Genomic DNA, 122,031 nt, shown 5'->3' with positions numbered 1-122,031 from the left:
TCTTGCTATCTGTATGGCGAGTTTGACGATCATACTGGCTTTTACCCGACGATATCTCCGTCCGGCTTCCTTGAGCAGTCTCCTCCCAGACTTCTTAGTGAGACATTTTATCTACCCCTACTGTCTCTCTCGTCACCGATTAGTTGGGCCATGGACACGTTGGGATACCCTTCTCGCTATAAGCTACTCTATCATCAATATTCTCTGCCTCTTACTTCCTCGGCCATCTATTGATCACATCTCCCGCATGGCAGGTCAAATTGCACTATTGAACACGCTTTTTCTGTTTACGCCGAATATAATGCTTTTCGCGGATATCCTTGGTATGTCATTGTCCACATATCGAAAGCTTCATCGTCTGTTAGCAGTTACGGCTCTACTCATGATGTGCCTACATATCATAATTGAGGCCCCAAATGCCACTGGTTCTTTATCCGGCAAAATCGATAATAGCTTTTGGGCAATATTGGTAAGCTGGCGTACAATCTATGTATCTGGATACAGTACTCAGATCATTCCAGGGGTCTCTATCTTTGATTTTAACGATACTTTCAACCCTGTCATTGATTCAACGTGTGGCATATGACCTTCTACTACGGGTACATCAGGCTTTAGCTGTTTTCTTCCTTTATGCTGCATGGGTGCATGTGCCCGCAGATAGAACCATTTTGGTGCTAGCCATTTGCCTCTCTGTCATTGTGCTCTTCGGTGCCCTCCTATACCAGACATGGTCATTATTTTACTGGAGTGGTATCTGGACTCTCCGACGGCAGTGCTTTCTCCAGTGGCCTAGTCAAAATGATATACAGGAGGAGGACTGTAATATCTGGCCAGATAGTGACGCTGTTATGCTGAGTTTGACACTCCCAAAGAAGATGAAAATCGATGCTGGTCAATATGTCAGTCTTTGGGCGCCAACAGTGGGCCTGCTTGCATTTGCGCAGCTACATCCTTATATGGTCGTATCTTGGGCGCCCAGCGAGCAGAACACTTTACTGCTATTCTTGAAGCGAGAGCGAGGGATATCGCTCAAGATCGTCAAGAAAATTAGGTCTTGTTCCAGGGCTCCTGTGAAGATTTTCGCTTCGATATTGGGGCCGTTTGGTACTGTTGAACCTGTCGAGCAGTATGACAGTGTACTTATCATTGCCACCGGTCATGGAATAACGGCGATAATGAGCTATGTCAAAAAATTGATGCAATTACATGCCCATCCATCTACGCGGACCAAGCGTGTTCATTTCATCTGGCAGGTGAAGGTAGTTGGTATGATCCTTTAGAAAATTATCCCTGTTGGCCAGTGCTGAACAAATAGATACGATGTTTCTAGTGGGCCAGAGATTCTTAAATGAGGTTCTCAGTGAGGATAATAGAACTCAGAGATATGTAGGTAGTGAGAAATTCTAGGTACCTTCTACGCTAAATTTGACTAGTCTATCACAATTTCCGTTTATGTGAGAGAGGGAGAAATAGAGAGCAGGTTGGGTACTCGCGGGTCTATTCACAGAGGTCCGGCAGATTGCAAGAATATCATCAAGCTTGAAGCGGCAAGGTGCATGGACGGAGCAGAAGGTCAATCGCTATTGATTCTCGTATCTGCTGAGACCGGAGTTCGGGATGACATTCGGGCGACAACATATAACTTGCTTTATCAAAATATATCATTGGTTGAACACGATTTTCAGCCATAGTCGTACAACCTCTTTTTATGGTATCAATTTATATCTACTGAATAATCACAATATATAAATGAGGCGCGTTGTACGAAGGAGATGAGCCCTATCAGATAGCCGGGCTTGCATCTGGAAGGCATCACAAGGGGTTCCTACACTTATCGGATTACTAAGAGTCGACTGAGATGAACATCGTCAACGTACCTTGCTTAATTCATCAAAGGAATGGCATTCAACTGAGCAGAGGAAACCTTGTACCATCGAATATTCAACATCAACATCAACACTCGGATTCTCGTGGGCCTGTTTAGACAGCTCCGTGGCGACGAGTCTCAAGGTCTCTCGATACTCCACATACCCCTCCTGGATAATATGCTCTATGCCCCCTGTCACTGAGTCAGCTAGACCCTAAGCCCCAATGCTGCGGCATACCAATCTTCAAGACTCCATTTGAATTGAATAATATCTTCTCAAGCCCAATCGAGGAATGACCGTATTGGTTCCGCTTTAGGTAGCTGAGACCCTGAAGAAACTAGCTTTTTATTAAGTACTGAAAATCATTTTTGCGCGTGGTCATACCTGATGAATAATGCTACCTATTTCCAATTCACTGAGGAGAATACCGCACGAGACGATATTGTCTAAAGATATCGAGACATCGTCGTGGAGGTAGTATATTTTCTTCCCGAAAAGGAAACACTCGCGCACTTCGAGAATGTTAGAATGCCTTACATTCTTGAGAATGTCCAAAATCTTCTCCTCGCTAATTCCTTGTTGGTGGATCTCGCGGACTGCCGCCAGCTGGTAAGGAAATGCACGCGAAGTGACAACGTAGAATTCTCCAGCCAGATCACATCTATACACTGGTCGAAAAGTATCCCATGGGGCCTGCTTTCTAATTATCAATGTCTCTCTAATGTTTTCCCTAGACTCCGCTATATCATTCAGAACCAATTCTTTAGGTGGTCCTCTCATTCCCATTTGCGGTGGCCGTATTCGATGACTAGGCATCTTGCCCTTGACAACTTTATTCTTCGCATTTTGGAGCTCTAGAATATTAAATTCGGTAGTACGACTTGCCGGATTCTTAATTGGCATCTTGTTTAAGCCCATGGGAATTGATCATATGTAAAGCACGTTGTATTATATCTACTTTTAACCAGAAAGCACTTTTTGTCCTCAAAATAACGTTCAACAGATACATTCATTCTCGAAATCGCCTTGACTAGTTCAGACTGAGATTCTCTTTCTCGGCCCCACGGCCAAGGCTTTAGCGCGGATCATTAATTGCGCAGTTCTCAGTAAGTTGAGGGCCTCTGTGCAATGAATCCTGTCTCGTATTGTATTTGCCCCTCGTAAAGATGCTCGCTACGCCTTGAATGTGGGGTAAACGACGATAATTACTGTACTAGATAAGGTGCATATTACAGTAGTGGGTGGCCAGCCCAATTATTATCTGCGCCCGGGTCTTGGCAGCGGGGCCAGGAGAGAGTCTCTCAGTTTGTAGTGGTCAAGGCGATTTCGAGAATCACTATATGCACCACTTTCTCATACTGAAGTACAAGCGATTCCCCTGGAGATCTCATCACGCTCCTTATTGAATTATCCCATACTGAATAATGATGGGCAACGGGCTGGCCTTCATGATGATCCTGAGATTGATCGACTTCATAAATTTCTTGGGACTGTGAAGGTTAATTTAGATGATATTTACTTTGATCCTAGTGATACGAGGGTAATCGACCCAGCAAATGTGGATCGCCTTTACGGCATATTTGAAAAAGAGGGTTGTCAGCACGAAGCCCCTAAGCACCGTATTCCGGTGACTATTTCAGCGAGCCAGTTTGAGCTGGCATTGAATACAGCGGGCATTGTAAGGAATGATCTGAATAATCCAAGCTCAGCAGAGCTTCCCCTGCTGCAATTCGAACGCCATGTACGTGGTCTACACGGTCAACATCGCATTCTGGCCGGCAAACGCTATTTAGCACCACGGAAACAGTGGTGGACAGTTGATCTCTACTTGAACGGTAAGACTGAATCGGATTTATCTGTTGAATCTATCTACATTGAACACTCAACCACCTTTAGATATCTGCCATGGTCTAGAAGAGATACTTATCGAAGAATATGCCAACGAGAAACCGTATAGCGAGGGCCATATATATTACAGACTACGATGTGCCAGTAGTGCCGCTGATACTGATTCTGAGCTGAGATGGACTGCCCGTCTTTCATCGAATAGCCAGCTGCGTCTGAAATCATTTTTGAATGTTGCTGATCTCCGAAACGCCCTTGATCTCGTTATGCTTATGCCGGGACAACGCCCAGCATTGCGCATAAGTATGTTCCACCGTATCCAAGCTATCAAATGTAATGAGGTGAGGGGTCTGTTATTCATTGCCCAAATAGTATCCGCTAAAAGTAATTTTAGGAATTATGTCGATATTTGAATCATATATATGTCTGCTGGCGGGGGTTCGTCGGAGGCAATATGGCAGATCTGGCTAAGATTAACTACGAGACGGTCAGAAATCTTGAACTTTTGGTTCCTTCCGTGGAGGTTTCAATTTTGAATAGTCTTGTATCAAGTGGCCAGGTTCTCTCTGAGTTTAGTCCTGTCCAGCGAAAACAGATTTTGCTTAGATTACGCTCTTTTGGTGACCGCATTCCGTCGTTATTCTCTTTCTTCGAAGATTTTAAATGTTTTGAAAAATGGGCACATTGTGTGCATCGTCTTTTTGAGCTGAATGGTCACACTGTTCGACAGAGAATGGACCGGGAATGGAGACCCAGATCATTCTATATAGAGACCGGAGAGAATGCCTATTCCGAAGGAAGTCCTGCGGGGTCCGATGGATTCGACTTAGCATACCGACAGATATGGCTCTTTGCGATGCGCCACTACCCGGACATACCCAGAGCAGCAAGAAAGAACCCCAATATGTGGGCTCGCTGCAGAGCGAAGTAGACGAGAATATCCTAGCTAATATGGCAAAACTGGCATCTAAGCTCGGGTTTCGGTCCAGCAAAATCCACGATCTTCTTGAGAGGTCACCAGACCATCTTATGGCTAAGCAGGCCTTACTCAAAGCGCGCAAAAAAGACCAATTCTCGTATGATGAGCATATTTTTGAATCACTGGTTGAACGGGTTGTAGAGTGCTTCAATGCAGCGACGCCGAAAAGCCATGATATTTCTGAAAGACAGCAACTCCAGACTAACCGAAAGCATCGCTGTGGACACCCTGTCAAATCTCAATTTCTTAGCTGCTCTCAATCTTTGTTTCTCGCTAGGATGCATTGGGATTGGCTGATGCCCGCAAATGTAACAGCATTGCTAGTGCAGCGGAGTATATATCTAGCTTTTTTTGGGCCATTATCAAGTGGCTCAAATGAGCGCTGTATTGCCAGGAATCAACCTGGTGAACTACTCGCTTCAGATGGCAGAGCCTATGCGGTGATTGACATAGGCTCTAGATATGAAGGCTCTTCTCGATTCTATGACGCTGCAGTGGATAGTATGATGAATGATATCATAGACCAAGAGGCACTGCCACGGAGCGCAGTAGACTGCCAACCACCAGGGACGTTCGTGACAGCCAATAACAGAGATGGGCCTGCGCTTGAAAGATTATCTAATCTCAACGCCGCCGAGAATACCATGATGAATGATGTGCTTGACGAAGAAGCTTCACCACCCAGAGCAACATACCCCCCCTTCATCGAAGACATTACATGAAGTGCCTTCTCGTCTCAACACTTCGCAGGAAGGCATTATATATGACGTTAATAACCAGGAAGCCTCGCTACAGATACCAGAAAATCACCTGGCGCTGAGGACACAATACGAAGGGTCGTCCCCCCTTAATGCCGCGGAGGATGATATGATCAATAATCTTCTAGAGCAAGAAACATCATTACACAGACCATCTAGCGCTAAATCACTTCAGAATGTTTCTCAGTGGGATATTCCAGCCTCACCCAACCAGTATTCAAGGTCTGAAGTCTCCTCGTCATACAAGAATCAGCAACGAGCGCAAACTTTACATCAGCTTCAGGAACAACCAGGGTTCTCTGAGCCACTTCTCCAGGGGATTATGCAGCACTTCAGATCACAAGGTGTGCCTGAAAGTATTATAACAAATAACAAATCTCGTCCTCTTTCATCCTACTCTGAACGGTCCTGGGAGACCCCATCTATGGCATCGCGGTTGACTGATGACAAATTGTCCAAGGGCAGGTCAGGAGAGATTTACCATTGGGAAACTGGAAGGTGGCATATGGTCTTCAAACTTTCATTAGATGAAAAGGAGAGCGTAGAGGCGGCATTTGAAAGATACCAAAATGAGCGATACCAAAACGAGCACCTACTTATTTTTGATCGTAACTTGCGAATAGTCAGTAAGAATTCAATTTGGCGAGCTTTGAAGCAAGAGGGCATACTGTTACTGATCCCAAGGAAACTGAGAAGCGACGTCGGCAGACGGATAAAAGCTCCCTTTTAAATACTTTCTCAAATCAGTATCTGAGAGAAGACAATTGTCACCTCACTTGTCGAGTCATATATCAAGTGTAGATTTGTGACAATCGTCCTATGTCTGGGGCTGTCATGAGACAATTGTCTTAAATCTTTGTCAGTCTTGTGATCAGTTAATGGATATGACTCAATCAAATCATAGGCCGAAAAGAGCATCAACTAGCACTGGCACTCGCACAGCCTGCATAGTATAATACGGCACGTCAAATTTACCATATGCAAACTACTTTCTAGGCTTCTTGAATACGACTTTCTTCACATGCTCATGTCTAATTTGATTCTTTGAAAAATCTTCTCCCTAATAAATCTCGTACCCATAATTCCCATATCTGCGAACTATTGACCGTAAAATAGCTGAAGCAATAGTTAATCCGAGCGCAGACCATGTAATCCCTAGCATCAATCTCCCTATATACGCCTCCACCTCGATCATTGGTATTGCCTTCAAAGCTGCTTTGAGTGACATGTAGATCGAAGTTGCAATTATCGAACCCGCCATATTCGAAATAATCGCTATCTGAAACCAATCAGATCAATCCCTTGGATATAATACAGTTAACTCACACTTATCAACAACCCACTTATCTTATCACTATGCTCATACATCGGGATAGCGGCGCTGATAAGAGATAGTGGTGTGGAGACGAACCCAATGAAATACATAGCCGTCATTGCCTGCGTAGCCCGCTGGTATACCTTTTCTATTTTGATTATTCCTTCGGGAAGAAGCTTTTCCGCCAGGGAACCTTTCAAACCAATAGTGTCAGTGATATTAAATGAATACCCTGGCTTCGGATGTGTGCAGTTCTTCGTTTCCGCAGAGTCTTCTTCGCAGTAACTTAAAAGTCCGATAAAAAATGAGCGCTCTATGTTATTCTTGATAGCCTCGACATCATTTTCCACTGAGCTAGCCAGAGTAGAAATGCTATTGATAGCGCTATCTGCAGCACTTTTTATACCACTCGTGGCTGTGGGTAAAGGATTATTCACCCCTAGGGTCTCCGCACTCCCATCAGCGATTGAGTTGATTTCATCTGGAATATGACGTTCGCTTATAATATTGTTGATATCATTATTAATGCTAGAAGAGACACTCTTTATCTTCGCCTTCAATACGATAGGAAAAAATTAGCATGAGAGAGCATTTTAATCCGGAAATCTTACCCGTAGAAAATATATTTCCTTCTGGGGACTAATGTTCTTTGTACAGCTGATACCTATGAAAACTAAACAGATACATGCCAATAAAAGCGGAAGAGATGGTAAAGCTTTCAAGATTCGTAACCTATATTTCATTTTGGAAGAGCATTACTATTGTACTCTCTGTGACCCTGGGTGCTAATGGACTTATAAGAGTAGGATGACCGGGTGTTGACGGGCCGTTCATTTATATGGAGTGCTCATTTGTGGTCCCACTGTGATAACGTATGACCTGGATATCCAAAGGGTCAGTATTTATTCAAATTCTTACTCACATCGTTAGGTTTGGTTGCTTTTTAAAGGCCCTCAAAAGTTTGGCTTAGGTGGACTTATATGAACGCATGTTGGCGAGCGTTTAACGGTATATCTGTGTCCCCGGTCAGGTGTGTTATGCATTTAAACTACACGTTCACTTTTCCACCAGGCCGGGATTTGGCACAAAAACAATCAATTCGTCCGCAAGACTTCGAATTTGACGTCTTGATAGTAAGATAATGAAATGTGCTGCAATCTGCAAACGTGGGTTGTGGAGATTTTGAGGAGAGCCATGCCGGGTGGGGGTGGTCCCCCGTATTGGAACCCATCAAACCACTCAAGTGGCTTGCACCCTTTCGAAACTGACATCACATTTATCAGACGAGAGAAGGCCGGGAAGATCGTCGGACCGTTATAGCAAAATGCATCATATGCACGCAGATTCGCCGGAGTCGCCCAGGAATAAAGAAAAAATATTTTCGCTGCTTGTCTGCATTCTATGAATCCTGCGAAGTTTGTTTTACTTGGTTTGTTAGCTTGCTGTACGTGCGAGTCTCTGCAGGGTAACATTCCGCATGGAAACAAGAGCAAAATTAGCACAAATGCATTCTCAGCGCCAGATTCTGACGACTAATATTGTGGGTCTAGAAGCTAACTAGTTAATCAAACTATCAAAAGGACCATGGTACCCTCTCATTCATGATGTAATTCACCTGCCGAAAGTTTGACTTCGCTAACTCGACCATACGTTCCTGCGACTGCCAGGATTGATTGAATCGAAAAGATTTACTTCACGAGCTTCCCGCGATACAGTCGTTCTCGAAATCGCCTTGACCAGCACTGGGCATTCGGGCACGAAACTTTGACGCGAATAATAAATCAACGTTTTCCTCGGCTCTCGTTGACACCTCCCAAAAACCAACAACTAATTCTTGAATAATCCATCTTCCACCTCTCCAATATTTCTCCTGGGCTCAATCCACATTATGCTTGGCTTGTTTTGCAACAATTATCTCAGTATTTTTCCTCTTTCTTAATGACACAACCAACGCACGTTATGTCTTCCAATTCCGCTTCCCTCAGAATAACTCCCTGGCTACTTATCGATCCAAGCTTATCTGCTATTTCCGCAATAATTCTATCGCTGGGACTCGTTCCGTTTGGAGAATTTATCCAAATATGGACATCTGCTCTTCCTGAATACTCAAGTACCCGTTCCATTGCATGTTATAGAAGTTTTCGAAGCGTATTATCTGCCTGATGACAAATATCAACTCACTGGACCAGTACCACAGAAATTGACAAACTTCCACGATCATCTCCGTTTGCTTGCTCTCCTATTGCCTCGTCGCCTCGTCGCTTGTTGGCTTTGCAGTGATCGAACTTAATATTATTGCCACTGAAATCCTTCTTTTCCCGTGCTTCACTTTTCTAAAAATCCGTATTTTTATCCGGTCTAGTTCTCTTTATACTATGCTCAACCTGCGTCGAAGAGGAAGTCGCCCTACGAATAGGTGACTGACAACCTCCAGGCTTTGGCCTTTTCCAATCATGTGCGTTATCTAAAATAGTTCCGGAATATTCGTTCAGATTTCAAGGCCTTCGTCGTAAAAGCTATGGTCAGACCAAAGTTGCGGTAGCCACCTCTACATAAATAACTAGACTTGCAAATATCATGTGGTTTCTTTAGTCTTCTACTCGAACGCCTCCGACCGCGATCGCAAACTGGGGGAAGTCGCTCTAGCAACAGACGACGAAGGTGAGTGGCAAGACTGCCGTGTTAAGAGGGGAATGTGTGGAAAAGTCCTGATCGAAAGATAGAAAATTATCATGAGCCATTTGAGGAGGCTCGGCGCCGTCTGATGTTCCGTTTCTTTAGCTCGCGAAGGTCATCCGGATTGAAAGGTGGTAAAGGATGATAATTTGCCGTTTTTAACTCGGACTCTTCGGGAGAATCGTTGTCGGATGAATCTAACTCATAGATCTCTCGAGCACCATCACCATAATCATGATAAATACTTTTTTTATCCGTTTTTTTTGTTGGCACGAGTGCACCCGTCATCTGGGGATTTGAACTGTTCTGGATTTCTTCCTTTCCTCCACTGATGGTTCCATTGGCCAAAGGGCGAATCCCGGCTGATTCATAGAAATTCTGGGAGGGAGTAGATAGATGGTAAGAGCTGACGGTCTCCGGAGCAGCGGCTTGAAAAGAAGAATTTGTAAACGGAGGTAGACTAGGATTTTGGGTTTGTATCGAATTAAATCCAGACTTATCGGAGCTAACAAGTCCAGTTTTGATCACAGCCCTGGCATTTTCAATAGACGGTCCTTCGATGTTTTTGATAATCACAGCGATGAGTCGTATGTTGTCAACAGCTTTGGTAAGATCTCCAATATTGTCAAGTCTGTTTATGGATGCCTTAAGCTCGCGCTCTGTTCTAAATGTCTGTCTTTCTAAGGATTTTCTGGTTGATCGAGATGTAAGCTAGTATTTCGGGATCAAGGGAAAGGTGACTAACATTCTAGAAAGTAATTTTGATTTTTTCCCAAGGTCACTGTCCGGAATTTTTGAGTAATTTATGGTGGCCAACTCAAGCATGGCAATGGTTCCCAAGAGATTGAGACTAGCTTTCACACTGCCCAATGCGGCCAATGGAAGTTGTAGTTCATCTTTGGTGAAGTGCCATCGGACTTTTGCTAATATCTTGCCGAGTGAAGTTGCATGATCACCTCGATATAGCGGCTTCAGCTTCAATTTGATTCCCCGGATTTGGTTATGAGCCAGCTTTGATTGGCGCCGGAGTCGCTGATCAAGCTTTTGTTCCAGGGCTTGCTGCATTACGCGAGTAGGAAGTGGCGCGACAGCGTCGTAGAACATACTGGCCAATATTCGACAGTTTTGTACCTCGTAACGAAGAAGCCGAAGATCTTCTTCGGCCATGCGAAAGTCTCGGGCAAAGCGTCGAAGGCTGATACTACATGCGTCGAGTTGGCCAAGTAATGCGATCCCGGCAGCAACAGTACTAAACGCTTCCATTATGAAGGCGCCTTCATTTACTAAACAGCTAAATCTCAATTTCGAAAGGACTTTGAGCTGCCTTTTATCTCACGCAAATGAGGCTCTTCGCCTGACTGGTATTGCAAACCAATGGAAGAGTGCCACGAGTACTTGGCGTCCCAGAAGGGTGCCTGAGCGGCGCGCGTAAAGGTTGGACACCAGCCCTTAGCGCGAGGTCCGTGTACCGGCGTTTCAATCGATTTCGCCCACTTAGGGAGATCGTGCTCGACCAGATCCCCGAATCTCGTGCACTTGCACCGACACAAGATCTACAAAGGTGACACCAGCTCCCGCGATGAAAACTAATACAGTAAAGTACTTTTATTTCTCTTCCGTGCTAACTTTCTACAAGAAAGACACTTTCATGCTTGGCATGCTTAAAATGATTGTACACTTATCGCCGAGTGCGTCTATTATGAATGATTCTAACACGGAGCTATTATTGTTGACGCTTATCCCATCCACGGTCAAATATTAATACTTATTCTCGCACGCGTTACCACATTCGGGGAAGACTTTATATGCTGATATAGTTGCCAATCCAAATATAAATGAGACCAGCGATTCGAAACTTTGCTTATGTCATTTGGCACTGCGGTTATTACTCATCATCGAGACTCTTCCCATTGGCCCATTCGAATTCAAACTCATCTCCGCTTTATCCAAAACGCTCCGACGCTGCTTTTCGCTTCCAATTTCTATTACCCCCTGACTTTCGTTTCAGGGCCGATGCGTGCAACGCGCGCATCTTCAAGTACCAGAAAGCTACTATTTTTATTATCTGCTCAATAAGGTCTAGCTTATCTTGGCATTTAGGGTCTGGGGAACAATAAAAGAGTGTGGGGGTGACACCGATTTCCGGGAATACTGTAATATCCAATCAATTTATGCTGTAGCATAACAGTAAGCAGCGGAAGGGACTTCGAAATTTCCCTTAATTTTGAGCTTTTCCAGGGTATCCCGAGTTCTAATTTCAGGACTTGTATCATAGAGATGAGTATTATTACTGTTGAATACGAAACATATTATTTTCTTTGCCATGTGATTAGGGTTTGAAAGAGAATCTCTCTCTTTAGGACATGGGGGGAAATGTTGGAGGCTACTGTACGGGAAGGATGCTGGACTCAGAAAAGGATGAGTCTCCCAGAATCTCCAGCAGTATTCAGACGTATACTGTACAGTACATAGGTATGACCGCTATTAGTAAACGTTGGGAGAATCAACGCGCAGATAGTCCCTCAATGGGTCTTGATGGCCGTTTGCCGACACTCGCGATTTCCTCGTGAGCAGAAGAGACAACCAGGGGTTGCGGACGGCGGTTCTCAGCCGGACACGCACGTGATACTACAGAGGGCTGATTTCGTTGGCTCGTCGGATGGGCTAGAGGTGGGTACCCACAGCAACCTTCGATCGGCGGTGGGCTTGCACTTACTCGCGTTGAGGTTTTAAAACCACCCACAAAGTATTGAATTCAAAGGACCCCCTGGTCAATTTTCCGACGTTGCAGCAGCCTTAGTGATGCGACCATATCCAAAATGACACGTAAAGACTGAATCGTCGTGCATCTGCTTGCCATAAGTCGCGTGATAGACGACCACTGGCTCACTTGCACGTCGCAAACTCCCCTGCACTTGCATGCATGAACCGCCTCACTGTTCCTTCCCCTCATCTGAGGCTCAGCTTGTTGACCTCAAAGCTGTCGCTACAGAGCCAGCGTCCTCGTGAGATGACCCTGAATATATAACCACTCTTTTCCGGCAGAAATTTGAGGCCACACGGTTTCCCAACGCTTCGCAATCCCACGATTTGGCAAAACAATTCTCTACAATGCCTGCCGTCAATGCCTCATCATTGAAATCAGGAGAGAACGATACTCTACCTCTAGCCAACACAGGCAGTCTTGAAGGATTTATTAAATACCTGGGTATACTGGCCTCAAGCCCTGAATCTCAGTTTGCAGCTACCGTGCTTGGCGAGATCACGAAACAGCGCGAGCAGATTCAGTCTCAAGATGAAGAGTTGAAGGAAAACAAAATCACCATCAATGGAATGTTCAAAGCTAACCAGGATGAAAAATTAAAACAGCAAGATTCTGCTTCCCAAATTGAATCCCTTCGTGCTACTGTTCACGAGAAGGAAATCGAAGTTGCTGAATATTCGAGGAAGTTGGAATCTCTACAACAAGAGATAGTCAATCTAAAAGCAAGTTGCTCCCAGGAGGCCGCGAAGGCCTCACAGTCTGTTAAAGACATCACTACATTACAGAACAATTTGAAAGAAAAAGACAAGACGATAGATCAGATGAAGACAACGGGATTGAAGTTGAAATCAACGTTATCTACCGAGCAGAAAAAGAGCAAAGAGCTGGAAGCTGCCAATGCCTCGATGAGAACAGAGCTGCAGGCAATCCGGGACCGTATTCAGAATATGGAAGACTTCACAGTCCAATATCCGGACATTGACGATGACTTTGTGTAAGTAGTGTCCGATGGTTACAGTAGAAGAAGGTTTGAACTGACTTCTGTCGCCTTTGACCACAGGACAGCGGAGTTTAAAAACCTCTGGACCTCTGCTACAAACGAACTATTCCCTATCATAGAGCAGGATGTTCCCGAAAATATTCTCAAGGTCGGTTTCTGGAATCCTTTTCTCCCATGCTGATGGAATCCCATGCTGATGGAATAAAAAGGACAAGATCGTATGGGAGTTGCTTAGGAAGGTAGACATCGTTTTGCCGCCGAACTTTCCACTGATTCCCTCAAATTCATCGGCAGCCAAAGCAATACGATTTGCATTGATCCTGGCAATTCTGTTCAGGGAAATCAATCAACGGATTTTCCAGCCCAGCTATTTCCTGTCAGAGGGCAACAATCTTCGTGAAACCCTCGAGGATCTTGCAGGTAGCAATGGCGAGAAGGAAGCGTTTTTCCGTCGCATGCTTCTCTCTATTAACCCAGATGCTGAACGCAACGCTCTTAACACTGAGATTCGAGCTGTAGTCCAGAAAATGCTCTCTTATGCGGGTGGCCTCTTTCCAGAGTCGCAGCTTGACTTGTTCTGTACTAAAATAAAAAAAATAGCCCAGAGCGCGGCCGAGGCTTGGCTCCCAATGCAGCGCTCGCGACAAAAGTTTGCGACAGACTTCGAACCTTTTGATCCCGAATACAGTGAATGGGATCGTTTCCCTTTTGCCGGTGAAGATAAAAAACTGGTAGCACCGGATCTTCAGGGCCTTTATATTCTCAATGTCTTCCCATGCATTTCCTGGTTGGAGGATGACGACTATGACCCACTGACCAAGGTTATACAACTCCGCAGCTCTCAGACACTTTATTTGGCAGCGCAGCAGGAAGCTGCCCAAATAGCAAGCTGTGTCCCCGCCAGGAGGTCTTCGAATCGTCCCAGGAGGCAATCGACTGCAGGTTCGAATGGGAATCATTTTTTAGGTGGAAGTTCGGCCAAGGTCTGACCTTCAGGCTGTGGAAAAGGTTTCGGGTACGCCAAAAACCCTAGAGATTGATAGGGAGTATGGACAGAGTGGCATCTAAGGTGTATCTGCCTCGGATCTACTCTTGAATAGGTTTTTCGGTCATGTAATACCGCAAGTTCACTTTTTTTGCGTGATATGATATACTAGCTTTTGACCAGCCGCTTTTTCGCGAGAAATGGGAAATTATTCTGGGAGATATTAGATGAAGAAAAAGAAGCTGTGAGCCTCATCTCATCAACGGGTCGAGACGCCACGGTATGCCAGGTGATGCGTGTGCGGGCAGGAGCATTCCGGTATCGGAGGTCCCACTCTAGAGCCAGGAACAGCATCATTGGCCGGTTGTGCCTCTAGGTGTGATATTGTAACTCCAATGGACCCCTCATTAGTTTCAAATTGGACCACACTAGCTCTGCCGATGTAACCGTGGCTACATCTTGGCGACGGCCCTAGCTTATCGTTTGGTCAATAAGAGTCCAGTCGCATCTCTTGACTGGCTCCTCACGAAATCTTTACTTCTCGAGGCATAGAACCCATGATCGCGGCTTATCGAAAGTCGGTCGGCCCAAATTTGAAATGGAAGAATCAAAGAGCCATTTGAATGCTAAGTGAGCTTAAAACCACAAACAAAATGCCAGGGATAGGGGATATACTAAGCCTCATCAAGGGCACTAATGTCTGGCATTGTGAAGCTAGATGTGGGCGAGTCTCGAGCTCCATTTGATGTGCACCTGGAGCTACTTTGTGCCTGCTCCCCGTACTTCGACCTCTTATTTAGCAAGCGTACGGAGAAATCGCTTGATGACCAAGCTATTCATCTTCCGGACCTGGATCCAGATCTCTTCGCGGAAATAGTTCTTTGGATGTATTGCAGCAAGCATTCTCTTGGGGGACTTCAAAGGAAGAAAATGAATTTCCTACTGAAATTGTGGCTCTTAGCCAAGAATCTTGAGATCCCGGAGCTACAAGACTCTTTGATGCCGCTCTTGAAGGGACGAGCCCAGGAAGATACCCGAGAGATTCTCTGCAACGATGCAGTCGATCTCATCTACACTCAAACTTTGCCCAACAGCCCTTTACGGCACCTGGTGGTAGATATCTACATAAATGGTTCCAAGGCGGAGCGCAAAGCAATGAATGTCCAGGATTCTCCACGTCAGTTTCTTGAAGAGGTCTGTTGGGCCCTGCCAGACGAAGGGAAAGAATGGATGGGGCTTCCATTACCTTCGCTCGACCAAACAAATCGCTACTATGTTAGTCATTCACTGGCACAGACAGTATATGCCGATTTCCGAGAAGAAACAGACGATTTCCGAGGAGAAACAGACGAAATAAGGCAGCCTGCAACCCCAGCACAAATGAGGTCTAGAAAATTCAAAAACCTTCCAACGCACCACAAAGGAACGCATTCAGTGCAAAGATCATTCAACAAAGGAAACGAAGCTGAGCCATCTGGGGAGCTGCCACAAAATGAGCATGGGTCTAGTTTATCTCAATAAGCTACATAAAAGATGCGAAGTCCGACTTTGCTTTCTGGTCAAATGATGATGGCTGATATTGAACTGGGTCAAGATGTGCCTCTGCAAAATCCCATCAAGATGTATCTTAATGCTAGGCCTCGCGTGTCCAAATATACCCCTTATTCATTGAGCAAACATATTTTATTCAAATAAGACTAGCTGGCGTATCTTTATCGATCAAATATTTTACTGTCAGATCGAGGTCTAAGCCCCAAGCTTCCTTGAACCGTCACAACCCCGGCTCCGACTCAGCATGCAAAGCCCAGGGCCAGTATTGAGTGGACTAAGTGCTGCGAATGGTTTCTATCGGTATTTCTCGTGGAGGATTTATTTTATTGGCCTATTGTCAGCTGAGTGGGTATCTACAGTGTATTTCATTGGACGACAGTATGTCAGGGATCTCTGAGCGGGCAGAGTCAGGTTTCGCGGCCAGTGGCTGTGGGTGGCCCGACAGTCACACTTCCCAGCGAGGACTCATCTCATAGGCTTCTCAGCCTGTTGTGGAAGTGGATCGCTGCGGTGGCTTTCATTGGAGGATGACACAGCATTATTGGGGACCTCAGCGAGTACATCGATATAAAGAGCCACGAGGATCCTCTTTTGTGAAGAAAGAATCAGGATCAGAGAATATCTGCCTCCTCTGCTTCTCTTCTCTAGCATTCGATTAATTAAAATTGCCGTCTTAGACATCTTTCCACCTCTTCATTCTCTCAACATGATGCCATATCATAATTAAGTTTTGCCCTCTTCTTGGAGAATATTGTTCTGTCCCCTAACAGTTGCGCAGAATCCTGCAATCTGGTGTATTTCACCTTTACGTTGGTAAAAAGAAAAAGCAGATCACAATCCATCGGGCTCTGGAAAATGCATTCCCAAAAAAGGTTCTTGAATCAACGACGATCGAGAGTGTTGATGAAAAACTCTTTGGTCGTTGTTGCGAGTTTGTGTACTCCGGGGATTACTCTGACCCTTGCCCCCTTCCAGGATCCCCGGGAAGCAACAGCTCGCAGTCAGAAGACAATGAAACACGTTGCCAGGAAGAGGCAAAGGGATGGGAGCCTTCCAACCTTAGTTGGAATGTCTTCCACCCAAAGGGCCTTTCGCTTAACTATGGTATCATGCAAGCAGAACTTAGCCATACTCCGCGGTCAGGATCTGAAGGGAACCTTAGCAATAACCCTAACACAAGCTATGCAGCAGTGTTTCTGGGTCACGCTGACACCCATCGTTTTGCATTAAGAACAGACTGGTATTCTCTTAGCGTCCTATCTTTCTATCGGCTGCTACGATTGCTTGAGAACTTTACTCTCTTCGAAGAAAGAACGGGGGACATCGTTCAGCTATTGATATTTGTTTTTGAGGAAAGCGAGTCCATAAAAAACCTGGAAAATATGCTGCGAGACTACATTATCTGGAATGTGAAGATTTTAATGCGCAATGCCGACTTCAAAAGATTCCTCGACCGGAACTCGTCGTTGGAGCAAGCCGTTTTTCGATCAATGTGGAATTAAAGACAAGCCGAAGTTGAAATATGCGGCAATCCGCACACGTGGGGTCTTGAGGAGAGCTACGCCGGGGGTGGGGATGGGAATGGGGGTGGGGGTGACCTAGTGGACGACTCCGGCGAATCTGCGTGCATTCGATGCATCTTGCTATAGCACTCCGACGATCTTCCCAATCTTCTCGCTTCTGATATATGTGATGCCAGTTCCGAAAAGGTGCAAGCCACTTGAGTCGTTTGATGGTTCCAATACTGGGGACCAGGAAATAAAGAAAAATATTTTCGCTGCTTGTCTGTACCTTATAAATCCTGCGAAGATTGTTTTACTTGGCTTATCTGCTTACTGTGGGTGCGAGCATTTGCTGTCACTGAAGTGTAGCATATCCCTTGGAAATTGGAACAAAATCTTTCATTGGCATATTTAGGGGGTGTACTCTACAGTTCCAGGACATATACATGATGACTAATATGGTGCTTCAGGTAACTAGTTAACTAACTATAGAATAAAACCATGGTACCTTCCGATTCATGATGTAATTCACTTGCCGGAAGTTCGACTTCGCCAATTCGACTATACGTTCCCTGCGACAGTCATGATTGATTGAATTTAAAAGATTGACTTTCCAAGCTTCCCATGATATGCAATTTTCCCTCACACATCATATCAGATCAGTTCAAAAATATTTCAGTGATTATCAAGTTTTCCCCAGTTAAAGGAAGTATGCTGCCATCATTTGCGACAATGGTGCAAAATCTTGGGAAAGACTCAAAGCCAAAAGGTATGACAGCTCAAATCAGAATATATTCCTCACCTCATCAGCTCACGAGGTTTTCCAAGGGAATCAATCCTTCAGAACAGCATCGAATCGCCATGACGCTTCCCGCACATCCGTTCATCGCCCTCAAGAGCCTGTCAGTCGGGTAAGCGCTTCACAAACAGCGTTCAGTCATACAGACCCAAGTCATTCCCCACCAGATAAGGTGGATATTGCACCTGGCGCGGGGAATCTCGTGTATCAAGCTCAGTTCCCGTATGTGCCGCCAGCTGTCTGCGCGGCTTGCGGATCTTCCCTCAACTATCCTGCACCTCCTGGCACTATCAATGCGAACCGAGATTTTCTTCCCTTACAAAGCGTCAAGACACAACACCCATTGCCATTAAACACTCCATTTTGGTCACCTACTGGTAGTAACCAGGAAAGGGCGTTGTTCCAAGATCATCCGTATGGTCCTGCTAATTACCTGCAATTACCCAAGAAGAATTGTCGGTATCAATGCATGATATGCCAGAAACCGTTTTTACGTCCCATCCAGCTCATTACTCATGTGCGCTCTCACACCGGTGAGAAACCATTTCGCTGTCCTAATATTGGATGTGAGAAAATGTTCTCCGTTTCGAGTAATGCTAAGCGTCATGCAGGAAAATGTCCAACTACCAGAGATGCGGGTCAAAAAACTTCTTCGGTTACATAGAAAATCAAACTAAGTCAGCCGGACCTATTTTGTGACGAATTTGGAATCCAAAATCAGATCGAGCTACACAGCCCAGTCCGCTCGTTTGTCTAAATGAATCCTGTAATCTGACCTTCCACAAGTAAATTAATCACATAAATTAATGGATCTTATTACAGAGCAACGTGCAATCATGCTTCGTTCAGATCTTTGTTGGAATTTGAGAAGACAGTTTTCGATTCATAGAGCTTCAGAAAGCTCTTTCCTAGACAACGCCCTTCGGCCGTCTTTATTTGAAGATGTTGATGAAGTTTTGTTTGCTCGTTGCTGTGAACTCGTGCATCCTGGCGATTGCTCCCTCATTAAGACTTGATACGATGGCAGCCTTCACATGTGATTCAAACACCTTCCATCCGACTATGTTTCCTCATGTCTACACACACCTGCTGAAAAAGCTTGACCAGGCTCCACGATCGAAAGCTGCGGAGGCTTCGAGAGCGTAGATTGGATGATGAAAGGCCCCTTCTTGCTGTCTGCGCTTGTAATTCATCAGGAATACTGGCATCTTCCAGGGTCTAATAATGCTGTGTACGGATGTACTGAAAATTGCAGCGCACACAAGCTAGGGGGCTACACACGACCCTTGTAAAATGCATGAGAAATGAATCAAATCATATCAGCTCTTTCCCAATGCTCATGTACACACCCTTTTTTGCTAGACAATCTACTGCGCAAATGTGAGCCCTCGGAAAAGTGTCTCTGCCACATCTGGTGAAAGACTGCCTTTCAATGGCCGAATCATTGTCACGGGCCCAACCCGAACCTATCAATAATCTTCTCTAGATGTTCATTATGAACATAATGTTGCAGCATTTCCGTTTTCCATGAGTTCCAGTCTGTGTCTCTCTCGACCCCAAATGAAGCCCATATACCTCGGATTAACAAAAGTGTTTCATCCCTTGACTTTGAGTAAAGTTATCCCAATATTTATACCGTGTCTTCAACCGCCAACCCCTCTTGTCACTGCAACGGGCGGCAACTGAAACGTGATGAAAGCCATGGGCATCGAACGATTGGCATTCACGTCTTCCCCAATTACTACAGCGCTTAAATCTTGATCACATTCACTGCAAGTCATATAGCGCCGCAACCCCCGGGCTCGACCTTGTATGGTAACTGAGCACGGATTCTCGTATAATAAAATACTATTCGCCATTACTGGAACCCAGCAGAAAACAAATCTGTCATCGCTGCGTGACAATTACAGGATTGACGGACTATCTCGTGCCAGCGCCAATATAATCTTCTCTATTGGTTAATCCATTGCTTGGTGGTGGAATGATACGTGCCGCCCAAGTACAAATGATTCCGACGTGGTTGATGGGTCCTTGGGTGTCCCTCGAGAAGTTCTGCCACAAGAGCAGTGGCAGAGCGGGGAAATTAATTAAACGAGTTCACTCATCCAGTGGCTTGGGCTTCCATCACAAGTTTTGAATAGGGACTTAGGTCTAACCAGACCTTTTATCGATACAACATAGAAAAAGGGTGGAAACTGTATGATAAAGAGGGTCTTCTTTCAAAAGTGTATGTACAAAAAGGTAGAAGAGTGGATGACTTATTCCTTGATTATGAGCCTTTACCGACCGCCAGCCCCATATTGAGGTGAAAAACAGCTGGGGCTGGGAGGGTGTTAGGAAACGCACGGACCTTTCTCGCAAGTGTATTGGACACAGGTACGAGAATGAACCATGGAACCGCCGAAACACAAATTCAGCCCCGTTTGGCCCCCACACTAAACCCCTCCAGGGCTCCAACGTGTTCAAGTTCAAGTTCGAGTTGAAGTTCAAGTTATAAATAAATAAACTCAAGCTGCAAGTCTTCTTGCCAAGTCCACTTACCAAATCCCCAAATCCTAGCGTCTTACAATCACCCTTCCTACTACATTGTATACATTTGATCGATCCATCTAAGCGATACCTAGGTATTTACTTACTCCCCCGAGAAAATCTCCAGCGCTCCCAGCTAATACATCAGACAGATAAACAGACTGACCCAAATCACAATTCGCATTTTTTTTCACACCTACTCTCAATGCGATAACTTTCTTTTCCAGCAATAAATGATCATGTTTGACTGGCTGAAACGTCTAATCTTCGCATCCTCCGAGACCGAAGGGATAATATCTCACTCCGAGAGCCAATATGCTGAACTCCAACAAACAAAGGCAGATCCCGATAGCAAGAAGGCGAAGAAGAAACTCGCTAAAGAGCACAGTCGGCGGCAACGGGCTCGTGAGCGCCAATTGACGCGTGAATTTAATAATCAGGATAGGATATGGGTTATGAGAGGCGGCTTTGGGGGTGCTGGGGGGAGCTTGATGCTAAAGCTGGCGGACGGTTACATTACTTTCAAGTTGCATATTTGATTTTTTTTCTTCTCTTCTTCTCTTTCATAAGTGCATTTCAGCTAGAATACTTGGCCAGGAGATACTAGAAGAAAATGATTTACCCGTTGGCAATGAAATCTTCTATGGCGCATCTACACGGGGTGTGTGGTCCATCGGATCAGATGTAATTCTGAAAGACCGGCCCGACGAAGGTCCGAAAGCAAGAGTTGAAGTTAAAACATTGAACTATTTAGCGACCCATACCGACATTCCCATCCCGAAGGTTTTACGTGACTGGGTCGATCGAGACGGGCGGTACTTCGTTTTGAACGAACGCATTGGTGGTCAGAAGCTCGAGGAGGCATGGAATTCTTTGTCAGAGCGCCAAAAAATAGATGTCGCGGATCAAGTCGTGAAAGTGAGAAAGCAGCTTCGGTCAGTCCCCCCCATGCTGTCCCGTTATGATGACTCCTGACTCCTCGCTGAGGGCTGGTGTCATTGGCCTTTCAGCAGCGCTGGAAGTGTGGGTCACCGCAGTGTCCACCAATGGTGTTGTACCTCAGCAAGAATCTCCAAATTGCCACAGCCTATGTTTAGACATTCTACATCTGCTTGCCATGACTAGAACGGCCCCCATTTTGCGTCCCCGTCCATGTGATGGTACTTTCTGTTGGCATGAGAAGCCAATAATCTGGGAAATACATTAGCCATCCCTACAGCCTGCCTCCTTCAAGTACAAGAAATAGTAAATCCCTCACGAATGACTGATCTCACTTTGGTGCCTCTACTCACCTATCCCTCTTTTCTTAAACAATACTCTTCTCGATCAAAATAAGCCAGGAAGCTAGGCTGATGATAAGAATGGAAAATGACGGGGAGAAAATGGCGGGGAAGGGAGCCCACAAGCGAAGCAGTACGTTTTTCCCTTTCACTAATAGATAGGTGATGTGAGCTCTGCTGACAGTTGTTTAACGTCCAGGAATGGACTTCGAAGATGATAACGGCTTGACAGAAGATGACTCTGAGTACAGTCGTTCGGATGAAGATGAGGAAGGATGGTGGACTGAAAATGAGAGCGAAGATTCGAATGTCGAACAGGAAATCGAAGAGCACGAATATACCATCTCCGATGACCCGACACGAACAATTAAAATCCGGTTATCGTTGACAGATGAAGGATTCAGCGAATCTAAGTGGATAAAAAACTTTGTCGCCGAATGCACCTGTGATGGCGTCACCGTCGCCAACGCTCTAGCCCGCTATATTCATCGAGAAGATATTCGCCCTGAATTCTGGGAAAGGATGGAAGAGCCCAGCGAGGAAACGTGCGATGTGGCCTTCGATATCTTTGATCGATATGGAACAGTCCAGGCCAAGTACAAGGACCATCCAGTGCAAAGAGGAACTGGTATATGGGGAAATGAGATTGATCATGGCCCTCTTTTTCTACTTGAGAAGCTTCATGTCACAGCACTTGAACTACGTCGGAAGGGACTCGGATGCAAAGTGGTGTCTTTACTATTGGAAAAGGCGAAGAGGTTCCACCAACATGAAAGGCCAGATGGTGAAGACGCGGATCTTATCTATGGTTCCGACGAGGCTTTCGAGCGAGCATGGACTCTTCACGCTCTAGTTAGGCCTGGATATCTAACAGCCGATACCAAACCGCAGCTCAAGGGCAAACCCGCTGAAGAACGCTTAATAACAAAAAATCGAAGTGAATCTGCTGCAATTGACTTTTGGCGATCGTGCGGGTTTCGTCGAATTGGAGCATCTCGCTGTTTTGCATTATCATTCGATCTCCAGCATCAGTCTCGCGCATTTGCGGCGGCGTGTGATTTTGAACCACGGAGGAGTAATGCGGAAGATCTCGAGGACGAAGAGCTTGAAATTCTGTATGACGCAGACCCTTGGACTACTGTAAAGGAACTGAAAATGGAAAGGCTTCGTGACTTGTTGCCACTACATCACGCAAGTCTCACTCTAACGGATGAAGAGCTCAGGGCTTTCTTCATCACTCATGCTGATGATAAGATTGGCTGGAATCAAGTGACGAAATCTGAAGCCACGCTTCTACATCTAACAGCTTGCGAAATCAAGCCTTTAAGTACACAATGGCTCCTTGAGAATGTTCCCCGCGCCGACACTTGGAAGGCTGCTCGTGACATTGACGGGCTCACCCCGCTCGAAGTGTTACAGGAGAAGTTAGAAAAAATGAGAACACGAAAGTTCTATGGTTTTTTCAGGGTACTCAACATATCGGATCGCTTCGAAGGGAACTCTGAGGCCGCAGTGTCCTGTCTTTCACTGCTATTTGGACAGGATACTCTGGGGCTTAATAAAGCATGCCTTCGATACGGGTGTACATGCGGCGACTGCGTGGGGGGTTTTATTTCCGCCCGAATGAGGAGTTCTCTAACCTTTCAGGGCGAACTTACGTATGACCTTATGCAGGAAGGAATTGATGATGGCAGCTTTTGGGTAGAAGACAATGACTACATCATCATACACCTCAATGCCGATGTGCGACAAAACCTCAAAAGCAACAAGTCATTACGAAGAGGCTTTATGAATATTTTCCGACTTGCCGTTGAGTGTCTTAAGGCCAATAAGGTCCCCAGCGCAGAAAACCTTGAGTGGTATTCTAACAACCGGAGCGAGTGGCCGCCACATTCCAAGAACTACCTACGACGCGCTGGAACGCAGATGGGATGCTGGGCAGTGCTTCGGTATATGTTTAAAACTGCCAAGGACTGGGACGAGAAAGCAGGTAACGGAGAGTGTCAACTCACGTTGGAAAAAACATGGTCAGACCTTCCAACATGTAGAAACGATCATGAGTTTGAATTCGTTGCCCGGGTTTGTGGTTACGGTGGGGTAGATTGCCTTTCGTTGCCAGGCTGGTACATGTAAATTAAATCAGTTATGCCCTCTCGAACGCTGGTTCGAGATGCTAAATTTAATTGGTTCTATGCTGCTTTATCCCCACTCTGGACTGTTGATTAGCGCCACAGAGTAACAGTTTCTATCTGCTTCAACGATTGTGCTTGGTGATTCCGCCAAGCGTGTCCAGGTAGAGAAATGTAGAAATGGTACAAGGATCTCGAAGATCGAAAGAATCTGACGCTCATGTTCGAAGGCCATGGTCCTCCCCGGCATGCCTCCGCAAGTGCATCTCGTGCAGAAGGGACAAATCGCAAAAATTACATCTTCGGTCCATCAGGTGTGAGCCCCTAAAATGCCTCCTCACTCCATTATAGTCGGCGTATGTCTTGGGGCATTGGAAGCATGCGAATGTTAGCTCTGCATTCGGGATAGATTTCCCGCCAGCGGTATGTCTTTCTTCCCGCGACGTAGTCGGCGGCGTATCGGTCTTTATCTTTCGAGCGGGAGGAGAGGGAACTGCATCGTCATCGTCGGACGGCGCAGAGCGTTTCCGTCGTCCCCGAAGGGGCCCACCCTCCTGAAAGCCACAATATTGTATTCCAGCAGCAACAGCTTTGTTGCGCCGCGTCCACTCGTCTTCTAATGAATCGGTGGTGGGCCAAGTGAAGAACGTCTCCACGAGAAGAATCTGCTCGGATGGCATTTCAAACTCCTTCCGTAATACCTCGCGCGCAGGCTCATCACTGACAGCCCCACCAGTCAGCTGTCTTTCAATGTCAATCACCGCCTGTTTCCGACTAAAATCACGGCGTATTTCTTTCCGCCGTTTGTCCTGCAGACGCCGGCGCAAATTCAGAACTTGACGCTTCTGGTCCTCCAGCATCGCCCGCAATGCTGGGTCATGAGAGTGGTCACCGCACTGGGTCTCTAACTCGTATTGCCAGCGCATGGCCGATTGCATTTCTGGGTCTCTCTCCACTGAATCCCGGTCAGTGTCGCTCAGGTATCGTGGTCGCCGCCGATCAATCCAGCGGCTCATCCGGGTGACAGCCTTTGAGAACTCTTCATCCGGATCGAGACCGCACATGATCTCTTGTAAGCCAGTATGCCGACGGGGGCGATAATGTTTGATAAACGTTCTGCTAGTGGCGTGGGCCATGATCACGTTGCGCTGTGCTTCACTGACGAAACCTAGGCAAGAGACTTAGTCTTCAAGAAAGCCAAAACCTTGGGAATGATAGACGACTCACCGCTTTTGTCAAGTAAATCACCTCCTCCGTATCGAAATTGGTGGGAGAAAAAAATGATTAAGAAAGCCGTGTATCTCACTGGATGTCCTGAGCTGTGCGTCGAGTGTGCTACCATTCATGGGCGTCTCCCACAAAATGCGGGGCTGGCCACATATCACCTCAACCCTCGGGAAGACATAGTAATTATCCATTTCTTTCTTCAGGGGAAGTGGCATTTCCTGTCGGCCGCCCTCGACAAGCAGTCTCCGAAGGTCTTCCATCGAGGTTAAGTGAGGCGCTTCAAAGGCGTGGACGTAAAATAATATAATGAAGAGTAGAACATGCGGGCTGAAGACAAGCGATATGCCGTAGACAATTTCGGGTAGCGCGAACGTGTTGCTAATTAATATTGACCAGTCAGTCTGAGTGTAGCAAACAAGCCCTCAGGTGGGCAGGAGGTGTATGGCATCGGGTTGCCACCTACAGCTTCGACATGCCCAACACGCTTTTCACAAACTGTGGCTCAAGTTCTATCATCGGCTTCGGAGGTCCTCCGTGCGGATCCTGCTGGAGCGATATTTGTAGATGCTTGAACTGAAGGTCGAGCATTGCCTGTTTTCGGTTGATAGTAAATAACCCAATAGTGTTGTAAAGACATAGGATAATCCGCTGAAACCCCAAGTGAAATCGCTTCTCCCGCGTTTGAAGGATTGTCTCATTGAATGGAATCATATCTTCGATGTAAACCGGGACATTTGCACGCGGTTGTTTGTCAAGACCGCGCTTATCCACTAAGTATCTCATACCCTGTCCGTCTCGTCAGCGCAAGCCTCCCCGAGACGTTTTGGGGCGAGAGGGGCAAGGATCGAAATACAAACCGTGCGAACTGCCTCGCCCATCTCTTTGCTCATCTCGTGTTTGACAACTCGTGTGTAGTAAATTCGGAAGTACTTCCAATCCGCTTCAAGGGAGCTGGCCTTTGTATAGCCTTTCTGACGGCGACCATCAGGACTGTATTCCAGTTTCAGACACCAATTGAGAAATCGATGCATGTCATTGGGAGACGCCTCACGCAGTGCATCCTCCGCATCTCCCCACCTGAGACCGGTGGAGGGCTCCATTGCTTTCATTTGGCAGAACCTGAGATAAGACTTGTTGGTCAGTTGATGTTACCTCGCTTGACATTTTCAACGATATCCTGGTCACTCACCAAGCCCAACGCTCTTTCAGTCGAAGTTTCAACCTCTTCGTTTTGTTGGATCGGCCGTAATCCTCGGGCACCTGGGCCAGGTCCTCATCCGTGTCATCATCCGGGACTTGGTATCGTGCCTGGTGGGCACGTTCCATATTCGACAGGTCTGCTAGTGACGATCTTGTTCCGGTGTTTGGACTTGGCTTCTTCCGAGCAATCGTTCGATCCGCTGGAGAGGAGCATTCCGGCTCGGTGAGATCGGTCTCAGAGGAATCGGGCTCGAACGGTCTATCATTGTCGGTATCGATGGGAGAGTTACAAGAGGATTCGCTTGTGATTCCGTGGTTTCTGACATGGGCCCCCCTCCGACGATGCATGGCTGATAGATTTCGCCGACCGTGCGAAAAACCGACACGGAGCTCGAGACGTTATAATGCACGACTGAAAGGAAGAAAGCAAGACGGAAGATCAGAGGGAGAGCTTTGGAGTGGTGCTTGAGTCGAAGTGAGGACAGTTTGCTGGGCAAAGGATGGTTGGGAAGGAGATATTTATAGCCATGGCGGCTGGGTACTGGCCAGGGTGCAACTGGCTTGGTGCTGAAGGAGCCATTTTCGGCGCCCCCTCCTCAGTAGGAGTGGTGGAGCGATTGGCGAGCCCTCAGGGATGTAAGGATGTCAACGCGCACAAAATGGCAGCCTGAGGCAGAAACCGGTGAACGGTGAGTGGTGCGTGGTCGAAGGAAGCAGGGGCGTGGCGGAGGGATGTTGCTGAAAGGCGGCCATTTTCGGCCTCACCTGCGGCCGAAAAAGGCAGCGAAATAGCAAAACGCAATTCTTAGCAAGTAAAATAACTAGGTAAGACTACTACTAATAGCATAATTTACGTATAACAATGCTATATACGTAACGATAAAAGAAACTCTATTCTTTGTAAATTATAGGTATAATCCCTTAATTATCAGAGAAACTATCAGAAAATAAATAGAGGCAGAAGTATTGTAGCTTCTAGCCTCAGAACTTAAACAGCTATACCTCTAGTTAGCCAGAGATATTAAGTTTTTTAATCTACAGATAAAATACTACTACGACCAGAGTTACTAGAAGGGACTAGACTTTAAAAAGGGAGAGAAGGTATACCTCCTACGTTAGAATATTAAAACTAAGTAACTAAGCTTAAAACTCAACTACTTAAAACTAGGACTATTCAAAATTAAAGAAAAATTAGGACTAGTTAATTATTGCTTAAAGCTACCAGACAGTATACAACGTATATATACAACCTTTTATATCTTATTACTTAAAACTATACTAGAAAACGCTAAACTTGCTATAAATATAGAAATAGAGGAAGAAACTAAAAATAAATATAAAGTTGAAAACGTTCTAGATATAAAACGTATTAGTAGAAAGCCTTACTACTTAGTAAAATAGAAGGGGTATAATACCTTAGAGAATATATAGAAACCTACCGAAAACCTGACAGACTACCGCTAGCTAGTTTAATAGTTCTACTAGAAGACTGGCCCAGGATACTATCTAGAAAAGAGATATCCGGGACGGCCCAGAAAGCATCCGGTATCTGGTCTATTAACGCTACTATCCTTATCAGACTTAAGTCTGACGTAGTAGTTAGTTAACGAATCTCTTACTGCTCGGCCAAATAGTCAAACTCAGAAAGTTTAGTAAAAGACAGAGGATCGTCCTTATTAAGATAATCCGATACTAAAGAGTTATAATCTAATATCCGACTACTATAATCTTTAAGAAATTATTAATATTTTTACAAACGAAGAATCTTTGCTATTATCTTATTTATTTTTTAGGAATACTAAAGAAATTACTTTTAGGCCTCTGTAAGGTCTGCTAAGACCTTCTGCTCCTTCTGTTATAAGTTATCCTACTCCTTGTCAGTATAGAAGCTCTGTTTGTACACCTGGCCCTAACGGACGTAGATAGAATACTTCTTACTATTTACGTAAGGGCTTATAATACAGTACTTACCACAGATAAGGCAATAATCGTAAGGGGAAGATATAGGACAACCGGACTGTTTAATTCTAAGAGTAAGATAATTATTGTCAGCATACTTATTACGTTTTGGCTTTTAAATAGCAGATTTAGGTATATTAAACTATAACAGAGAAAATTAAAAACTAAGAGGACCGATATCTACCAGAGGGAGGTAAGCAGTTATAAGGGATTCTTAAGGATAAGAACTAAAGAGAGAGGGAGGTAATATTACAGACTATACAATATAAGGGGCCGCAGGGGCTATAACCTACAGATAGGCTACTAAGAGCTAACTGTTCCTAGGAATATAGAACCAGATTATATAAACAATAGCCGGAATCAGCCTCTAATTTGCTGTATTAAATAATACTGTACTAAACTATAAGACGGCTAGCGTAACGTAAGAACGGATATTCTTTCTACTATTACTAACACTACACTATAAGTATAAATAACCAGTAAAAGACCTACGTGACCAACCTGGTACAGGAAACGGCTATGCTTTTATACGTTCCGGAATTACGTCTAGAATATAGGAATCTGTAAAACTATACGTAACTACAGGGTATACCAGAGGGTATACCAGCGGGTAGGTAGAAGGATATAATCTGGTATACTACTAGATATACCTTCTAATATACCATACTACAAAGGATTAGATATATAAGGATACTCCTTTACATACATATATTTAGTTCTTCGCGATTAATCAATCTAAGTTACTACAGTATACCTTTGGATTACTCTTTATTTAGTTTCAACTCTTATGACAAATATACTATAAGTAGGGGAGCTCTTCGGACTAACCTATTCGGCATACTACCTGGCGTATCCTTCGAAGTTACTTAATAAGATCCGAGCCTGTATAAGGCTTAGCACAGCAACGGTACGATTATAAGTCGATACTTAAGGATTACAAGTGATAGACATTACGCACAACCAACAACACAGAGAATAACTGGTAAGTTGTTTACTAACGATCTAACCACTCACCGTGACCAGTTAGCAACGCGTAACATAAGTTAGATTACTAAATAAATAAATATTATTTACTACTAAAAGCCTTAGAAGCTAAGATCTAGAAAATCTACTTAAGACCTTAGTACTATTATTATAAGACAGGAAGTCCTATAGGGATTAGGGGACGTTTGAATAGCTTTAGTAATTACCAAAAGAGGAAATAGTATTAAAGGATTACCCTTAGGAGGCTTAGTAGTCAAAAGGTTAGATTAAAGAGATCAAAAGAAGATTATAATCTTCTTAGGTTTGCTAGGGGGTATAGGCCCTTTTTATATTGTTCTGGCTGAGCAGTAAGCTAGGCCAGACTAGGCCTAATTAAGCCTCTGGCAGAATATTATTAATAAGCAGTATAGCTAAATAGACTAGGCCAAAATAGGCCTGTGGCAGAACTCTAAAAGCTTAGAACATAGGCCTTATTTAACAATAGTTAAGAGCTTTAATAAACCTTACTAAGTTTATTAAGCTTAACTATTTTTGTTAAGAGGATTCTTAACTAGCTTTATAAGCTTAACTGATTTTGTTAAGTCTTCTTGTTAAGCTTAACTAATTTTTATTAAACCTTCTTATATTAGAAGCTTCTTATCTTTTCTTATATATATATTCAGAATTATAATAATACTTAGTTAAAAAGCTTAGAAAAAGTTCTAAAGTTAAACTAACTTCTATAAATTCTAACTTCTAGTCTTAAGTAGAAATAATTATCTATCTCTATATTCTGATTTATATCTAAAATTATAAGACTGCAAAGGTCTTACTAGGCTTAGGGGAATATAGATAGAGAAGGAATTATTATAGATAGTTGATTACTGAGTAATCAATAAGATTAAGGGCTTGGTTGCTTGATTATAGAGGATTCTGATTGTTTTATTTTTTTATTTCTAAAGGAAAGAAGGCCCTATTTAACCTTAGAATAGTTATACCGGATAGCTAGTATTCTAGCTATCTGGCCGGTTATCTAGTATACCGAATATCCGGTCGGATACTAAGTATACCGAAGATCCGGCCGGCTACCTAGTATACCGAAGATCCGGTGTTTTTTAGGGTTACTAAGCCTTTAACTAAATCTTAGTTATATCTTTAACTAGATCTTAGTTGTATCTGTATAATATTCATAAAAATAATATTAAATATATATAGATATTAATATCTATATAGAGATAGATCTTGTTAGTTATAAATTTATCTAGAAATATTACTTTAATTAAGTAAAGTATAATATTTCTTTTTTAGAAGTAGTAGACTAATAAGATATCTCTATCTATAGTATATAGACTATTCTAATTACTGTAAAACCTGTTTAGTACGATGTAGGCTTAGTGCGATATCCCCCTTAGTGCGATAAATTTTCGGCTAAATATTGGATCCACCATACAAATATCGCCAAACCTTGATAAAACAGTATATCGTAGCCTCCTTTTTTCTTTTCTACCTATATCGTACTATCGAATATATTACTAAGCCTATAACAAATCAATATAACTAATCAGAATGCCCCGTCAAGTAATTTCAAACCGCTAAAAGGCTGCTCTCAGAGAGCAACATTGATAATTTCCCTCTGCTATATAACAACAACTAGCTCATTGGTTTAATGAGAAATACAACTATCGTCCTACACAATCTACTTTATCTGCTATTCTATCATCAAAATACGAATATCTGGATACTAATCCTTCTGACTATATTATTAATGCAAAGCAGCGACGTACTGCAAAGTGGCCTGATCTTAAAGCGGCATTGATTTATTAGATTACTCTTGCTGAAGGCAATATTCCGATATCTTAAGAAGTTATCCGAGAAAAAGCTCGAGATTACTGGACTAAGCTCCTAATGTATGCTAATCAACTAATTCTAATCTTTAGCAATAGATGGTTATCTGTGTTTCAAAACCGAGAAAATATTCGGGATCGCCGACTATTTGGTGAACTTAGAAGTACTTCAGAAACTGCAGCAGAAGCTATGATTCTAATTCGATATCTTTTGAAGACTTATAATGCAAAAGATATTTTTAACTGTAATAAAACTGCTCTTTATTAGAAACGAGTTCCTGATCGAAGTCTTACTATAAAACCTTTACCTAGATAAAGGCAACAAAAAGCAAGAATTTTAGCTCTATTTTGTTGTAATACAGATAGCTCTGAAAAACTCTATCCTTGGTTTATTAGAACAGCTAAAAAACCTTGTGCTTTTGCCTGTGTAAAGATTAATATTAAGAACTTGAATCTTTAATGGAGGTAGAATTTAAAAGCTTGGATGGTTAATAAGTTTTTTGAAGAATAGCTTCGATGGTTTGATCAACAAATGGTTAATCGAAAAGTTATTCTATTGATGGATAATTTCTCAGCTTATGAAGCTGCAGTATATTCTATTAATGAAAGTTCTTGGCCATTATAAAATACTTTGATTATCTGGCTTCCTCTAAATTCAACAAGTCAATATTAACTATTGGATTAAGGGATTATTCGGACTTAGAAAGCCTATTGGAAACGAAAATGGGTTTAATTTATGGTATCTGAATTTGATTAAGGCTGAGATCCTATCAAATCAATGAATGTTCTTAAAGCATTACAATAGGCAATACAAACTTAGGAACTTGATGTTTCGGCTTAATCTATCAGTAATTGCTTTAAAAAAGCATTATATAATGATAGTTCTGATTAAGATTCAAATGACTAGCTAATTATTGATGAAATCTTATCTAATCTCTTAATATTAAGACCCTAAATAGTTGATCTTATGAATACTGAGTGCTTTCTTAATCCTGAGGATGAAATAGTCTAAGATAGAATTAAGACCTTGGATAATATAGTACTCAGTTAATTTAAGGAAGAGGTAGATAATGACGATACAGCTTTATTGCCTGATATACTATTGGTATCAATAAACAATGCTATCAAGGCATTGGAGACACTATGCCTATATAAAGAGCAGCAGGAAGAAGGCTCAGCGCAGATGATATCCAATCTGTATAGGTATGAGAGGGTGATACAGGCTAGGAAGTTGAATACGCAAAAGCAGAGCGATATTAGGTCCTTTTTTAAATGAAATTTAGTATACGAACCAAAAATATATATTTGAAATACTATAATGCGATACCTCCTTCGTACGATACAAATTGGCTGTGTACGGGGCATCGTACTAAACAGGTTTTACAGTACTATATATAACTTCTAAAAAACTAAATAAGAGTTCTTATATTCTTATATTATTATTAATAAAGATCCTTATCTATCTAAATCCTCTATATTATTATTAAATATAACTATTTAGAAAATATAAATTATATTAGCTCTATAGTAAAAATAGTAGGACAACTACCATTTGTGCCGAGGGCGCCGGATCCGGCGCCCCCCTCGATCGGGTTTGGCGTTGGCCCTCGAGTGACCCGTTCAGGTTTAGCGTGGCCCGATGCGGTTTGGCGTCACGCTATCCCTAATGTGGTGATCAGACCCATCACAGCCATCTTGGGCTAAGTGCACCCACATCCGGTTTAGTGGCTCCCGCTTGCCCTAATTTGGCATTTGCTGCTCTCCACCGCCCGTCGGCCCCCACTGGTGAGAGTATATAACTCGGTGCGTCGCTCGACGTCCTCACCTTCGTCAAGCTGCACCTCCCTCTCGCCCGGCATACTCCAGCGACCTCGCCGCACTGAAATGATACCGTATTTCCGGCTCGCACGGCATCCGCCCCCTGTTTCAGCTGAGCGCCACTCGCCCTGAGACCGCGCCTTCTCCACCAGCTTGCCTACAAACCGATCTATTTGTCTTGAGATCATCCTTAATTCTAGCTATGGCGAGCGGACTGCAATATTGTGCTTGACAGCAAATTAATGTCTTCCTACGTACTGCTGTGCTTTGCTATACCTTTACCCTCGCTCACGTACCTCTGTCTTGCCGTCATAGGCGCCATCGACAACGCCTGACTGTCAGGACACTGGAAATTCGCCATTTTTCCCAGGGTATCTACGATGCGGCGTTCTCCGAGACTATGTTCTACGTACGCTAGTGACTCTACGTATTCTTTTGCCATTGGCCGCTCTTTGTCTCCGCCTGTCCATTATTCTGCGATATTGACGCAAAATGAGCGAAGGTCTTGGTCGTCTACGGAATCCTTTGGCTTGTTGGATCGCCGATTGGGCCGGTCTAACTGGGATCAGCACCAAAGTTCACTTAAATGGGTGCTGGTGCTCGCGCCAAGTAATTCTCTGGGGGACGAGCTTTTGGCTCCGGCCCTCTTTTCAGCAAGGCGCAGGAAGGCAGATTGACACTTCATTGTCAGACCTCGTCAAATCCGACGATGCGACGTTATTGACCAATGAGAAAAATCCCTTATGGGGTCGTCTCTGTGCATGTGGCTCCCGGTCATTCTTGAGGGGGTTTTGCCGACCGCATTGCCGACAGATAGTATCCCTCTCCGTGGCGTGGTCTATGCAATTCCAAAACAAAACGCCCGAAATGGCGAGACATGAGGAATAGGGGCCGTAGAATGTGCATATAAAGGATCTGCGCCTCTGAACAGAAGGAGCATGACCTTCGACACTGGCTTATTTGTCTTCAATTTATCCCAATATGTCTCCCATAAGTCTCGACGAAATCATCCACTATCGCCCTCCAACCGAAAAGACACAATTTCAAGTGCCGCAGTCTATCGGTTTATACCCTAATGGTTATTCGAATCTATCATCTAAGGGCCCTATTCCGAGCCGTCCTTTCCAGCCGAATCAAGTCCGGCCGTCGGGCTTTCCTTTATGGAGATATGCGCAGGGTCCTCGAATGATTCCTCGTTCTCCTGTCGAATTCGGGCCGTTATTACCCCTTACTGAGTCTGCCGGGGAGGTGGCTTTAGATTTGTCGGATGAGATGGGCATGGTTTTTCCGAATATGACTCTAGAAAAAGATACTGACGACCCAGTATCGAACGCTAACTGGTCTAATAGTAGCTTATTGAAGGTTTTCGATGGGGCGTCACTTACAGATCCAGGTAGCCATTGTGATATCAGTACGTCTCAGAGATCGATTTTCTCTACATCCTATCCTACCCGGAAAGTATTCTAGATAATTAAAGGGCTAATTTAATATATTGCAAGCAGGGACTCAGGGTTATAGGTGGTGTCAGGGCATCTATATGGCTCCTTTACAATATCCTGGGGAACCAGACAGTGTTAAAGAGCCTACTGTTTCAAGCTTGGCATCGCCCGGAGATGAGCTTTTTCCTGCGGCCGAAGCGAAAGAAAGTGAAAACAAAACATTGCCTTCTATATTTGCAGGTCAGTCCTCATTGTCATCTTACTATTAGCTTGTCATCTAATTTTGGTATACAGACTCGGCCAAAGTGAAGGACGGAATTTTGCAAGATTCCGCTACTACTAAGGAGGATCTTAATATAACAATTAACGAACATTCTTTGAGCTCTACGGCTGAAAAAAACCCTGATTCTTCATTTGGCTTACTGTCTAGCGATGTTGCCTCGTCAACTGGCGATGCCGAAGCTGGGTTAAATGAGCTTAGACAGTCCCCAGCTTTTACGAATAGCGAAGAAATACTCCCTAAGGAATGCGGTGGCTACTCGACTGCAGAATTCTGCGAGAGTACTTAAGCTGAGGTAAATGAAGCATTTATTACTGATGCTGAGATCGGGCTTTCACACAAAGAAATCAAAATCCCATCGATATCATGTGAGCCTAATCGAATCAGCTCATTAGGGCGTCGTTCCATCTCTATGTCACCTATATCACAGCGTTGTGAAGATCAGTCAAAATGCAACTCTGATAAAGATGTAAATTTGCCTTCGGTTTCCAAGCTTCAATCTGTCGTCATCACCAACTCACGTTTCAGAGAGCGAGACATGAGGAAAATCGCAGTATTAGCCCTAACATCCTGTCTAAAAAGAGAGCGAGGCCTATCCGCGTCATCATATGACGGCAGCTGCAGCGACGGCTCTAGTGACGCTGATAATGCGGACGATGTCAGCGAGAGCTCTATTATATCCCAACGATCAAAAAGAGCTGGGCGGGCAGCAGTACAAAGTTCTCTTTCTCATATACGGCATAACAAAAATACTCGTCACAGCCTCCCCTCGCAACGTCGCCTTTCCCAGACCTCAAAAAATGAGGAGTCCCACCCCCAAATGCCGAGGGATCGGCATCCCATATCTAGTTTACCCGATATAGAGACAATTCCTATTCGAGGTTTCCTGACACGGGAAATACTTCTGTCGAAGGTTGTTTATTCAATTACCTTTGAGGAGCGAACAGAGCATATCTGCATGCAGGAACCCGTTGAGGCTCTGCCAGATTGTACACGTAAAGCTCAACGCAGAAAGTTACCTCGGCAGAAAAAGCACCAGGCTGGAAAATCAATTAGACCAGCTCGAGCTCTGTCCAAAGACGATAAGCTTCTGATCGAATTGAAGAAAGAGAGAGGATTAACGTAGAAACAAATCGGTGCACATTTTCCTGAAAGATCAGTCGGTTCACTACAGGTGCGGTATTCTACACGCCTTAAGAGCCGGTGTGGTAGAAGAGATGGTCGTTCAGCGACGAACATCAAGACCGAACCGTCATTAGGACAGCGATACGGTCCGCCTCGGCGCAGGAAAACCGTCGATCGTTATTCTCCAGTGTGAGATAAGATCTTCGAGTTACTATGGAAGAACTTATCCTTTCAATTCAATATTGTTTTATCTCAGATGCAGGCCTTGATCAATACGACATAGGGGCTATTGTAGAGTCTCTCTTCAGAGCCACTAACAGTCGTCTAGACCCTAGACTTCCTTTGATGCTCTTATATGCAATATCAATTATCGAAATTTTCATATCCAACTTCAATTCATATTTAGCGAGCGACTTCGATATAGAGAGCTAGATAGTAGCCAGTAGAACCCTGTCCCCAGGGGCCTAATAGCACTTAATATCAAGCGATCAAGATCAGGTACCCTTGCCGGTGTCTTCTCAGCATCCAGGTCAGAAATAATCTGTTCAGCTTATAGAACACTTCGTCCACATCATTATGTCATCTGTTCAGTAGAAACTCAGTATCACAATAAACGCAAATCAAGTAGCAGCTTAAGAACATACAGGTCATCTTCTCTCAACTAGCTAGGATAAAGGTATAGAATAAGGCAGAGGCATATTATCGACATAATTTTCAGTAAACTTATTCTGGTTGTTGTCGAGAGTAGCAGGTAGCTCTTCCTTAGCCTTACTACTTCCAGGACAGTTATAGGCTCCACCAGTCGTCTTAATCCATTGACCGCAGGCAGAGCATCGAACAGCCATGATATATGGGAAATTTATATAAGATAAAGGACGTGAACTCTTCAAAATTTTGATAAAGAGAAAATATAAAGCAGAGCAGACGCAGACACGTCCTTTATATAGATACCCAACGACATTTCTACCGAAGGATCCAGTCGAATACTCAATTACGCTCCCCAGTATAATAAGTTTTACTTTACGGCTAAGAATAAACCCCTCTTGACAAAACTACTTAATTTGTCTAGTCGCTGGCAGAGCGTTACGCCCGCACGCTGCGCTCATACCTGGTCGAAATCAAGCAGCCCCCAGAATACCTAAAAGCCGCACCCTTATTGGACGACTGTTCAATTTCCGCACGGGCCCCAGGCGTTACGCCGCCTAGAAGTAATACACACACATGTACGAGCGGGGTAGTCAGTAATACCATAAATCTGTTAGATCATCACATCCTAATTACACGCGCCGCAAACGTTGATCCGTAATTATTAAGCATCGTACAGCAATATATTTGGCAGATTGGTTGCAGCTCTTGCCTCTGCATTAGGAAAAGCGCTTAAAACAACGCACAAATACCTAAAATCAGGCGAAACAACCCCTCCAAATTTTCGGTATACCATTTTTATCCCACCCATCTTCACCACCATGATGAACCCATATAAAACAGACCCAAAGGAGATACCCACAACTGATATATACGCGGATGTACCCCTTTATAGTCGATACTACCCGAAACCAGATGACTTCCGCGTTAACTTTCAGCATATCAATTCCCAAACCACAGACTCTGTAAGATACTAGGCCTCTATTATCAGCCTTTGTACAGAGGAGATCCAAATTTATCCTGCTAACGAGAGGGGCCGCGATATTTTTGCTCTTAGGGGCATGATAGTGAAATCCAGCCACCTCCACGCGCGCAATGGTACTACATGCATAGAGATCAACTACTCATACGCAGATGCAAACGAAATCCGGGCAATTACTTTAGCAAAGACGGCTCTGAATGGTGTCAGAGTTCCAGAGATCTACTTTGCGGGCAAGGTATTTGTTCTTACTTTTCATTGTCGGCCTCGTAACTCACGTCTACTTAGATTAACGGTCGCCAAGTACTCGTCCAAGAAAGGCTTCCAGGCGTCGGATTATCTGTTGCATGGCCTTATCTCTCAAAGGACCAGAGAGAGTCCTACAAAAAACAGGCTAGAGAGATACTTCATCAGCTTCACACTCTTAAACCTACAGAGAACCTCCAAACCCGCTCCCATATAGTGTCGGACCCCAACATACTCGTAAATAGTCGGATCAATCCATTAGAAGGAGAAATCCTTTTTTCAAGCGACAATCATAATCCAGACATAAGCTTCATGCATAACGACTTTACTACATCTAATTGTATTGTTAACAGTAGCACGATTATAGGGCTGATTGACTGGGAAATGGCCGGATACTTTGGTTAGAAAACCGCAGGAGATGTACATCGTCGGATCAGAACTCCACAACGGGAGCATTTCGTAAATGCTCATTTGAGAGAAGACGAGCTTCAGGATATTATGTTCTGGAATAATTTATACGATGTGTATGAATCAGAAAGTTGAAGGAGCGGGCTTTCAGGAGAAGTTTGAGTTATTTCAAGGTCCAGACCATTCCCCTTTCCCTAGAGAGATTATACGATACTGGAGTGCCCCGCTATTCCCTGGTTATGGTGGTGATTCAAGAGATTAGCACATTTTATTAGCTGCTCCAAGAACCAAGCTCGCGGTTTTGAACAGCAAAACCGTTCTAGGCAAGATCGAGTAAGCACACTTACGTCACTTCCGTATGCTTCGGAACGAACGAGGGCCGATACGCGACAAGACGCATAATTTGTTTTTTTGCTATCCGAGGGTTTAATCCGATTTACAGTAGTTTCTATGTAGATGCATTGATGGAAACCCCTATTTAAATACAATAGTGGTCACTCCCCTCCTCCTTCCGTCGAAGGGGGAAGGAATGAGGGGCTCACTTTTGAGCTATTTCCCCAAGGCCCAGCGCTACCAGCAAACGATCCATAATAGGTCTCGAAATAAAGTGAAGTACTCCAAAGTGGAGCAAGGAGAAAGATGTAACCAATCATATGAGACTATACATATAGGGTTCTAGGAGTACCTCGAGCTCCCAGCCATTCTCCCACGATATCTTCTTCTAGGAACCGTAAGCGCTCTAGAAGCAGTCTCGGGCTCGTCCCACCCGCAGGGCGAGCCAATTTCAGTTTGTTGCCCTTTTTTAGCGCCGTGAGTCCCCAGGTTGTGAAGCTCGTGAAGTGATATAGTTAAAATAATTATTCATATCTCTATTGTTCATTTCCTTCAGTCCTAGGTAAGAATTCGATGATTGAGACCCTCACTGGTGCGTGTCCCCAAGCAAGCCTATTACCTTTCCCTGTTGAGGGGTCGGGTCGATATTTAGGGGGTAGCCAAAGTGCGTATTCACCTGCAAAGTCTACCCACTGGTCTTCAATAAAGAACATATTGTCATCAGGTTCATTTGGGCCTGTCGTGTCTGGCGAGGGCTGGATCTTGAGATATTCCAGGTCAGTCTAAAGATACGAATCGTCTTCAAAAACTTCAGACCGGTTGCTTTCCCCTAGACTCCAGTACTTTCTGCAAGGCGCCCGTGAGCGAATTCCACAAGTAGACAGGCAGATCAAAGGATCTAGAAGCTAGTATCTGGCTATCAAGTAAAAAAGCAACAGAGCGAACGCCGTCTGAATGGATCTCAAGAGTCTGCTGCAGAACGCCTGTAGCTGGATCCCAAAGCCGAGCGATTTTACCAAAAGAGCTAGATGCTACAAAGCGGCCATCTCACGAGAAAGCCACTGAAAAGACCAAGTCTGAGGGGCTTTCGAGAGTATGCTTTAGTGTGCCCGTTGCCAAGTCCCAAAGTCGAATAGTCTGGTCATCAGATCCAGACGCTAGAAGGTGGTCATCGTGCGAAGAGGCAACTGAACGAATCCAGTTTAAATGATTTTCTACTCTTTGACGTATATTATGTCAGCTACAATTGCCAGCTACAATTTAATGCGACGCATTTATTCAGATAGTAGCGCTGAGGTACGCGTATATGCATTGTACATCTAAACCGATACTTCCCTTGTGGAGAACCCTAGAAAATATAATGATTATTACTGTCTCTCTGAATGCAGCTCTCACTAAGAGGTATGAGCTAAGTAGTCTCTAACATCGACTAGCTCCTTGAGAAGAAGATTTGATCCTATAAGCAGGTCACTTAAGGCTGCTTATGAGCTCCTCAGATACTTCAGCGTGTTCGTGCGAATGTAATACGCTCGTGTTGTTATGGGAAGCCCGGAGAAGGTAAGATGAAATGGCCACTTTTCTTAGCTTTGTTATAGCGATTTGTATCTATGCGATGTGTGAGTAGGTTATAACCATTTTTAGTAGAAAGAAATATATGCCGTCATAATTTGAGTCTGTAGGTTAGTTTGAACACAGGCAAGTATCGTCAAGCCTAAAGAAACAAAAAACAACACTACAGAGCCAGTGGATACTATCCACAAGACTCGTTGGTGACTGGCAGCTGCCGGACACGGATACTGCCAAAATGATTTAAAAGTACTCGTATCCACATGCCATGGCCTCATGCATTTGACCCACGCCCTAATAATTTGGGCATTAATGAAGCTGAGGCCAGCAAAAGCGATGATGATCAATAAATTAAACAACATGTTGCGTTGCTCCTGCATCTCAAGGTCAATAAAGGACACACGCTATGTAGAGCACAGTTGAAACGCACCGGAAAATAGACGGAAAGTGATAGAATTGTGGCCGCACCCAGGGATAATAAAGCAGATATCATATGGGCTGCCCAATGTTGTAGAGTAGAAATACATAGATACTGGCAGGCGTCAGTATTGTTCTCCTTTTAATTCATCGCACTCACTTCATTTAAAATGATCAGAATAAGCAGTATGCTTATTTCCAGCTGCAGTAGAAGCCAAGGCAGATCTGACCTATAATTAGATAGGAAGCTGTATTGGCTAAAGAAGCAACCTACTTGTCTTGAAGTTTGCTCTCAAGATTGATAGCAAAACAGATATAAGTGATCCCACGAAGATGAAAGCACCTATAGCGGCTTGAGCGGCGATGAGTGGTTTATTTTCCAGTCTATGCCAGCTCAGGATCTTGATTGACATGAGCCAGAGGGCAAGACTTGATCCGCAGCAAACTGATGCTATCGTCGACACAGTCAGCTGGAATAACAGTTCAGGATCCATTTGAGTTTTTTTGCTAAGTTAGAGACGATAAGTGTCCATTTTAAATATATACAAGAATGTACTGGATTTTCATTATCCGGCTAGAAGGATCCTTCAATAAACTAAATACATTGCAGCTGCCTTGGTATTGCTTTTTTTAACTGATCGAGAAGTTACATCTTCCAGCGAGGCGGATATTTCCTCTTCGTCCAATCATCCACTTAACAAGCCATGTCACTATGACGCCTCAAGGAGGAGGGGGGCCACTATCTAGGCGTCTGGGTGTCGTGCCGCCATGCGCGTTGTCGGTTTGTTGCACCATCCTCCTTTAGCCATAAAGCACGTGAGTGATGATACGATTCATATTTATATATATCAAAAGTCTAATTTTTTGGATTTCAGAGTTAGCACAGTGTATCAAAATGACGTTCACGATGGATCACGAAATACCGTTCGTGTATACGTATATAGTCTGTCGCGCCTGGGAGCCTCCGGGTGGGCACGGGGATATCAATCTCCCTGACGGCCGTCTGACAGAAATAAAATATTAGTCTTCGCGTTAATTCACCTCAGAAGAAGGCAAAAGATGATTACATCTGTTTCCTCGGGTGGGATTTCCTTGTCATCGCGGTAGAGCCTCTTGCCAAGTAAGCGCTCTTCCCAATACTCGATTGGATGCTTAGGGGGAGGATTGCCGCGTCGTAGGGCTTTTGGATTGACAGGGACTTGCTGTGATTCATCCGTTGAGGCTGATTGCTTGATGTGCTGAGTATCCTCCATTGCTAATGACAAGGGCGAGTAAAAAAAAGGGGGAAACATCGGGAGCTGTGGGTGGCTGCGGGGCTTTATGTATGCCGTGGGGCCACACTTGTCGCCACCTTTTGGGGGCGTTCACAGACCTTGGAAAATAACCACCAATAACGTAATTTCTCAGCTGATAAAAATCTACAGGATGGTCGAGTATCGATTGTTAATTGCCATCATGAGCACCGCCTTTCCATGCTCAGTGTACTGCTTTCCCATCAAATGTCAGTATGAAGTTATACCGATCGTGGGAAGCAATACTAGTAGGTGATTGTAACACCCGAGGAGGAACCACGTGATATCACACATCGCGTGGACAGAAAGCTATCTTTGGGGGGCCATCAGCTCCAGCCCAATACGATCATCTTCTTCCTCCTCGGCTGTTTCCCACGTAGGGTCTGACTGTGATACTAACTATATGATGGCTGCTAATCAGCTTCATCCCTGAGAGAATTGATGGCAGATAGATAGTGAGTATTCTGGTGACAATTCGTAACCCATAAGCCAACCATCCTGTAGCTCAAAAGAGAGTAGCAGTGGCACATATCCCATTGACTATGTAAGTCGAGGTCCAATTTTGTTAATACAAGTCGGAGATAGTATTTCTTATGAATAAATTAGATTGGCTAATTGTACTATTACCATTTCTGTATCTTAGAAGGCTGACTTGGTCGTACCTGATATTTCGGATAACCTATGGCGATTTTAATGAGAGAATATAACGACGTTGGCTCCTATATACTCCTCTTAGCCGGCCAATCCATGAATGAGCTGTCTGCATAATATGACGAGTGTTTATTCAAGAGGAAATATCTATGCTGGCTGGATACATCAGAATTCAAAGTCCCTAAAAGTATAGGACAACGATTCGCATGAAGTGAAGGGATGGTAAATCTTGAAATTCCCTGATGGATTTTTCATGAACACTCGACACCATTACTGATTGCGTTTCGCATGCCTCTTTTGGTTCTTTCCGATTTAGGAGTTCGCACATATGCATGTTCAAAAATCAGCTCTCGGGCCTCTGAACCAGTGTTTCCTTCACCCATAAAATATGCGATAAGACCAGCTGTCATTGCAGTAGCTGAAGAGGATTCCATAAATAATCAGTAATTTTATTTCGAGCCAGGGACTAGTTGACTTACCCGGGGATGTGCCGCTAACATCATCAGCATATCCATTTTGTATAGCACACTGAACATCTTCTGCTGGTCCCCAAATCATAGTGTCTATGGTGGTTCCGGCTTTGTACTCCAAGGTTCCGTCGGCAACTGCTCCTGTCAGATCAACACCCCCTACGATAATCATTTTGGGACATTTCTGTTCCACTAAAGTCGCAGGTAGTTGAGCAGGCTGGTTATCGGGAGCGAGGGTGTTATCTTGCCCAGCCGCAACGACAACTGCGCCATCCAAACCATCAATGACGCCGTTTGTCAACGCAGCCATTGCATCCTCGACGGCCGCCATGTAATCCTTGTACGCGTCTGTTGTGATTGAGAATTGTCCAATGGACATGCTGATCACTGCCTTGCCTTGCAAATTTCTCTTTATGATGTCATCATAGACCTGAGCAAGGGCATCGATCAGCCGCTCGAAGGCCAAATCATCCTCCCTGTACACCCGGACGGCTGTGAGACTAGCTTTCTTTGCCACTCCATCCTTGCGCCCAACGGCACACGATGCCATGCATGTCCCGTGGGCACGTTTGTCATCAAAGTCGTTTTCGGCCGCCTGAGAATCCGGCCTACCGTAGATCCATCCGATATCACCTTGGACTTCATTAAACTCCTGTTAACCATTTTTGAAAATCAGTAACTTTCACACGATGTCACATGGCTTTATATAAACTTGGAGCTCATACCTCGTGGTCTTGAGCAAGACCACTGTCCACAATATACACCCTAGTACCCTCCCCGGCGCTGTCAAAATAATTGTAGCCGGCTTCTTTACCAGCGGTATCGTAGGGTGAGCCCGAAGGTTGAGACACAAACTTCAGATGATCTGGAGCACCCTTTTGGGATGTACGAGAGGCTCGCCTTTCAATCCGACGACGCTTGTTCTCTTTTTCCATGCCATGTTATCAGAGTTTGGAATTGCGACGGCTCGGACCTTTGTATATTTTTAGCTTTGTAACTTAGAGGAAATGAGGCGTGGTTTACCCCTTCAAGCCCCTTCACGAATTTCAAGTCATCGCCGCTAAGCTCTGCATACCAGAACATATAGCCCAACTCGCATGTGGAAGTGAAAGATAATTTGTCACCCAACCGATCTCCCAGTTTTCTTGCTATATCTTGATTTGTTGCATCGTCTTGTATTTTCTTGGGCCAAATCGAATAATGGTCGTCGGCTGCGATGGCAGTTGCAAAGACCAGGGCCAACAAGACCTGGAGGCAAAGCATTTTGAGACGCAGAGCCTTCAAAGAATGGAATAAAATGGATTCCAAGAAGAAGGGAGCTCGGTAGGACTTTATACTGTAACTAAGAAAGCTTTTGAAAAATAAGTTGGTCTATTTGCATTCATAATGCTCCCCAAATGGTAAGAGAGGATGGCACCTGGCCCCCAAGACGGGGGCTTGAAGCCCCCGTCTTGGGGGCTTGAATCGTTACAGGTATGCAGGTCCAAGGGCCAGAACGCCGCTAAATAGAGGAGGTGAATAAGAAGAGACTCAATAGAGAGGGCCAAATAGAGGAGGCTCAATAGAGGGGGCCAAATAGAAGGGGCCAAATAGAAGGGGCCAAATAGAAGGGGCCAAATAGAAGGGGCCAAATAGAGGGGGCCAAATAGAAGAGACTCAATAGAGAGGGCCAAATAGAAGGGGCCAAATAGAGGGGGGAAGACGGCCCGTTTTCTAGCTCCATTTTCTTCCTCCATTTCTTCCTCCATTTCTTCCTCCATTTCTTCCTCCATTTCTATCTCACCTATATTACAGCGTGGCGGGGGGCAGTCAACATGCAACCGAGCCGATACAGATGCAAATTTTCCTTCGGTGTCGGAGCTTTAATCTGTCGTCATCACCAATTCACGTTCCAGAGAGCGAGACATGAGGAAAATCGCACCGTCAGCCCCAACGGCCCGTCCAAAAAGAAAGCGAGGCCCATCCGGGTCGTCACATGATGATAGCTGCAGCGACGGCTCTGGTGACGCGGATAACGCGGACTACGTCAGCGAAAGCTCTATCTTATCCCGCTGATCGAAAAGAGCTGGGCGGGCGGCAGTACAAAGTTCTCTTGGTCATCTACAGCATAATAAAAACACTCGTCGCAACCTCCCCTCGCAGCGCAGCGTTTCTCAGGCCTCAAAAAATAAGGAGTCCGACCCCCAAGTGCCGAGGGATCGACGTCCCATATCTAGTCTATCCGATATGGAGATAATTCCCATTCGAGGTTTCCTAACACGGGAGATACTTCTGTCAAAGGTCGTGTATTCAATTACTTTTAAGGAGCGAACAGAGCACACCAGCTTGCAAGGGCCTAGTAGAACTCTACCAGATTGTGAGCGTAAAGCGCAACGCAGAAAGCTACCTCGGCAGAAAAAGTCTGTAACGATCGAAGCTCTCTCGGTGCCTGATCACGTAACGCAGGCAGCCGCTCATAGGTAGATAGTTGTGATAGGAGCTTCTCTCCTTCTTCTCTTCTCTCTCTCAGCTTAATACCTTCGTGCAATACTACTGCTATCCTTCAAAGCATCTGAGTCCTTACATAGTATTAAGCTCACCCCATTCTTATTCTCATTCCTATCCCCCCGTAAATACCTGAAGCTGTACAGACGTACGCTTGCTTTGCTTACGCAACGTCTCAGCCACTTAGGACTATTCTATCCAATTAAAACCCCGAATCAAACCGAACCGACCGATCTACGCACCAAGATAGTCCGTAATCATTCTATGAAGCCTAAGAGCAGCGGCTCGAAGGCACAAACCGAAGAACCTCATATCAAAGAGGTTAGTAACGACGCTGACGGTCGCTCTGCTTACGATATAACTAAATCCGAACCCAAAGATAAACCGATCACTCCTACCCCTATAACTACAAAAAAGGTACTTACTGCTACTGCTACTATCAATAAGGGCAAGCAGAGAGATAACCACCGCAGCTTATTCTTTATATTACACAAAGATAGCCTCTACGAGTTTAAGAACCCTAAAGACCTTCAGACATACCTCCAGAAGGATCCTGAACGCTTCTATTATCTAATCAACAACCAGACTAAAGTTACTAATCAATATACAACTAACCAAGAGGCTCTTAAAGAGATCTGCCAACAGGTCAGACGAGTTATAAGTAATTTATAAAATACCTAAGAAGATCTACAAGAAGCTAACGAAGATTATAACTGTCTGCAAAAGGAACTCTGCCGGAGCCAGCAGCCTAAAGAAAGAATCCCGTATCGATCCCGTCACACTTAAGAAGAGCCTAAACTATATATACACTCTCACTCTCGTTCACTATATCGATTATACCGTTACTCTCAGTTACGTTCCCAAGGTAAGTCTTCAAAAACCTATAAGCTTACTAATCCCTCTATCTTCTCTAACAGAGCTGGTAACATAAAGTTTCAGAGCTAGCACACTGCGATAGAGGGTAAGCTATAAGCTAACAAGGATTACTTTCTGACCGCAGAGCTCCGTAAGATATACGTTATAAGCCGCCTAGGCAGCGCTACGTATAACTAAGTTATTCTAGGGCTAAGTATCTTTAACGACAGTAACAATAACAATAGAGACAACCCCTTCTTCAACAACAGAGACAATATCCTAGATTACCTAGAGAATATCTACAGAGACCCTATTCACTAAGAGAGAGCTAAGCACAAGCTTAAATAACTAAAGATAAAGCCTACTGACAAATTTACTATCTTCCTTACTGATTTTACTTATCTGGCCAATAACGTACAGATCCCTAACTATAAGTAAGTACGACTACTCCAGCAGAAGGTTAACGCAAAGCTACAGCATAAACTAACTAGGAAGGCCACTAAAGCAGGTATTACCTTCAGTAAATACGTTAATAAGGCTTACCGTACTACTGCTCTTCTAGAGATTATAGATACTGATAAATAAGTTTAAAAGTTTCTTAACCCGAAACCGAATACTAACGCTAACCCTAATTAATTATTATCTTATAACTAATAATTAGAAACCCCTTCCTCTGCTACTATAACCGGTAACCCCCCTCCTCTTGATATAGCTAAACAGCTTAAGCAGAGAACCGAGGAACGTTACTTTGAATATAATAAGACAGGCTATATTAGTAAGGATTACCTGAAGCGTGCGCTATGTCTATTAAAGGAGCCTAAACCTATTACTGTTGTTAACCTTACTGATATAGAAGTACCTGCTCCCCTAGCACCCACTGTCGATACAGAAAAAGCCTAGGCCTAGTAAAAGTCTCCTTACCAGACAGACCTAAGGTATCCCTAATAGATCTAGATTTATCTAAGTTAATAACCTTAAAAGTCTTTATACTAAAGCTATAGCTAGTTTACAATAGATGATTATTCTCTATTTTAGCCCTTAGAGATACTGGAGTATAAGGATATATATATATTAATACCTCGTTAGTAGTACAGTTATATACAAATAGCGGTATATATATCGAGAGGTTTAATAATCTGATCCCTGTAAAGGGCTATAATAGATACCCTAGCATACCGATAACCTATTTTATCTGGTTAACGCTGTATATTAACGGACGTTGACAGTTATAAGTCTCTATAATAATTACTGATCTAGGGTAATATAATATTATCCTTAGACAGGATTAGTTTAATTACTTTTAGGTTCTTACTGATTACTATAATAACTAATTAATCTAGCCCGACGAGATATTGTTGCTAGATAAGATTACAACGAAACTCGTTGTCCTAATGCCCTGTATAATATTAAAGAGATCTGCTATTAATACTAACTACTAAGCAGATACTAACCGAAGAGATCTGTTAATTAAATTAAAAGTTATATAGGAAAAAGATTATTGATAAATAATAAAGAAGATAGACCGAGTACTCTTCTAAGAAGAAGAGAAAGAGAAGAATCTAATAGAGGCAGAGTTTCCTGCCAGAAAATAATCTCTCCCTTCCCTAGGTAAGTAATTTCTTGTTTCTCTGGTTAAGATTACTGTAATCAGAGCAGTAGGCTTCTATTGCTATATAAAGAAGAAGGGTATAGAGATATTCGTAATCTCTCTGGATAAGATTAATTAAGTTTTAGAGGATAAGTATAGTCTCTAGAAGCTTAAAGATAAAGAGAATCAGAAGCTAATCCTCCCTAAGTACTATAACTTTCTTAACGTCTTCTTAACGATTAAGTTAAATAAGATACTGCCGTACCGATAAGATATTGATTATTAGATCCTGCTTAATAGTACTCTTACCCCAGATACTGCCTGCTGTATAAGTAATCCTTTAAGGAATTAACAGTCTATAAGGACTATATTATAGAGAAGCTTAATTTAGGCTTTATTAAGCTGAGCTTAGTACTGTTTATATCCCCTATACTGATAACCTATATACTAAGTAGAAAACTATATTTCTGTGTAGATTATCAGAAGTTAAATATACTAATAAAAAAGGACCGATATCCTCTCCTACTAATTAATAAACTTCTGCAACGTCTCTTGAAAGCTAAGATATTTATAAAACTAGATATCCGATAAGGTTTCTATTGAATCTATCTATATCCTAATATAGAGAAGCTCTTAACGTTCAGAACCTAATATAGGTTATTTAAGTATAAGGTTATACCCTTTAGTATAATGAATATACCTGTAATATTCTAAAGGTTTATTAATTCGACCTTTGCAGAATATCTTAATAATTTCGCTACAGTATATATCAATAATATCTTAATCTATTCAGACTCTCTTAAAGAATATACGGAGTATATCCGAAAGGTTCTACAGCGTCTCTGGAATACTAGCCTATAGGCCTTAATAAGTAAGTATAAGTTTTATGTTAAGAGTACTAAATTCCTTAGTTTTATTATCAGTACAGAAGGTATTATGGTCGACCCTATAAAGGTAATTATTATCTAGAACTAGGAGATCCCTACAACTATACGTAGTATATAGTCCTTCCTAGGGTTTTATAACTTCTATAGACGCTTTATTAAGTACTATAGTTATATTAGTAAGCCGCTACATTGTCTGATACAGAAGGAGATACTATTCGAATAGTCCCCTGAGTATTAAGCTACCTTTAAATTCCTTAAGAATTACCTTAGCTCTGCTTCTATTTCTCCGGTATTATAACCCTAATGCGAAAACCAAGATTAAAACTAATATCTCTAAAGGCTGTACCGGTACCGTTATATATTAAAGAAACAACCCCTTTCTCTCCTTAGTATCCGGTTACCTTTCTGTCTAAGTTAATAGACCCTGTAGAACAGAACTATAATACTAGAGATCAGAAGATACTAGCGATTATAAGGGTATTGACCGAATAGTATTCTGAACTAGAAGGTCTTTAGTATATAGAATATTTTATTATCTATTCGGACTATAGGCCTCTATAGGCGTTTATAACGACAAAGAAGCTAAACTGCCGTTAATCTTACTAGTAGGAGTTTTTATCTTGGTTCTACTTTGTAATATATTATAAACCTAGCAAAAGTAATATTATCGCTAATATTCTATCTTGAAAGAAAGTATCTCTACCCTGTATTAAACAACCTGCGTTATTAAAACCTAAGATACTAGGTCTGTTATCTTTTTCAGTGGTAATTAAGGCTATTATAAACCTGGTAGCCCCTTTGACCATTACTCTGATCTCTGTAGACCCTCTAGCCCCTAGAATAATAGTTAATCTGATAGATAATATTATAGAGCGTATCTTATTAGCTAATTAGACCTACCTATTGCTTAATAAATATTATAATTAGGCAGCAGATAAGGATAAAGTGCAGTAGATAATCGAATATAGATAAGTCTTATTTAAAGGCTGAATAGTCGTACCTGACGATAGTAACCTATATATACGCCTGTTAGATAAGATTTATTAGTAACTGCTAACGATATACCCTGGTATAGGTAAGATATTAAAGTTAGTCTAGGATTAATACTACTAGATAGGCTGGTCTGCCGACATTAAGCGCTATATTAATAACTGCTTAGTGTACAGAAGAACGAAAATATAGTACAATAAACCTCTAGGATTACTACAACCTCTATCTATTCCTAATTGGCCGGGGTAATATTTCTTAATAGACTTCTGCTTATTCCCTAAGGACCGCTATAGCTATAATACTGTTTTTATCTTCGTTAACCGTCTTACTAAGCGGCCTATTTTAATCCTCTACTATAAGACTACGACCGCTAAAGAAACCGTACGACTATTTATCTGTTTTGTAATACTATAGTTAGGTATCCCTAATACTATTATCTCTGACCCTAGGACATAATTTATATCTACGTTCTGGCAGGAATTTAGCCGTATTCTAGGTATCTAGTATAAATTATCGATAGTATACTACCTGCAGACAGACGGTTAAACAGAGGTCGCTAATAAGTATATAGTGTAAAGACTATGTATAGTAGTAAACTACTAATAGGATAACTGGTCAGAATACTTTCTGATTATAGATTTTGCTGTAGCAATACTTCCTTAGGACAGTATTAGGTATTTTTCCTTCTTTGCAGAGAAGGGGTTTAACCCTTAGATATCTTTTGACTAAATATCTAATGTTTCTGAGATAATTACCAACGATACCTAGCGTACCTATAATATAGTTAATATTATACAATGAGTCTGAAAGAAGGCCTAGGGCTCTATAAAAGTTGCCTAGGAGAGGTAGAAGAAGCAGACCGACAAGTAACGTAAGAAGGATAACTTAAACTATATAATCAAGTATTTATTACTGCTAAACTATAGAAAACTAGACGTCTGAGCAGAAAGCTTTCTTAATAAGTATATAGCCCCTTTGAGGTTATTAAAAAAGTAGGTAATACCTAGAAGTTATAACTCCTAGAGAGTATAAAAGTCTACCTAGTTTTCGCTCTAGAAAAGCTACGCTATAGTGCCCGCTCAGCACTATTGACAGAATAGATCTCTAACGCTGAACTATCCGTCGTTGTCAATAATAAAGAGGAGTACGAGGTCGATAAGATTAAGGACTTAAGGATATACCGAAAGAAGCTATAATATAGGGCTAGCTAGATTAGGAATAAAGATACTATGTAGTACTATGCCAGCGGGTTCAAAAATGCCCCGGAGAAGCTCGCTGCGTTCTATCTATACTATCCCAAAAAGCCTAGGCCTTCTATAAGACTTTCGATATGGCTGGATACCGCAAAGAATAACGAATTTAAGGCGGATCACGACGACGACGATACGCCGGTAACACCGGCTTGACTAACTGCGAACCTAAGGCCTGGGGCCCAGGCCTTTTAAAAGGGGAGACTATATAACGATCGAAGCTCTCTCGGTACCTGATCACGTAACGCAGGCAGCCGCTCATAGGTAGATAGTTGTAATGGGAGCTTCTCTCCTTCTTCTCTTCTCTCTCTCAGCTTAATACCTTCGTGCAATACTACTGCTATCCTTCAAAGCATCTGAGTCCTTACAATTATATCAAATGAATCTCCTGTTCAAGGGCCTGTCTCTGAAGGGCCTGAGCCCGTTCAAGAAGAGACTGAGTGTTTCCCTGAGCCTGCCCCCGAGCCTGCCACAGAAGAGGCCGAGTCCTTCATCGAAGAGCCTGAGCCCGTTCCAGCAGAGACTGAGTGTTTCTCTGAGCCTGCCCCCGAGCCTGCCACAGAAGAGGCCGAGTCCTTCATCGAAGAGCCTGAGCCCGTTCCAGCAGAGACTGAGTGTTTCTCCGAGCCTGCCCCCGAGCCTGCCACAGAAGAGGCCGAGTCCTTCATCAGAGAGCCTGGGCCTATTCCAGAAGAGACTTGTGCTGAAGGAAATGACGAACAGAGGACTATTCCCCAAGTGCCTGCTAATGCGGACAGGTGGCCGCGCGCTTCTTTGTTACCGGGGGTTACGTCTGACAGCGGGTTACTACAAGAGGCTTCTAATCAGGGCCACATAGCGAGGATTTCATACTCGGACTTAAACCTGTATGAAAATTGGAGAAACCTGTCTTCGAAGAGAAGAGCTAAAAGGGCTAGCAAGCTTAGGTCTAGAGGACTTCCCGTCCCAAGCGAGACTAGTTTCATTTCAATAGTTACAGATTGAGAGTGATTTGAGAGAGCCCCAGCCAGGCAATCAAACAATTTACTTCCTATTCATAAATCCGTAAGATACCAAAAAGGGGTATAGAGATAATCCATGGGCCTGGGGCGAATTAGGAGTTTTCGCTCTCCAGTTTAATGGAGGTAACAACGATCAGAAGCGGCTTCTATAAATTCGATATATAATTGGTTCAATGTTACTCCTTTCTCCACTTTGGAGTGGCTCGGTCTCCCCAACAAGTTCGGACAGACCAGTGAGTCCGGGTGGGCAATGGATGATAGACGGTAATAAGTAGACGTAAATAGGTAAATAAGACCGTCTTACTGAGAAATGAGGTATTCAGATGACGATCTAGATCGTAGGGATCGCCGCTGATAGCTACGAGAACTGTGCAACTGTCAGGGATATAGATGAGGCATACACGCTAAGCCCAGAACGCAAACCCCCATAGCGCATCTGGGTTCCCCTGAACGCAAGGAAGCTAACTTTCTTTTGCTTCCTCGCGCTACGTCTTGTATCTAGAGTCGACTATACCTTTTGCTAATATGACCCTTCATTAAAAAGACACGCTCCTCATGAACAGATACGTAATACCCTCACATTTCTTAAAGTCCTGTCGAGCGGGTCGGCTGTTTGGTAAAGGTGGAAGGAAGGATGCTGGCCTTACGTGGTATACACACGATGCGGGTTAAAAGGGGGGCTGGGACCAACTCCTAGAGGTCATTCACCGAGCAAAACCCGACCTGCGCCATTTTTCCCTTGCCGAGCTGTCTACAGCACTCATCCAAGCCGTTGAGGTCACGTCACTGTAGTCTCGAGATTCAGCCAAGACAGTCTAGACCCACCCCGTCATTGCCAATCTGGGATAGAGAGACGCTTCAGGTGCTTTATTAGTCAACAAATGACAAGAAGCCCCACAGGAGGGGACCTGGCTCGTCGATCAGTCTGCTCGAATGTTCCAGAGCAGAGGAGGGGCCATATATAAGATGCAGGAGGTAGGCACATCGTCGATCGCACCACTTTTTCCAAGGGTCATGGACGAAAGAACCCGCGAGCGCTTAGCTCAGGCTATCCGGGATGCCCTTACGTCCTCCGACATAGATCATAATAAAGATTACATTGATTCCTTGATTTTTAAAGTCGACGATGATAGTACGGGACATCTAATCTAGCTATTGGTTCAAGTGCTTACGGTGAATTTAGTCCTTCAGGCTTATCTCGCGAACCAAGGTAACAACGCGGGCGACACTCTATTAAAAACCAGCGGCCGAGCTTTATAAACACCCCCGGCCTCTCCGGCTAAAGGACGTAGATCCACTAGAATTCCAAACGCCCAGAAAAGGGACTATGCAAATCTAGCGGGCGCGGAACCAAGGAAGAAAAAAAAAGCAGACCCAGCAGGGCTCAGGCAAATATGCTGATGAACCATCACCCGGTCGTATTGCCGATAGAACTATCAAGACGGGCTCTCGTAATCTTAATCAACCGGTATAGCACTGCTTTACCCTTAATCGATTAACCTACTTGCTTGATCTAACGTGTATTGCTCTTGAATCTAGCCCTTGCCCGATGACAACCATATGAACGAAACCTACCCCTCGAAGCTTCCGGTCGATACTTCCTCATCCTATCATCCGGATTCTGCGTATACCACGAAAGCAATGGCTTCGATTCTGTTTAAGTGTTTTAACGTTAATTCAGCGATCGCTAGATACGGCCATCGAATCGCTATAGTCCCAGTAAGGACTGACCCTGATGAAATACGGAAGTACGCCGATGAGGTTGCAGGGTATAGTTACGAACAGGCAATCAGCGCCATTCACAGGGACAACACTTTAGCTATAGGTAAGGGTGTACAGAATCGGTATTATGAAACAATATTCTGGAAAATTATCCTCAAGGGTACAGCTTTAATTAATCCTTCCAGCCTGCCGTCTGCAAAAGGACCTACCGACGGCTTCACTATAGCGGAGAAAGCTACAACCAAGAGATTTATAGAAGATACTGGATATAGGTTAGGTACCGAAAACTAAAGGCAGTACCGGATTTTTTAGAGAAATCTTCTCAAGATACGTGAAGTCGGTATCGAAAAAGCCCTATATTACCGTACTAAAGAATTCGACAGCTACTGTAAAGGATATCCCAAAACGTCAGAAATATCCCTTGTGGATATAGTCAAGAAGTAGGAGGCCCGGTATAGACCTTACATCGAACAGCTAGAAATGCGACTTCTCAGGCTCGGTAATGGTAACCTGGCGTATATATCCGACCTCGATAATCCCTAAGTTACTAAGAGGCTGAAAGTTCCCGAGTTCTGTTGGAATTATGCCGGAAATAAATGGGCTTCCCTCAACGAGGAAGAAAGCTATAAGGAAATTAGCTTGCAAACTTTCTCTCCTGATATGGTACACGTACCCTACAGAAACCAAGCAGTGTTAGAGCCTAGTGGAGATAAGTCTCTATTTACCTTCCTCTTGCCAAAAGACGACAGTTCTTTGCTCGTCTGTTCTATTATCCCCGTATACGAGGGAGATTTTCTAGGTATCTTTTCTGGTAAGATTCATTTCTCGGAAACCTAAAGTCCTAGATACGGTATTCGCGGTCCTACCGACAACCTGTGGTTAGAGTATTTATAAGTCACTGGTACGCTAAACCAAATGCGCGTTTCAGAAATAGGTAGGTCCGCAAATATTCGCATTCAGTGGGATTTAATCTACGATGATGTTGACACAGATAATTGCACATCCTAGAGAGTTTCGGTGAAAGCTACTAAGCTAATAATGCTATTTGAACCTCTCGTTCGCGAGGCTGCTTAGCAAGAGCAATACGTATTGCACTTATCTGCTGAGAATACAAAGAGAGACTTTCTCGAACTTTGCGAAGCTGACTGAAACTATGTTGAACATCTTGATTGCTATTTTTAATCGGAGGCGGCATTTTCCAACAAGCCGAGTCTTCGATCTAGCGCTGCTTATCTAACATTTGCTGAGGGCCATTAGGACATGATTAGAGAACATGTTCACTCGCTGGATGGATAGGCGACAACCCCGGAAGTTCAGGATATTGAAAACAATAGGACAGAAATCAGATAGCGCATAATTGGATATGATAATCTTCTTTTATGAATACGACAGTAGTGTGGCTTTATAATCGTGCGCGCCCAACCATGTTTCAGGCGGGGAGGCGTAACGCCTTACTAGAACTCGTGGCTAATCGAGGGGCGCATTAAAGGCAGGTAGGCAGTCTACACTGGGTACGCACCCTAGCAACTGGAATACTTTAATGGGTAGGCAGAACAGTAGCTCATCAGTGATTTATCGGCGAACGTCTCGAGAGCTTTTAGTTAAATAAGAAACTGTCATCACTTTAATAAGGTTGGCCTCAAAACGAAAGCCCTGTTCTTCCGAGAAATACACGGCTTGTACTACCCCGCCCGCCACCACTGTTTGAGCAGCCGCCGTCGCAACCCGACCCTACCGCCTTAGAATCTTCACCATCACAGAACAATTATAAGATGAACCTGGCGCTTACAACTTGATACCACCCGGTGCTCTTTTCTATAACACTGATACCCCTCCCCTGCTCTAAAAATCTCTTGGTCCACTTTTCCTCTTCTACTCTACATAGACAAAAACATGGCTGAACCAATCGGACTGGCCTCAGGTATACGCAGGCAATAACGGCTATGTATTTCATTGGGTTCGTCTCCACACCACTATCTCTTATCAGCGCCGCTATCCCGATGTATGAGCATAGTGATAAGATAAGTAGGTTATTGATAAGTGTAAGTTAACTGTATTATATCCAAGGGATTGATCTGATTGGTTTCAGATAGCGATAATTTCGAATATGGCGGGTTCGATAATTACGACTTCTATCTATATGTTACTCAAAGCAGCTTTGAAAGCAATACTAATGATCGAGGTAGAAGCGTATATAGGGAGATCGATGCTAGGGATTATATAGTCTGCGCTCGGATTACCTATTGCTTCAGCTATCTTACGGTCAATAGCTCGCAGATATAGGAATTATAGGTACAAGATTTATTAGGAAGAAGATTTTTCAAAGAATCAAATTAGACATAAGTATATAAAGAAAGTCGTATTCAAGAAGTCTAGAAAGTAGTTTGTATATAGTAGATTTGACGTGCTGTATTATACTATGTAGGCTGTACGAGTGCCAGTGCTAGTTGATGCTCTTTTCGGCCTACAGATTTAATTGAGTTATATCCATTAAGTAATCACAAGACTGACAAAGATATAAGACAATTATCTCATAACAGCCCCAGACATAGGACGATTGTCACAAATCTATACTTAATATATAACTCGATAAGTAAGGTGATAATTGTCTTCTTCTCAGATACTGATTTGAGAAAGTATTCAAAAGGGAGCTTTTATCCGTCTGCTGATATCGCTTCTCAGTTTCCTTAGAACCAGTAACAGTATACCCTCTTGCTTCAAAGCTTACCAAATTGAATTCTTACTGACTATTCGCAAGTTACGATCAAGAATAAGTAGGTGCTCGTTTTGGTATCGCTCATTTTAATATCTTTCAAATACCGCCTCTACGCTCTCCTTTTCATCTAATGAAAGTTTAAAGACTATATGCCACCTTCTAGTTTCCCAACGATAAATCTCTCCTAACCTACCCTTGGATAATTTGTCATCAGTCAACCGCGATGCTATAGATAGGGTCTCCTAGGACCGTTTAGAGTAGGATAAAAGAGGTTGAGATTTGTTGTTTATTATAATACTTTCAGGCATACGTTGTGATCTGAGGTGCTGCATGATCCGTAGGAGAAGTAGCTTAGAGAACCCTGATTATTCCTGAAGCTGATGTAAAGCTTACGCCTGTTGCTGATTCTTATATGATGAGGAGACTTCAGACCTTAAATACTAGTTAGGTAGGGCTGGAATATCCTACTGAGAAACATTCTAAAGTGATTTAGAGCTAGATGGTCTGTATAATGATGTTTCTTACTCTAGAAGACTATCGATTATATCATCCTCTGCGGCGTTAAGGGGAGATGACCCTTCGTATTGTATCCTCAGCGCCAGGTAGTTTTCTGGTATCTGTAGCGAGGCTTCCTGTGCGGTGTTGAAACGAGAAGGCACTTTATGTTATGTCTTCGATGAAGGGTGGTATGTTGCTCTGGATGGTGAAGCTTCTTCGTCAAGAACATTATTTATTATGGTATCCTTAGCGGCGTTGAGATTAGATAATTTTTTAAGCGCAGGACTACCTCTGTTATTGGCTGTCACAAACGTCCCTGGTGGTTAGCAGTCTACTGCGCTCCGTAGCAGTGTCTCTTGGTCTATGATATCATTCATTATACTATCCACTGCAGCGTTATAGAGAGCCTTTATATCTGGAGCCTATATTTATCACCGCATAGGCTTTGCTATCTGAAGCGAGTAGTTTACCTGGTTGATTCCTGGCAATACAGTGCTCATTTAAGCTACTTGATAATGGCCTAAAATAAGCTAGATATATACTCTGCTGTACTGGTAATGCTGTTACATTTGCGGGCATCAGCCAATCCTAATGCATCCTAGCGAGAAACAAAGATTGAGAGCATCTAAGAAATTAAGATTTAACAGGGTATCCACAGTGATGCTTTCGGTTAGTCTGGAGCTGCTGTCTCTCAGAGATATCATGGCTTTTCGGCGTCGCTGCATTAAAGCACTCTACAACGCGTTTAACCAGTGATTCAAAGATATACTTATCATACGAGAATTGGTCTTTTTTACGCGCTTTGAGTAAGGCCTGCTAAGCCGTAAGATGGTCTGGTGACCTCTCAAGAAGATCGTGAATTTTGCTGGACTGAAACCCGAGCTTAGATGCCAGTTTTGTAATATTAGCTAGGATATACTTATCTACTTCGCTCTGCAGCGAGCCCACATATTGAGGTTCTTTCTTGCTGCTCTGGGGTATGTCCGGGTAGTAGCGCATCGCAAAGAGCCATATCTGTCGGTATGCTAGTTCGAATCCATCGGACCCCGCGGGACTTCCTTCGGAATAGGTATTCTCTCCGGTCTCTATATAGTATGATCCGGGTCGTTGCATTGGTCTTAGGGATACTACCGCGCATACTTTGAACTCTATATCACCCCAGAACAAGTTGGAGCTCAATTCTTCGGCATACCTACCACCAAGGAGCGTAATGCTGGGGAAATCTCCCTGGCAAATTGAACTGTTAAGAGCGGCGACAATCGTTTGGAGCAGAACTCGAATAATGTAACCGCTGGTAGAGTGGTAGCAAATGAGTTCCTCAACATGGGGAGGTTGTGCAGACTGATATGATCTACGACACTAGGACTGGCCGTTACTAACCAGCTAGTATGGCAATATTAATTGAATAGGATGATAGAGATACTTATCACAGCTAGGGCATCTCGGGCAATTTATGTGGTGATTTTAGAAGCGTTATTATACTGGAATATCCCATTCTCATTCTGCATTAGAATAGGAAGGATTCGGCGATATAAATCCTCAATAATAAAGTAATTCACATTCCGAATTCGAATCCCCAAAAAGTGGGATAAGTCCAGTTCGCTGTTCAGCCCCTGAAAAAGCAGCCCAGAATATCTGTTTAACTTACTTTCCCTTATGTGGGAGACCCTGGACTTTCCCTCCTTGAGGCTTATTCCTGGGCGGATACTGTAATCTAAGTCAGCTTGCTGTTCTAAGTGCATAGCGTTTTCGGTGAAGAGAAAGTCTTATTCCTCCCTACTAAAAGTTTATTCTTAGCTGTAACACAAGTGTATTTTCAACACATGTGTAATTGTCACATATGTAAAAGGATCATATGTAGCAAAAACCAGAAGACGGGCTATATCCCCCCAGACTTATTCAGTGATAAAAATCCAGTTCCTAAAATCTAAGTTTCATCTTGTACTACTTTTAACATCGAATTAATTCAGTACACGAGATTAATTTTTATTTTAAATAACAGTACAGTACGCGTTCATTACTACTATTATATAGGACAGGTATTTCTGTCTGAGTGTATCCAAAGCATTGCCCGACAGGATTTCGTAATACTAGAATATAGAGTGCTGTACAGTATATTACAGGACTATACCGTATCTATTTAATACAGGATCCAACTAATTCAAGTAAAAAGTCCCAGTGATCACTGTCAATCCACAGCTTTACCTTATATTGTTTAACGAGCCCTCTGCGCCGGTATACCTCACAATGTCCTAGAATAGTGGGATCGGGCGTGTCCTGGTTTCGTACTGTGAGATAACTAGTTCGTGCAAGATCTTCGGGTTTGCTTACATCACTCTCGTCGTCGGTAGAGAACTCAACGTCAAGCGGTTCGTATTCCCCATCACCCTTTGCAGAATCTGTATCATCGTCTGGTACAGTAGTTTTCGAAATCAGCTATACCTCCACACATGCGAGTCCTTTCCCGGATAATATATCCGCAAATGAAGGAATTTGGTTGGGTAGCACTAAAATTAGCCTCGGGTGTAGACGCCTTCTGTAGACAGATTTACCGTACATTACAGACAACGCTGCATGGGGTCTCGTACTCGACACTGAATTGAGAGATGGCGCCTGTTCATCAATTCTACAGGAAAAATCTACAAAACCATCATACGTATTTGAAATATCATAGGCTCATGTCAAGCCACGACTGGCCCCGGCACTATACTAACTTCTCCTGAAAAGAAACATGCGGCAGGACTGACCTTTGTATTCCCTCGATTGCGCTTTCGGGGCTGATATCGAATCCGACCTAACCCGGACATGTTCAGGGTTTGCGCTTGAATAACTGGAACAGCTGAAACCGAACTCCTTAAATTTTATTTTTTTCAATGTTCTGCATAGACCTCACTAGCTTGGCGGCTAGCTCTCGCGTTAAATTCATCAACTCATCCTGCTTGCTTATCCAGAGCAGCCTTTCTTTCCAGAACTGCCACCTCTGCATCGTGAACAAAGAGTCTCCTTTCCACAGATTCGAATTCGGTAACTTGAGTGCTTCCAGCGATGTGAGATCTTTCCGATCCAGAAAGTAGAATAAAACAGAACCCGAAATTTCAATAAACGGAGAAAGACAACGAAGATCGGTCTATAATTAAGTCGGTAATGTGGAGGAATCTGTGATTTTGCTCGAACTCACGTTCAACATCTGAATATGGCCATAAGCGTTTCGTTTGTCATGACGAGAATAGGGCAATCTCGGGGTGTGGTTCCATGGATCTTGCTCCAGCGCAAAAACAATCGTGTAAAATCCACGGCAGAGCTCGGGTGACCTGGGCGAACTGGGAGGATATATCGAAAGATGATTTGCCTGAAAGGCGTTCGTAATGACGCAGCCACCTAAGCCCTCGAAAGGGAACGAGCCATATCTGTTCACGTTTGAGAAATCTGAATGATATGGTGAGGGACGCACAGTATCGATATGCATGTGAAGTGAAAAGCCAATATGATATCATATAGTTGGTTTGAGAGGAAAAAAGGACTGCAATTACTCACAAATGGACCTATCATTCCAGATCTCCTCAAATTTATCGAGTCTGTTCCACCCCAGCAAGCTGTCTGCGAAACGCCCGGAAAGAATTTGATCTTCTGTTCTTTCCAGTACTGAAAGAGCTCGCACTGCTTCCACAACTTTGAGAACTGCGCGTTGATACCGCGGCATGAACATTCCAAGGTCCCACAGAAACCAGGAGACTCGATCGCCCTTGTTCGCAAAGTCTCCACGCTCTTCGACCTGCTGATCTTCATCGCAGAGAGACATCAACCGCCGAGCAGCATAATCTGCTGGAATCTCATCGGCATGACCAAACCGTTCCACAAAATCTCGCAATGTCCGGATCTCTCGCCAAGTAGGTGGGTCCTCATCACCATCCTCTGGTAGTGGATAGAAAAAATAGTCCCATTCCACGTACTGCTGTTCCATTTTTGATACTTAGCGTGGACAAGTGATCATTGTCGTTTCTCAAAATTATGTTTGTAAGTCAAGGAAAGCTCACCAACCAAAACATAGATAGGTCTGAGAGAGATCTGACAGATGGCAATGGAGAGAACGAGCCGGCGATCTAGCATGTCGCGGGATTTGCAGGGGGTGTTACGGTATTAAGACGATGACTCATTCTATTGTTACAGTACAGCTGGGCACGTACATTATGACTCTGCCTGAATAAAAGGCGGTAGCTTAAAAATGACTAGCGCTTTCGGGTCTATTTTCCGGGACAGAAGTCTCAAGAGTGTGGAGGTATAACTGATTTCGAAAACTACTGTACCACAAAGGCTTCATCGGATTCTGTTTGAGAATACTCTGACTCTGTCTTACACTCCGTGTCGACAATGTCAATGCTCTCATCTTCTAGAACTTCTTCAATTCCATCTAGAACGGACGGTGTGATCTACTTCGGGCCGGTCGCCATACTGATCATCTATAGAATTGGGCCTATCTGCCTAGTTCGGTAATCGCTAATTCATATATAGCCTGGCGAGCGGTCTTTTGGCGATACATCATACTTTGAGGGCTTTTAAGTCGATAGGCATCATTACCCCAGGAGAAAATGCCCGGCTCTTTTTTGACCATACCCTTCTCTTTGTTCCTGTTTCATCGGAGGAGTACTAAAGCGCCCTTAACAAGAGTGCGGTGAACGACAGAAACTACTTGAAATCCTGAAATGAAAAATTGCAAAAAAATCTATTATTTAAAAAAAATGCGGTAGATCGCTATACCCGGAGGTCCTGTTGAAATCCGTACCTTTGGCAGTCCCCTGGTTGACCACAGGCACAAAGCTGGCTCGGTATGGAGTAAGATATTGAACAGTGGTAATACATCAAGACCTAAGCTCTGTATCGCGGTTCTTATAATTAGAGGGCCTATGATTCAGTGGAGTTTAATAAGGAACGGGTGACAAAATGCAAAGAAATGAGAGCGCTGTGCTACTTCACGACAGTGAGAATACCCTGCTGACACACCAGCCAGTGTGTATTACGTTATCATCTGTCCCGATATAGACTGAAAACGACGCCTTCCGGGAGCTCTATTAGAATTGGTATGACTTTCAAACCATACAGTACGGTACAGTAACTGCCCGAAAAATACTAACTTACTCTTATGTAGGAAGGATGCCATCTTGCAGGCATACGATGTCTCTCTATCTGAATTTCGGCCGTCCAGGACCGAGACAGACAGAGAGGTTCGCATTGTGGTACCTGTAATAAACAGTGCGGTCTGCTACTGAATGGTCTCCTACGATAGTGGCAATACGAACACTTACAAGTAGTGGTTTGCTTACGTGTTAGGGTGATCAGCAGGCTGGGCATTATAGGTAGCCCGGCATGATTGGCCGCACGCTACTCCTTGCTCCACTTTGGAGAAGCAACAACCGCCGTCGCCAATAAGTATTGTGCCATGATGCCCGCGCTGGTTAGATCATCGTGATTTCGGGTGACTGAAAAACAAAACACTATTAGATATCGCATTTCGATACGATCGCCTTGGATTTCATCATTCAAAGCGCATAAGCGCAAAATATCGAGTAAACTGCATCCATGGGGGAGGGGCTGAAACTACGCATTCACACGTTCGAGTGTCTCGGGCTAGGGCTCCGTGCGTCTAAGCGTAATGCAACAATCGTAGCCGCACCTAGGGCTAATGAATTCGATAAGGATCTTGAGATATTTTTACTATTGGATGAAAAGCATTATGTGTAGCATTTGTAGCCGAATATGATATTAAATCTTGAAATTAGGACTGGCGAGCCCTATTAATTGGGAAGACGGAGAAAATACGCCTGGGCATCCTGGTGCCATATATTCCTGCTCTAATATGAGTCAAATCTTCGAACTTTTGTTATTCATTAGAGTTTTTTCTTATCCACTAAGCAGCCAAGTGGTATATCTAGAGATGATCTAGATACCGAGTCAGCTTTATTAGGCTGTAACGCTATTTAGAGGGCTTGATGTCACTATACGAAATGCGCCTAATAAAACATTCAAAACCTTCTCTTATGGCTCGTTCACTTAATTTAGTAGCCTTAACTCTTGCTCTAGGTTGTTGAGAAATTCAGCCTCCCGGAATGTCTCGACCCCAATCATTGCTATGTGTTTAATTTTATATCCTAATTTGTATTAAACAGTACCCGGTCCTAACCCAGACATATATTTCTTAATTGCTTCTTGTTTTTTGAGGTGATAAATGAATTCGCTTTGAAACTGAAGTAGTTCTTGTATTCTATCCAGTGGCAGGAATGTCCATTCACTGACACCGGCTTATGAAATCGGATGTCAGGTGTTAGACTAAGTCGTAATTCCTTTTGCTCTCTCTCGGTCTGAAACTGGTAGCCGAGATTTCTCATTTGGTTGATAAAAGACGTTTCTTGAATGAGCACCCGCTCTTTCTTTTGCCGTATTCTTTCTTCTGCCTTAGCTCTACCGTTGGGAGAGTTGTTAGGCGGCAATAGACGAAGGGCAGCTTCAATAAGTGCTGAGATGACCATAGTGTCTAACTGGGTATCGATGTATCTCAGTAGCATATCGACGTCAGGTTTTATGAAACGGAGGCGACATGCTATTTTAAAGACCGGTGTTACCGCAGTTCGAGGTACTCTAATATAAGGGAGAAACAGATTATCCCTAATCGCTCTAATTGCCAGTACAGGTGGTTGGTGATTTCCTTCCTGACAGTCTTTTAATTGCATCTTTGGCGATGTAGCTTTGACTACAGGGCTACGGTTCTCTGTGGAATGGTTCTTTACGCTTCTGATGTGCTGACGCTTTGAGTGAGCGGATTGGAAGGATTTGTTGCAAACCCTGCAACGATGCCCAAACCGAAGATGCTCCTCTAAAGCTTGTTACGAGCGAAATTGTTTATTGCAGGGAACACAGTTTACCATATTGAATCTGAGAAAAATAATACGAGAGCAAAAAAGAATTTTAAGTTATATTCTATAGACCGAAGAATGGAGAATGAGGTCTAAGCTTGGCTATTTAACGTGCCGTTTTCTTATATTGACAGAGGTACTTTGTGTTATCTAGTGCGTGCGATATTTTGACACGACATATACATGTATCAGCTGAGACTGAAATGGATAAAGAAATGATTGTACATAATATGAAGACGACGATTTCGTCCACATATGTATCATCATGTTAACAACGTGAAGACCCTAGCAGGGCCTTTGCTATGAGAAATATTCTCTTTTTCCTTTGGATGATGTGAGTTAGGAAATCGCTGGTGTCTCTAGGTTGTGAAGAGACGAAAACTAAATGTTTACTTCGTTGAAAGCCTAGGCGATGAACTCAGCACTACAACTTTGAATTTGCAGATCTTGCAAATTGCAAATTGAAAATTGTAAGATTGACTGTATAGAGGTGAAAGGGGAAAATACGGTGGATTCTATGTATGCAAGTGCGGGGTTTTTCGCGACGTGTTACCGAATTTGTGGTAGTCGACAACATCATATATGGTAAGCAAGCAGATGCATGAATGTCGAAGATATGATGTATCATTTCAACCACGGTCGCATCACTGAGGCTGCTGCAAACTTGGTAAAATTTATCATATTTCTCCAGGACGTGTAGTACCCACCCGTCTTGCCCATCTGATGAGTCAATGAAATCAGCCTCCGCTAGCATCACGTTGGTGTCCGTCCTGAGCCTCTTTTGACTACCTTATGGTCGGTAAGGCATCGTGCTCTCCTGGAAATGAGATTGAAGAATTGGCAGGAGGCATAGCGAAGGCTTTCTTTGTATGGCACCAGCTCTGAGGCCGACAAGCGGAGTCTCATTAAACGGGGTAGGAACAAAGATACGGTCTATGTATAAGTGCAGGGTATATTGCAACATGTCCGTGGGTGTGTAGTAAGATATTCGAGATTTACTACTGAGTATATATATTGATAGGCGACTGAATTTTGGACTAGAATCATCTTGACATCAGGGTCGGCTCAATATGATTGGCTCTACGCCACTCCTTGCTCCACTTTGGAGTAGTAAGGTTTCCCTAGACTTGGGGGAGTCGAGCCGCCCCTACTCTGTAGTTTGTCCAGACTCGTTGGTTCATCCGAATCCGTAGCCTAACTGTGGTTTGCATGCTAGATAGACCATTTTTCTGCCCGTCTTCGCGCCGATCCATCAAATTCATCACCGCTGGAACGAGTGACGCAAGTACTGTCGCCTAACTGGCGGGGGAATTGCTCGATTGACACGTGTCTGTTTAGCTATCTGGTATTTGAATGTCGTTTATCAAAGCCACACACATACTCGAGGACACCCAGGGGGCACATGTAGCACAAAATGCCGGGTGTCATAGGAGGTGTATCTCCGCTTTAAGCCTCTCCTAGTCCACTCATTCTGTATCTAGACCAGCCTTGAGATAGCCTAGAGGGGACCAGGGACAGCGGACGGCGGTTCCCTGCCGGAACCCCACGTGATGCTACTGATGGCTGATTTTATTGGCTCTTGTAGATGGGCCAGGGGATCCTTGAGTTCAACTTGCCTAATGTAATTTTACTAGTTGATTGATCTCGGCGGTGCACCTTTATAATTATCTAGTCTAATAATTTCTAGTAGACTTGATGAATGTAACGAACTGGGGTTGTTACCATTCGCGGATGCCTGACGTAGATGGCATCCACTTAAGGCATCCACGCCTACATGTACTTAGTTCTATCTCAGCTTCCTCCTTCTTCTCCTCAAGCTATTACTTTCGTCGAACAGCTACTGTTTCCTTTGCTTCGTATGCTACGCCGTACGTTGATCTCTGTGAGCATCTGAGCATCCTCACAATGAAGACTGGAATGGAAAGTCCCAATGAGCATTAGATATTAGTTCGGGTTGATCTTGCTTCGCGAAGTTTCGATATTCAAACGTTCTGTGCTGAGCTCTGTCACGTATTCCGATTCACACAACTCATCTTCCCTCGCTCGCTTCGAGAAACGCAAAGCTGCCACCTGGGAGGAAGCCGTTCAAACTGGAAAGGGGCTGATGTGCAGGCTGAAACAGCTTGATGTGAATCAGAATCTACACTCGCAATGGACAGACATGGATTCTCTGAACCCTTACTGGTCGTCACATTCTTATGGGTCACAGGGTGATTCCACAACGACGGGAACAGATATTTCTGAGGCGTTGGCTTCCCTTAGTTTGCCATCTACCTTAGGGGACCGTGGCTTGATGGGCATGAACTATGTTCAAGATCGAGAATGGACAGAAGATGGCAAGAATTACGACGTAAGTCTTTTTTGCTATTAAACATAGAGAAAATCAGATGAACGCTGACAATACTTTTCACAATACTTTTCAGGCTACTTATGGCTACTACATTGGGTCAATGAGCGCCACAAGTGGCTACATCTCAGCCGAAAACAATGCTAGCCCATGGGAGGAGTCGGACAAAGAACGTCAGCCACCTCTAACGAAACTATCAGATGTCTACTTCCTCCGTTGGCAAGATATTGCTTCACGAAAGCAATTGAGAAACCTCAAGTACTTTTTCCGGTTGCACGTTATCAATACACAGTCGAAAGCAATTGCCGCGCAAGCTTTCGGAGGCGAGCCGGTGCCGCGATGGCCGGGCAGATCCTTTGATCTTTCGACTGATGAAGGACTTGCAATCCTTGGAACTCCCAACGGGGCGGGAGTAGCTTGGTTTCTCATCAACCACAAACCAGAATTGGGAGTCCGGGCCCCAAACAAAGTCACGGTATTCAGCACTCTTGCACAGGACGCATACGGGCAGCCTGAGGATTGGATACACTTTTTATTCTATATTGCCCCCGTATCTAATCCCTCTACCTGAGTTTGACGTACAATATTATTGCAAGAGAGCAGCAACCCGTGCCAATACAGTACTGTAATGTAACCAAACGAGAATTAGGTAATCTGCTCTATTACAAAGCAATACCATAATTACAGATGCTCTTACAACTGCGAAATCATTTTTTTCCTAATAAATGGCTCTTCTCCTTGCCCTCTGCCACGCTTAGAATTCCGACCCGTTTCCGCCACGCTATGCGCAGCATTCTCGCCGATCATGGATCCTTTCAAACGAATTCCTGCCGAACTCATTCGTGTGATCATTCAGAATGTTCCAGATTTTGTCGGCTTACACAGTCTTCTTTTGGCCTCAGAGACAGTCAAAACCGTTTTTCAATCTGAGCCCAGCGTCGTTTTGCTAGATGACCTGGTTGCATCAAACTCGATTGCCATGATGCCTGACATTCGAAAAATGGTTGACGAAGTTGCATCAATGCACATCCCATCAAAACATGGCTGCATTCTTGCAGACCATGCTCATTCAACGTGCCAGGCAGTCACCGGATACCTTCTTCCGCAAAATGGTAGCTCGGGGCTGCTAGAATTCATTCAAATAGCAGCACAGATTCAGCGACTGGCCTGTGCTTGCTTATTCGCGATGAGGCAGAACTTTTGTACTGCTTTTCAAATTCGTTTGGCTGCGTCACTATCAAATTGCGGTCGGGTCAGGAACTTTGCAATGGCACCGTCATGGATCGAAGAATACCGAGTTTACTGGGCCTTATGGCACTTGCGTCAATACTTTGACCTTCGAAATCTCGCACGAAGGAACGCTCTTTCTTTCAATGGCCCAGAGAGCCAAGAAAATTCTTACTCTTTGGACGAGAAATGCGACGCATACGTGGAGTCAAATGGTCTTATCGCTCCTTCTGGAGTGCTTGATCTCCGCATCGAAGAAATTTTATCCGTGGCAGCAGCGTTGACAGATTTAGGGCTACAGGTGTCTTACGAAGGTCAAGGACAAAAGCAGCAAGAACCGCCCGCGGCCGGCTGGCTCCTTTCACCGCAGACATCAATGCCCATTCTCATTGCATTTGAGCTGCCTCAAAAGGGAATGAAACATCCGGTGTGGTGCCCGCCTCCAATGCCAGAAGGTACAGATGTTGAAATTGCGTGGAATCGTTCTTTGCGATCGGTATATTCGTCGACTGAGCAGTTACGGTACTTTCGAATGTTAAGTCGACAGCTCGAGCGTATCAAGCCCAGCGAGAGTGGTATGCGGGACCTGCGACCTTATAGACGTCTTGGAGCTTTCATATGGGATAAATGGCGAATTTATTCCGCAGGGCTGTTGCAAGCCAACTTCAGAAAGAGGACACCGACTCCATGTGGGTTATTCATTGATCCGAATGATGCGACCTCACAAACCTCCCAAGAGATGCAAAGAAGGTGGATGGCATTGATTGGTAAAGTTTGATTGGGAATACGATTTTTTTCCGTAATCTGCTGGATATCCGCGGGTATGGGATTTTGTAGTGGAACATTTTTGATTCGGCTCAATAGCAGTCTTGATTGTCACGGCCAGAAATACTTATTTTGTGACATCCCTTCACATCCCTCCTCTTCATTTCCTTGGTTGGATGATCTTCAAGCTGCATATGTTCCTTTATGAAGAGTTGAAAGTGGTTTTATATGCGTAGATCTCATCTGTGCTGGGGTAGCAGGGTGCCTGATTTCGGCTACCGTATACCGCAGGCTTAGAGATGGGCTAATTCCGTCTGTGCCGAAATCGTTCGATAAGGTAGCGATTTTTTGGGTCAACCGAAAGTAATGGAAGCCCAATCCATAGTTTGGGTTCGCCTGGGAGGGCCGAGCAGAAGCTGACCTTGAGAATTCTGGTTTAATACCAACCACCTCTCTCGAAGCTATCAGATGTCTACTTCCTTCAATGGCAAGATATTGCTTCACGAAAGCAATTGAGAAACCTCAAGTACTTTTTCCGGCTCAACATTGTCAACCCACAGTCGAAAGCAATTACCGCGCAAGATTTCGGAGGCGAACCGGTGCCGCGATGGCCGAGCAGATCCTTTGATCTTTCGACTGATGAAGGACTTGCAATCCTTGGAACGCCTAACGGTTCGGGGGTCGCTTGGTTTCTCGTAATCTTTTCTCTAGTTTTTCTTCGAACTCCTCTGTTTGCGTCGCTTCTCGCTGGAATTGTTTTTGAGGTGTCAAGATGTCCTTCGTATAATTGTGCGAACCAAACCCCCACGGATAGTGTTCTTTCTGCCCCTCATCCTCAACAAGAGGGTGCCGCAGGAGGCTCACTACTACATTTGCGCGATCGCTCAGGAGATCCATTATTGTAACATCTTTCCCTTCTATACTTTAGTGGCGTCCGGGCAATCTGTCGATCTTGCCTAAACAGTCTTGACGTTCAGAACCGCAAGCTTGCGATTTCAAACCGCGAAACTTGTCCAATTTGGAGTCTTGCTGCTCTAGTAAGTGAGCGTACTTTTGTTCGTGCTGATCTTCCGGAGAGAATAGTATCATGTACGGGTTCGTCAAGCGACAGGAGATAGCGAGTCTGTTTGCAAGGGCAGAGAGACTAATGAAGATTGACAGCGGAGTTTGGTTGATGCTGGACCTCGTCCCTTGTCGCATACTCTTGTCCACGGTGTCTACACCTTCGGAGAGAAGGATCACCTGATCTAACTTCGACAGGAACCGGCCTGATGAATATTCATACTTTGCTAAACCATACAGTGGAGCGTGTTTAATGACACCCAATAATCGGCTCTGCTATAATTATCCGTATTAATATCACCTAAACGTAACGCGTCGCCTCAGCTGAACAGATAAACCCATCAGTCCGTATCGATGTCCGATCCTGATTTCTCTTTTGCGTAGTAATTACGTTCGGTAGCAAGGCGATGAACGTCTTCTGCGTGTCTGCGAAGATACATTTTATATAGGAGGTCCTTGCTACACATATGACATCTCCGATCCTTCAAGTGCTTCTCTCAAAAGTATTGTAAAGTTGATTTGTATTCGCTATATTTCTGTGTTCGACGATAAACGGGCAGCTAGGCATCGCCGTAACACTGAAAACATCGTCGAGGTCTTTTGGCCTTCCGAATATAGTTTCCCGCCTTCTCCAGAAGTAATTCTTCCTTCGATATTTCAGGAGTAAGGACGATTATCTTTGTTGTTTAATTATCTATTGTTGCCTGCTCTTTATCGGGCTCATCGCTTAGAGCCGGCCGTTTACGTTATCTATACAAAGGCCCGCCTTTAAGATAACAGCAATATTGCAAGATGGCAGCAACTGCAGTATTTCGTCTCTGCTATTCTGCCTCTAATAAATAGGAAGTTAGCTAGGTTAACAACTTCTCGAGAAGATCTATCTGCTCTGGCAGTATACTGTCTGTTCGCAATACGTTTTTTGCTTCCTCGTTATCGATAGCCGCTCTAGAGAGCTATCGCTTAATATCTATATTTGCCTGTTTACAGTCGAACTCCTTTCGAACTTTCTGTCTTAGTGCCCTCTCTAGCCGGCCAAAGGTGTTAAGCTTTTTGCGTACGAGTTTATCGCATCACAGTTATATCTGCTTATTTAGATTATAGGTACAGATTTTAGTTTGCTTATCTAATTACCGGACTGCTTCGACATACTCTAGATATTTATGGATCGACGCTTGTTGCTTAGGAGTCAGGTGTCGAGGCCGTCTGGTGTCAATCCATCTACTTATACGGGTAATTACACACATAAGGGATTTATTAGATTGTCGGCCGTTTATTACATTTTGCATATCCGTGTCAACATGTCGCGGAAGATAATGATTAAGGAATGTACGAGAATCTGTATATTTCATAATCAAATTTTGCTGAGCTTCGCTAACCGTATTACTATTGTTCAACATCTTTCTACCTCTATAGCGTATACGGTGTGTAAACATCGACTGAAGCCAGCTATAAATCTCCCCGAGATTCTTTAGCCAAGCAGATATAGTGCTACTGAGCATAGGTTGATCCTACAGAAGAACCGGGTACCTGCTGACTACTTTAGTTTTGTAAAAGATATAATATTCCTCTACCTCGGGTTTCAAGGGGAGTAGTATCTGCTAGCGACCGCCTTCAATAAATAGGCTTCGGAGTTTTTCTATAGAGGAAAGGGCTGGGGATTCAAAAGCCTATAGCTAGAAAAGTATACTAAAGATAAAAACGTAAGGGCTAAAGATAAGTAACGGATTGTCAATAATTTCGGGGAACGGAAAAGTATTACTTGAAAAAATTAATCATCAGGCCCTTTAGTATTAAGGAATAGTAGGTACTTATATAGCTTCAGACCTAAAGAATTACTTCGTATACTCTAACCTAACCTCTGCCAGAAGTACAGGAGGGCTACCCTAAGGATCCTTTTGTACAGAGAACTAGAGATACTTAAATTATAAGGACAGCAGAGCACTCAGTCGATTTACTGTAAATATACTAATTATGCTGAAAAGATACATCTGGATACGCTCGTATCCGAAATTAAATTACCTTTCCTATGTTCAGAGAATTATCTTATTCAACTCGGTTAAGTCTTAGACGTAGACTGGTTCTTTGCCTCGCTCTTAGTCATCTAGGTTAAACTTATTGATTAATTTCCGAATCCCCTAGAATTTCTATTAGCGCTCCCTACGTTAAACGGGTACGGACAACTGACGGTATTAATCTCTTCTCTGTTCTCGGCGCTGAGCTTAACGCAGGTGATTCTCTAATAGTAACCTTAAAAACCTTTCTACTCTGCTTTCAGAGCGCTTGCTTTAGTAGTGCCTTTTAGGTGTCTGCCATCTACACCGTACTTGAGTTTTATACAGTAGTTAAGAAATCGATAGATATCATTAGAGGTAACTTAACGAAGAGCCTCCTCTGTATCGCTCTATTTTAAATTCGTACTAGAGCTTCTAGCCTTTACTCTGCAGTACCTGGTTATGTTAGCAACTAGCAAGATATAAGTCTGAGAGCGTCCGCTTACTTATGCTAGCGTTGCTCGATCCGAACTCGACGGACTACGGTTCGGTCAGAACGTCCGTAATCCAGAGGAATATTTACGATATCCTCATCCGTATTATCGTTGGGGTCGTCGCTGAAGTCAGGTAACATATCGGGGCCGATACGTACCCGTACCGAGGGTCTAGGGCCATATGAAGACTCCTCAGGGCGATTAGGAAGCAGAGGGGGTTCTGGTGATATGTGAGCTGTCGAGCCGCGGAATTGGCCGTTATCTGATTCTTCGCTGTCGTAGTCTGGCCGGAAAGACGTCCTGGAGGTGTTGCTTTCATTGTCTATCGACTTGTCAGATATTTCTAAGCCAGACCCCGTCGAAGACAGGCTCGGTTCTGTGAGTCGATAGGGAGGCTGTATGCGTCGAACGACGAGGACGATCGATTAGGACTTCGAGGGCGGGTCGTTGGGTAGGCGGATAAACGTTGTAAGTAAGAAACGTGAGGGATGGCGTGGTCACCTGTGTAGCAAAGGAAGATAGCGAGGACAGCGACCAGGGCGAGAGCAGTTGGCGCTTTTAAAGGCCAGCGAAAGCTAGAATCGATTGTGGCCATTTTTGGCGCCGCAGAGGACAGAGGAGCGCCGCGGTTGGTTGTGGGGGGAAGACTGCCAGTCTGAAAGTGAGCAGAAGCGTATGGAATCCAGCAGAGCCCGTGTGTCTAGGCACCAGGGGGCAGGGGAGGGCAGGGGAGCAAGAGCGAACGGTATGCCAGGGGGGCCGGCGTGACGCCGACCGTTACAGGGGACGGGGGAAAAGTGCGTGGCGGTGGCTAGACGGGTGCGTGTGTGAAGGGCTGGTGCCGAGACCGCCATTTTCGGCGTCAAAGGGGGGCCAGTTTCGGCCGTCCCAGCACAAATGGTTATTGTTTAAGAGTAGTTTAAATATAAAAAGAAAATAATAAAATAGTTAAAATCTTACTAAGTTATAAAAGTATATAGAAACTAAGTTTATACCTTTATAGTTATTAAAATATCTTAAAAGATCTAGCTTTTTCTAGAAGAAAAAGAAGAATTAACTATAAACTAAGATTAAATTCTCTCTAAGTTATTAGTATTTTAGAATATATTTAAGATATAAAACTCTAAGATTATACTACTATAGAAAGAAACTAATTATTTAATTAATCTTAAAGAAAATATATTATCTCTATATAATTTAATCTATTTTTTCTTATAAGCAGAATTTATAGAGTTATAGAAATATTTTAATAAAAATCTAGTAAATAGTTAAATCTAATCCTCTAAAAGTCCTATAGATATATCTGTTCTATTTATATCTAAAAAGTAAAAAGAACTATATCTCTATATTAACTATTAAAAATTAAGTAAAGTCTCTATTAAAAACTAATACTCTCTATCTCTTATCTTAGAGATTTTTAACTATTTTTCTAGAGCTAGATTTCTTAGTAAAATAAATATATAGAATATATACTATTAGATTTATATTTAAAAAAAAGAAGAATAGAAGATAGCTTTCTGTATAAGATATAGATATTTTAAATATATAGTTATACTCTTTAGTCTTACTAATATATTAGTAATAATTTAAAGCTATATCTATACTATACTCTATAGTCTTCTTAATATTATCTATATTATATATCTTAATAATATCTTAATCTTCTCTAAAATATTTAAAGAGTATACAGGATATCTAACTATTTATTAAAGTATTAAAATATAGCTTCTATAAATTATAAGTTAAATTCCTTAGCTTTATTATTAGTTAAAATAGTATTTTAATAGATCTAGAATAAGTTTAAGCTATTTAAGAGTAGAAATAACTAATATTCTATAGAAATATTTAGATCTTTCTTAGATTCTATAACTTCTATTAAAGATTTATTAAAAAATACTTATTAATTATATTACTACTTATAGAATTTCTTAAAGAAAGTAAGGATAGAAGAAAACTAAAAAGTATTAAACTAAATAATAGAGAATTAAAGATATTTTAAGATCTTCTCTATATTTTTTTAACTATATTTTTTCTTTATTCTTTTAATCTAGAAAGATCTATTTAACTTAAGACTAATATATTAGATTTTAGAATAATAGAAATCCTTTTATAACTAGATAATTAGAGAATATAGTATTCTATAGCTTTCTAATTAAAGAAATTCTTATCTATAGAGTAAAATTATATAATATTAGATTAGAAACTCTTTATAATTATTTATTTCTTTAAATATTAGTATTAATATCTTAAAGAAAGTTAGTACTAAATTAAGATTCTAACTAATTATTATAATAAAGCTCTTTATAAACTAACTAAAGATTAATAGAAAATAAATATATTAGTATTTCTTTCTTATCTTTTTTAATTTTATAGTATATTACTACTTAGATAAGATAAATTCTATAGATAGATTATCTTATATTTTAAAAGAAAAGAAAGCTCTATCTATAGAAAAAATATTAGAGCTAATTTATAAGAGAAGTATAGCTAAATTATTTATAAAAGTATAGTAATTTACTATTAGTATAAGGCTAGATATCGCCAGAACCTATGTCAACCATGACCTAACCCAACCCAACCCAGCCCAAAATAGGTTTTAGGTCTAATTCTATAACCTATTGATAGGTTTTAGGTTGAGGCCCTTAACCTAAAACCTATATAGGGACCCAGTAGGTCCCTATTTTAGTATAAACAGGATAAATATACTAAGCCTTCAAATACTGTATATATCAGAGCTGTTTTTAGGCCTTATATATAGGTACTTTTGGTTTTTTATTTAATAATATTATTATTTTATATTGAATATATATATATTACAGGTTATAAGGGTTAAAAAAAGTATATTAAAAAATAAAATAAATTACAGAGTTCTATAGTAAAGATAGTGGTAGACCCTACTAGATTATATATATATCTTTACAAAAAGTCTTACTTTTTTTAATAACTTTTTTAATACTTAATATTTAGATCCTAAATTTTAAATATAGAATAATTAGTATTATATAAAGCTATATATAAAATATTAAGATCTAAATCCTTCTAGAAAAAAAGATATAAAAAGATATAATATTAGTATTTGAATACACAACATAAAAATTATAAAAAATTATGTAAAAATTATGCCAAAATGGGTCCAAATGGGTTGAAATAGGTTACCTATTTATAACCCACTGGGTTTTGGGTTGGGTTGGGTTCTAGCTACTATAACCTAAAACCCAGTGGGTTAGGTTTTGGGTCAGTATGTTCAACCCAAAATAGGTTATAGTAATGTCTATATAAGACTATCTAGAAAGAAAAGTAAAGAAAAGTAGAGATTAATAAGTATAACTATATTAGTCTATAGAAATCTATTATTATTTTTCTCTCTAACTATTAATAGCTTATCTAGTAATATAGAGTTAGAATTAAATTAGATCTAAAATAATACTACTATCTCTATAGATTAGAAAAATCTAGAGAAAATTATAGATAAACTAGTAAAGCTAATTATTTAGATCTAAAGAATAATAAAGAAGTTTTTCTAAGTTAGAACTATAATATAACTAAAATTCTCCTAAGTTAGGGCTATAATATAATATATTATAAGATTTTAAGTTACTCTTAATTTATACTCTTTTAAATAGTATTTACTATAGCTATAAATAAAGATCTATTTATAGATAAATCTCTAAAAAAACTAAAAAGATTAATTAAGAAGCTCTAAGAAAATAATAAGATAATTTAAAAAAGAACTAATATAATTATTATAGATAATTTAAAAGAAAGATAAGTATTATCTCTAAAAAGCTATTATATTATAAGAATTATCTCTATATTTCTATTAAAGAAAAATTAAGAAAAAAAAATAATAAAGCTCTATTATAATAAGTAACTTATAGAATATTCTAGAAGAATCTATACAGAGAAACTTTTAAAAAGAAAATTTTATTAAAAAAAGCTACTAAAAGATATTTAAGAATATATTAAAATATATCTAATATACTAAAGAATTAAAGTACTAAGATATTAATCTTATAGTAAAGTCTAATCTTTTCTAATTCTTTATTAGCTATTTATAGAGCTAAGTATAGACTTTATAATAAAACTTCTAATTATAATATTTAAAAAAAGAAAATATAATATAATTTTAATTATTATCTACTTACTTATAAAATTTTTTTAATTTCTCTCTATATTAATAATAATATCTATAGAAAATCTTATAGAACTCTTCTTTAATTAAATTAAACTTAAATATAGAAATTTAGAAAAGATTATCTCTAGTTTAAGTCCTATCTTTATAAGTAGATTCTAATTATAACTCTATTATTATTTAAAGATTAAACTATAATTCTCTATAGTATTCTACTCTTAAACTAATAATTAGATAGAAAGACTTAACTAAATTCTAGAGAACTATCTTAGATATTTTATTAATAGAAAGTAATTAAATTAGGCTTAACTTCTTAAGATAGCTTAATTTATATATAATAATACTATTAATATATTAACTTATAAAATCTCTTTCTATATACTACTTAGATATAATTCTAACTTCTAAGTCTAAGCTCTAAAGAAAAGTCTTAAAAAGAAAGCTCTAAGTACTAAAAAATAGATAATTTATCTTTAAGATATTTATAAAGAAACTTTAAAAAAAAATATAAAAAATATAATAGAGATTATATAATAAAAATTATAAACTAAAAGACTTTAAGATTAGAACTCTTATATTTCTTTTAATAAAGAATATCTACTTTAAAGCTAAAGAAAAGAAGTTATCTCTCTAATAAATTAGATCTTTCTATATCCTAATAAAGATTAGTATATAGATATATTATATTATTTTACTAGAGAAATACTTAAGATTATATAATATTTTCTTTATCCTTCTTCTTAAGCTATAGAATAGCTAAAATAAAGATAATTTACTAATACTTATATCTAAAATTAAAGATAAAGAGAAATAAAAGATTAAAGAGATTTAAGATAAAAGAACCTTTAATAGGATTCTATATTACTATATTAAATAGACTAGATAGCCCTTAGAATATAATTAATAGAAATATATAGAATACTTATAAAGTATAAAGAATATAATATTATTATTTAGAAAGAAAAGAACTTAAAAAACTATATCCTAATAATAATAAAGAACTATTGAAACTCTTTTAATATATACTTAAATTAATACTAAAAAAAAAGAAAAACTACTCTACTTAATTCCTGCTAAATAAGGTTACTTAGCTATATATTACGGACCCTGCAATATAAGAGGCTATAACTTACTGATAAGCTACTGAGAGCTAACTAACCTACAGGGGCCAGATATAACCCTAAGTTATGTATATAATCAGGCAGAAAGGTAGATAAAGAAAGCAGAAAATAGCCTTCTACTTACTATTATAAACTATACTATATTAGATAATATAATAGTTAGCGTAACATAAGAAATGGCTATATTCCTATATATGCCAGATTATACCTAGAATATAGGAACCTATAAATATATATATAACTGTAGGGTATACTATAAGGTATACTAACCGGTAGATAGAAGAATACGATCTAGTATACTACTAGATACGCCCTCTAGTATACTATACTGCAGAGGACTAGATATATAAGGATGCTTTACTATGTATATATATTTAGTTCTTTGTAATTAATTAATCTAAGTTACTACAGTATAATCTTCAGATTATTCTTTATTTAGTTTTATCTCTTATAATAAATATACTATAAGTAGGGAAGCTCTCTAGACTAACCTACTTAGTACTCTACCTAGTATATTCTTTAAAGTTACTCTACAGGATCTAAGTCTGTATAAGGCTTAGTATAGCAACAGTATAATTATAAGTCAGTACTTAAGGATTACTAGTATTACCTAAACAACGCCGATTCTAGCTATTATTCAGTAATTTGTAATTCTACTCTAAGAGAATAAGGTACATTTATTAACTGTCAAACCACTTACTGTGACCAGTTAGCAATATATAATACTATAGAAAAGAAGAGAATAAATAAAATAAAGAATAAAAATACTACTATAGAAGCCTATATATATCTATTAGAGCCTAAATATTAGTAGTAGTTTAGACTATAGCTAGAGTTAAAGTAACTCTTCTATTTAGAGTAATATCTTATAGATAACTAGCTATAATTCTCTAGAAAAAAAAATTAAATACTACTCTACTAAAGATTAAAACCTATATTACTAATCTATAAGTATAGAAGATTATTAGAATAGTAAGAAAGTAAAATAGAAGATAAACTAGCTTTAGTACTTAGCTTCTTCTGTTACTTATTAATAAACTTAATATAACTTAATAAGGCTTAGTCTATATTTTTAGTATTAAAATAAAGCTTATACTTAGAGAGATAAACAGAGATTATCTTATAGTAGAAGACTAGAAGATAATATAACCCTAATATAGCTATAGCCTTACTTATAATACTCTAGATAGAAATAGTAGCCCTAGAAATAGAAGTAATAGTACTACTAGTCTTAATCTTATATATCTAGTTAGGCCTTGCTAAAGCCCGGCCCACGGGCTCGGGCCCGGCCCACAGGTCTGTAAACAAGACAAACACTAGAATATATAAAAATATTGTATTTTTAGTGTATAGCTGTGTATAATACTAAGCTTAATTACTATAGCTAACTGGCTAAAATTACTATCGATCACCATATAATTACTATAGCAAATTCACTGTAATCGCCATAGCCAATTTGTTGCAATCGCCATGGCCAATTCGCTGCGATCGCTATAGCCAATTCGCTGCGATCGCTATAGCCAATTCGCTGCGATTACCATAGCTAATTTGTTGCAATCGCCATGGCTAACGCATGCTTAGTACTAGTATTGTCAGATTTTAGGTATTTTATACTTAGTACGTACTATCTATTGGTTATTATTTGCTAAGTATTATTAAACTCTGGTAATATTACCTATACGTGCCTAGTACGCATACCTAGTATATATATCTAGTATATTATAATAATAATTCATGAATATTTTATCTACGTGTTTGATACCCTAAATACTAATATAATCCCTAAAGTACCATTACAGTATGTTACGTCTACTGTAGATAGCTTTTCTTATATATATAACCTTCTATATACTAGATACTACTTAATATACATAACTTTATTCTAGAATCTTATATAGTAGTATATCTGAAACCGAATAGGCCTTTTATAGCTATTTATAAGAAGACTTATCTCTAAGAAAGAGTACTCTTCTGATTAAAATTATCCTAAAAATAATAATAAGATTAGACAGAGTATACAGATAACTACTATCATACTGTTAGAATTCCCCTTATAAAGCTACAAAACCTCTAAATTAAAACTATTTAAGTTTATTTATATAGAAGACACAGAAGACCCTTAGTTCTTAGGAAAATTATATAATTCTAGTACCGGAAGAGGGCTATATTATATTAGACTGTATAATTTTAAGAAGCTAAAAGAGGATCTATATAATTAACAACAGATAGGTAGGGATTAGCTATTATTACTAGCCCTAATTACCTAAGTTATTCTAAGAAAAGTATCCTTCTAATAGAGAATACTCTAGATATAGTCTGAAGTACAGAAGTAAAAGAATAAAAAAAGAAAAAGTATAAATAGTAAACAGATTAGACTAAAACTATCTAAAATTATATACTACCTTCTCTCTAAGAAACTACCTTAATATCTAAAAATATAAACTAATACCCCTACTCTCTATCTGCTCTTATCTAGTATAGAGTAAATCTTATTAATCCTACTAACGTAAATAAGTAATAACTATTAGAGCCTTCTTAATAGACTAGATATATAAGGGTATCTCTAGATATTAAGAGAATATAAACAGATATATTAAGAAGAGATTAAATAAGCTTAAGTAGAAGCTACTGTTGCTACTGTTAGAGAAGCTATATAATCTGTTCTAGTTGCTATCTCTTCTATTATACTAGCTAGTATTCTAACTTCTATTTTATTAGAAGTAGATAATTAAGTTTAAGTATACTAAGAAGTAAAGAAAGCTTTACTAAAATAAGTTAAGGAAATCTAGAACTATTATAGAATAGTTTAGTATAATACTACCTAGAAGTTTCTTCTTAATTATAAATACTTTTTTACAGAAATAGTCCGTTTTGCTAGTATTAAACTTAATAATAATAATAAGGTTATATATATATATAGAGCTTTAGTAAAAAGAGTAAATAAATAATAGAAGATATACTACTATTAATATACATTATTATTCTAAGATAAAATTAGAATATAGTCCTAGTTTAAGGTATAGATCTTATAAGTATTTAGTAAATACTAGACATCGCCATAACCCATTTTGGGTTGGAACCTTCAACCCAAAACCCATGCCAAGAACCCATTTAAACCCATTTTGACCTATTTTTTGCATAAAAATGCCAAGACTTTCCTAATTAGGCTAATTTATGCTAATTTTATGTAATTTTTATACAAAATGGGTTTTGAATGGGTTATAAATTCCTTGGCATGCCAAGAAATGGGTTGTGAAATGGGTTCTGGCGATGTCTAGTAAATACCTTAGAAAGATATAGAAATAGAAATACTTTATAACTATATATTAGAGAGATTATTAGTTATTTAATAAATATACTATAAATAAGAGTACTACTGTAGTAAGCTATAAAGATATATAGATCTATAAGGATATTCTGACCTAGTTTATTATTACTAGTATAAAGCTATATCTCTAGTAAGAATAGGAAATAAACTATAAATAACTAAAAGCTTTTAGGAATATTATTAACTAGTTTATTATATATAAATAAGATAATATATATAGTATCTATACTAAAGATACTATATAGGACTAAGGAGATCTAATAGACCTAAGTATAATACTAACTATCTTTAGCTGTTTGTAAAACTACTATCTAAAAAAGACCCTAAGAGATATCTATTTTAGTAATAGATAATTAGAATACTTTAAAAGAGACTATCTATAAGCTAAACTAGCAGAAAACTAGATTAGACTAGTAATATTAAAGTATTTATTAGTTAAATAAAGAAGGCTTTAATAGTTTAACTACCTAATAATTCTCTAGATCTGTTAGTATCTATATTAAAATAATTAGATACTAATATAAAAGGATTAGTTATCTCTATATAGTTACTTATAATAAAAGATTCTTTACTCTTCTATAGGGTAGTACTAGGTAAATATAGTATAGGTATATACGTTAAGGCTTTACTTAATTATAGAGTATCTTATATATTTATCTTATATAAGACCCTACAGAATAGTCTAAATCTAGGCTTAGCTAAAAAAAAATAATCAGAAGCTATATATAAAGATACCTAATAGTAGCTAATTAGTTACAGATATATCTATCTAGATTCTACTTACTCTAGGTTCCTAGTATAGTATAGTTACTATATAGATACTAGACCTACTAGACTATAAGTTTATTTTAGAAAGAGACTTCCTATACTTAGTAAACCCTTTGATTAACTAGGTAAGCTTATAGATAAAGATATATAATTATTAAGGAACCTATATAATTAAATTAGTTAGATCTAGAATTACTCTATTATATAATAATATCTACTTTAACCTTCTGTTAGTAAAGTAAGCTAATAAAGCTATATATAAGAGAGGTACTAAGGCTATATTATTTATTTTATAGCTATAAGATAAACTAACTAAAGTTAAATAGACTAAGTATATTCTAATCTATTATAATCCGAAGGTTATAAAGGTCTTACTGAATTACTCTAAAGTCTTTTAAGATATACTTCTAGATAAGCTTCTGCCAGAATATATAATATCTTATACTATTTATACTAGTAATACTAAGCTAGTTAATATTAATAGCTATCTGCTATTAGATAAGAAGCTCTAAGAGTAGATATATTAGGTTAAGAACCTACTAAAGAAAGGATTAATCTAACCCTCTATAAGTATATAGGGCTTTCTAGTTATCTTTATAAAGAAACTAAACAGTATCTAGTAAATATATATTAACTATTAAGCCTTAAATAATCTAATAGCTAAGAAAAGTTATCTATTACTATAAATCTAGGATCTCTTAGACTGTATTAGAACAGTAAAGTTTCTAACTAAGATTAATCTTATAGCTAGATATTAGTAAATTTAAATAGATTAGAACTTATAAGACTGCAAAGGTCTTACTAGGCTTAGGGGAATATAGATAAAGGAGGAATTATTATAGATAGTTGATTACTGAGTAATCAATAAGATTAAGGACTTAGTTGCTTGATTATAGAGGATTCTGATTGTTGTATATTATTATTTCTAAAGGAAAGAAGGCCCTATTTAACCTTAGAATAGTTATACCGGATAGCTAGTATTCCAGCTATCCGGCCGGTTATCTAGCTATCCGGCCGGTTATCTAGTATACCGAATATCCGGTCGGATACTAAGTATACCGAAGATCTGGCCGGCTACCTAGTATACCGAAGATCCGGTGTTTTTTAGGGTTACTAAGCCTTTTAACTAAATCTTAGTTATATCTTTAACTAGATCTTAGTTATATCTTCAACTAGATCCTAGTTATATCTTTAACTGGATCTTAGTTATATCTGTATAATATTCATATCCCCCCTTAATCTTTATATATATATATATATATAAGGATTAGCTTTGAATATTAGTTATTATTTTTGGTATATGGCTTTCAAATATATTTTTAATTATATTTTTAGTAAGTATATCAGCAATATTATCTTTTGAGGGTATCGGTACTAGCTTTATTTGGCTATTTTGTATAGCGTTCCTAGTAAAATGATATATTATATCAATATGCTTTGATCTCTTATGGAATTCAGGATTTTCAGCTAATTTTTTAGCTCCTTCGTTGTCTATTAATATTATTGGTATAGTATTAGTATAACCTAAATTTAGATAATCATTTATATATATAAGCATATTATTCAGATATATTGCTTCTTTTGTAGCTTCTTTTAATGCCATATATTCAGCTTCGCAGCTTGATAAAGCTACTGTTTTTTGAAGCTGACTATTCCAGGATATAGGATTAGTTAGGCCTAGATCACTACCTAGGCTAAATATATAGCCAGTAGTAGATCTTCTATTATTAATATCATTTGCCCAGTCACTGTCACAATAACCTTTAATATATAGGTTATTACCTGAGCAGTTATATATTAGACCTTTATTATTATATTTTAGTATATAACACCATATATAGTGTATAGCCTTAAAATGTTCTTTACTAGGATTTGACATAAACCTAGCACAATATGATACAGGAAAGGCTATATCAGGTCTTGTTTTTAGGGCTAAATATAGCAGAGAGCCTATTTCTTTTTGATATTCTTTTATATCAGTATTACTAGCAGTAGTAGTATTTTTTATTAATTTTATTCCTGGTTCTCCAGGTATATCTTTTGGTTTGTATGTATTATTGTTATATATGTTAAATTTAGATAATAATTTATCAATATATTTTGTTTGATATATATATAGCTTTTTAGCCTTATAATCAATATATATATCATTACCTAAAAATGTAGTAATTTGACCTATTTCATCTAATTCAATAGATTTATTTATATTGTTTTTTAAGGCTTTTATATAGGATAGATCTTTATGCAATACTAGTATATCATCAACGTGACATATTAGTATACAATTATCCTTTTTATTTATATATATTCCTTCATCATATGGAAATACCTCAAAATCTAGTAATTCCAGTACTGATTTTAGGTATTGATACCATAGTCTAGGGGATTGTTTTAACCCGTATAATGCTTTATTAAGTTTTGCACATTTATTATTATATTTAGGATTATTATATAATCCTATTGGTAATATAGTATATATATCAGCATCTATATTAGCATGGCAGAAAGCGTTTTTAACGTCATATTGCCATATATATAGGCCTTTATTAACAGCTATTAGTAATAGCATATGCCATGATTCTGTTCGGCATGTTGTTGAAAAGGTTTCTAGGAAATCTATTCCTAATCTTTGATTAAAACCTTGTATAACCCATCTAGCTTTATATCTAATAGTATTATCACTATTAGTAATATGACTAGTATTATTGGCTGTTCTGTTTATAGTAGGTTTCATCTTAAAAACCCATCGGCCATTTATAGGGGTTATATTATTAGGTATATCAACAATATCCCAGGTCTTTTGGCTAACTAGGGCATTATTTTCAGCTATACAGGCCTTTTGCCAATATAGGCTATCAGGGCCTTCTAGGGCCTGTTTTAGTGTATTAGGCTCCTTTATAGTAGTTATAGTTAAAACAAAGTTTAATACACTACTATATATAGGCCTATATATAGCTTCTACTGCTGTATCAGACAGAGTATAGAGTATATTATTATTGTTATTATTATAGTATATATTATTTTTTATTGGTATTTGAACCTCAATTTTATGAGAGGGATCCTCTGCTATTTTTATATATTCTGTTGCTCTTGTATTCATCTTATGTATTAAAGGTTTGGGGTTTAGGGTTTTCAGGGTAACCCTTTTATTATTGTTTAGAGATATATTAGTTATATTATCCTTAATACTATCAAAATTATAGTATTTATTTTCTAGGATTGTAATATCTCTTGATATTATTGTAGTCCTTTTATTAGGTATATAAAGCTTATAGTGGCCATAATCAGTATAGCCTACTAATATAGCCTTTTCCTGCCTAGGTTCTAGCTTAGTTATTTGCTTATTAATAGTATAATAAGCAGTAGAACCCCATATTTTTAATTGATTATATATATCGATAGAGGGTTTTGTTTTATTATATAACTCATAGGGTGTTTTAAACCCTAGAGCACTATGTGGTGTTCTATTATATAAATAGGTAGCTGCCAATAAGGCTTCACCCCATAGGTATTTAGGATAATTACTATTGGCCAGCATTGCCCTTACCTTATTTAATAAGGTAAGATTTATACGCTCTATTAGGCCATTAGGCTCCTTTGTATAAGCAGGACTAGTATTATGTATAATACCATATTTATTTGTTATATTTTTAATTGGTTTATTAATATATTCTTTACCATTATCAGTAAATAGTTGTTTTATATTTATACCAATTTGATTTTTTATTAAGGCTTTTATCCTTTTTAAAGCTGTTATTGCTTGGTTTTTATTTTTTAATAATATAGTAAATAGATAGCGGGTTTGCTTATCTAGAAACGTTATATAATATATATAGTTATTATATGTTTTTGGTGTTATAGGACCACCTATATCACTATGTAGTCTTTCTCCTCTTCTATAGAGTGTAGTATTATTAGACCTTTTATTTATATATCTTTTTGCCTTAGATCTTAGGCATATATCACAGTTTTTAACTATTTTATATAAGTATTTGTCTGATATTTTTATATTTATAATATTACTTAGTATATATTTAAGAGCTTTAGGGCCAATATGGCCTAATCTTCTATGCCAGTTATTTATCTCTATATCTTTATCTTCTAGATATAGTAGCTTATTTTGATATTTTATATTATGTATCTTATTAGGATATAGTATATTAGTATTGGTTTTATATAGGGTATCTTTATATCCTTTTATTGTTGGTTTTTTATTATTATATATATATACACTATTTTCTTTGAAAATAGATATACCTTTTAGTCTATTGGTACTTAGTATATTAATACCTAATTCAGGCATATATAGCACATTATGCATTATATATATATAGTTTAGATTAGTCTGTATAATAACAGTTCCTTTATATTTTATTGGTATTTTTAGTGCTTTTCCCCAGTTCACTGATTCATTTACTGCTTGTTTATAACAAAAATAATTTAAATTTGTAATAACAGAGACAGTAGCAGCAGTATCAATAACAAAATTACAAATAGGTCCAATCTGATAGGGCAGTTTGCCTAGATAACCTTTATTATTTGTAAGTATATTTTTGTTATTTTTAGTATTAGGGGTATTATTAACACTTACATCATTATCAAGATCTAATAGAAGATTATCAATCTCCATATCGATATCCTGAATAGGTATAGTGTCAAAATTATCTGAATCAGACAGAATAGTATTAACAACAGCAACTTGATCGTTATTTTGTAGGTTTTTGTTTTTGTTATTTTTGTTGTTTTTGTTGTTTTTGTTGTTTATATTGTTTGTAGTGTTTGTATCGTTTGTATCAATTGATTTCCACTAATCTGGACGCTTATTAGGGTATAGGAAATAACAATCATTAACATTATGATTGGTTTTGTGACAATTTTTGCAGAATTTGCCTTTATAAGGCTGTTTTTTCCATGGTTTTTTGGTGATTTTGTTTGTATTGTTTTTGTTAAAGAAGGAATTATTAATACTATAAATAGTATTATCTTCTTTTCCACGTGATTCATCAATAAGTGATTTTATTAGTGAATCAATAGTATATGCCTTAGGATCATTACGCAGAGATTGTGTAATATTTTGTATAAATCCTGAATAATCTTCGTCTAGACTATTCAAAATCCAGGCAATAACTACCTGATTAGGCAGTATAATCTCTTTAGATTTTAGGTCACTAATAAGCAGTTTTACCTTATTAAGGTATTGCTCCATAGTGTCAAAATCTCCCAGAGTAGTATTAAAAAATTCTTTTAATACTAGGAATTCAGTAGTAAAACCCTTAGGATTAAATAATTCCTTTAGGGTATTCTAGGCCTGAATAGCACTAGTTTCATCCTTTATATATAATAAAGGATTATCGTCACACAATAGCTTAATAATAGCTAGTGCCTTCCTGTTTTTTGCAGGAGTTATAGTGGTTTCATCGGATATTGTTCCATCTGGGTCTAGGGTATCGAACCCTAAATCCTCTTTGACCAATAGAGCGTAGGCCCTAATTGACCATGTAGTATAATTTTCGATGCCTGAGAGCTTAGGCACCTCAATTTTTTGAAGATTTGCCATAGTATATAATATATATATATATATATAGATATATATATATATCAATAGGTTTTGTATAATTTTTTTTTTTTTTTGAGGTTTGTTGAGATTTCGGCCGAAATACGGGGGTATCTCGGATTTAATATTTTTAGACTTCAAAAGTTCCCAAATAGGAGATAAATAAAAAAGAGGGCAAAAAGTATATATAAAAAGGTGGTATAGCCAGATATAGACAATCCGGGCTCATAACCTATAAGACTGCAAAGGTCTTACTAGGCTTAGGGGAATATAGATAAAGGAGGAATTATTATAGATAGTTGATTACTGAGTAATCAATAAGATTAAGGACTTAGTTGCTTGATTATAGAGGATTCTGATTGTTGTATATTATTATTTCTAAAGGAAAGAAGGCCCTATTTAACCTTAGAATAGTTATACCGGATAGCTAGTATTCCAGCTATCCGGCCGGTTATCTAGCTATCCGGCCGGTTATCTAGTATACCGAATATCCGGTCGGATACTAAGTATACCGAAGATCTGGCCGGCTACCTAGTATACCGAAGATCCGGTGTTTTTTAGGGTTACTAAGCCTTTTAACTAAATCTTAGTTATATCTTTAACTAGATCTTAGTTATATCTTCAACTAGATCCTAGTTATATCTTTAACTGGATCTTAGTTATATCTGTATAATATTCATATCCCCCCTTAATCTTTATATATATATATATATATAAGGATTAGCTTTGAATATTAGTTATTATTTTTGGTATATGGCTTTCAAATATATTTTTAATTATATTTTTAGTAAGTATATCAGCAATATTATCTTTTGAGGGTATCGGTACTAGCTTTATTTGGCTATTTTGTATAGCGTTCCTAGTAAAATGATATATTATATCAATATGCTTTGATCTCTTATGGAATTCAGGATTTTCAGCTAATTTTTTAGCTCCTTCGTTGTCTATTAATATTATTGGTATAGTATTAGTATAACCTAAATTTAGATAATCATTTATATATATAAGCATATTATTCAGATATATTGCTTCTTTTGTAGCTTCTTTTAATGCCATATATTCAGCTTCGCAGCTTGATAAAGCTACTGTTTTTTGAAGCTGACTATTCCAGGATATAGGATTAGTTAGGCCTAGATCACTACCTAGGCTAAATATATAGCCAGTAGTAGATCTTCTATTATTAATATCATTTGCCCAGTCACTGTCACAATAACCTTTAATATATAGGTTATTACCTGAGCAGTTATATATTAGACCTTTATTATTATATTTTAGTATATAACACCATATATAGTGTATAGCCTTAAAATGTTCTTTACTAGGATTTGACATAAACCTAGCACAATATGATACAGGAAAGGCTATATCAGGTCTTGTTTTTAGGGCTAAATATAGCAGAGAGCCTATTTCTTTTTGATATTCTTTTATATCAGTATTACTAGCAGTAGTAGTATTTTTTATTAATTTTATTCCTGGTTCTCCAGGTATATCTTTTGGTTTGTATGTATTATTGTTATATATGTTAAATTTAGATAATAATTTATCAATATATTTTGTTTGATATATATATAGCTTTTTAGCCTTATAATCAATATATATATCATTACCTAAAAATGTAGTAATTTGACCTATTTCATCTAATTCAATAGATTTATTTATATTGTTTTTTAAGGCTTTTATATAGGATAGATCTTTATGCAATACTAGTATATCATCAACGTGACATATTAGTATACAATTATCCTTTTTATTTATATATATTCCTTCATCATATGGAAATACCTCAAAATCTAGTAATTCCAGTACTGATTTTAGGTATTGATACCATAGTCTAGGGGATTGTTTTAACCCGTATAATGCTTTATTAAGTTTTGCACATTTATTATTATATTTAGGATTATTATATAATCCTATTGGTAATATAGTATATATATCAGCATCTATATTAGCATGGCAGAAAGCGTTTTTAACGTCATATTGCCATATATATAGGCCTTTATTAACAGCTATTAGTAATAGCATATGCCATGATTCTGTTCGGCATGTTGTTGAAAAGGTTTCTAGGAAATCTATTCCTAATCTTTGATTAAAACCTTGTATAACCCATCTAGCTTTATATCTAATAGTATTATCACTATTAGTAATATGACTAGTATTATTGGCTGTTCTGTTTATAGTAGGTTTCATCTTAAAAACCCATCGGCCATTTATAGGGGTTATATTATTAGGTATATCAACAATATCCCAGGTCTTTTGGCTAACTAGGGCATTATTTTCAGCTATACAGGCCTTTTGCCAATATAGGCTATCAGGGCCTTCTAGGGCCTGTTTTAGTGTATTAGGCTCCTTTATAGTAGTTATAGTTAAAACAAAGTTTAATACACTACTATATATAGGCCTATATATAGCTTCTACTGCTGTATCAGACAGAGTATAGAGTATATTATTATTGTTATTATTATAGTATATATTATTTTTTATTGGTATTTGAACCTCAATTTTATGAGAGGGATCCTCTGCTATTTTTATATATTCTGTTGCTCTTGTATTCATCTTATGTATTAAAGGTTTGGGGTTTAGGGTTTTCAGGGTAACCCTTTTATTATTGTTTAGAGATATATTAGTTATATTATCCTTAATACTATCAAAATTATAGTATTTATTTTCTAGGATTGTAATATCTCTTGATATTATTGTAGTCCTTTTATTAGGTATATAAAGCTTATAGTGGCCATAATCAGTATAGCCTACTAATATAGCCTTTTCCTGCCTAGGTTCTAGCTTAGTTATTTGCTTATTAATAGTATAATAAGCAGTAGAACCCCATATTTTTAATTGATTATATATATCGATAGAGGGTTTTGTTTTATTATATAACTCATAGGGTGTTTTAAACCCTAGAGCACTATGTGGTGTTCTATTATATAAATAGGTAGCTGCCAATAAGGCTTCACCCCATAGGTATTTAGGATAATTACTATTGGCCAGCATTGCCCTTACCTTATTTAATAAGGTAAGATTTATACGCTCTATTAGGCCATTAGGCTCCTTTGTATAAGCAGGACTAGTATTATGTATAATACCATATTTATTTGTTATATTTTTAATTGGTTTATTAATATATTCTTTACCATTATCAGTAAATAGTTGTTTTATATTTATACCAATTTGATTTTTTATTAAGGCTTTTATCCTTTTTAAAGCTGTTATTGCTTGGTTTTTATTTTTTAATAATATAGTAAATAGATAGCGGGTTTGCTTATCTAGAAACGTTATATAATATATATAGTTATTATATGTTTTTGGTGTTATAGGACCACCTATATCACTATGTAGTCTTTCTCCTCTTCTATAGAGTGTAGTATTATTAGACCTTTTATTTATATATCTTTTTGCCTTAGATCTTAGGCATATATCACAGTTTTTAACTATTTTATATAAGTATTTGTCTGATATTTTTATATTTATAATATTACTTAGTATATATTTAAGAGCTTTAGGGCCAATATGGCCTAATCTTCTATGCCAGTTATTTATCTCTATATCTTTATCTTCTAGATATAGTAGCTTATTTTGATATTTTATATTATGTATCTTATTAGGATATAGTATATTAGTATTGGTTTTATATAGGGTATCTTTATATCCTTTTATTGTTGGTTTTTTATTATTATATATATATACACTATTTTCTTTGAAAATAGATATACCTTTTAGTCTATTGGTACTTAGTATATTAATACCTAATTCAGGCATATATAGCACATTATGCATTATATATATATAGTTTAGATTAGTCTGTATAATAACAGTTCCTTTATATTTTATTGGTATTTTTAGTGCTTTTCCCCAGTTCACTGATTCATTTACTGCTTGTTTATAACAAAAATAATTTAAATTTGTAATAACAGAGACAGTAGCAGCAGTATCAATAACAAAATTACAAATAGGTCCAATCTGATAGGGCAGTTTGCCTAGATAACCTTTATTATTTGTAAGTATATTTTTGTTATTTTTAGTATTAGGGGTATTATTAACACTTACATCATTATCAAGATCTAATAGAAGATTATCAATCTCCATATCGATATCCTGAATAGGTATAGTGTCAAAATTATCTGAATCAGACAGAATAGTATTAACAACAGCAACTTGATCGTTATTTTGTAGGTTTTTGTTTTTGTTATTTTTGTTGTTTTTGTTGTTTTTGTTGTTTATATTGTTTGTAGTGTTTGTATCGTTTGTATCAATTGATTTCCACTAATCTGGACGCTTATTAGGGTATAGGAAATAACAATCATTAACATTATGATTGGTTTTGTGACAATTTTTGCAGAATTTGCCTTTATAAGGCTGTTTTTTCCATGGTTTTTTGGTGATTTTGTTTGTATTGTTTTTGTTAAAGAAGGAATTATTAATACTATAAATAGTATTATCTTCTTTTCCACGTGATTCATCAATAAGTGATTTTATTAGTGAATCAATAGTATATGCCTTAGGATCATTACGCAGAGATTGTGTAATATTTTGTATAAATCCTGAATAATCTTCGTCTAGACTATTCAAAATCCAGGCAATAACTACCTGATTAGGCAGTATAATCTCTTTAGATTTTAGGTCACTAATAAGCAGTTTTACCTTATTAAGGTATTGCTCCATAGTGTCAAAATCTCCCAGAGTAGTATTAAAAAATTCTTTTAATACTAGGAATTCAGTAGTAAAACCCTTAGGATTAAATAATTCCTTTAGGGTATTCTAGGCCTGAATAGCACTAGTTTCATCCTTTATATATAATAAAGGATTATCGTCACACAATAGCTTAATAATAGCTAGTGCCTTCCTGTTTTTTGCAGGAGTTATAGTGGTTTCATCGGATATTGTTCCATCTGGGTCTAGGGTATCGAACCCTAAATCCTCTTTGACCAATAGAGCGTAGGCCCTAATTGACCATGTAGTATAATTTTCGATGCCTGAGAGCTTAGGCACCTCAATTTTTTGAAGATTTGCCATAGTATATAATATATATATATATATATAGATATATATATATATCAATAGGTTTTGTATAATTTTTTTTTTTTTTTGAGGTTTGTTGAGATTTCGGCCAAAATACGGGGGTATCTCGGATTTAATATTTTTAGACTTCAAAAGTTCCCAAATAGGAGATAAATAAAAAAGAGGGCAAAAAGTATATATAAAAAGGTGGTATAGCCAGATATAGACAATCCGGGCTCATAACCTATAAGACTGCAAAGGTCTTACTAGGCTTAGGGGAATATAGATAAAGGAGGAATTATTATAGATAGTTGATTACTGAGTAATCAATAAGATTAAGGACTTAGTTGCTTGATTATAGAGGATTCTGATTGTTGTATATTATTATTTCTAAAGGAAAGAAGGCCCTATTTAACCTTAGAATAGTTATACCGGATAGCTAGTATTCCAGCTATCCGGCCGGTTATCTAGCTATCCGGCCGGTTATCTAGTATACCGAATATCCGGTCGGATACTAAGTATACCGAAGATCTGGCCGGCTACCTAGTATACCGAAGATCCGGTGTTTTTTAGGGTTACTAAGCCTTTTAACTAAATCTTAGTTATATCTTTAACTAGATCTTAGTTATATCTTCAACTAGATCCTAGTTATATCTTTAACTGGATCTTAGTTATATCTGTATAATATTCATATCCCCCCTTAATCTTTATATATATATATATATATAAGGATTAGCTTTGAATATTAGTTATTATTTTTGGTATATGGCTTTCAAATATATTTTTAATTATATTTTTAGTAAGTATATCAGCAATATTATCTTTTGAGGGTATCGGTACTAGCTTTATTTGGCTATTTTGTATAGCGTTCCTAGTAAAATGATATATTATATCAATATGCTTTGATCTCTTATGGAATTCAGGATTTTCAGCTAATTTTTTAGCTCCTTCGTTGTCTATTAATATTATTGGTATAGTATTAGTATAACCTAAATTTAGATAATCATTTATATATATAAGCATATTATTCAGATATATTGCTTCTTTTGTAGCTTCTTTTAATGCCATATATTCAGCTTCGCAGCTTGATAAAGCTACTGTTTTTTGAAGCTGACTATTCCAGGATATAGGATTAGTTAGGCCTAGATCACTACCTAGGCTAAATATATAGCCAGTAGTAGATCTTCTATTATTAATATCATTTGCCCAGTCACTGTCACAATAACCTTTAATATATAGGTTATTACCTGAGCAGTTATATATTAGACCTTTATTATTATATTTTAGTATATAACACCATATATAGTGTATAGCCTTAAAATGTTCTTTACTAGGATTTGACATAAACCTAGCACAATATGATACAGGAAAGGCTATATCAGGTCTTGTTTTTAGGGCTAAATATAGCAGAGAGCCTATTTCTTTTTGATATTCTTTTATATCAGTATTACTAGCAGTAGTAGTATTTTTTATTAATTTTATTCCTGGTTCTCCAGGTATATCTTTTGGTTTGTATGTATTATTGTTATATATGTTAAATTTAGATAATAATTTATCAATATATTTTGTTTGATATATATATAGCTTTTTAGCCTTATAATCAATATATATATCATTACCTAAAAATGTAGTAATTTGACCTATTTCATCTAATTCAATAGATTTATTTATATTGTTTTTTAAGGCTTTTATATAGGATAGATCTTTATGCAATACTAGTATATCATCAACGTGACATATTAGTATACAATTATCCTTTTTATTTATATATATTCCTTCATCATATGGAAATACCTCAAAATCTAGTAATTCCAGTACTGATTTTAGGTATTGATACCATAGTCTAGGGGATTGTTTTAACCCGTATAATGCTTTATTAAGTTTTGCACATTTATTATTATATTTAGGATTATTATATAATCCTATTGGTAATATAGTATATATATCAGCATCTATATTAGCATGGCAGAAAGCGTTTTTAACGTCATATTGCCATATATATAGGCCTTTATTAACAGCTATTAGTAATAGCATATGCCATGATTCTGTTCGGCATGTTGTTGAAAAGGTTTCTAGGAAATCTATTCCTAATCTTTGATTAAAACCTTGTATAACCCATCTAGCTTTATATCTAATAGTATTATCACTATTAGTAATATGACTAGTATTATTGGCTGTTCTGTTTATAGTAGGTTTCATCTTAAAAACCCATCGGCCATTTATAGGGGTTATATTATTAGGTATATCAACAATATCCCAGGTCTTTTGGCTAACTAGGGCATTATTTTCAGCTATACAGGCCTTTTGCCAATATAGGCTATCAGGGCCTTCTAGGGCCTGTTTTAGTGTATTAGGCTCCTTTATAGTAGTTATAGTTAAAACAAAGTTTAATACACTACTATATATAGGCCTATATATAGCTTCTACTGCTGTATCAGACAGAGTATAGAGTATATTATTATTGTTATTATTATAGTATATATTATTTTTTATTGGTATTTGAACCTCAATTTTATGAGAGGGATCCTCTGCTATTTTTATATATTCTGTTGCTCTTGTATTCATCTTATGTATTAAAGGTTTGGGGTTTAGGGTTTTCAGGGTAACCCTTTTATTATTGTTTAGAGATATATTAGTTATATTATCCTTAATACTATCAAAATTATAGTATTTATTTTCTAGGATTGTAATATCTCTTGATATTATTGTAGTCCTTTTATTAGGTATATAAAGCTTATAGTGGCCATAATCAGTATAGCCTACTAATATAGCCTTTTCCTGCCTAGGTTCTAGCTTAGTTATTTGCTTATTAATAGTATAATAAGCAGTAGAACCCCATATTTTTAATTGATTATATATATCGATAGAGGGTTTTGTTTTATTATATAACTCATAGGGTGTTTTAAACCCTAGAGCACTATGTGGTGTTCTATTATATAAATAGGTAGCTGCCAATAAGGCTTCACCCCATAGGTATTTAGGATAATTACTATTGGCCAGCATTGCCCTTACCTTATTTAATAAGGTAAGATTTATACGCTCTATTAGGCCATTAGGCTCCTTTGTATAAGCAGGACTAGTATTATGTATAATACCATATTTATTTGTTATATTTTTAATTGGTTTATTAATATATTCTTTACCATTATCAGTAAATAGTTGTTTTATATTTATACCAATTTGATTTTTTATTAAGGCTTTTATCCTTTTTAAAGCTGTTATTGCTTGGTTTTTATTTTTTAATAATATAGTAAATAGATAGCGGGTTTGCTTATCTAGAAACGTTATATAATATATATAGTTATTATATGTTTTTGGTGTTATAGGACCACCTATATCACTATGTAGTCTTTCTCCTCTTCTATAGAGTGTAGTATTATTAGACCTTTTATTTATATATCTTTTTGCCTTAGATCTTAGGCATATATCACAGTTTTTAACTATTTTATATAAGTATTTGTCTGATATTTTTATATTTATAATATTACTTAGTATATATTTAAGAGCTTTAGGGCCAATATGGCCTAATCTTCTATGCCAGTTATTTATCTCTATATCTTTATCTTCTAGATATAGTAGCTTATTTTGATATTTTATATTATGTATCTTATTAGGATATAGTATATTAGTATTGGTTTTATATAGGGTATCTTTATATCCTTTTATTGTTGGTTTTTTATTATTATATATATATACACTATTTTCTTTGAAAATAGATATACCTTTTAGTCTATTGGTACTTAGTATATTAATACCTAATTCAGGCATATATAGCACATTATGCATTATATATATATAGTTTAGATTAGTCTGTATAATAACAGTTCCTTTATATTTTATTGGTATTTTTAGTGCTTTTCCCCAGTTCACTGATTCATTTACTGCTTGTTTATAACAAAAATAATTTAAATTTGTAATAACAGAGACAGTAGCAGCAGTATCAATAACAAAATTACAAATAGGTCCAATCTGATAGGGCAGTTTGCCTAGATAACCTTTATTATTTGTAAGTATATTTTTGTTATTTTTAGTATTAGGGGTATTATTAACACTTACATCATTATCAAGATCTAATAGAAGATTATCAATCTCCATATCGATATCCTGAATAGGTATAGTGTCAAAATTATCTGAATCAGACAGAATAGTATTAACAACAGCAACTTGATCGTTATTTTGTAGGTTTTTGTTTTTGTTATTTTTGTTGTTTTTGTTGTTTTTGTTGTTTATATTGTTTGTAGTGTTTGTATCGTTTGTATCAATTGATTTCCACTAATCTGGACGCTTATTAGGGTATAGGAAATAACAATCATTAACATTATGATTGGTTTTGTGACAATTTTTGCAGAATTTGCCTTTATAAGGCTGTTTTTTCCATGGTTTTTTGGTGATTTTGTTTGTATTGTTTTTGTTAAAGAAGGAATTATTAATACTATAAATAGTATTATCTTCTTTTCCACGTGATTCATCAATAAGTGATTTTATTAGTGAATCAATAGTATATGCCTTAGGATCATTACGCAGAGATTGTGTAATATTTTGTATAAATCCTGAATAATCTTCGTCTAGACTATTCAAAATCCAGGCAATAACTACCTGATTAGGCAGTATAATCTCTTTAGATTTTAGGTCACTAATAAGCAGTTTTACCTTATTAAGGTATTGCTCCATAGTGTCAAAATCTCCCAGAGTAGTATTAAAAAATTCTTTTAATACTAGGAATTCAGTAGTAAAACCCTTAGGATTAAATAATTCCTTTAGGGTATTCTAGGCCTGAATAGCACTAGTTTCATCCTTTATATATAATAAAGGATTATCGTCACACAATAGCTTAATAATAGCTAGTGCCTTCCTGTTTTTTGCAGGAGTTATAGTGGTTTCATCGGATATTGTTCCATCTGGGTCTAGGGTATCGAACCCTAAATCCTCTTTGACCAATAGAGCGTAGGCCCTAATTGACCATGTAGTATAATTTTCGATGCCTGAGAGCTTAGGCACCTCAATTTTTTGAAGATTTGCCATAGTATATAATATATATATATATATATAGATATATATATATATCAATAGGTTTTGTATAATTTTTTTTTTTTTTTGAGGTTTGTTGAGATTTTGGCCAAAATACGGGGGTATCTCGGATTTAATATTTTTAGACTTCAAAAGTTCCCAAATAGGAGATAAATAAAAAAGAGGGCAAAAAGTATATATAAAAAGGTGGTATAGCCAGATATAGACAATCCGGGCTCATAACCTATAAGACTGCAAAGGTCTTACTAGGCTTAGGGGAATATAGATAAAGGAGGAATTATTATAGATAGTTGATTACTGAGTAATCAATAAGATTAAGGACTTAGTTGCTTGATTATAGAGGATTCTGATTGTTGTATATTATTATTTCTAAAGGAAAGAAGGCCCTATTTAACCTTAGAATAGTTATACCGGATAGCTAGTATTCCAGCTATCCGGCCGGTTATCTAGCTATCCGGCCGGTTATCTAGTATACCGAATATCCGGTCGGATACTAAGTATACCGAAGATCTGGCCGGCTACCTAGTATACCGAAGATCCGGTGTTTTTTAGGGTTACTAAGCCTTTTAACTAAATCTTAGTTATATCTTTAACTAGATCTTAGTTATATCTTCAACTAGATCCTAGTTATATCTTTAACTGGATCTTAGTTATATCTGTATAATATTCATAAAAACTAATATATCTAAATAGGTAATTAGAATAGTATTACTTTAGCTAGGTAAAGATAGGATTCTATACCCTGTTATCTTTAATAGCTAGAAACTAATAGGTATAAAACTAAACTATCTAGTTTATAAGAAGAAACTTCTTATTATTAAGAAGGCCCTCTAAAAATAGGATTAATATATTGAGAATAGTATAATAACTATAATTATTACTAACTACATAAGTTTATAATATCTACAGATAACAGCCGTCTACAGTAAACAGCTAGTATATTAGGTTAAAGAGTTTTAAGAGTATAATCTAAAAATTTAGTATTAGAAGAAATCAGATATAGTAGTTTCTAATATACTAAGTAGGAGACTAGATTTTATTAGAGATAGTTCTGTAAATATATTAAAATCCTAACTAGTATAGAACATTACTCTTAATATAACTAAGGTAGTTAAATACTCTTAAACTATTATATAAATCTCTAAAGAAAAATAGTATAATACTACTGTATACTTTCTAGAAGGCTAGAAGCTACTAGATAATAAACTTACTATAAGGACTATTACTAGATTTACTCTAAACCTAAGCTTATATAATAGTAAAGATATTAGAGAGTATATACTAGTCTTTATCTATAAGGATAGGCTCTATATACTATTTATAGAGTAAGCCTTCTATAGAGACCTATTATATTAGGTATATAAGGAATTCGGTTATTTAGACTATCTAGGCCTAAATAGAGTAGTTAAACTATAAGGTTAGTAGCTATAGATAAGATATAATATTAAGTAAATATCTAAGAACTACTCTAAATATTAGATTTCTTAAGGTTTAAGAAAGTTATTAGAATAAAAGATAGTATAGTATATAGTAACTATAGGAATTTGTCCGTTCTAGAGATAGAGGATTAACTTTATTAATTAATTACTAACGATACTAAACAGTAACCGATAAATTATTACTACTATTAATTATATAACTAGATAGCTAGTTATACAGGCTGTTCTAAAAGTAGATAAAGAGACTGTTAGACAGTTACTTTATAATTAAATCTTTACAGATTATAGTACTCTGATAGATTTTATATCAGATTAAGGTATAAGTTTTATATCAGATATAGTTATATACTACTTAAAACTTATATAGATAAAGTATAAGACAATAACCCCTTATTATCTGTAAATAAATAATAAAGTTAAAAACTTTAATAGTTTAATTAGTTAAATACTTATAAAATATCTTATAAATAAACCGATAAAGGTATAGGACTTATATCTATTAACTACAACAGTAGCTGTATATTATTATTAATATATAAATATAGGTTTTAGCCCCTACTATCTTATATATAGAATATATCTATAATTATCTAGTAATAATTCAGAACTTCCTTAGCTACTTAGTAGTTATAAGGTTAAATTAGAATATATATAGGATATAAGAACAAAAGTAAATAAACTTCTCTTAGTATATATAATCTAGATAAATTAGGTCTGTAACAGTCTAGTTATAAAAATAAGCTTTTAGAAGGATACTTAGGTTCTTATTAGAAATAAAAATAGTAAAAAGTTTAAAAGTAAGTAGTTCAGACTATATTAGATCCTTAAAAGCTATCTACTTAGGATATACGCTCTTAAAGAGCTAAATAGCTATATACTAAGGAATCTTATTAATAGATCTTAACTTCTAGAAGTAAATATAATAAATCCTATATAATTATAGATGTTACCGGTAGTAAGAAATACTATAAGATAGGCCAGGATTTGCTTAAGGTAACCTAAGGAGCTATAGAAGATCCTTAAAAAAAGAAGATTTCTCTCCTATATACTTAGATTTATCTATATTTATTTAAGAAGAATAGGATAAACTTAGATATAATAGTATATCTTATAAGAAGGTAGAGGAAGATATAATTATATTACATATTATTAAGAAGAACAGAAGTCTTCTATATAGAAATAAAAAGAACTAGGAGAAAATCTAGTTAGAAGCTTTAGAAAGTAATAATTTATTATCAGATAAAGGTTAAGATAGCTCTCTTTATAATAAAGATTAAGAAGATTCTTCTCTTTATAAGCCTATAGAGAAGTATATCTACTCTAGCAGAAGATATTTAAGGTAGTTAGGACACTAATATAGCTAAGTATATATTTTTTAAAGAACCTCTAGCTATTATTATTTCTATAAAAAGAACTAGAAGATATATTAGAAGTATTCTAAATTAAGATTAAGAAAACTATAGTATATAAATAAGATCCTATAGGATTAAATAAAAATACTATTAAAATTTCTTAAGGAAATATATATATGAATATTATACAGATATAACCAAGATCTAGTTAAAGATATAACTAAGATCTAGTTAAAGATATAACTAAGATTTAGTTAAAGGCTTAGTAACCCTAAAAAACACCAGATCTTCGGTATACAAGGTAGCCGGCCAGATAGCTAGATAACCGGCTGGATAGCTGGAATACTAGCTATCCGGTATAACTATTCTAAGGTTAAATAGGGCCTTCTTTCCTTTAGAAATAAATAATATAACAATCAGAATCCTCTATAATCAAGCAACCAAGCCCTTAATCTTATTGATTACTCAGTAATCAACTATCTATAATAATTCCTTCTCTATCTATATTCCCCTAAGCCTAGTAAGACCTTTGCAGTCTTATAATATAAGTAAGAGTACTTATAACCTAAAGATATTTCTAGGTTTAGTAACCTTAGTAGGTTATAGTTAGCTATAATTAATAAGAAAGATATAAAGATATCTATAATTATAGATAAGTCTCTCTAGATTCTGGTTAAGATACTTATAAATTATATAGAAATAAGGCTAGTTAGCCTAGTTAAGAGAGACTAAGAAGTAAGAATTAGTTAGTACTAAAGAGTAAAAGCTCTTAACTAAGGTAGAGCTAGATATAGAAGAATATAAGAAGACAGTAGATACTTAGATATATATAGGTAAAATAACCAGAGTTTAAATAAAGCTATACCTAGGGATACTAGAGCTAGTAAATATAACTAGAGTAGCCAGAGTAAGCAGAGTAGCTTTAGTAAGTAAAGTATTATAAATAACTAAGATAGTATACTTAGCAGTAAATATCTTTACTATAGGATAGCTAGGGTTTTCCTTACAAAGTATATTAATAAGGAAGCAGAGAAAACTATCTACCTTAGTATAGAATAAATAGTATAATTAATCAGTACTGTATATATAGTTTATATATATATCCTTAAAAATAGTTTACTTATTAACAACTATAATAATACAGGAACTAAAAGGTCTGTCCTGATTTACGTACTTCTTACAGTAGTTATATATAGGAAGTTTATAACTGATATACTGTATATATATAGTATAGAGTTATAAAGAAGTACTATAAGACTTAGGACTATATTACTAGTTTATATTATAAATAGGAATAATTTAGAGTAAGAAAAGCTCTAGGACAGACTTAAACAGACTTATATTAGGGTTATTATTATTATTAAGGCCTATATATTCTAGAGATACGTTAGTAAATAATTAAATATATTCTTAAAAATAAATAAACTTACTAGATATATCTAATGTACTATACTTAGCTATAGGAGATCTAGTTACTATTGTACGTAAGCTATAAGGTTAATAGATTAGGGTAAGTTTATCTTACTTAGAATTAGGCTTAGGATCAGACTTAGAAGATTACTTTTCTATATAAGATTATTGTTTATCTATATAATTAGATATAATAATAACTTTAGAGGTTCTTTTTAGAGGAAGGCTATACTTAGTAGACAGAATAGTAGGTTTTACTATAGAAGAATATTAATAAGAATATACAAAATATAACAGCTGTATAAAGCTAGGCTCTAGATTACAACTTACCTATAATAGAGAAGTATAGAATAGTTCGAAATAAGATAGTAAGATAAAGATAGTAAGATAGAAATAGTAAGATAGAGATAGATAAAAGAAAGAAGAGATTTTAAAGTAGCCAGCAATGTATTTTTATTAATAACAATAATATACTGCTGCTCCTTCTATAAATAAAGCTATCTGCTCCTATCTGTTTACTTATAATTAAAGTTATTTATACCTAACGTTAACAATATACGTATATAACGTACGGGTTAACTTAGCACTATTTATTCTGACCAAAATCAAATATAGTAACTGTTTGATTCTGATCTTTTACAAATTCTTTTTTAAAAAATAAGAAACTTAAGGATAAATTTTGTTTAGGTAGGGAAGGATATAATCCCTAAAGTACTATTACAGTATATTATATCTACTGTAGATAGCTTTTGTTATATATATAACATTCTATATACTAGATACTACTTAATACACACAACTTCACTCCAGAATCTTATATATCTAGTTAAAGATAAGTTAGAGCTAGTATAAATTACTATAGATTCTATAGAGTATCTAAACAGAGTTAGTATTAAGTTAAACTTAAATTAAATCAGAAAGAGTACTATATCTAAAAATATCACTTATTATTATCCTTATATAGAGTATAGACAATAGAATTTAGTATAATCCTAGTTATATTTAATTTTAGAGATCTTATCTACAGAAAGATAAAGAGCTATATCTGCTATATACCTTATATAAATAGTAAAGAAAGAATATACAGAGTAAGTATAAAGAGAATAAGTATTATTACTAGATTAATTATCTTCTAATAGTCTATTATTACTAGATATCGCTATAACCTATTTTGGGTTATAGTAGCTAGAACCTAACTAGACCTTGCCAAAGCCCGGGCCGGGCCTCAAAATTAGGCCCGAGCCCGTCAGACAGGCTTTACACAGGCTGTATGTAACGTGTATTTTGCTTAGTAATCTATAATATAGAGTATAAATACTGGTAAAATACAAGGCCCGCGGGCCCAGAGCTCAGAAGAAAAGCCTGTAGGGGTCAAAAAAAGGGTGACCCCCACAGGCTTTGGCAAGGTCTAAACCTAACCTAACCCAAAACCTAGTGGGTTATAGATAGGTAGACATCGCCAGAACCCATATCAACCATAACCTAACCCAACCCAACCTAGCCCAAAATAGGTTTTAGGTCTAATTCTATAACCTATTAATAGGTTTTAGGTTGAGACCCTTAACCTAAAACCCACATAGGGACCCAGTGGGTCCCTATTTTAGTATAAACAGAATAAATATACTAAGTATTCAAATACGGTCTGTATTAGATCTGTTTTTAGGCCTTATATATAGGTATTTTTAGTTTTTTACTTAATAATATTATTATTTTATATTATATATATATATATATATTACAGGTTAGAAAGGTTAAAAATAGTATATTAAAAAATAAAATAAATTACAGAGTTCTATAGTAAAGATAGTGGTATACCCTACTAGATTATATATATATCTTTATATAAAGTCTTTCTTTTTTAATAACTTTTTTAATACTTGTTATTTAGAACCTAAAATTTAAATATAGAATAATTAATATTAGATAAAGCTATATATAAAATATTAAGATCTAAATCCTTCTAGAAAAAAAGATATAGAACCGGTATTCGAATACAGTATATAAAAATTATGAAAATTATGAAAGAACTATGCCAAAATAGGTCCAAATGGGTCGAAATGGGTTACCCATTTATAACCTACTGGGTTTTGGGTTGGGTTGGGTTTTAGGTCGGCATGTTCAACCCAAAATGGGTTATGGCGATGTCTAGATATATGTAACGAACTGGGGTTGTTACCATTCGCGGATGCCTGACGTAGATGGCATCTACTTAGGCATCCACGCCTATATGTACTTAGTTCTATCTCAGCTTCCTCCTTCTTCTCCTTAAGCTATTACTTTTGTTGAACAGCTACTGTTTCCTTTGCTTCGTATACTACGCCGTACATTGATCTCTGTAAGTATCTGAGTATCCTTATATTGTAATAGCTTCTGATACTTAAAGCCTAGAGTACTGTATAGATACGCCCTAATACGATTACCTGCTGGTAAGCTGCGTATAAGAGACCCTAGTGATTCCTCTGTCGGTTTATCTTAGAGAGACTGTATAAGCCTTATACGTATATAAATACTATATATATTCGTTATTAGCTACAGTAGAGAATCCTCTAATCTCCCTAATCAAACCTTACTTCTGTTACTTTGTCGCTATACCTTTATTGCTCTAATACCTTTTTTTTTATCGCTTTTTATCTATTTAAGATAGATTTTGACCTTAATTAGCTCTATACTATACTTAGCGGACTTTAGTCCTTACTTAACTTACAGTAAGCTTAACTTAATACGCTCTAAGGCTAGCTTTAGTTAATCTATTGGGAATAATAAACCTAGGCTAGCCTTCTCTAAGCTTATTCCTAGCTCCTTACTTAAGCCTAACCTTAACCCTTATAGTACCTAAAATCTCTGCTTCCGGATTCTAAGAAGTTTACCGGTACTGTAGTTAAGTTTAATATATAGCTTGCTACTATACGTTTAAAACTCTCTATCGATACTCTGGCTTTAGAAGACGCCAAAGCCTAGTTCTTCTATATCTTTATAAATCTTAATAGTTAAGTTTAAGCTATAGTCCTTCCTTAACTTACTTATACTTAGTCCTCCTAAGAGTTTAACTATAATACTATCCTTGATTAGCTTATATAAGTTTTCGATAATCTGAATAAGGTCTAAGAAGCTAAATATTACCTTTTTAATCTCTAATAAGATACTAATTCTGTTGTAGCTTTTATAGCTAAATTTGAATATATTCTCTACGAAGCCTAAGGCTAAAATTAGCCCAACGTTGCTAAGATCTTAACCTTCTGCAAAGGTCTTAATAATAATATTTATAACTAATTAAACTAATAGCTTAACCTCTCTTATACCTATACTGAGTTTATTAGAACTATTTAGTAACTCATAAGCTATACTAGTAGTAATTATCTCTCTGATATACTTAATTTGACTATAAATAGCTTCTATAACTATTAAGGATTAAAAGTTAATACTATTCTTTTATATATAAAGAAGTTAATAGAATAAATATTTTTTAGGCTATTAAAGACTAATCTTATTAGATATCTAGCTATTTAGGCTTACTTTTAATTTCTAATTATCTAGAAGATTATTAAACTAAGATTTAATAAAAACCTTATCTTTAAAAATTATATATAGAGAGAGTACCTATTTTAAAGTATTTATATATTTAATAGTAATTATACCTTATTATTCCTAGATTATAAAAGTAATTACTAAGTATAGTTTTTAGTCTTTATAATAATCTTTATAGTTACTGTTAACCTATTATAAATCTGAATATATATATAAGAAAAAGATAAGAAGCTCCTAATATAAGAAGGTTTAATAAAAATTAGTTAAGCTTAACAAGAAGACTTAACAAAATCAGTTAAGCTTAATAAAGCTAGTTAAGAATCCTCTTAATAAAATTAGTTAAGAAGTAATAAGGTTTATTAAAGCTCTTAACTATTGTTAAACAAGGCCTATATTCTAAGCTTCTAGAGTTCTGCTACAGGCCTATTTTGGCCTAGTCTATTTAGCTATACCGCTTATTAATAATATTCTGTCAGAGGCTTAATTAGGCCTAGTCTAGCCTAGCTTACCGCTCAGCCAGGACAATATAAAAAGGACCTATACCCCCTGGCAAACCTAAGAAGATAAATAATCTTCTTTTAATCTCTTTGATCTAACCTTTTGATTACTAAGCCTAAGGGTAATCCTTCAATACTATTTCCTCTTTTGGTAATATCTGAAGCTATTCAAATATTCCCTGATCCCTGTAGGACTTCCTGTCTTATAATAAAGCTAGTCTTATTAAAGTTATAGATATTATCTAGATTAATACCCTTCTTAAGGATAGTTTTTTAAATAAGTATAAATTATTTACTAATATTCTTAGAGTCTTTATACTTTATCTACTTATAATTATAGTATCTTAAGAATTAGTTTACGAGTTTAGAATACCTTTCTATAAAGTTATAAACCTATTTTTCTCTGACTGTTTATACTAGTAAAGTTCTATATACTATAAGTAGAATATTTATAGTTTCTTATACAGTAGTAGATTAGAATACTACTCTATAATTATTTAGTAAGAGAATCTATTTTTAAAGAGATTCTTCTTTAAATTCTGTTAATTTATAGTTATTAGTATATAATATTATATAGTTTTAAATACTATAGAGGTAGTAGTATAAAAAGGATTCTAGTACTTTAAATTAATATACTACTTTATAAATAGTAGTAATTTCTTAGTTCTTTATAGCCTAAATAGCTAATAAGATCCTACTCTCTTACTATATAAAATTTCTAGAGCTTTAAGAATAAATTAGTAGTATAGTAGGTAGTTAAACTAATTAGAAGTAAATATATAGATATATCTTAGGTAGGGTATACTACTTATTTATATATACTGCTTGCTTACTAAATATATTATATTCCTTTATTATTTTAATTTTAACTAGTCCTCTATTTATTTTATTTATTTAGATACTACTTATCACAGGATTTAAAGTATACAATATCTTAGGTACTTAATACTAATCTAAAGCTAAATCCTCTTTAAGTTACTTATATATTAAGGCCTATCTAAACCCTAGTATATTTAAGATTCTATAATTATTCAGAATTCTTAATCTCTTTAAGAATTAGTCTATATATTAACTATCTAATCTAACCTCTAGTATCTAATATCTTTATCTAATTATAGATCTCTAGCCTAATAACTTAGTAACTATTATAATTCTAATTCTTCTTTATTAACTATCTAAGGATTAAAGATAGTATTCTTTATATATTAAAACTCTATATTTTTTTATAATAATATTTATTCTAAATCTACTATACCTTCTCTAGCTATTTATTAGCCTAAACTTAAATTAATTCTAGATTAATCTAGAATCTTTATTAAACCTAAACTAGACTAAATATCTATCTATAAGACTACTAAATATATTATTAATATATTATTATTCTCTTTTCTGTATAGAATATAGATCTAAGGAATTATAAGTAGATCTATAACTAGAAGTATTATAGAACTTAATATAAGGGGCCTTAAGAAAAAAAAGTATAAAATTAGATATTTTAAAGAATTTCTAGCAGTCTATATATATCTTAAGAAACTTACTACTTAAGTTTCTAGAATTTATATAGAAAACTTTTTAAATAGTCTATCTATAAATTATAGATAAACTAAAGTTAAAAATATAAGAAAGTAGAGAGTTTTAAAGTTAATAAGTTTAAAAGATTATTTAGTATTTAGTAGATATTACGAGAACCTATTTCACAACCTATTTCTTAGCATACCAAGGAATTTATAACCTATTCAAAACCTATTTTGTATAAAAATTATATAAAATTAGCATCAATTAGCCTAATTAGGAAATTCTTAGTATTTTTTATCCAAAAATAAGGTCAAAATAGGTTCAAATAGGTTCTTGGTATAGGTTTTAGGTTAAAGGTTCTAACCTAAAATAGGTTATAGCAATATCTAGTATTTAGAAATAAGAAAATTAGCTCTTTTAAGTTAGTTCTATCTTTTAAGATAATTCTAAGGTTTATAAGGATAAAAAGATAAAGATTCTTATAGAAGTTAAATACCTTAATTCTAATTATAAAAATAATTAGACTATAGAAGAAATATATCTTAAGGATAATAATAATTAATATTTTAGTAGCTAGAAGTACTTTAAGAAGTAGACTCTTACTCTAATATATAATAAAAATATTTTTACTGGAGAAGTTAGTAATAAGATAAAGTATTATTACTAATAAATTAATAAAGAACTAAAGACTTTTTATTATTACTTTATAGATTTAGAGTATTATCTATTTTAGATATTCTAAGATAAATAAGTTTACTATTATATATTAAAGCTATAGTAGTAATTAACTCTATATATCTAATGATATATAAAGAATATATCTACTATCTAAGTAGAATAGATAGAAAAAATATAGAGTATATAGAAATTTAATAAAGTAAAGATATAAAAGTATAATTTATTTAATAATAATTTAAATTTAAGCTTAAAATATCTATAGCTTAATAACTTATTTCTAAATTAGTCTAATAGTAAAGAATAAGATTAAAAAAGCTCTAAATATTTATACTTACAAAAGTTTTTATAATTTTAGATTAAATCTAAATTAAAATAACTTTAATTTAAACCTAAATCTCTTTTATTTTAGAAATAAATATTATCTATTTCTCTCTTAAAATAAAGATAATCCTAATTATACTTTTATTATTAGAACTAATCTATCTAATTTCTTTAATAAAATATCTTCTAATCTCTATTTTAACTATATTAAGCTAGGTTACTAAATAAATAAATACTATTTACTACTAAAAGCTCTAAAAGCTAGAATCTAAAAAATCTACTTAAGGCTTTAGTACTATTATAATAATACTTAGTTAAAAAGCTTAGAAAAAGTACTAGAGTTAAACTAACTTTTAGTCTTAAGTAGAAATAGTTATCTATCTCTATATTCTAATTTATATCTAAAACTATATTAAAATATATATATATATATTAATATTTATATAGAGATAGATCTTATTAGTTATAAATTTATCTAGAAATATTACTTTAATTAAGTAAAGTATAATACTCTTCTTTTAGAAATAGTAGACTAATAAGATATCTCTATCTATAGTATATAGATTATTCTAATTATTATATATAACTCTTAAAGAACTAAATAAAAATTCTTATATTCTTATATTATAGTTAATAAAGATCTCTATCTATCTAGATTCTCTATATTATTATTAAATATAACTATTTAGAAAATATAAATTATATTAGCTTTATAGTAAAAATAATAGTAGTTTAAATATAAGAAAGAGATAATAAAATAGTTAAAACCTTACTAGTTTATAAAAGTATATAGAAACTAAGCTTATATCTTTATAGTTATTAAAATATCTAAAGAAGTCTAGCTTTTTCTAGAAGAAAAAGAAAAATTAACTATAAACTAGGATTAAATCTCCCTAAGTTATTAATATTTTAGAATATATTTAAGATATAAAACTCTAAGATTATACTACTATAAAAAGAAACTAATTATCTAATTAATCTTAAAGAAGATATATTATCTCTATATAGCCTAATTTATTCTTTTTTATAAGTAGAACTTATAGAGTTATAGAAGTATTTTAATAAAAATCTAGTAAATAGTTAAATCTAATTCTTTAAGAGTCCTATAGATATATCTATCTTATTTATATCTAAAAAGAATAAAGAACTATATCTCTATATTAATTATTGAGAATTAAATAAAGTTTATATTAAAAACTAATACTCTTTATTTCTTATCTTAGAGATTCTTAACTATCTTTCTAGAGTTAGATTTCTTAGTAAAATAGATATATAAGATATATACTATTTAATTTATATTTAAGAAGAAGAGAAATAGAAGATAGCTTTCTATATAAGATATAGTTATTTTAAATATATAGTTATACTCTTTAGTCTTATTAATATACTAATAATATTTTAAAGCTATATCTATACTATACTTTATAGTCTTCTTAATATTATCTAAATTATATATCTTAATAATATTTTAAGCTTCTCTAAAATATATAAAGAGTATATAGAATATCTAAGTTTTATATTTAAAAGACTATAGAAAGTATAACTATTTATTAAAGTATTAAAATATAGTTTCTATAAATTATTAATTTTTTTGGTTTTATTATTAATTAAAATAGTATCTTAATAGACCTAGAATAAGTTTAAGCTATTTAAGAATAAGAATAACTAATATTCTATAGAAATATTTAGATCCTTCTTAGATTTTATAACTTTTATTAAAGATTTATTAAAAAATACTCTTTAATTATATTATTTCTTATAGAGTTTCTTAAAGAAAGTAAATATAGAAAAAAGTAAAGAAATATTAAACTAAATAATAGAGAATTAAAAGCTTTTTAAAATCCTTTTTATATTTTCTTAATAATATTCTTTCTTTATTACTTTAATCTAGAAAGACTTATTTAACTTAAAATTAATATATTAGGTTCTAGAATAACTAGAATTCTCTTATAACTAGATAACTAAAGAATATAGTATTCTATTATATTCTAATCTAAGAAGTTCTTATCTATAGAATAAAATTATATAATACTAGATTAAGAGCTATTTATAATTATTTATTTATTTAAATACTAGTATTAATATCTTAAAGAAAGCTAGTACTAAGTTAAAGTTCTAATTAATTATTATAATTTAAGACTCTTTATAAACTAACTAAAAATTAATAGAAGATAGATATATTAGTATCTCTTTTATATCTTTTTTAATTTTATAATATATTACTACTTAGATAAGATAAGTTCTATAGATAGATTATCTTATACTCTAAGAGAAGAGAAAGCTCTGTCTATAGAAGAGATATTAAAGCTAATTTATAAGAGAAAAGTAGAGAAGAATAGAGATTAATAAGTATAACTATATTAGTCTATAGAAGTCTATTACTATCTCTCTCTCTAACTATAAATAACTTATCTAATAATCTAGAGTTAGAACTAAACTAGATTTAAAATAATACTACTACTTCTATAGATTAAAAAAATCTAAAGAAGACTAGATAAATTTAGGATAAGCCTAGAAGTCTTTAATTAAGATAATACTAAGTTTAATTTATTTAATCTAATTCTTATCTTTATTAATAGTTAAGCTAACTATCTATAGAAGAAAAGGATAAATTATCACAGAATTCTAAGTATACAATACCTTAGATACTCAACACTAATCTAAAGCTAGTTCTCCCCCTAATATATTTAAGATCCTATAAGTATTCAGAATTCTTAACCTCTTTAAGATAACAGTCTGTATATTAACTATCTAATCTAATCTCTACTATCTAATATCCTTATCTAGTTATAGGTCTCTAGCCTAATAACTTAGTAACCATTATAAAAAAAAACTATTAACTATAAGTTAAAAGCTCTATTAATAGTATCTAAACTAGAATATAGCTATTAAAAAATCTCTAGCTAAGTTGTAATTAGAAGCTATGAATATTAGTAGAGATAATATATAAAATAAGACTACTTAATGTTAGGTATTTCGCTGTTTTAAAGCGTATATACGGTTGATTTATAAGTGATTTAGCCCGAACTGGCTATAATTATATCGATAAGCTTAATTTTCTAGTAGATTATCCTTACGTACGATTAGAAGCTTTCTAGCTAAATATCGTATAAAGCAGCTTTACAGCTTCTAGTATAGTACTAGTTAATACAGAAAGAGTACTTTCTATGCTTAATATCTCTATCCGAATACCTATACTACTAAGCAGCAGACTAAACAGCAGATCTAGCTAATTTATACTAAAAACGTCTAGAACAGTGATTTAGCTAGAAAAGTAAGTTTCTATACTTAAAGAGCTATTAAAGCAGCGATTATACAGCCTGCCTATACTATCAAAAATTATACTTAATTAGATTATTAAGGGCTACTGTATAGCACTATATAATACTGCGCTACTAGTAAAGGAGAACTCTGATCTATATACAGTAAATAAAAAGAAACATTAAAAACGTACTTAATTAACTAGGCAGATTACTTATAAAGGGGGTCTATCGGTTAAAGAGGGCCTATATCTAGCTTAGTAGCTAATTAAGCCTATAGAAGCTAATAAGGTAGTATTATATATACAGGATAATTTACCTACTTAGTAGGATCAGCTATGTAAGAGGGCCCTACCTATATATAGTAGATACAGAAAGATTAGACATAAGATTAATTAATATAAAAAATTGCTAGTTTAGGATTAATTAATGAGTTTTGGTTATAATATCCTATTTTAACATTTTATCATAGGGGTAGGTGTCCAGGACGGCCAGGTGTCCAGATCAGCCGGGAACTACGTTATACTTAAACTTAGGAAATATATATTCTATATTAAGAAAATAGATCTTCTAGAATATATAATTAGTAAAAATAAATTTAGTATATAGAAAGATAAAATAAAGAATATTCTAGGTTAGCTAATATCTAAAAATATAAAGAAAGTTTAATACTCTATTAGATTATATAATTATTACTAATATTTAATTAATGGATTTGGCAAAGTTATAGTGAATTTTAATAAACTATTCAAAAAAGAGTAAAAGTAGATTTAAAATAACTAATTCAAAAATTTCTTTAATAATCTTAAGAAAATATTTATTAAATAAATAATATTTATACTAATTAATCTAAAGAAACTCTATATAGTAGAAACTAACATATTAGATTATATATTTAGAGTATAATCTACTTTATTAGAGAAATAAACTATTATAATATATTCTATATAGTAAAATATAAAAGTTAGAAATATAAATAAGACTATAGAAATAAACTATAATTAACTTTATTACTAAACTATTATAGTTAGATAGATATAATATAATTATGTTTTTAATAAGACTTATTCTTTTAGTATAAATTCTATAATAATTATCCCTTCTTCTAATTAAGTCTAATCTTATGCTTTTTGCAAAAAAAGAATAAAGCTTTAGTATAATAATTATCTATAAATTCTATATAATGTAGATATAAAATATAAATAAAAGAATAGAAAAAACCAAAAAACTTAATAAGAAATAATCTAAAAATTATTAAAGAATCTATCCTAATTAGAGATAAAAAATATATATAAATATACTAAAATTAGATATATTAAGAAAAAATAGCTGAATAGGTAGAAGAAAATTAGAAAACTTAGAGAGAAAAAGTCTAAAAACTATTAATGTAAGAATATAGATAAGAAATAAGCTTAGGCTAAAAAGACTTTAGATTAGTATTAAATAAAAGAATACTATAAATTCAGAGATTTTATAAGTCTATTAGAAATAAAAACTAGAAAACCCTTTTTTTTAGAAGAATAGTTTCTAATACTCTATTAACCTTAGGGCAATATTAGAGCAACCCTCCCCTGCCTATAGTTAACCCCCCCCCTACTTAGTAATACTTAACCTTATCAAAATCTACCTTTGTGCCCTACTTTCTAGGTTAACCTATTATATAATGATTATATAATATTGATCTATACCTCTATACTATACCTAAGCTACTAATACTAAATTATACTACTATATACCTATATTCCTATATTATCTACTACTTTCCTAAATTATTATATACTTCTATTGGCCAAAATAATACCTAGTTATAGTAGATGTAATAAATACAAAGGTATACAGAGTAGTATAATGTCGTTTTCAGTATATATTCGATCGAACTAAGGTATTAGATAGCTACTATATCCGTTAAGGATTAATAGCCAAAATTATCCTTATATACGTAAAGTTATATATAGAATAAATAGCTTTTGTAGCCAGTATAAACTGATTTTATTAGTAGTCTAACTATTATTTAATACCTTAGTCTACTAATTCTTAGGTAGATTTGTTTTAAACTAATCAGTAATATAAACCTAGTCCTTAAATATAATATACAGTAGGAGCGAATACCTATCAGTATATATTATCTTAATTATAGTAACCTATTTATAATTTTCCGGTTATAATAGTAATACCTGACTGTAGTAATCAGCTTATATAATAACCTTCTGTGCTGATATAAGGCCTATTACAAATCCGGTCTTATTGAAGTTATAGATATTCTTTAGTTAGATACCGTTCTCCTTAATTATACGTTGTACTATTAAAAACTACTCTAGTATTGCTTTAGGATCCTCGTTGAGTATATACTAGTAATCGTATCGTCTAGAAAAATATAACCGAAGCTCCTTACGTCTTTAAACGAACAAAGATAGCTAGTTTTTACTAACAGTAGATAGAAAAGTATTACTATATATAGCTAGTAGAATATTAGCTATATTGCATACAGTAGAGGGCCTAGGAGCTGCTCTACATATATCTATAGAGATAATCTATTCAGTAAGCGAATCCTCTTTGTTTTAGGTTAATTTATAGTCTGATAGACGTTTATCGATACGTAGGAGTTAACTGTAGGTATGTATATATAGTATAGAGAGAGGAACTTAGTAGAGCTTTACGGCTGCGTAAAGGGATTTAATACGGCCATCTTTAATATCGGAAAGGGCCAATAAGATCTTTCCCTCCTAATTTGCTAATTTCTGCGAGGATTCAGTACGAATTAGTAGTATAGTAGGTAGTTGAGTTAGGTAGGGTAGTAAGAAGTGGCGGTTTTGGATGGGGTGTCCAGATCGGCCGGGAACTACGTTAGTTTTGGTTTTTTAAGACTTTTATAGTATTTCTTATTATACTAAATATAGTTTTCTATAGTTTTAGAGAATACTGAAATATTATTAAAATATATTATTATAAAGATATTAAGATACTATAGATATATTTATAAGTCTGTAAAATATAACTATATATACTAGTAATATTATACTTTTCTAAATAAATATTTTTCAAAATATATTCTTTAATATATTTTCCTAAGACTTTTATTAATAATAATAGTTAGTAGATTAGACTAGAGATTAGCTTTTTACTTTTCTTATTCAAATCTTATAATAGTCGAAAAGTTTATCATTCTTTAGTAGTTCAAATATATTCTAATACTTAGAATATTTTTTTAGATATAGTTATATATATATATTATTATATAGAGAGCCTATCTTAGTTTATCGTATATTATAATATATTATTATAGTTTATCATCTAATATATTTAGTTTTTATTCTATTAGTATAATAATATTAATATCTATAATTCCTTTTAATACTCTATCTTTAGACTACTTCTATTTAAAATAGTCTTTATATAGACTATAATAGATATTTATTATTCTAGAACTAGATTCTTTAATATTTAGTAGTTTTTATTTTTATATAATTATAGTAGTTAAAGTAGATTTTATTTCTTTACTAATTATTTCTTAGACTATGCTATTATAACTTACTAAACTATACCTTTTTAAGTCTAATAATATTAAAGTATATTATCTTTAGATAATTATTAATAACTATATTAATCTACTAAATATAGTATATAATTCCTAAGCTTATCTTTTCTTTATTAAGCCTAAAAATAATATAGATATAGTCTTCTCTATATTATAGATATTTTTTTTTCTATACTAATAATATATAGTATTAGTTTATTATTATCTAATTTATTAAAGAAAATTTATTTTAAATTCTCTAGGACTATACTACTAGTTTTATAAATCTATAATAGTTTTTATTTTTTAATGCTATATCTAATAATTTTTTAGTAGTCTCTAGAATTTTCTATAGTTCCTTTTTAGTAAGAATTATTTACTATTATAGAAATTCTTTAAATATTCTAAAAGAAATTAATTATTATTAGAAATACTATTTAAAAAAATATCTAACTATATAGATACTAAAGATATCAATTAGATATAATTACTGTTAGACTACTATATATTTTAATTTATATAGTAATACTCTAGAATTATATTTTTTCTTAAATATTTATTCTTAGTTTTAGCTTAGAACTAGAATAAACTTTAATTTTATAATTATTCTTTCTATAGTATTATATTATTTAGAAATATTATTATATAGTTCTCTATATATTAGTATTCTCTAAAGGAATTAACTTCTATACTATTTAAAAATATTTTTTGGTTTTATTTATAGAAATAATTATTCTAATCATTAGTTCAAGTATCTAGTTTTAATATAAATATTTATAATTTGGAGCTACTTTATTAAGTATTTAGTATCATAATAAGAATAGATTAGATAATATAATATAAAAAAGATTAAAGAATATAAAAATATAAACATATAAAAGTATAGAAAAGAATTATTTCTTAAAAAAGTATATCTAATTTTTTAGGCTTAATTTTCAATTATTATAAGAATATATTTTTATAGTATAATACTCTAAGATCTTTATTATTTCTCTAGAAAAACTTTTGACTGGTATATCTATCTATTTATTATTATTTATATAATGAAATTAGAATATCTCTATAGAAATCTTATAAAATTTACTTAGATAGTATCTAATTTTATTATTTATTAATCAATTATTTTTAATAAGCTTACTAAGATACTATATATCATATTTTAATTATTTATTATTCTAGTTATAATAATAGCTTAGAAAGTTCTTATAGAATATCTTCTAATATTTTATTTTCTATATAGCCTAATCTTTAATCTAGATATAAAGTAGTTTTTATAGTATTATTATTGTTTTTAAGCTCACTACTGTTAGGCTTAAGGTCTAATTTATTAGTAGAACCTACAGAGTAGTAGAACATATACAACTTAGAGTTATATATATATATATATATATAAAGTTCTTACTTCTAAAACCCTCTATTCTCTCTATTATCTACTACTAACTATAGCCTTTTATATATAAACCTTACTACTCACCTGTTACTACTAATAAATAGTAGATAATAGATTAAATAAAAACTTTCTACTCTAGAATTAACTATCCTCTATATATAGCCTAAATAACTATATTTATAGTAAAAGCCCTCTATAACTAAAGTACTAAAGTAATTAGGTATACTAGTTAGTAATATATCTATAAGAGGAGAAGAAGACTATACTAAAGACTTATACTATCAAGGTTATTATAGCTATAGAGACTATACAGATTATTAGTAGAGCTCTAGATTAGCTAGAGAGCTAGATTTTTAGTATAAAGATTATTATTTCAATAGATATCTCTAGAAGCTAGTAGATTTAGTCATAGTAATAGCTATTCAGAGTAGTAAAATAAACCTAAGTAAATTAAAAGATATAGTATACTATATACTTACTTTTAATATAGAGCTATAAGAATCCTAATAGCTAAGATACTAATCTTAGCTAATACTTTACTATAATATTAGCCTATTTATTATTATAGGATCTTTAGATATCTAGAGATTTAGTAGATATAAATAGTAATACTATAGATAAAGTATTATCTAGAAGTATAGTAGAGATATATAGTTATACAAATAATTATTTAGTTATTAGTAAAGATAATTAGACTAAGTACTAACTAATATTACTATAGTAGCTTTTACTACAGAATTATAAAGAGCTAGATTTATTTAAGATAATAATAAAGATTATTATTAAATTCTAGCTTAGTAGTTATGTATTATTCTAAATATTATAAAAAGAAGATAATAATAATAATTTATTCAAAAAAAAGAAAATAGATATTTATAGTAAGATTATAGTAGTAGATAAAGATTTAGTATATAGCTATAATTTATTCTCTAATTAAATAGATATAGATATGTAGATAGATTTTCTTAGTAGACTAGTATAGAATAATTAGTATTAGATATATATCGAGAAATATCTTTAAAATTATATAGGATATAGCCTAGAAAACTTTAATCTAGTACAGAGTCTAATATTAGATAGACTATAGAATAATTATTTAATTCCTATTTAACTTATACTTAGTATTCATAGTATACTATACTAAATATTCTATAGTAATCTAAAATAATAGAGCTATAGTAATTCTCTATATTATATTATTGTAGTATTATATAATTTATTTATATTAGACTATGGAATTTAGAGAATATTTAATATGAATAATTATAGTCTAATTTAAAATACTTTAGAGAATAGTAGATATAGATAGTTAGTAGAAAAAATAGAAATAGCTTTATACTAAGCTTATTCTCTAATTTACTATCTATATAGATATTCTAATTATAGTATTAGATATCTACTTTACTAAGGATAACTAGAGTAATTAGCTTCTATAGAAAAATTAAGGAGAAGAAAATATTAATAGTATACATAAATAGTAATCTAGTATACTAAATTAATGGATTAGATACTGTTAGTAGTAGCATAAAGATTTTCCTTATAATATTAGTATTAGCTTTAGTATTACTATCTATAATATATATATATACTTTTCCTATAAATAGTTATTATTCTAGCTCTAGAGATTATAGAAGTAGAAGTTACTTAGCTTACTAAGATTATATAGTAGATAAGCTAAACTAGTTTAAAGAATTTATAGATTAGACCATAGAAAGATTAGAAAAATTCTCTAAAATATAGATACTCTAATCTAGGTTATTAGAGATACTACTAAGAATAGGACTATTATAGATTTACTAGACTATAATAAGAGATATCTAAGGTCTATTATAGTATCTTTTAACTATATAGATAAGGTACTTCTTATATATAGAATATTCTTAATTATAGATGAAGTAATTTCGATTTTTTTTTCTTATAGATATATACTATATACTTAGTAATCTTAGATTATTAGATAAAAGAATAATTTCTAGAGTTATAGTCCTATATATAGTATATATAGATAGAATAGTAGTAGATGTAGTAGTAGTAATTATCACCTTTTAGCGGCGGACCTTCGGTGCCTGAAACCTAAGGTCCTGCGGGGTCTTGGTCAACCGGCGGTCAACAGAGTTCGCTTGTCAACAAAGCTTTTGCCCCTATTTTACTACCTACAACTACCACCACCATAGATAAACCCTATTCAGATATTCAACAGCGTATTTTGACTGCTTTCTTAGTTGCTAGAGCCTCTAAAAAGCCTAACTTTGCTACATTAGCGTATAAATATAAGGTTCCCGTTGGCCGATTGCGGGCATGCTTTGCCGGTCGAAAGTCTCGTAGTACTTATAAAATAACCTACATCTGCCTAGATAAGGATCAAATAGCCTCATTAGTACGCTAGATTAGGTGCCTTAATAACCTATATATACTACCTACGGCTAAAATAGTGGCTATATTAGCAAATGCATTACTACAGAGCTGGCCGGCCACCCAAAACACCATATTAAAAGCGATAAATTATAATTCGATATCTCAACAACCATACCTTTTTTCGGTCTATATTTTATCAGATATTTCTATTGCAAGGTATAGAGCAATATATCTCAGTTTTAATTAATATTATTGATTTATTTATCAGATTACCATTAAATACACTGTAATTTGTGTATTTTGTCAAAAAGGAGATATTTCGCGAGATATATATATCCAGACTATTTTTTCCTTCGGTTTTTGTGACAAGGGTATGATAGAGGTTATAGAACTTCAATATATAGCTTTGAATTACTATGGTTGTTGAGCTATCGAATTGTAATTTATCGCTTTTAATATGGTGTTTTGGGTGGCCGGCCAGCTCGGGTGGCCGGATTACCCATGAAACACGTTATTATCTTTAAGGTCCAGGTTTATATTACTGGTTAGTTTGAATTAAATCTCCCTAGAGATTAGCAGATTAAGGTATTAAATAATAGCTAGACTACTAATAAAATCGGTCTGCACTGGCTATAAAAGATCTTTATTCTACACTTACGTATACAAGGGTGATTTCGGCTATTAATTCTTAATAGATATAGTAGCTATCTAATACCTTAATTTAATTAAATCTGTACTAAAAATGATATTATACCGCTGTATATACCTTTATCCTTTATATTTCTTATATCTACTATAACTACTTAATATTAGATATTTTACAGTACTAAAGCATACCTATAGTTGCTTTATAAGTAATCTAGTATAAACTAATTATAATTATATTAATAAACTTAATTTTCTAGCCAACTATTATTTAAAGTAGCTTTATAGCTACTAATATAATACTAGTTAATACAAAAAGAGTACTTTCTAAGCTTAATATCTGCCTAAATATACTACTAAGCAGCCGACTAAGCAGCAGATCTAGCTAATTTATACTAAATATATCTAAAACAGTAATTTAGCTTTAAAAGTAAGCTTTAATACTAAAAGAACTACTAAAGTAATAATCAAACAGCCCACCTATACCGTTAAAAATTATACTTAATCAGATTATTAAGGGTTACTGTATTATACTGTATAATACAGCACTACTTACGCAGGATAACCTAAATCTACATACTACAAATGAAAAGAAACGTTAAAAGTATAGTTAATTAACTAGGTAAATCGCTTATAAAGGGGGCCTATTGATTAAAGAGGGCCTATAGCTAGCTTAGGAGCTAATTTAGCTAGTTAAAGCTAATAAAGTAGTATTATATAAACAGGGTAATTTACCTACTTAGCAGGATCAGCTATATAAGAGAGCTCTACCTATCTACAGCAGGTATAGGAAGATTAGGCATAAGATTAATTAATATAAAAAATCACTAGTTTAGGATTAATTTATATATTTTAGTTGTGTTATCCTAATTTTAAATCTAGTAATAGGGGCAGGTGTACAGCTCAACTATGTATACAGTTCAGCTGTGGATTACGTTATATAGTAGCTCTTGCTAATCTGATTAAGTATAATTTTTAATAGTATAGGTAGGCTATATAATCGTTGCTTTTAAAGCTTATTTTTCTAACTAAACTACTGTTTTAGGTATCTTTAGTATAAATTAGCTAGATCTACTGCTTAGTCGGCTGCTTAGTAGTATAGGTATATTTAGGCAGATATTAAGCTTAGAAAGTACTCTTTTTGTATTAACTAGTATTATATTAGTAGCTATAAAGCTACTTTAAATAATAGTTAGCTAGAAAATTAAGTTTATTAATATAATTATAATTAGTTTATACTAGATTACTTATAAAGCAACTATAGGTATGCTTTAGTACCGTAAAATATCTAATATTAAGTAGTTATAGTAGATATAAGGAATATAAAGATATATAGAGTAGTATAATATTATTTTTAGTATAGATTTAATTAAATTAAGGTATAAGATAGCTACTGTATTTATTAAGAATTAATAGCTAAAATTATCCTTATATATATATATATTAGTATATAGGATAAAGATCTTTTATAGTTAGTATAGGCCTATTTTATCAGTAGTCTAGCTATTATTTAATACTTTAATCTGCTAATCCTTAGGAAGATTTAATTTAAACTAATTAGTAATATAAACCTAGCCCTTGAATATAATACATAGTAGTAGTAAATAGCTATTAGAGTAGATAGTTTTAATAGTAGTAATCTATTTAGCTATAGGATTAATTACTAACTATAGTATTCTGTTTATATAACTATCTTTTATACTAATATAAGGCCTAGTATAAATCTAGTCTTATTAAAGTTATATATATTCTCTGGTTAAATTTTGTTATCCTTAATTATATATTATACTATTAAAAACTATTCTTTTATAGTCTTTAGATTCTCATTAAGAGTATAATAATAATTATATTTTCTAGAAAAGTATATTTAAAGCTTATTATATATTTAATTAGTATTAATACCTAATTAACACTAACGGTTAATAGAAAGGTAAATCTATATACTATAAGGGGGGTATTAGCTATCTCTTATATAGTAGAGAGCCTTATTACTGCTCTATATAAATCTATAGAGAGAATCTATTCAGTAAGTAAATTCTCTTCTAATTAAGTTAATTTATAGCTATTTAAGTTAATTTATAGCTATTTAGGCGCTTATCAATATATCCTCTTATTCTATTAATATAATCAGTAAGGATTATATAAGGTATTTCGTATAGCTTTACTGCTCTACAGATAGATTTAGTATGGCTATTTTTAATATTATAAGGGCTAATAAGATCCTGCCCGACTGTGTATATAGTTCGGCTGTAGATTACGTTAATAAATATTTATCTGTATAAGGAGTAATAAAGCTTAAGAAAGCTTATAAGATATTCTTTTAGGTAATACTAGGTCTATATATACAGCTAGTATAGGGTATATAAATACTAAAGGTAGGGGCCCTATCTAAATATAGTAATCATAGTTAAATAGAGTATAGAAAGAATACTTGTCTAAATAGGGAATAATAAATATAAAGGCATTATAGTTGATATATATCTATAAATATATAAAAAGAGTGGTTGGGTAGCTTACTTGCTTATATAGCTCACTCGCTTACCGACCACGTTAACTCTAGGATACTAATATTAAGAGCAGAAATTCTGATTGTATTAGATAATTATAGTAATAATATAGCCTGTTTATATATTTCTTTATTTATAGACTAAAAATTAGTTAATTAATAAAATCTTAGACTAATTATATTCTTTTTTCTAATATTATTAAAAATATATATTTATACTAGATACTAAATTAGAATATCTTATAGAATCTTAATATCTTTATAATTAGTAGTAGTACTATACCTAGTAGTAGTATACTTACTAGATTACTATTGATTATGCTATTGAAATTAGATAAAATAATAATATTGTTTAGTTTTACTAAGATATTTGCTATTAACTATTTTCTAAAGATTATCTAAATATTAATAAATAATCTATATATTATTATCTTTCTTAATTAAAGTATTATAAATATATATAGTCAATCCTATCTAAATTATTTAGTATAGTGTTAGTAAATTAAGTAGTTTTATTAAAGAAATATTAATAATGACAAGAGAAACTCCTATGTAGTATTATATTAAATAAAACCTAAGTTATAGATTAGCTTAATCTTTTTAGTAACATTTTCTTTATTTCTAGCTATATATAACTATATATATTTAGTTCTAGAGAGATGGATAGCTCTCCTTTAGTAGCTAAATTAATTATATTACGTATAGATAGTATAGTAGTAACAGTAGTTAGTATTCATAGTAGTAATAATAATAATAATAATAATAGCTTTATTTATAGTATTTTTAGCTTATTAAATAATTACTAAGATCTATTTTATTTATATATCTATCTTATTTAGAAATATTAGATAGCTTTATATAGTTATTAGCTATATAGTTAGAGAAGTATTCTAAGGCTTAAAAAATTATAGAAGATAATAGATAGAGTAGTTTATAGACTATAGAGTCTTTAGATTTAGTCTAGAAAAATATAATCATAATATAATAGATCTATAGAATTAGTAATAGTATACAGATATATAGTTTTAGATTATTTAAACTATATACCTAAGTACTATTATTTTTATCACTATA

At 36.3% G+C, this 122,031-nt stretch overlaps 25 protein-coding genes across 25 annotated transcripts; 15 read left to right on the top strand and 10 right to left on the bottom strand.

Moving 5' to 3' along the window:
- Positions 1-488: 488 nt before the first annotated feature.
- N7509_003886 (NADPH oxidase family protein) lies at positions 489-1,280 on the top strand (the record flags this gene model as incomplete). Its single annotated transcript, XM_056628523.1, has 1 exon — positions 489-1,280. The coding sequence occupies one exon, from the start codon at positions 489-491 to the stop codon at positions 1,278-1,280; it is 792 nt and encodes a 263-aa protein (XP_056491257.1).
- Positions 1,281-3,330: 2,050 nt separating this feature from the next.
- N7509_003885 (uncharacterized protein) lies at positions 3,331-4,644 on the top strand (the record flags this gene model as incomplete). The annotated part of the gene is made up of 3 exons (XM_056628522.1): positions 3,331-3,703; positions 3,765-4,054; positions 4,108-4,644. Coding segments are annotated over 3 exons (1,200 nt in total), but the record flags the coding sequence as incomplete, so codon positions are not given.
- A 4,851-nt stretch (positions 4,645-9,495) lies between these two features.
- Positions 9,496-10,704, bottom strand: N7509_003884 (uncharacterized protein; the record flags this gene model as incomplete). Its single annotated transcript, XM_056628521.1, has 2 exons — positions 9,496-10,105; positions 10,187-10,704. The coding sequence occupies 2 exons, from the start codon at positions 10,702-10,704 to the stop codon at positions 9,496-9,498; spliced, it is 1,128 nt and encodes a 375-aa protein (XP_056491255.1).
- Positions 10,705-12,552: 1,848 nt separating this feature from the next.
- Positions 12,553-14,194, top strand: N7509_003883 (uncharacterized protein; the record flags this gene model as incomplete). Its single annotated transcript, XM_056628520.1, has 3 exons — positions 12,553-13,199; positions 13,266-13,353; positions 13,568-14,194. The coding sequence occupies 3 exons, from the start codon at positions 12,553-12,555 to the stop codon at positions 14,192-14,194; spliced, it is 1,362 nt and encodes a 453-aa protein (XP_056491254.1).
- Positions 14,195-14,886: 692 nt separating this feature from the next.
- Positions 14,887-15,711, top strand: N7509_003882 (BTB/POZ domain-containing protein; the record flags this gene model as incomplete). Its single annotated transcript, XM_056628519.1, has 1 exon — positions 14,887-15,711. One exon carries the CDS (start codon positions 14,887-14,889, stop codon positions 15,709-15,711), a length of 825 nt encoding a protein of 274 aa, XP_056491253.1.
- A 557-nt stretch (positions 15,712-16,268) lies between these two features.
- On the top strand, positions 16,269-17,243 carry N7509_003881 (uncharacterized protein; the record flags this gene model as incomplete). The annotated part of the gene is made up of 2 exons (XM_056628518.1): positions 16,269-16,298; positions 16,512-17,243. 2 exons carry the CDS (start codon positions 16,269-16,271, stop codon positions 17,241-17,243), a joined length of 762 nt encoding a protein of 253 aa, XP_056491252.1.
- Positions 17,244-17,975: 732 nt separating this feature from the next.
- Positions 17,976-18,706, top strand: N7509_003880 (C2H2-type zinc finger protein; the record flags this gene model as incomplete). The annotated part of the gene is made up of 2 exons (XM_056628517.1): positions 17,976-18,012; positions 18,210-18,706. The coding sequence occupies 2 exons, from the start codon at positions 17,976-17,978 to the stop codon at positions 18,704-18,706; spliced, it is 534 nt and encodes a 177-aa protein (XP_056491251.1).
- Positions 18,707-20,810: 2,104 nt separating this feature from the next.
- On the top strand, positions 20,811-21,546 carry N7509_003879 (uncharacterized protein; the record flags this gene model as incomplete). Its single annotated transcript, XM_056628516.1, has 2 exons — positions 20,811-21,081; positions 21,152-21,546. 2 exons carry the CDS (start codon positions 20,811-20,813, stop codon positions 21,544-21,546), a joined length of 666 nt encoding a protein of 221 aa, XP_056491250.1.
- Positions 21,547-21,932: 386 nt separating this feature from the next.
- Positions 21,933-23,984, top strand: N7509_003878 (uncharacterized protein; the record flags this gene model as incomplete). The annotated part of the gene is made up of 2 exons (XM_056628515.1): positions 21,933-21,984; positions 22,051-23,984. 2 exons carry the CDS (start codon positions 21,933-21,935, stop codon positions 23,982-23,984), a joined length of 1,986 nt encoding a protein of 661 aa, XP_056491249.1.
- Positions 23,985-24,198: 214 nt separating this feature from the next.
- On the bottom strand, positions 24,199-26,755 carry N7509_003877 (DUF3435 domain-containing protein; the record flags this gene model as incomplete). The annotated part of the gene is made up of 5 exons (XM_056628514.1): positions 24,199-25,148; positions 25,287-25,585; positions 25,671-25,993; positions 26,065-26,326; positions 26,397-26,755. The coding sequence occupies 5 exons, from the start codon at positions 26,753-26,755 to the stop codon at positions 24,199-24,201; spliced, it is 2,193 nt and encodes a 730-aa protein (XP_056491248.1).
- A 6,139-nt stretch (positions 26,756-32,894) lies between these two features.
- On the bottom strand, positions 32,895-33,352 carry N7509_003876 (uncharacterized protein; the record flags this gene model as incomplete). Its single annotated transcript, XM_056628513.1, has 2 exons — positions 32,895-33,168; positions 33,288-33,352. The coding sequence occupies 2 exons, from the start codon at positions 33,350-33,352 to the stop codon at positions 32,895-32,897; spliced, it is 339 nt and encodes a 112-aa protein (XP_056491247.1).
- Positions 33,353-33,972: 620 nt separating this feature from the next.
- N7509_003875 (uncharacterized protein) lies at positions 33,973-34,999 on the top strand (the record flags this gene model as incomplete). The annotated part of the gene is made up of 3 exons (XM_056628512.1): positions 33,973-34,402; positions 34,494-34,670; positions 34,725-34,999. 3 exons carry the CDS (start codon positions 33,973-33,975, stop codon positions 34,997-34,999), a joined length of 882 nt encoding a protein of 293 aa, XP_056491246.1.
- A 123-nt stretch (positions 35,000-35,122) lies between these two features.
- N7509_003874 (uncharacterized protein) lies at positions 35,123-36,028 on the top strand (the record flags this gene model as incomplete). Its single annotated transcript, XM_056628511.1, has 2 exons — positions 35,123-35,832; positions 35,866-36,028. The coding sequence occupies 2 exons, from the start codon at positions 35,123-35,125 to the stop codon at positions 36,026-36,028; spliced, it is 873 nt and encodes a 290-aa protein (XP_056491245.1).
- A 1,273-nt stretch (positions 36,029-37,301) lies between these two features.
- N7509_003873 (uncharacterized protein) lies at positions 37,302-38,248 on the top strand (the record flags this gene model as incomplete). Its single annotated transcript, XM_056628510.1, is given in 4 exon segments — positions 37,302-37,445; positions 37,458-37,697; positions 37,748-38,105; positions 38,121-38,248. 4 exon segments carry the CDS (start codon positions 37,302-37,304, stop codon positions 38,246-38,248), a joined length of 870 nt encoding a protein of 289 aa, XP_056491244.1.
- Positions 38,249-38,982: 734 nt separating this feature from the next.
- Positions 38,983-39,664, bottom strand: N7509_003872 (WD40 repeat domain-containing protein; the record flags this gene model as incomplete). Its single annotated transcript, XM_056628509.1, has 3 exons — positions 38,983-39,228; positions 39,263-39,470; positions 39,498-39,664. Coding segments are annotated over 3 exons (621 nt in total), but the record flags the coding sequence as incomplete, so codon positions are not given.
- A 1,802-nt stretch (positions 39,665-41,466) lies between these two features.
- N7509_003871 (uncharacterized protein) lies at positions 41,467-41,682 on the bottom strand (the record flags this gene model as incomplete). Its single annotated transcript, XM_056628508.1, has 1 exon — positions 41,467-41,682. The coding sequence occupies one exon, from the start codon at positions 41,680-41,682 to the stop codon at positions 41,467-41,469; it is 216 nt and encodes a 71-aa protein (XP_056491242.1).
- Positions 41,683-42,623: 941 nt separating this feature from the next.
- N7509_003870 (uncharacterized protein) lies at positions 42,624-43,777 on the bottom strand (the record flags this gene model as incomplete). The annotated part of the gene is made up of 3 exons (XM_056628507.1): positions 42,624-42,790; positions 42,852-43,494; positions 43,568-43,777. The coding sequence occupies 3 exons, from the start codon at positions 43,775-43,777 to the stop codon at positions 42,624-42,626; spliced, it is 1,020 nt and encodes a 339-aa protein (XP_056491241.1).
- A 1,813-nt stretch (positions 43,778-45,590) lies between these two features.
- N7509_003869 (uncharacterized protein) lies at positions 45,591-47,081 on the top strand (the record flags this gene model as incomplete). Its single annotated transcript, XM_056628506.1, has 3 exons — positions 45,591-45,917; positions 46,012-46,191; positions 46,902-47,081. 3 exons carry the CDS (start codon positions 45,591-45,593, stop codon positions 47,079-47,081), a joined length of 687 nt encoding a protein of 228 aa, XP_056491240.1.
- Positions 47,082-51,275: 4,194 nt separating this feature from the next.
- N7509_003868 (uncharacterized protein) lies at positions 51,276-51,693 on the top strand (the record flags this gene model as incomplete). Its single annotated transcript, XM_056628505.1, has 3 exons — positions 51,276-51,336; positions 51,372-51,634; positions 51,655-51,693. 3 exons carry the CDS (start codon positions 51,276-51,278, stop codon positions 51,691-51,693), a joined length of 363 nt encoding a protein of 120 aa, XP_056491239.1.
- Positions 51,694-59,687: 7,994 nt separating this feature from the next.
- N7509_003867 (uncharacterized protein) lies at positions 59,688-60,794 on the bottom strand (the record flags this gene model as incomplete). The annotated part of the gene is made up of 3 exons (XM_056628504.1): positions 59,688-59,960; positions 60,012-60,259; positions 60,368-60,794. 3 exons carry the CDS (start codon positions 60,792-60,794, stop codon positions 59,688-59,690), a joined length of 948 nt encoding a protein of 315 aa, XP_056491238.1.
- Positions 60,795-65,899: 5,105 nt separating this feature from the next.
- N7509_003866 (uncharacterized protein) lies at positions 65,900-66,656 on the top strand (the record flags this gene model as incomplete). The annotated part of the gene is made up of 2 exons (XM_056628503.1): positions 65,900-66,088; positions 66,162-66,656. 2 exons carry the CDS (start codon positions 65,900-65,902, stop codon positions 66,654-66,656), a joined length of 684 nt encoding a protein of 227 aa, XP_056491237.1.
- A 234-nt stretch (positions 66,657-66,890) lies between these two features.
- Positions 66,891-68,090, top strand: N7509_003865 (uncharacterized protein; the record flags this gene model as incomplete). Its single annotated transcript, XM_056628502.1, has 1 exon — positions 66,891-68,090. The coding sequence occupies one exon, from the start codon at positions 66,891-66,893 to the stop codon at positions 68,088-68,090; it is 1,200 nt and encodes a 399-aa protein (XP_056491236.1).
- Positions 68,091-69,480: 1,390 nt separating this feature from the next.
- N7509_003864 (uncharacterized protein) lies at positions 69,481-69,727 on the bottom strand (the record flags this gene model as incomplete). The annotated part of the gene is made up of 2 exons (XM_056628501.1): positions 69,481-69,635; positions 69,694-69,727. 2 exons carry the CDS (start codon positions 69,725-69,727, stop codon positions 69,481-69,483), a joined length of 189 nt encoding a protein of 62 aa, XP_056491235.1.
- Positions 69,728-69,866: 139 nt separating this feature from the next.
- N7509_003863 (uncharacterized protein) lies at positions 69,867-70,638 on the bottom strand (the record flags this gene model as incomplete). Its single annotated transcript, XM_056628500.1, has 3 exons — positions 69,867-69,969; positions 70,001-70,084; positions 70,271-70,638. 3 exons carry the CDS (start codon positions 70,636-70,638, stop codon positions 69,867-69,869), a joined length of 555 nt encoding a protein of 184 aa, XP_056491234.1.
- A 1,003-nt stretch (positions 70,639-71,641) lies between these two features.
- On the bottom strand, positions 71,642-72,219 carry N7509_003862 (uncharacterized protein; the record flags this gene model as incomplete). The annotated part of the gene is made up of 2 exons (XM_056628499.1): positions 71,642-72,019; positions 72,106-72,219. The coding sequence occupies 2 exons, from the start codon at positions 72,217-72,219 to the stop codon at positions 71,642-71,644; spliced, it is 492 nt and encodes a 163-aa protein (XP_056491233.1).
- Positions 72,220-122,031: the final 49,812 nt, after the last annotated feature.

Source organism: Penicillium cosmopolitanum (assembly GCF_028827165.1).
Source record: "Penicillium cosmopolitanum strain IBT 29677 chromosome Unknown utg000005l:1.0-4006212.0:1.0-4009387.0, whole genome shotgun sequence".
Classification (NCBI taxonomy): Eukaryota; Fungi; Ascomycota; class Eurotiomycetes; order Eurotiales; family Aspergillaceae; genus Penicillium; species Penicillium cosmopolitanum.
Note: the sequence above shows the minus strand (reverse complement) of the source record. Positions and strands in the feature narration are given on the sequence as shown.